General features: G+C 44.8%; 1 protein-coding gene across 3 annotated transcripts; it reads right to left on the reverse strand.

Moving 5' to 3' along the window:
• Positions 1-30,318: 30,318 nt before the first annotated feature.
• On the reverse strand, positions 30,319-90,419 carry BRINP1 (BMP/retinoic acid inducible neural specific 1). Of its 3 annotated transcripts, XM_050907899.1 has the most exons (8): positions 70,037-70,228; positions 68,187-68,291; positions 57,331-57,521; positions 51,981-52,150; positions 50,574-50,679; positions 43,606-43,842; positions 37,945-38,167; positions 30,319-31,496 (listed from the first exon to the last, which is right to left on the reverse strand). In XM_050907899.1, the coding sequence occupies exons 3-8, from the start codon at positions 57,446-57,448 to the stop codon at positions 30,356-30,358; spliced, it is 1,995 nt and encodes a 664-aa protein (XP_050763856.1). In that variant the 5' UTR covers positions 57,449-57,521; positions 68,187-68,291; positions 70,037-70,228; the 3' UTR covers positions 30,319-30,355. The 3 variants fall into 3 exon arrangements, with proteins under 3 accessions (XP_050763856.1, XP_050763854.1, XP_050763855.1); XM_050907897.1 differs by lacking the exons at positions 68,187-68,291; positions 70,037-70,228 and adding an exon at positions 90,202-90,419; XM_050907898.1 differs by lacking the exon at positions 68,187-68,291.
• Between the last annotated feature and the right edge of the window lie 53,760 nt (positions 90,420-144,179).

Raw genomic sequence — 144,179 nt, forward strand, 5'->3', positions numbered from 1 at the left:
GGGAAATATGTATAGATTTTTTAGTGGGTTCATTATGTTTGGATCTTCCTTGGTTGTGTCCCTGTGCCCCCTCTGATTTCTGCTATTCCCCCAGATGATTAAGCACGATTATAATTTTGGGTGCTCCCATTTGAGTGTCCTGGCTGCTTGTTACCTCCTGTAGACAGTGACCTGGAGGGGTGCAGGGAAATGGGAGAAGAGGAAGGATGCCTTCTCAGGAGCATCATTTCAGTTCCATGCCAAACTTTTGTGACCACCCAGCCTTAAAATGGTATTCGTCTCCCATTTCTCCACCCCCAGACAACTATTGAGAGCTGACATATTCATTGCTAGCAGGTTGCCACTCATCTTTCCAGCCTGTATATACTGGTATACCTGTGACAAACACAGGAACAGATCTTCAGATGCAGCTGCAGATCCTGGACCATTTGAGATGTTTCCAACAGGCTCCTTTTATTATCTCTACAAACTTACTACTTTGCTACCAAAAGCCAACCAACCATGAAATACCTGCTTCAACCGCATGAAATGGAACACATCTCACTCTTTTTTTTTTCCCCTGTGGTTGTATTTCATACTGAGTTTTGATGAGCCTTAGAGATATATGCCCTTGTACCATCCAAAGTTAATAAAATAACAATGAGATCCCAAAAGTACTAATAGGATAATACAGGGTGAGAAAAAGGTACTGGGGAGAAAAAAGAAGCAAGAGAAAAAAGAAAAGATGAGGGAAAAAAGGAAAAAAAAAGAAGAAGAAAAGAGGGATAGGAGCAAAAAGGAAAAAAATGAAAGTAATGCAAAAACAAAATAGGGGAAAGGATGAAAGGAAAAAGTGCAGATGGAGGAGACAAAATGGAGAAGATGAATGGGTGGGCTGAAGGAAGGCAAAGGAAGGGGAAAGCTGAGTAAGGAGTGATGAAAGAACTCCAGAGTGATCGGTTTTGCAGGTGCATCTCAGCAGGTTGCCTCTGATCAGCTCTCTCAGGGACACAGCATGTTACCTGGACTAATTTATAAAGGAAATGAAAAGGAAATGGACTTGTTATAATGAACAACATTAATTCACCTCTTCAGACTTCACTGTTTGAACAGAGAGTATCAAACTACTCAATTGTCATTTGTCTATTCCATTCTTCTCTGTTGCCTGTTGGAAATGACTGGTGAGCACATACGCCCCCGAATGGCTGCACAGCCACTAATTAGCATATATATTGTTTGTCCTGGTACAAATTTATAGCAAACAGCAATATTTTACACTCCAGTAAAGTTAATAAATGAGGCTTTAGGCTATAAAAATTTCATGTTCTTTTGTGCAAAGGTCAATTATAAATAGTTAAGCACATATTCATCCAAAAGCTCTGGGCTTCAGCACTGGAAGAATAAAATATATTTTGGTCAGTCTGTTTGCCAGCTGGACAAATGTCTCTCATACAGCTTCTGAGACACCTCTCTCCAAAAGACCGCTCAGTTGTAGAGTGCTTTTGGCTGTGAGATGACTGCTGTCCCATTTTAGCTTAGAGGAGGAAGATGCTCTGAAGTGTTGGAGGTACAATAGCATCACACTGGGCCAGGCTAGGGGAGATTTTAATGACTGGAGTTGTTTTCTCTGAGAAGGAGTTCTGGGGTTAAAAAATCAGCTGCATTCACTCAACAGCTCCAGTGATGCTACAAAGGACAAACACACAGGAAGAAGCTGAAACTAAGGAACATGAAAGCCCTTCCTCATTTTCAAGACAGAAGGCCATCCAGGTTTACAGATATCTTTTATTTGCATTATGGGAACACTTAGGAGCCACACTGTGCTAAACACTATAAATATATGAAAGAGAGGTGGCCTGTGTTTTAAAGGGCATCATCTGCATATGAGTGATGGAAGGAGATGTTTGGCAGTTATGCGCATTATTACTAATATTATTCCTTTATAATACTGTTGCAACAGTAAGACTATATCCTATTATATGAGGTCACATGTGAACATATAAAGATAGACATCTCTCCTCAAGACTGAGATCTTATAAGGTAGGGGATCCATGATATATGGTTATATCTTCTTTCTAGTGCAGGGGGAGGGGAAAAGCATTGATCTTTCCTGCAACAGCCTTCTTGAGAATGGAGGCATTAAATCATCGAATTTTTTTTGAGGGATCCTGGGGAAGCTGGTCTGTGACAATGTGACAAGGTAATTCAGTCGGAGGACATCATTGGAGATTACAGGATAGACTAGACTGAACATAGGATGCAGGAGGCTAGTTACTGGAAAGAGACACTGCGGACAAGAGCATCTGAAGACTTGACACTGCAGGAGGTTAGGAACGGAGGAGGCTGGAGCCCAGATCACGGAGGAAGCAGTGTTAAACAAACTGTCATCCAGCATTTGTCATCAGTGTTAACCTGGTAACCAGGCAACTGAGAGATACGTAAGAAGCTCACTGCATCATCCAGAGTGAAGGGATGTGTTTGAAAGGGATGAGAAAGGGCTTAAGAGCTCTGTGATTCATGGGATCAACAACCCATCATCAGGGGCTGTCAGGTTGGCAACTCGAGGGACACACACAGACTTCATAGGGTAGATCAAGGGTGAAGCGGGAAAGCATGGAAATGAAGGGAAGAAATCAGCACAGATGGAGGCTGTACTGAAGATCCTAAGCTTCAGTTATTGCCATCACTAGCTACCTCTGAGCAATTCCTGCAGTTGTCCCAAACGCAGTTTTTCACTTTGGTTTTACACTTTCCCTCTTCCTCTCCAGGGTTGTGCATCCAGTGTGTCTTTGTGGAGCTTCATTCTCAGCTACGGGTCATATTCAAGCACAAATATCATCCCTCCCCTGCCCGGAGACCATGTTAGACACCACCAGCTCCATCAAAGGGAAGGAGAGCCACTGGACTACAGTGAGCTTCCCCACAGCAGCAGGTGGGGATGGAGCAATCAAGTTGTTGCAATAGACCATTGACATCCTGAGATTGGCATGTCTGCAGAGGGGAGCAAGCAGACCCCCAAGTTGGAGTGATTTCATACAGGGAATGGTTTGAAGTTCCTATGCAAGAAGGAGAAGTTTGGCAGGGAACAGGAAGCTGTGTGGAGGAGAGATGAAATCAGGGATGTTTGGCACATGGAGAGACACAGAAAGGTTTTGGGACAAAGGAAGGGGTACGGAGAAGGGATAGGAGGAAGGGGGAGGGACATCATGCCACTGGAAGGGTTGTTAACGCTCTGCATGCATCCAGAAAGAACTCAGCAGTCAAAGCTTGGCTTTCCCACCCACCCTGCTTTTCACTGGGTGAGCTAGGAAGCTGGCCGTGTGAACGGAGGGTGTGCGGAGAGTTACCAGTTAGCTCTCTGTGAGGAGGAACCGTGAGGAGGCACCCTAGACACCACAGACTTCTGTAATGGGCTTAATGGTAAAGTTGACTGAAGCTGAACTATTTCCATCATAACAGCCTGTGAGTTCATTTCCCCGCATTTCCACCCAATCCATTTTTTCTGCTTGACATTAAGGGAGCTCTGCAGCAGCAGGCAATCCAACAGAGAGCAGTAACAGGATTGGAAAGGAGAAGCAGTCACCCAAGGTCAGCAGAAGCCTTTGGCTGCTGGTGCCAAGGTGGCTCAGCAAAGGCCACCACAAATGGGCAGAGACGTCTGTTCTGCAAAAGGCTGGCTAACATATAAAAGAGGCCAGGCCTGAGCTGGGCTAGTCAGGGGGGTTTGAGAGATGCATCTGGCACCCAGGAAGGGAAAGGATGCTGATGTCTGCACTTGGTCAGAAGGAGAGAAAGCTCAGCAAAGACGACAATCCAGCTGTGACTGTCATGTTGGCTTTGCTTCATTTACGGCACCTGTTAATTACACAAGGTTCGTGTTGGGAACAGCTGGCAAGGTCCCTCCTGTCCTGCTTCTGCATGAGCTGGTTTGGTTGTGTTCTTCTCAGGCTTTCAGTCCCAGGTTCTGGAGGAATTTATTTGATCATTTGCCTCGAAGGTGACCCGAATCAGACCCAGGAGGTTCTTGTCTTTGTGTGTCCAGGCACCAGTTCTCATTCTGGTTCTAGTTATGTAACTTCCCAATTTTAAATTCAGCTGTGAAAAAATTTCAGAATTTCTTTTCATCTTAAACCATAAAGGCTGACAAAAGCGGGGGGGGGGGGGGGGGAAGCATCTCTTCTGCTTGGATGTTTGCATGGCCCCTGTATTCTTCAAATTACAGGGACTCCTAGAGCCAGGTAGCTTCAGATCTCACTGCTCCAAACCTACATCCTCCATATTGTACATAGGTGAGGATTTTTGCCTTTTAAACTTTTGGAATTACTAGAGCCAGAATGGAAAAAGCTTCTGAAGTTTAAGATACAGAACTTTTGTTACTCCTCGAATTCAAGGGAAGTTATATTTGTTAGGCAGTGGCATATTTGTGACAGGAGAGCTCACTTTCAGAAAATGTTTACACAGATGATTTCAGATATAACTCCTGGGATTTTAAAGCATTTAAATAAAGTTTGGTGAAGACTTTGAGTACAGCCTGGATCTCATTGTAGAAGAGCAAAGGCTTGCATTCACCCACCTGTGAACAAAATCTGGTCTGAAGGTGCTGTGCACAAGCAAAAATGACAAGCCTTTTGACAGCACACCACCTTCAAAAGGGAAGTTAGCAGAGGTCCTGTCAACCTGGAGTTCGAGTAAAGTGAGCATAAATACGTCTGCAAAAATCCAGGCAAAATGGGTATGGTGATATCTTACATTAAGAGGAGATTTGGAGGAGGGTGACCACTGGTTGAGAAGAAAACAGCCACAGGAGTGTCCTTTTGTGAGACAAAGCCACTTTCAATGGTCCCCAGTTTCAACTGATGTGTCTTTAAGCTTGCCACTGATGGTGTGGGTCAAACCCCTCTCCTGGTATTGCAGAAATCACCTGGTTTCCAAAATACTGAGTGCTGGACACTGTGCTGTAGTAAGGGCAGGATAAGAGAGGCATCAGCCCTGCTACCCTGATGGCAGGAGATGTTAGAGGAGGGCACACCCATACTAGAGCACACCCAACTCTGCTGCTGTTATTTCTGCCTTGGAAGTGGGGCTGCAGGTCCACACAGGGGGCTGGAAGGAGCCTAAGGAGCGTGAGAGGCGATGTCCTGTGATCCACATCGTCTCTTGTAGCTCCAGCTGTGGTGATCTGAGTGGTTGACAGATACAGGTTAGTTGTCCATTCCCTCACCTGGTAATATTAACCCCTCAGGAGTTTAAAAAACTCATATAGATTCAGAAATTTGGAAGCTCAGGCTGGTCTCATCAAAGCTTTCAATGTTATTATCTCTGCTAGTCAGAGGTAGATTCCAAACACCCTCAGGAATTCACCTTTAATAAACAGTCGTGGGGCGGGAGGGTGGAGAGCATCCAGCAAGGCCCCTGTTATTATATTTTCCCCTTGTTCAGTACTGCTCTCACTCAAATATCTCTGAGCCGTAGGGGGCTGCTGGTGGTGATGGGGATCTTATTGCAATTCATTTCTCATCCAAATTAAAATCAGCGCATTCGGTTCACCTTGCTGTGCTTGCTGACTGAGTGCTTTTGCTGGAGCAGAGTAAGGCCAGTGGTCCTTGGCAGGGACAAAGATGAGAAGATAAATGATCACTGAGCTATTGCAAAATTAAAGCTAGCCCAAATTACCCCCTCCTGTTTCCACTGAAGTCAATAGTCATGCTTGGAAAGCAACAAGATTGCCTTCAGACCACAGTCTTGTGAGGATGTGATGTAGCAAGTGTCATCTACATCTGGAGAAGGCTGAAGCAGAAAAAAATACTAGTCCTATGTCAATATGCAATAGGTACAGCCACCTGAGTGCCACAGCTAGGCTGGGCCCCTGAAATGTTGGTCAAACCACTTTTCTCCTGGCCACAACCATCCTCTGAGACCTGGGCCTGCTCCAGGTCTCCCCTCAGGCTCTGCTGTCCCCTCTCCAGCGTGCTGTACGGAAAGCAATAACAACATCCAATGCCTGCCACAGCCACAGGTCCCTTTGAGCACGTGCTGGTGGCGGGTTAAGGCAGTTTCCCCACTGTAGCAGGATTTGGCATCTCCAGGCAATGCGAGGAGATGTGGGGGGAAGCCAGGCTGATAAAGCCCTGATCTGAGTCATTTGAGTGACTTTACAGAATTCATTTGACTAAATAGCTGAGGGGGTTTCGGTAGTTGTTCTCGGGCTTATTCCCACATCTTCTATCACCATCAGCAACAGAGGAACACGGCCTCGGCATCTTCAGTGGGAAAGAGTCAGTAGTGGGGGTTCTCTTCGCTGCTGTTGAGAAATCTAAATTACAAATGCTTCCCTTTCAAACCTCCTTTCACTTGGGAGTAGAGGCATGGGCTCCAGGGTTTATTTTATGTTTTACTATTTTATTCCCATTCTTTCTTTCTTGTCTTCAAAAGGTGCTTCTCACAATGCAGAGGGAGGATCTATTTCTTAGTTTAAGAGGGAAAAAAGTAAATGTGGAACAATACTTTACAAAATAAGCCTATAAGGGAAAATCTTCCAGCAGTTTTGCTTTTTATTGCAAGTTATTATGTACACCCCCTGCTCTGACATTATTTTATAATCTAAAATACTGCCACACAGTTAAAAAAAATTAAATACAAATATATTGTTACCTCTTTGCCTGGCTTAATGATGGAGACCTTGGGTAGGGTTACCTGCAAGGTATAAGCAGCTGGTGTCCCTGTTGCCTTCGACAACTGCTCTTGTCCCTTGCTGTGACTCTGCCGCCTCATTTCTATATGCTGCAGAGCCTATTTACTTGGCCAAGAGCCGGGAGCCTCCCAACTGAGGGAGAAATTTGAGCATATGAAGCTATTTATTGTCATATATATACAACCTCTGACATCAATTTCATTTCTTGTTTTTATTGACCCATTTCGCGCTTCTGAAGACAATTTTCAAAGCCTGTTAGGGGCAGGTGTGCTCCCATGTCCTTGCTAAATGGCCACACTTTTCGGAGCTCCCAAAGAGCACAACCAAGCAGCATCACCTTATGTCCAGGGCCCAAATTCCTGGTGTCAGCTGCTGCACACCTCTTCCCTGGAGCCCAGGAGTGGGATAGCCTTGGAGCCAGACAGAGAAAAGCTGTAAGAGGCAAGGAGGAGGGGGAAGGACTGGAACAGACTCAAGAAAAAGGAATGAAAATAAGAGAATAGCAGGAGAATGTGATTTGCCATGACAGATCAGGATGGAAAAAAGTAAGACAGAAGAACAGGAGGATAAGATGGTGTTAACATAAAAAGGGGGGGGGGGGGGGGGGAGGGGAGAGGGAGGTGGAAGAGCAAAGGTTTATGGGAAGAAAGGAGAAACGAGGGAAGACAAAAAGAAAGAAAATAATTGAAAAATGAGTCTGAGGAAGACGAAGAAAGAAGGAAAAGTACAGCAAAAAGAGTTTATACTTGCTCCTCCTGGAGCTGCTGGCTCCAGTTTGTGGATAAGCATTCTGGGACTGTGTTTTAGAGGCTTTTCTCACTCCATAAGTGAGTGTCAACTTTTTGGGCTGTTCCTATTGATGGTGGTCTGGTAAGAGGACACTACAGCAAGAACAGAGTGGTCCCCACCAAAAAGGTGCATTTCTTCCAAGGGTGGGCTCCTCTTTTCCAGGCCAAGCCAGGAGATTGCTCTGAGTGTGCATGAGAGTCATCTTGGGCTTTCTACACTGTCAATAACGCTTCTGCCTCAGGGCAAGTACCCTGTGTCCAGCTTCGGGTCTTACGAGCCACAGCCATGTGATTCATCCTCAGAAGGCTCAGCCCTGCAAACTGCTGATCCACTTGCCCTTGCTCAAGGCAAAGTGCTTCACAGCATATTCAGAGCTAAACAGATACTTAAGTACTGCACAGAATTGGGGCCAGCATGCCCAGGACCTCACAGGATCAATCCCTACCAGAGCAACGGCTTAAGTTTTCAGGTATTAGCTTGCGGTAGCTATTTTTATGTTACAGACATCGTGGATATCACAAATAAAACAAAAATGTAGTTGATGAGGCAGCAGGAATGGAGGGAGAGTCTTTACAAATTTTTAGCTAAATTCTGCCATTATTACCCTATCACTGAGGCAAAACTCTCTTAGGAAGCTTCTGAGGAAAGTACATCAACCTATTTCACTGTCTTTTAGCAGAATGGGGTCCGTGGATACACCTATTCCTGGGCCTTGAGAGCTCGAAACCAGCTAGGGCTGAGCAGAGACTACAACCTTCTCCTGCTTCCTCACTTGAAATCACTACCTGCCACCCTCAGAAACTGCTGAAATATGCTCTCCACACCTCCTCTGAGCTCCCCACTGTCAGAAGCCTCTTTGGATTTCCAGTTTAACTAACTCCTCCAGGGAGAATGTGCCTGGAAGGAAGGAACATAAGCTTACTAAATGAATCTCTTAATCACTGTCATTTTAGTCCTAAAAAAACCAGCCAAAACAATGGTATATTTTTTGCAGACAAATGGAAGTCCAGAAATGAATTCTCCCTTCATCTGATCACATCGTTTTTGAGAAATCTTTCTTGTTGAGCTGATTATACTTTTTTTTTTATAAAGCATATTTCCTTTGACATTTTTCATATTCAGCAAGGTAAAAATGCTAGTCAAAAATGTTTTATTTCTGTGCAGAGAGAAAAATAATGTGTATACCAAGCTTTGAAGCCTTCTTGACTAAACATAACCACAGTGTTCTCTGGAGGATCCAAGCCCAGGGCATGTCTTGATAGACCAGGCTGTGACCTGCTATCAGTTTGGGCTAAGACTGAGAGGACTTTTGCCTGTCACCAGTGGTAGGTGCAGAGTAAGACTGAACAGCAGTACAGACTCACGTTTCCAGTTCACTACTGATGCAGCCATACTCATGATGGCATTAGTGTTGCCCCTAGCTCCCAGTTGGTCAAAATTATGGGGCACCCAGTATGAAGTACCATAGTTAGATGAACCTGAATAGAGTCTAATTTACTCTCCATGTTAAACTGTCATAACACATTCAGGGTCCAGGGGGCAGAAGTAATCCATCTTTCTACTCACTGTGAAGCTCACAGGATTTAGTTATGTTCAAGTTTGGCCTGGTGATCCTATGCACCCCTTGTGAGTGAAATGCCTGTAGATTTATTGTGGTTCACCTGGGATTTTGGACAAACAGCTGGTATAGATATTTTCTCCTTGCTATTGATTGTCCTGGGGTAAGTCTCACCATGAGGAAATAGCTCTGCCTACGAGAAAGCGATCTTTGAAGAAGAGACCGAAATGAAATAGCAGAAAGCTCGGTAGCTGCAGTGCCATTACCTGCATGCCACGCATAAAGAGAAGGAAAGGTATGAATTGAAAGCTGAGCCCTACCTTTCATCCATGCAGTGGGCTTCCTACATCTGGGGAATGTTTTCCCAGATTTGTGGAACAAAAGAAATGCAAAGAAGCCCCGCTATCCTTTGCTTCCTCCCCCAGCCGGATTAAAATTGTGCATTCAGAAAGCAAGCCGAAATGGATTCCATTTAATAAATTCTGTTTGAAAGCTGGAAGGAGGTTTGCAGCCAGCAGAGGAGGGAAGCTCTGGAACAGCCTTCCGCAGGGGGAGTGGGTGGCAAGCAGCAGCCTGACTAGTTTTATGATGAAGCTTGATCAGATTACGAGTGGGACTGTGTGGTGCGGTTGCCTGAGATAGCAGGGGACTGGATGCAATGACCTTTGAGATCTCTTTCCATCACATGTTCTTCAACTGCAAAGAAGTCACAGGATATAATAGACATAGTTCAATTTTTTTCATGGAAGCTACTTTAGTTTACACCAGCTGAGACTCTGCCCTAGTGTGGCCAAAGTCAAGGCTGGCAACCTTTAATCCTTGTAATGTGTGATAACACCTCAGTCCTCTCTGCCCACACCTGGCTTCCTGATAGTACCAATGATGTCTTTATTCTGCAATGTCTTTTTGTATTGTAGAGATGTTAGCAATGGCCTATCTGGTGGCCACATTCAAATATATATTTTTCCCTTTGTCTGGCAATAAAAGATACCTTGAAAGAGCACGGATGGTGGTGAGAGTGTCAGGTGGGGTCACGAGGCACAGGCGTTCCACAAAAGGGAACAAAATAACAATGAGAAAATACCTCAAAACACTTTCCAGAAATAACAGCCTAATTAATACAGCTTTTGTTTGCTCAGTGGCTGAACCTCTGTTTCCTATGCTTGGGAATGACTACTGGGGAATATTAGAAGGAACTCGACTTTGTTTCTAAGCTTTAGCCCCTAACAACCTGCTTTGATAGAGAAATGTGTATGAAATCAGGGGGACCGATACACAGCAGGTGAACTCTGGGTTGTGTCAGAACTAACCAGCGCAACATGAACATGGGATACAGAGTACTAACAATGTAATGCCTATTTTTTTTTTATATATATATACACACACATCTCACAGAGGGACAGTGTGCCCCCAATCAAAGTGCTAGATGGACTACAAACACAGAACAAAAAAGACAACCTGCAGAAGCTTACAATTCAAGTAAGTTATGGCACAGAAAAATAATTCCAGGAAAAAATATTTGGCAAATAAATCTGAAGAATTAATGATCTCAGTTGTAGGAGGATAACTCACAGAAAGGCAAAATGAGTCTAATAAATTAGAAAGAATTTCTAAAGCAAAATTAGCCTAATAAACCTGTGGCTAGAAGTTAATCATTGCAGTGCACAGGTACAATGTAACTTCCCTCTGGGTGACCCCGAGCATGAAGAGTGACTCAGTGTGGATGTACCAGTCTGGACATGTCAGAGTTGGGGAGGAAAGTGGGAACCGAGCGTTTGTTTCACTCCTTTAGGAAACTCTCGCAACCCATTGCTCATCAGATAACAGATGTCTCAGTGTGTACCCAGTCCATTCCTAATAGGAGACTGACAGTGGGTTTGTCGATATAGCTGTTAAGCTTTGTAAGACTTCCAGCTTTGTAGGGCTTTTTTCCCAGTTTCTGTGGTCAGCCAAAATGGCATCTGTTGTGCTGTTGTTTCTCTAGAGGTCTTCAGAGATCTGCTGTGCGTGCACTGCTAGTGTAAACTGGCAGTGCTGGACTCATCCCTATGCATTTGAGGATACCAAAAGAAGGATCTAGTTTTATAACCCCGTAAAATAAATTGTCCAAGCTGCACAGGAAAGCAAGCCCAGTTGCACGTTTTTCAGATTAATTGATCCTACGGGCAACAGCTCAAGGGTACAAAAGTTCATGGTTTCTCTTACTGCCCCATATTACTGAGAAGCACCTCTACATTTGACATGGGAACGGCATCGAGGTGTCCCTCCATCTACCCCTGTGAAGGGGCAGGTTAGAACAGGGAACATGCCAGGTCAGGACTCTGCAGCCCCAAACTGCAGCCATGGAGGAGGGAATGATGTCCCCAGAGAGATGTCCTGCTCTTGCCAGCATGTACAATAGCATGTTTTCCTGTACATCCCCACTGCTAGTGAGGAAAGACTTGAAGTGCTGTCTAAAACTCCACTTTTAAGAAAGCTCAGCAGCTGCCCAAGGACACTAGTTCGCTTAATTGCTCTATCAGTACATTCAAAGATACTCACTATCTCACTATCGGCCCTAGCGAAACATGTATTATCCATTTGTCCTTGAAACCAGCCATCCCTTTGCGAAGTGATTAAAGTAGTCTTGTGCCGGATGAACCGTGCACGTCTTTTTTTCTCCTGCTCCCCGCAAAAGATATCATCCCCCCTGCCTTCCTACTAGTCACGACAGAGCTTCTTCCTTGCAATTTATTATGTTTGCACTCATTTGTTTTCCTTCAAACAGTCTTTGAGCCACTGCATCCAGTGACCTCTGGGAAAGGAATGGGAATAGCACACACTTTTATCCTGGCACTAGGCAGCAGCAGTGACAAATTGGTTTACTTTTCTGCCTGACACTGGGGGTTGTGAGTAAGGAGAGAGGGTTTTATTTGCCTGGACTTATGCACCTGAAATATGCTTTGTAATCTCTCCTCTCTGATGTTATTTAAAATGTATATTCGGGCTTGTCTATTACTGTCTGGGAATGCAGAAAGTTTTGCCAGAATGGATGGAACCTTCTGGTGGGAAATAAACTTGTTGTCACGATATGCTGGGATTTTAATTTTTTTTTTTTAACAGCTAAATATACATGTTCAGTTGTGTATGGATGTATTCAGCTATGCTAGGAAAAGGAACAGCAGACACATCCAGAACCACACTTTCCAGCACGAAAATATCCAGACGTTTACCAGTGAAAAGAGATTAGGAGGTGCGCGCAGTCACAAACACTTCTCAAAGCCTATGGGAACATTTTGGAAAGAAAGTACTTTTCCCACTTCGCTCCTCCTAAACTGAGCAGAAATAGCCCAGCAGATGGGGGACTCTGCGTGATTCTTGAAAGTGCAAAGTGATAATAGCGGTGATTTTGGTTTCACTATCGCGAGTTTTGTTAGCACCCCTTCTGCCCTCCAGCGCACATACCCCCATGGGCACAGCCACCTTTGGGGGTGCCCCGCAGAATGGCACCGGAACTAAAGCAATGGAGATGTAACTTCTGCGGAATTCAAAATACTGACCCTTTTTGCAAAGCCTGTAAGAGCTACTGATGAAAAGCACTCTCTAACAGGTGGGTATTGTTGCCTTTATTGTAGTCCTCATTGATTTAAAAATCAAGGAAAGGTTATAACACTTGAGGACTTTTCCCTAAGAGTCTGCATAACCATTTCTAGAAGGACACTTGTATATTCGACTATTCATCTTCCATTCTGGCTGTGCTAGTTGCTGTTGTTCCGAGGATGATCCGTGCAACACACTGTTCACCTCAGTTTAGTGCACTATCAGAATAGCATTTTCCGTGTTCCCATGTTGCTGCTATGTCCTGACCTCAAAGGGACGATCTCAGTGCGGCCTCCTCAGAGAACTGCATTTGTGTTCCCTCCTCCGCTTTCTTTTTTGTGGCTGATGTTATCTTGTGTTATCTTAATTACATGCTTTAAGGATGCCTGCTGCACAGATCATTGATGGAGTTTGATGTTTGTTAATATCACATTGCATTATGAAAATCTGGTACATTAAGACCTTGGTGTCTTTCCAAATTATTCTGAAGATATAAAAAACTTAATAAGCAACCCACTTCAACTAATACAGACTAATAGGTTGAGAAGGGAGAGGGTGAGTTTGGGAACATGTTTATTCAAGGGGTTGTAAGTAAAATGATTTAAAGAGCCCTTGATCAGGACTTGCTATTCAAGGTCAGGCTTTAGTGTCAAAATTAGGGTTAGTATTGGTGGGGATAGTACATGCCAATTTGTGGTCAAATCGAGTCAACCTTCATACTTGTATTTAATTGTTCCCCAACCAGCAATTTGTCTTTAAATGCAAACACTTAGCTAAATCAGATGCAGATGGTTGTTTTTATCAAATGAACGCTGTTTTATCACTTTAAAAGCTTTTGTTTTTAGTCAAGTGAAGGAAGTGGGCAGCACTCCCTTGTTTTTGAAAGAAGAAGAGCATATGCTTTTTAATTTGAAATGTAGCACTAATAGCATTATCCACAGGGGGATAGGCTGTGCCATTGTGGATTGTGGATAATGCATTTATGCTCAAATATCCTTTATTCCCTCCTGAGTGAAAGAATTTAACAGCATATTGTATTACCATGCCATGGAGAATATAGTTTACTCTAAGAGTGAATTTTTTGACAGTATTAACTCTTCTTATAACGTTGTGTTGGAAAAAAACCCTCAACCTATCATGAACAATGAAAAAATACTGTCGAGGGGAGATCTGGAGATAATGCAGACAAGAGCCAGAGACAATTTCAAAAATAGCTTTACTGACACATCCTTTCTTTGCATTTCTCAGTCTCTGCTCTCTTCTCACCAGAAGTTGGTGCTCATGCTACAATGGTGCCAAGCTGGGGATGCAGCAAAATGGAGAAAAGCAAGCTTGAGACAAGCAAACTCAGTCCATTTGTGACTTTCCGTAGCAAACTCCTTTTCCCCAGGGCTGTAAGACAAATGGTTTAATAACCCAGAATGCTGTGCTCTTTGCTTCAGCAAAGTTGACTCTCTGCATTCAGCCTTATTCACAGGTATCTCCAACAACCTCCTGGGAAAATGCTGAACAAACAGAGATCACGGCTTGGAGGCCCGGGGCTGGCCTTGCATTGTTTGCTTTTTATTGTAAGGCTTATCTTGCTGTGTCATATGGTTAAAAACCGGAGCCTTGCCTCCAAGATAGCGGTGGGAAGGCAAGAAAAGCTTGCGCGCATTTGTCTTCGGGTCAGTTTTATGAATGAATGTACTGATGCAGCCCTCAACAAAAATGCAAGGGAGAAACTATGAGCAAGAGAGAGCAAGAACAAGTCCTGACTTCTTTCCCGTCATGTGGTTTTCTGGAAATGAAAAATTTGAACACTGCTCTCATGCTCTCTCACCAGAGAACTGGCTGCACTCCAATAATCGTGTGAAGTGCTGGACTGGGTACTTCCACTCTGAAACAGCGAGCATGGCCATAGCTAGCCTAGCTGGAGGTACATTTGGAAAATGAAACCAGGTCTTGTACTCGGTTCCCACCTGCCCCAGGATCTTGGGATATCCTAGTAGCTTCAGGGACAGTAAGCCAAGCCTGTTAGAGATATCAAAATAGAATCAGGTGACTAAGGATGAGAAGCTCAGTGGAAAGAAGGCACCGCAGCCCACGGGGGTGCAATGTCCAAGTGGTGCAAAGGAGAGGGAAGAGGTTTTTGAACTCAAGCTGGATTCTGAGTGCTCACCCACTACTTAGTAGCAGGAAACACAAAAAGAATTCCTGCTGTCAGCTAGGAGAATTCAGCTGAGGCCACAGCTTGAACCTGAGCTGACTCACTGATGGGCAGCAATTACTCCAGACCTGTTTAAGACAAGACAGGAGGTCCGTCCTGCAGCTCCACTTGCTGCAGTTCCACTTGCAGGATCACAGAGCAACAGTGGTTTGCTGTCCATCACAGTGCTTTACTGTGAAGCGTGATAATATCTGTGTCTTCTTCAGCAAAGTGAGGATTAATTTTACCCAGTTTTAGCCATGTAAAAGTTTAGATGTCTAAGCCAGTGATCTAGCCCTCCTCTACAGGCTGTGAAGAGAAAGGGAGGCATCTCCAGAGAATGAGTCACCTCTTCCTATGTACAGTGTCTACAGTGGGTGGGATGACTCATCCTCCAAAGGTAACAGTCTCTCTTTCTATGGCTGAAATGACTATTTTCAACTGAAAGCCTGACTTTTTGGTGGCAGAAATTAGCCATCTTCACTGTTACCCGCATTTGTCTCAAGTTATTTTCAAAATTCAGAGCGAGGTGAGGCGGCTTACTTCTCAGTAGATGGCCCTTCAAAGGACCATTTTGTACTTTCTTCTGGGATCTGCACATCTTTGTCCTTCAAAAATGGTGCTGAAATGGTTTGCTCAAGTTTCATGGAGTCAGAGAAACTAAAGCCTGTTGGAAACATAAAGAGAAGTCACTTGACCCATCCCTAATCCACCGGCAGAAAGCTGCAGTGAAGTTTTGTTATCCTTAATGTTTCCTCCTTTCAACAATATCTTCCAACAGTCAGTACGAAAATTTCAGTTGTCTTCAACGGGCTTTCATCCAAGCCTGCGGAGAGAGCAACAGAGAAAATTCAGTTGCAGAGGCAAATCAACAGAGGGGAAAGGTAATGACACAAGAGAGCTAAAAGACGTAATCGTAAGAGGGGGGAGAGAGGGAAACAGAGAGGTGCTTTAAAGATTGAGCAGTGGAGGAACACAGAGGCAATGCTCAGTGGAGAGGAGATCTGGGCAGGGGGAGAGGGACAAAATCGTGCCCTTGAAATACGCCTCTCTCCAATGCTGCAGCATCACTTCCATTTGAAAATGCCTAACTGCTCTTCAGTTTAATCATTGCTGCACTTTTGGGTATAAGATGAATAATTAAGCCTGGGAGTAGAATACAGCAAGTGTTAATAGGGCAGAAGGTATTGCAAAGTCCTTATAAAAAGCTGTGCTTGCAGCACAAAGTGGCGGCTGTTCTCTGCGTCCCCAATCACGAAGTGAGGAGCATGAAAGTACTAAATTAAATGAAGTGCATCTGTATCCATTCTGCTAGACTTTTTTCCCCTGCGTTTGATACTATTGCTTGCTAAATAATACCCCATCTCTAGCAAAGGATGAACAATGTAATTCTAAATCACCCTTCCAAATCAAACCAGGACAGACATCCTGCACAGCCCTTCCTTCCATGCCTACACCTGCGGACTCCCACAAGCACAGTCTTCTCCCTTATGTAAGTTAATGTTTAAAGAAAGTATCTGGTGCCTTAAAGAGACAATTCAGTCTGAAGTGGCAGTGTTATGGAGTTCATCCTCTTTTATGAGTTCAAGATTGCTTCCTGTTGCTGTCGGAAGATCAAAAATGAAGAAATAAATGCCCACTTCAAATCATGAGAGGCAACAATTAAACAATGTCCGAGAAGACACTCGGCCAGCTACACTGCCCAGGCACCTTGCAGTGCTGGCTCATGCATATAGCAAGAGAAGGCACAGCAAGGAAAAGCTGTAACTGGAATAAGATGCAGCCATTAATCCATGTACAAAGCAAGTTATTGTGGTTTGCTGCTCTGTCTACTGTTTTCCCCTCAATCTGAAGTGTCTCTCTTTCCCTGAGCACACTTCTTCCTCAGACTGTGGACCACCAGGACAACAAAGTGGTAGCTCGAAAGAAAGCGGTTCATATTTGAATCACCCAAAATGTATTCAGGGACAGTGTGCGAGGAGTGTTGTTCATTCCTGTGAGACATCAGGCTTGAGTGTCACGCTAAACAGCAAATGCAAAGCTCCCCTTTTAGGTCTTCATTTTCCACGTGCACCCAATTAAACAGAGCTATATAAACTAATCAAATTAGGCTGTGAAGGAAGAAAAACAGATTGTTATTTTTAAATACTCGGGAGACATTTGGGAATGGGAGGTCATAAAGGTGAAGAGGGAGGTCAATAAATAGAAAGGAGGAAATTATTTTTAACCATTGCAGATAAGGTATTTTTAGAGCAATCACCTGAAAGCTCCCTGAACTACACAGAATGATAAGCACTGCTCAACACAGCAGCAATAATGGGAGCTGAGCTGCATCCTGGCTCAGACCCATGTTCCCCTGCTTCTTTCAAGAGACTTTTCAGTGTAACAATTTTTTTTTTTCTTTTCCTTTTTCTCCCACTTCCTGTCCGTCCTGCTATCGCTGAGGGTACCTCAGAGAGCCTGGCTCTCGTACGGACATTTGAGGAGGTTTTCAGTTGTTGCTAAGTGGGTATTTTTCCCCCCTTTTGGTTTGTTTTTCATCCTTTTCTTTTTGACTGGCCTCCTCTCACCTCCACGCTAAGTGGAAAAGGTGAAGAGCCGAGCCTCCACGGGCAAGCATGTGTGAAAAGAAACCAGAGGCTGACTTCCGAGAGGGCTGGAGGACCTTGGGGCCAGGGGGATACACCTCTGGCTGAAACATCATGGGGGGGTACCACACGCGGGGCAGGGGGCAGGGGTGCTGCCAGAGGAGCGTTGCCCCCATCCGTCAGAGCCCTGTGCAAAAAATCTCCACGCTGGAGGCAGCAGAGACAGGCAGAGCTGCCTGAAGAGTCTGTGTGTGTTTGTCTGTGGGGGCAGAGACGGACACCACTGCATTTTTCATTTCACTTTTGGCCCTTTTTGAACACTATCCCACACAGTTTCACCAATTATCTGTATCATGCTTTGTCAGCAAGGAGACAGGATCAACACCTTCATTTTTCATAGTCTGGACAATGGTCCAGGCAAATTTAGGTGAAGGAAAACACTTTTGGATCAGGATAAACTTAGAACAGGCCTCCTGCAGACATTCCCCACTAATGCTGCAGACAAAAGCATGGGATGCACTGACCACACTGCGTAGGAAACACTTTTTTTTTGATCTCTACTCTTCTTAGAAAGGGCCAGATCTTCAAGATGATTCAGCATAAATCAGGCTGTGCTGTAATGTGTAAGCTGTGAATTTAAAACAGATGTTTTCAAAGGTAAGGGAAGGTATCTGAGTGTCTTCCTCAACCTGAATTAGTTTTCCCTCCTGGATGCCAAGCTTTTGAATGTGTCAGCATGTTGACATGTTGCCACAGTTTGGGGAAAATAACTGTTTTGGAGCCATCTTCCTATCTGCTATCTTAAGTTGATCATCTTACTGCATCTTCCTGGCCACTCCATTGAAAATGATGGTGCCTCTCTGCCTTCATGGTTCTCCAGAGCGAGGGCAATGAGAAGGGATTTTTCTTTCTTTCAAGGATCAAAGCAAAACATAGAAGATGCCAAATGATAAATATTTGACTTTGAAACCTGAAAAAGAAGAGGAAGAACACCATCAAGGGAATAAATCTCTTGGGATGTCCTGCAGTCTGAATGTACATTTTGTATTGCTAAGACAGGAGTTGTGGATGCAGTGTGTAAAGATGTGGGTTTTACAAGAAAATAGAATCAACCAGGAGACCTCTGGGAAATCACAGAATGTGTTTACGCTTTATGGTTTGTATAAAATTAAATGATCTTTTTTTCTTAGAGATATTGATCCTTGTTCTTTTTTTATTATTATTATTATTTATTTATTTATTTCCACTCTTATTTCATTGTCCATATCCCTGTCTTTCAGGTCCCTTGTTTGAATTGGTCCTATTTATGTGAAACAGGTTGATAACTCTCATCTCTTCTCTCTTTTGCTCTCAATAATTATAGGTCTCCTAGGAAAGCTGGCCTTCAGTAGAAATTTTGTAAAGGTTTTGAAAGATTTTATTAGAAAAGATTTGGATCCTGCACAATTATCAGTTCTGAAAGGTGCTTTGCCCACCTCCTCCAGTGGAAGTGCTATTGATCATCTCACAAAAGGCAGGCATGTACTTACAGAGACAAAAGTTGAAGTCTGGTTGCCTTTTCAACATCAATGACAAAATCGCATCTAATGTTCACCTCATTCACCTTAACTCTACTGGTCTGCACTAATTAAGATGGAGCAAGCCGTGCCAGTTAATAAAGAACACTGTAATTCAGCTTGTGCTGGCCAGTGATAGCAACAAGAGGAAAAACCCAATAACTGATTCAAAAGATGGGCTTTGATTAACAGAAATATCTGGGGCTTTTGTTCACTGATTGTACACCACACACTGTAAAACCCTGCCACTATCAATGGCTTAGATGTAAGACTCAAAATACCTTCTCTCCCTTTTAAGTTGGGCTCCAACTTGTGAAGTCCTGCTTTAAAATATTGCAGACGATCATCATAATTCTGCCTTCTACTTTGCAAAAACACTGTTCTACTTGGCCATATGTGCCACTGTCTTGCTCCAAGGTCCTATACCCAGGGCAATCACATCCCACACGATAGCTGACTCCTTTTGGAGCAATCACTTTGTTCTCTCTAAGTGAAACACTAGTGTAGTTTACAGAATATTTTGCTCCTGCGTCTATTTTAGATATCCATATGTATACCAAGTTTGGTTCTCTCTATCCAGGACAGTTCTTCACTACTATCAGAACAGACTTTACGCCTTCACATCACTACCAGCCATCCTCAAGACATGTCCTGCAGTAAGCAGCATGTTCTCTGCACCATGCTAGCAGGGCTGCAAAACAACTCCTTTGCTACCTCCACCACTTTGAGGTGAAAAAATATACACACAAAATAATTTTCTGGGGCAGTGGGAAGCCACACAAGGGCAAGAGCCAATTTGGGTGCTGTGTGATGTCTTGCCATCATGGCTGATTCCCTCTATGGAGCATTAGCCATGGAAAGTGTGATGGACACCAACTTTTGCAGACTGGCCTGAAGATCAGTGTGGGCGTTGTAAGCACATGGAGCAAACCTTCAGGCTTCTCACACCCCAGCCATGTCTGGATCGGCACATTACAGCTGTGTAGACAGGAGACAGAGTAATCAGGGATCGCTCCTTCTTCCGAGGCCTCTCAGGAGCGGTAAGAAAGGTCTACATGTACTCAGCAAGGCCAGCTTTTCACACCCCATTAGCCTAGAAGTGATGAACTTCACTTCTCATAACCAGCTCTGCTGATAGAGCAGACCAATTTTTTTTTCCCCAGCTGAACAGTTTTCTCTTACAGAAATGCATATTCAGCAAAATATAATTTTTGTTGACATTTTTAATGGGAAATTATTGAAACACTTCATTTCCATTTTAGCATTTGGCCAGTTCTGTCTCATCTGGCATGAAGTAATCAAAATCCAGCAGAGAAGCCCTTGCCTCTTTCAGTCATTTACCAGAGGTTCCCTTCAAGAAGGCTGTCCTGAGATTCCTGAGCTGAAATATGATGGGATGTTGCCTTTCACCCTAAACTTTGAGAATGGCACTTTCCATTTAACTTTAGAACTTCCCTCCTCAGAATGCAAATATTGTTCCAGAAAGCTGCATTTCTAGGGAGGAAAGGTGTCTTGCACCAGCTGAATCATAGAAAGGATGGTTTGACTCAAGGCTTTTAAAGAATTAACAGTTGCCACAACAGGACTCCCTCTTATGCAGCTAAGGCGGTGCAGAGAGGAGTTGGTACAGGGAGCTCTGCGTGGTTTAGGCTTTTTATAGTGACAGATTTCTTTGCGTAATGCATTTTAGGTGAAGCTTCAGGTTTATTTTGTACTTATCTGATGTCAGAGAAGTATATATTAAGTCTTAAAAAAAAAAAGGAAGTTTTTTTAATCAGCTTATTACAGCCTTCCATGTATAATAAAGCAGTTATATGGCAGTAAACGTGGAATCCTACAGGAGTTTATTGTAAAGTGACAGATTCAGGTCAGAGCTGTTAATGAACAGCCAGATTGATGTGTGATGCATAACGATGGGAGAAATGGCATTATTGTTTTACAGGAGAGCACAGAAAGGTAGGATATGCCAGGTCCGTTAGAACAACTGGGTAGGCTGGAGTTTAATACCTTGCCTCTGGCCAATACCTGATATTTCAGAGAAATTAGAGCTATTCTACAACTGGTGAATAAAGTAGCCACACAGTAGACGTGTTTTTGGCTCCATAGCTCCCTTCACCCGGCAACAAACCCTAAACTTCCCAGTTGACTCTTGCTTCTGTAGGTACAGACTTCGAAGACCACTGACATGGGCTGGGTATGACCGGAGCAGTGCTGCCAGAGACCCATTTTTTTTTCTTCCTTTGCTTCTGCCACTGACTAACTACATGACCATAGGCAACTCTTTCAACATCGACTTCTGCTCTCTTTCTTGTTTTAAACAAACACTTTTTGGAGCACGAGTTTCTCATGTCCGTGTCATCTAGTTGGCTTTTATTCTATTTCTTGTTCTAAATTTGCTGGTCTTTATTTTCATTAACTGGATCCTATAATAAATGCACAGGTAATGCTGACCTGAAGGAAATGCTGCTCACCCTATAAAGAATATCAGAGAGGTAAAAAACCACTTTGTGAATGGGAATATATGCAGAGTGGCAAAAACAATGGCTCCTGTTCAACATTTCTGGGAAGAGAGGGCAGCAAAAAACCACCCTAAAAAGCAGATGAAGGACTGGTCCACCTTTATGGGACTGACCCTTGAAAACCCACTGGGAACTTCAGCTGGTGCCACATGCATCTTCCTCTTAATTAGCACTCTTCTGAGAAGATTCTTGAAACCAGATCTCCTTTTTCTTATGTCTCAGTAAAATGCCAGCTACTCTGGGGTCTTGGTGCATGACTGAGGTCCCCCAGTGCTACATCAGAGATATTAATTCTCATTAAGAAGTGATGCAATTGCTGTTCATTTGGACACGCATTGTGCACTTCACTGGCTGCTCCAGGGTGCAATGTAAGTGTTCATCTCGGGCTAAAAGGCTCTGTGTATGCTCCATCTCAGCTGCCTAGGCTTACTGAACCCAACCCAGGCACTGAGATTAAAAAAGTAATTCAGGCTAGCAAGTTGTTTTTTGATCTTGGGACTCCTGGGCCTTTACAGCTCTGAGATCTGGGATTCCCCTAGAGCTCAACACACATTACCAGTTATTGAGAACTTTGAATTTGAGCCAGAAAAATATACAGGCATGATCTTAACTCATATGGTTTTCAACAGTCCCTTTGACTTTTGTGCATCTGCCCGCACACATGCAGACATTCAGTATTGCAATCCATCATGCTCAGCACCTTGCAGGACTGAGCCCTTCACTAATCCTTCTAAACTCAAGTCTATTGACTTTCAAAGCAACCTACAAGGGTTTCTTATCTACATTTCCTGAACAAGCTGCTTGCTTAGGCTGAGCCTTTTTGCATTAGTCTTCAACCAGAGTTGATTTTGAGCAATGAACATGATTAGATTTTCATACCAAGAGAGACTGAAAGTATGGAGATGATCGTTCCCAAGTATCCTGGAGTAAGTCAGGAGTGAACTCCCTTCATTGAGTAGCTTGTAAAAACACAAAAACATCAGAATTAGTGCCTAAATCCAACCCAGCCAACATCCAGGTTTTGCTTTCTCATCCTGGAATGAATCTTAACAGAACCCTGAGTCTAAATGTCTTAGGGAAGTTTGAAAACCAGATCTCAGTAGTTAGATGCATAACATTTGTGTAATATGATCCTGTCATCACTTTGCAGAACAAGATTGAGTCCTAAACTACACCACAGCCCAACTCAGAGGGAGATGCTGCACACTGTCAAGAAGCCTACCCCAGAAAACAGACTGAAATAAGGATTGCTTCATCTCTAGAACATTTCTATTACGGGCTTCTCTTTGCACCAAAATCAGGCAAAGGCAGTTCTTTCAGGCTTGACCTGAGCATTTGGGATGTCACAAGTCTGAAACAAAACCCATATCGTGGTAGCACATCATTGTATGTCTTTCTCAAGGTCACTATCAATGCGAGTGGGACACTCAGACGCCAGGAGCTGTTGGTGGAAATAAAAGCATACCCGGAATAACCATTCCTGCCCTGCCATCTCTCCTCCATACAATGGTCAGTCTTCAGACTGAGACTTAAGACAGACTCTGGTCCCAGTTCTATGCAGGTTTTGCCATAGCAAGCCAGTCTCTGTCCATCCTGGGCTTCCCTTTCCCACCTATAAAAATCAGGCTAGCCCTAAACTGATCATGTCTATTTAAGTGACAAGCTTGTATTCATTCTGTGTATGCCCAGGACCAAACACAATGAGACTTGGATTGTAATTGAGACCTCAAAATATAGATTAATAGATAAATTAATACATATCTATTGATAAGTTAAAAGATATCTAATATAAATATGTCAAAACTTAAGTAAATATATACCTGTATATAGAAATACAAAATGTATAAGTTGTGTTTCTGTCTTTTTGATGTCCCATTAAGTCCCTTGGCTTCCTCACTTGAATTTAGCAGCACCATAATCCAGGTGTTCTTTCCTCTCTTCCTGGCAGCATCTTTGAGAACTCTTGACCTTCATCTCCCCTTGGCACACCCTGTTCAAGGAAATCTGTGAGCACCTTGGAAAATCATCCCAGTTGAACTTCTTTTTCCTATTTAGACAAATCTATGTTCTAGACAACATGACTGACAGTATTAAAAAACAAGGGTAGCTCAGGTGATACTCAAAAGTAGTATCCATCCCACGTGTTTCAATCAGAAATCTTGACTTTAAATTTCTCTTTTTTAGACCTCCTTTAAAATTTCAGTCAAAATAATTCAGTTGGACATTTTCTACTGGAAGCTGTTGTGTTGTTAAAAACTAAGGCACCTCACAGCAATTTATTGCTGGCAAAAGCATCCCTAATAAACACAATGAGTCTGTGTGCTCTTCCCATTTCGCTGCTTTGTTCAGTTCAATTTGGTTGACTTTTTCAGTGGCATTAAACTATTATTTTAAGCTGCACTTACATGATGTGTGTTATATGTAATATCTAATGGGCTGGTTTTGTTCATTACTGAGCCAAAACTGAAAAGAGGAGATGATGAGAGACAGGATGGGTTTGGGGGGTGAAAGGAGTCCTCCCTGAGTGGTGAGGTCAGTAATCCAATTTCTTTTGTGCCTGCCTATATCTGTTCAGGGTCACCTAACCAGATCTTGCTCCTCCACAGGTTCTAATGCTGTGATTATTTTTTCTAGCAATACCTTTTGTAGTTCTCCTGGGGAGAGACCCATGGCCTGTTTTTTCTAGGTCTCTACACAAGGTCAAATTTCCTTCTTGTCTGAAAAGCAAGTACTGGAGGCCAACAGGAACCACTGCACTGCTGTACAGTTAAACACTGAAGATGGGGACACAAAATGGTGTACCTGGGGCTGTTCCTGTAGATGTCTTTAATAGCACTAAGCTCCATTAAGATGTTTAGCTAGCTACATCCCATCTCGTGTCCTGCTAAACTTAATCCAGCTCAGACTGGAAAGGTACTCCTATTGTGAGACCCACTCTCGCCACAGTGTCTGGTGGTATATTTGTCGGTATTTATCTGAGAAGCCGCAGAGTTGGTAGGCTGGGGAGTACCACTGCTCGCCTATTTCTTGTGGTCAGGATTCATATGGACAGTCTTGTATGTGAGAAGGTTTGTTTTGCATATCCAAGGGGCATAGACTGGTACCATTTGGGTTCTTTTCGGGTTACACAAAAGGAAAGTCATTTTTGGTTGAACAATGTATTTGTACAAAGCACCCATCTTTTGTCAGTTGAAAATTCAGGAGGAAGGACTGAAATTTCCCACAAGGTTTTTATATAGCTTTTTAGTCCTCACTGTTTTCCATATTTATTTAACTTACAGAAGAATAATAATCCTGTTGACATTAAGAGAAAGCAGTTTTAGATTATGGAAAAAAAGATTACTGGAAGAAGTCGCAAAGAAAATGTGAGGGGGTGTTAACTGATATATGGATTAGAAAAAGTATCTTGGAGAAGGTCTATAATCTGACTGGGTCCAGCAGGTCTAATGTATCATTTCAAACTTTCCAGGGTAGAAAGAACATGGAAATGTCTCCCTCATGACCTCCTTATGCCTTGTCTCACCTGTCTCCCTTCTGCCTCTCCCCTAACACACACCACTGACCACCCTCCTCTGTCTCTGCTTTCAGACAAGAAACTGCAGCACCTAATCCTTGTGCCTTTTTTTCCTTTCAGCGAACACCAGGAAGGTTTCATCAAGGAAAGTGCTTTAGCTGGAGACATGAACACACAGTTTGGATTGTCACAGCATTTCTCCTTCTGCACTGGGAGCTGAGCAGCCAGGCTGGGGATCTTCCTACACCCTGGTGCAGGAGATGCCATCTGCCAAATGTCCTCCTGAGCGGTGTTTTAGCAAGTGGGCTAAAAAGCTAAAAAGAACATCCTGTACATGGCAGCTCAAGTCCATCACAGCTTGCTTACAAGATTCTGGCTGTGGAGGGAGTCTGGGCAAGTGGCCAGTAAGCCTCTCTTACTTGCCCATGTTTCCCTTTGGGGAAAGGGATTCCTGGCTTAGCGTAGCCAGAAATGGCTCTGGGGTGCAGGACAGCACCCGGGAGCATTGGCATTCACTCATCCCAGGCGCAGCCCACCCAAGAAGATGCTAACTCCATTAGTTGAGTTCGCCAGGGCCTTGTGGCCAGTCTTGATTTCTTTGAGGTCACTGGCCTAAGTCCCATCGGCTCAAAAAGCAGCAGATCTCTTGTGTGCTTTTATGCGAGAGTAAACAGGCTTCCTGGGAAGGGGGAAATAAGAGGGGAAATGGTCTCCGTCCTTTATTTACTTCCCTGCCTTCTGCCCTTGTCACCACCTCCCCCTTACTTGTCCACCCACTTCTCATGCCTCCAAGAGGACATTTCTGCTCCAGGACATGTTTGTTCTTGGAGCTGTGGAGGGGTCACTGGGGCTGTGGCCTTTGCCTCTGAGGAGGGCAAAGCTGCTGAGGTCCAGATTCTTCCTGGTGATTTCATGTGATAGCTAATTAATGGCCTCCCCACGTTTCCATGGCAACTCCATGCTGTGCTCTTAGCCCTGATCCAAATGGGCATTCTGTACACTTCTGAAGCCATACCATCAGCATATTAATAAGACTTGCTGACGTCCTTTCCTTTCTGCCACATTGGCTCGTAAGTCTAAATTTGAATAATTTAAAAAGCACATTTCTTAGTAAGCTCCCAGTGCATTCCCTCATGTGACTTGAAGCAACTGATCCCAGAAGTTGTCTGTGTTTGAAGGGAAGAAGCAGGTAGATTCTGCTCTACTTGCTGCTTTTTGCCATGCTTTGCCTTTGGGACACCTGGCATCTGGCTTTTCTTTTTTTCTCTGGGTTATTTGGAAGCTCCAGCTTTCATGCAGTCCCTAATTTAATTGCAGCAAGGGACAAGTATCTGCCATGATTTGGTAGGACCATCTCTGTATTAGCTGAGCTGGACTATCTTATGGATTGCTCCCTAATTAACTCCTTCTTGTACAGAGGAAGGAAGCTGAGTTTCATTCTCGTACAGTCAGAGAATGGTTACTCATATTTCAAAGTGTGAATGTCCCTTTTATCATTACAATCTATAACAATACCTGCTGATCATGCAGTTTAGTGAATTTAGTTTTATGGGTGAAAGGATTCTCCGGGCCCCACCTAATCCTCCTCTATTAATTACACTCCATTCCAGTCATTGTCTTGCAAAACATCTTTTTCTGACCAAGCGGAGGACTTGGACATAATTTCCTCAGAAGCCCATTAACACCACTGTAACACTGGTGTGGCCTCTCTAGGGGCATCTGAACTACTTTCTCTTATTGAGACAGAAGTATGCCAGATGCCTCCACATCTTCTATTGCCTGCAGAAGAAATACCCTAAAATAAACCTGTGGGATCTGGTTCTGGATCTGGCTGTCACAGGCTGTCCCCTTACCTGGGGAAGGGCTTATGTGACTGAGCAGCGGAAGCAGAGCACGTGCCCTGTTTGTGGCAGACATTTCTTTTCTAGCATCAAAAGCAGAGTGTAGCGTGGTCCAGGCCACATTTGATTGGATTGTTTGGTTTTGTTTTTCCTTTTCCTCTCTGACATAAACTTTGAGCCCAAAATGGTGGCTGAGCTGCCAGATAGCTTCATTTTCCCCTACCCTGAAGGACAAGGGAATTCATTCTTGACATTTTGGCTTCATTCCATCACAAAATTTCATCTAGCCATGTTGCGACATGGCTCCAGATTGTTGTGTTGATATGCCATCATACCCTGGTGCCATGTTGCACCATCAGGTACTCCCAAGGTAAGTTCCATATGCTGATAGCATATCTATGCCAAACTTCATTCCATCTCCCTACGCTGGTTTTCTATGCTGCAGCTTCACCGCTCCCAGCCATGGTGGAAATGCTAGCTCATGTTAGACAACGCCTCCCTCACTCCACGGCTGTCTCCCATTGCTTGGGTCTGAACTGGACAGCAGTGATTTAATGTTCTGTTGGCGTCCAATGTCTTGCTTAAGTTTTGCGGTGTTGCTCCCCTTGCTGAAGCCCAGTAATACTGGGGGCTCATCATCCCAAGGCATCATTAAAGATACATGAGAGCAATTGATTTGGTCCCTAACAGTTCCATATATACGGGGCAAGATTTAGCTAATGTGTTGCTAGTTACCCATGAGATCTGAGATTTAATTGCAACTTCTTTGGCTTCTAGTCACTCAAGCTGGATATTTATCTCATAGGAAAGCAATTTATCGAATTAATTTCACTTTGTGTTAACACGTTCACTCTTCCCAGCCATGAACAAATCCCATCATTGAATGCAGACTGCATCTCAGGCTATAGGTTGCTCATAAGCAGTATTCAGTATTTTTAGAGCAATAACTATAGTTCTTTTCAGTGTCAGCTCTTTGGGTCATACATGTAAATTAGACAGTACATTTCTATTCCCTGCTTGGATGGATGTAACTGTCAGGAACATTATTTCCACTCATAATTACAAATTTGACATTCATTTCCCGTGAATACTCTGTACTATTTGCTTAAAACTAACTTCCATGCATACTATTGCTGGCGAATTTTCTTTTATCAGAAAGCTGACGCAGGAATGTCACAACTATAAAGAAACCTCTTTGAACGGTGGGGTCTATAAGCATGAACCTCTACTACACAAAGCAAAGACCAATCAAATGAAAAACAAACAAATGAACAAACTGGGAAAAATAGGCAACCTTGCAACCTCTTGCCTGGCCTGACCAGTAGAGATAGAAAGAGATCTCAGTGCAAGTTAGGGAAAACACAAAATTACTACCAACGGAAATGGATGGATGTCCCTAGAAACATCTTTGTTGTTTAATTCACCCAGCTCTTCTTCAGATGCGTGCACTTCCCCACCTTTTGGTAGACAGACAGGGACTGATGTGTGCTTTTGTGACTAGGATTCCTTTTTGTTTTCTTACTAACTACCCAGTTTCCCTTATGCCCTCAATTGCTAGTTCAGCAGAAGAGTTCAGTGAATGTATATTTTCCTTAAGGTATCTAATTCCTTCTCAGTTTGGATAAGCATCAACCAAAACCACACAAATTAAACTAAACCTGAAGCCGGACTTAATTGTCAAAGTCCCTGGTGTCACATGAATAACACCACAATGCATTTAGCTCTTTCCAGAAGAACTGATGTTATTCTCAGAATCTGAGCCAAAGTCTCCAAATAAGAAGGTCAAAATTTCTACAAGACTATTTTGAACTCAGTTGAATAAACACGTTAAATCTCAAGCCAGATCTGAATCTTGGACTTTGGAGCAGGACTGTCCCTCCTGCTCAGGCCTGTTTTCCCCCAGGATACTCCTCCCGCTCTAGAAGCCGACAGGATCAGAGATTTATTTCTCCCTTCTAGGAGGGCAGAAATTCTAGTCTCTCACTAGCACTCCTCACAATCAACTTTAACTAAAAACCAGTGAGATTAAGAGAAACACCCCACTACTCACCTCCCCCTGTGTTCAGGCTTCATCACCCAGCTCAGTTGATCCTACATTCATACACTCCATTCAATACATTATTTTTTTATAATCCAAACACATGTGAACACACACTCCACAAAATTTTACCCACCTTGTAGTTATTTTAGTTATTTTTTTGATAACTCGACCCTTCTTAATTTGGCTTTATCCTTGCAAATTCAGGGTAGATGTGGTTATTGTGCTCTTCCCTCCCACCCCTCCGTTTTACTACTTTTGCAGATATTTTAATAAAATTTTCTCATCTGTTTTCTGTAAATTTTTTTGTGGACAAAGAAAGTGTAAGTGAAACAAGGATAGCATTCACAGCCACGGAAACATAAGAAAGTAAAAGGGATTTTTCCTTCCCCAAAGAACAAAAATGACATGTCTACCCTTCAGTGTCTCCAGGGTTCCTTGGAAATGTATTTTCTTGCATTGTGCTTTGGTTTTTGTGGTGATGAGGGTTTCCCAGTGTTATTGGAAAACCCAGAACCTGAGGCAAAAAGCCAAACTCAGGTTTGCCTTTAAGTCTAGGTTTATCAAAATGTCATCATATGATTTTGGCTTTCTCTGTTTTAGGGACTCTGTTGAAGTACCTTAAAGATGAGGGACTCTGAAGATTTACAGGTGCTGATCCTCAAGGGGTTAAGCTCTGACATCACTGAAGGCAACAGCAGTCTGATGCAGGGCATGAACTCCAGTTCAGCCAAGTAGCCGAAGGGACCTGACATGTCCCATTCTTCAGCAAGTGCTGAGACTCTACCTCTGGTGAAGTCTTCCAAGATGGAAATCCCAAAGTGAAGACACCCGAGACCTGCACCCACCCTCCACCTCTTACGTATCTTCTCACCAATGAGGCATTAGTTTTACTCTCAAATGACTGCCATCACCTTCTGTCCTCCAGCAAAGCTCAGCACAGGCTGCGTGAATAACTCAACGTAAAGCTGGCATAAATCTCAACAGAAGAAATATCTTTTATCTTTAACCATTTACTCCCACTATAGGAATAATGGCAGTTCTTTTACATTTACATATAACTTTTGTTTGTTTGTTTTGATTTTTTTTTGTTTGTCTCTTTGTCTTGGCACCTGCATAGCAGAAAACTTTACAGTTCATTACAGAAGTTTGCCCCTCTCTCTGCTCCTCCCTTTATTTACTCTGCTGCCCCTGAGGACTAGCAAGCAACACCCCCAAGGTCAAGAGAGACTAAGGTGTTACCCTTTTATGACGGATTATAGAAATAACAAACATGCCTGACAGTTTTATACAGCTGCTAGAACAAGTTTAGTTTTCAACAAATGAAGAATTTCCTCTTTTTTCCTCTTTTGTATATTAATTACATTTTACAAATCTTGGTTTTCCCCCCTTTCTTTACTTCCCCCCCACTTTTCTTTCTTTCTTTTTACTTTTTTCTCTTTTTTTTTTTTTTTTCTCTTTTATTTTTTTACAGCAAAAGGATCAATCACCAACATGTCCATTGAAAAGTCCGGGTTAGCAGAGTTTGGCTGTCATCTGGTCCGACTGTTTGAGGATCTCGGTGTTGTACAGGTCTAGAGCATGGTTCACACGGATAATCTCGCTGTTGGTGAGTTTCAGGCGGTGCTTGAGCATACAAGAGAACAGATCCAGCTGGGGCTTCCCTGGGGCCACGGGAGGCGCCAGTCTATTGATTCGGTCCCGAATATCCAGCAGCAAGAGCATGACGGAGGAAGAAGAATAGAACTGCCCACCTTGCGTGTACGACTGGTTGACCTGCTGCACAGCACTGCGCAGTAGGTCAGCATTAAAACGCAGGCTGTAGCCATACACCTGCACATCCGAGATCTTGATGTAGAACTGACGCTTGGTGGGGTCAGAAAGGTCCACGGGCCCTTGGCCAGTCTCGTTACGCAGTAGGGAGGGCAGCCGAGTCCGGCTGCGTAGGTAGATGTGGACGGTCTCAAAAAAGGTTTTCCACCGGTTGCCCAGTAGCAGGGTCCAGTTGTAGCACTGGCTGTTTTGGAGGCGGATTTTCTCCCAGCGTGGGTAGCCGTACTCCCCAAAGGGCATGTTCCAGCCCTCCGAGTGACTCCCGCTGAACGGGTTGACATAGACAAAGAACATAGGGTCCAGGCTGCTGTTGCGCATCTGGCAGATTCGCATGGAGATCCCGATCACCATGTGGATGAAGTCCATCCGGTTCTTGTTGCTCTTCAAGGTCAGGGACATGCGTTTGCGCCACCTGGGGTCGAAGAAGGTGTCCAAGCGGATCTCATTGCTGATGAAAGTGGTGTGCACATACAGGCGAGAGTCCATTTTCTGCAGCAGGTACTTCAGCTCTAGGTCTTGGAAGTCCAAGTCCGTCTCAAAGCTGATGAACTGCTCACTCCGCTCCGAGTCTACGTTCTGAGGCTCGCAGCGACCCCGGTAAAGCTTATAGCCCTTGTTGCACGAGCCGCAGAGAGAGATGTTGGCAAGGCTGCACATGGCACAGCTGTTGTTGCCCCCAATGATGCAGGGGATGGGGCGCTGGCACAGGCTGGTGCCACCGTGGCAAACGCAGCTCCGTTGGCTTTCCAGAAAGGTCCCCCAGAACCCATTCTCATTGCAGTAGAGCAAGGACTGGACCCGGGTAAGCCATTCCTGTATTGTCCTGCAGGTAGGAAGAAGAAAGCATTAGCATTGTAGAGCCTCACAGAGTCTTTGGTGTTGGCATCTTACTAGAGCTACAGCGTTTTCAGGGATATATCTGAGGCAGAGCTCTCAGAACATTGATGCCCTGCCGTGGCATCTGGGAGCTATTCCAGACTATTTCTAGACTGAATCTTTCATCTGCTGTTTACTCCTTTGGTGGAGAGCAAAAGCCCTCTGAGAAGTAGCTAGAAGTTAGAATTGATCATCTGAAGTCTTTCTCTTCACACTGCTCTAAGAGCTGAGACTGGCACAGTCTCCTGCCAAGGATCCCATCACTGCCACAGTGACAAAGTTCAACCATGGGAATGGAGCTGATAAAGCCATGCCAGAGGCTGAGGTGCTATCAGACATTGCAGGTCAGCATAACTCCTAGGCTAGCAGAAGACTCCTCTCTGTGTCATTGGCAATTCCCCCCACTCTCCAAAAACAGACCTGTAATGGGATGAAGCAAAGCCAGTAGTAACCTCTGCTTATGGTGCAGAGCTCAGTAACAGCAGAAAAGGGGGTGGAAGTCAGGGTGCATAGAGACAAAGCTGCTAGAACAGCTTCTCCTTTAAAAAAATCTGCTACTAATTAACCTCTTTTTACAACCTCTCCCCTTAACAAGCAGCCACACTTGCCCATTCCCAGGCCCCACCACTCCCATAATTGCTGTATCAGGGCGCTCACGTCCACATCCTGCAGCCCTGGAACGACTCCTAATGAATGACACTGTAACCCACGTTCGCTTTTTGTATAACCCACTTGCAAAGTTGCCTTGCTGCCCCCCTCTGCCCCCTCTCCCCACCGCCCCGGGAAATCTCAGCACAGCGACTCCTTTCTCAGCAGCCTTCAGCAGAACGCCTTGTTCAGCCGCCTGCTCCCTCCCCTCCGCCTTCCCCCCAGCTAATGAATACTTCATTGTCTCCTCTGGGCAAGAAGTTCTTGGTAGCGCTGCAGTGAGAGGACTGGCTAATGACAAATTAGGATTCAGTCCCTGTAGAACGGGAGGAGTGATTATGGACAGAGGCTCTCAGAGCTGGATTAGTGAAATTCACGGCACCTGCATCGCCTGACCTCCGAATAATCATTAAGCTGTAGGCTGTATCAAAGAAGGCATTAAATGATACAGCAGCAAAGAACAGCAAGATGATTAGGGGGAGGGAGCGAGTGGAGGGATGAGAGTATAAAACAGAGGAAAGCGCTGGAAGGAAAGAAATAATCAAGGAGCAGAAGCAGAAAGGGTAGGGGAAGAAAGAGGGGGGAAATGTGCAGGTAAAAGGAACAATGAGAGAAATGCAGTGGGCAGGAGGAATAGGGATGGAGAAAGGGGAAAACTGAAACAACAGCAACAACTGAAAGACAGAGGACAGGCAGGAATGAAGAGGAGGAGGAAGAGACTGAGTGAAAGGAAAAAAAATGAGACAGAGTGAGGAAAAAGGAAGTGCATTAGCAAGAAAATTCTGAAGCCTTGGATGTGGGAAGAGACAATTTTCACATTCCTCCTGTGGTACATGGCTGCCAGGGTCTCTTTCCCCTATTCACAGCTAACAGGAGCTCTCCTGCTAGTGGAAAAGACAGGGCTGGCTAGGGAACTTGGGAGCAAGGCAGTGACCTCTACAAATATCTGCTGTAGAGGGAGATGGTGACAGCTCTGGTCCCTAGAAAAAGTGCACAGGGCTCCTCCTGGTTTCTAGGACAGCTCTGCTTCAGAAAGGAGGGGACAGCACAGCACAGTGTGACTGCAAAACTCATTGCTGACAGCAACAAGCACTCTCAAAACCATCCCCTGGGGGCTGAGTCTGCCTTCTGCTCATAGGTGAATTTTTGCTCACTTTTTCAACAACACAAATATTTTTTACCCCACCTGAAGCCTTGCATCTCCTGTTTGGAAAGCCAGCCAAATGCACTTGAATTTAGCAAGGCACCCAGATTCCAAGTTTCAGTCTCCCCAAGGTGCTGTGAACCCACCTTGATTCTTCCATGCACCTCCCTGAAAGCTTCCTTCTTTGCTTCTAACCACTAATCTAAGCATCAAGCTGAGGGACAATGAGCAAGTGGAGGATGAACTAAAACCAAAGCAACCCTCCAATATACACACACTGGGTTCACTGGGTTGGGGGAACTCCTGAAGGGAAGCACAAGGTTCCTGCATGCTGCCTCTTCCCATGATTGGGCTTGATGACAATGATGAAAATCAGAGGTTGCTTTGAAGGGAGTATCTCCTGCAGCCCCAAGCTTTGTCCCTAGCTCCCACCCTGACTGTAATTTCTACCAAGACAAGGACAAGGAGAAGCCCAGCGGCACAAAGAAAATGAAGAGCTGAGGCAGCAGGCTGGTGGCAGACAGACGGTAAATGTCCAGCTCCATCAGGTACCCTCTCAGCATCCCTACCCCTGTCCATGAGGTGAGGACAGCATTTCCCTGATTTCCACAACTCTCTACATGGTCACATTTGTTGCTTTTTGTGGGACTGGGCTTCCAGATGAGGTAGCAATGGTTGCTTGTAGGACTAAAGGTGGTTTCTGAGGTGGGTTTGATGAGGTATTCGGCACTGTCAGAGTGTGCCTGTGTGCACATACTGCCACCACTTTCGTACAGCTGCCAATAGCCTCGTACAGCTGCAGATGCAAACGACAGCCAAACACACTGAGCAACTACCATGCACAGATCTCAATTCCAGCTCTGTGCAAGTGAACATGACTCTCCTGATTTCCTCATGCACTTTCTCATGCACAGGATTCCCAGCATATTTGTGCAGGGCTGGCTTGATGCTTTACACAGGTTTTACATGTTGATAATGCCATTGAGTTCATGGCACAAGGACTGCCAGGCTATACAGCAGGGGACAATAAAAATTAGAGTCAGATGACCATATCCTGTCTGTCTTAGGTGTGTTCTATCTTAAGAAGAGAAAAAAAAAGCTATCCTTCCATCCTCTTGTACTAACAGTTGACAGAGCAAAACAAGAAAGGAGTCTCAGCTGATATCTTGCAAACGAAACTAGTAATTTTCCTGTTCCTCAGATCAACTTTGTGGAGGAAGGATGGGAGGAGATCAGGAGAAAGATGGTTGGGTTTTTTTGGGGGGTGTGTATATGTCTTAGCATTCAGCAAAGACACAAGTAGGACAAAAAAAAAAAAGGCTACCTGCCATCTGCTGATGGCAGCAATAAAGGACGTAATTAAATGAAAATGCAGAATCCAGGGCAGAGCTGGGCATCGGCTACAAACGTGACAATGGGAAGGGTGATAGAGTGAGAGAGAGGAAAAGCGGTATAAATTACGCCATTTTGTCTTGCAGCTGGGACAGAATAAGAATATATGCAGGACCAGTCACCGCCCTCCGCTGACAGGAGGTAACTTCTTAAAACACACACCTATGATGGCTCAGACTCATGTGAATACAACCAAGAGATGTCAGGGCAGAAGGAAGCTGAAAAAAGCCACTGTTCAAAAGCTGAAAGCTAGTAGCAGAGTAGCCATTGATTTTCATTTTAATTATTTTCTCTTTCATTAAGGAGTCACCAGTTTTTCTTTCTCTCTCTTAATATCATTGCAAAAGTTATTTTGCCTAATGTTTGCTACCTCTGCCAGTTCAAAGTATAAAGTACTAGAGGATGTGAAATTTAAAAAAGGAAAACTATGTCTTCAAAGGTCACTGTCAAGCAATTTTACATTCAACTTTAATATCTTACATTCCAAAACCAAAATGAAAAAAAATTACATCCAGGCAAAGCTGTAAGTGAGAGTTATTTTGCAGTGTTTTCTTGCTGTTGCTCACTGGAGACATGCAGTCCTCTGGCAATGCCGGGAACTGGGAGCCAGGTAATCATGCAGAGCTGTCTCACCATTTAAAACCTATCTGTTGTGACAAAAAAAATGTTTTGCAGGACAGTGTTGGGCTTTCAGATCAGAAGCGGAGGTCAAGTTATACAGAAAGGTGATGAATAATTTTCTTTCCTCCTGACTTGTCATCCTTCAGGATTAATCAGGTCTGAGGAGGGGAAGAGGCTGATGGGTGTCCCTTGAGACAAAGATGCAGCTTTGTTGTAGATGGTGTCTGAGCTGATTAGAAAACCAAACTATACCAAAACAAAACCAAAAAACAAACAAACCAAACAAAAAACCACAAAAAACACCAATCAAAAACCCGATCCAGCAGGACAGATTCTTTTTTTTTTAATTGCAAGAAAAAAGGTAGGGATTTAACAAGTTTTCCTTTGCAAACTCACCTTTCACTTTCCAACCAGCACTAGCTGCTGTGGAGGTGCTTTTGGGCTTTCTGTATGGAACAGTGAAGTAAAAAATGCTATTTTTATTCTCAGCAGCTGTGAGATGTATTCTTAACTAATGACAATTTGGCTGGAGCCCAGAACATGTATCAACCCCCGCCTCTTTTGGATGTTGTTTATATTTTACATCCAGAGTTTTAAAATGCAACTACAGGTACTCATTCAACATTGAAGCTTTAACAACTGAGGAGTAGTTTCTTTTTTAAACCAACAAACTTGACTGCAAAGAGGTGTTTTTTAAGCAAAAGCAGTGCAGAGCAAATATATACATATATATATATATATATATATATTTCCTTCTTAGCTATTGCAAAAGGTCATGGAGAATCAGCCTAATTGCCAAAATCCCTCCTCTTTCTTTCTTTTGGAAACATCACCTCTTCGTTTCCCTGAGGACAGTCAACAGCAATCCTATTTCTTATTTACATTGCTTTTGAATATATAAAGCAGGCTTACTATTATGTGTATTAAAGAGAGGGAGAGGCTTGCTCTTAATAGAACCTTTCCATCCTTTCAAAGCCACTGGCATGCTTGATAAGCATCTGTCGTTCTGTACAGTAACAATTAGAAAATTAGAGTATTTCCAAGCCCTGTGAAAAGAATGATGAAATGCATACCTCTTCTGCTACACATCTGCCTACCGAGCCCCTCCTCTGCCTAGCTACAAATGCAGAATGACAAATAAGAAAAGAAATGATAATATGCCTGGTGGTGTTGACTTAAACAAATCAAGCACATCAGTCAGTTAAAAACCCAGCTGCCATCATCCATTTCGTCCTCCTTCCCCCAGATTTTATAGTATTAGTTGGAGGCTCCCTTTCTGCGTGGCTGACTTTTTAAAATAGAAGAGAAATGTTAAAGACATATTTATCTGAATGCTTTGCAGCAACATGGTTGGCTGGATATTTGCTCGCTGCTGCTTCACTTTGTTGTTGTTGTGGCACAACTCAAAATAATGCCTGGACATGCTTGTGATTCCTCTGCCAGTTGGCTTCTTTATAGCAGCTCAGCCAATTGGCAGGAATGGGCCAATTTTAGGAAGTTCTCCAAAGACTTTTTTTCATAATCTCATAAACTTAATAGATGTTTCTCCTTATCCCTAGTAAGTCCATCAAGTCTTTGTCCAGAAACATGAGATATCTTGGTAATTAAAGAGTTGTTAAGCCCTGGAAGAGTTTCCCGAGCTGCACAGTGATGAAATGAAAGCTCAGTGTGTTTAGCGGCCAGGGGGCTGGATGATAACAGGAGACAGCAGTCAATCAGTTAATTGTCTCTTGAGACTGAATATTTAGGAGGTGAAATGAAGGAGGTGAAAAAACAGTTCCTCTACAAATGTTAACTGACCCTTCCAAGAGAAGCATGGAAGAAAAGGCACTTGGACTCATTTTTTCCAAGATTTTCAGTGTTACTTCACTCCAGGCAATGTAGAAAGAAACAGCAAGAGTTGTTTATTACAACCCACAGATGTAAGTCTCCAAAAATGACTGGAAGCAAACTTAAACTTAGCCATAGGTCAGGGCTGAAAGGAGGCAGCAAGAGGTGACTATTGGATATCAATAGTTGCTGTAGCTGTAATGGAAAATCTACTCTCTCCATCTGTAATAACATTGCGAGGCTTCTGATCAGTGGAGGTTTGCAAGTTCACTCTGCATTTTGTAGAAGAGATGTGATCTATTCCAAGTGAAACTAAAGCTTCTCTTTCACTCTGGCTATATTTATTGAGGAGCACAACTCAAAAATGGGCTGAAGCATCTTGCGCTCCGTATGTCCACTTTAACAGCAAATGGAGGCTTAAAGCTTGGCTGTGGTACATGAGGCAAAACTGCTTAAAAAGCAGCTTGGCTGTCTGATGTCAGCCCTGTCATAGTCTTGCAGAACACTACAGAATAAGTGGGTGCCCTTCACCTGGGTAGGTAAGACCACACAGAAGGGACGTGAATATGCTTAGGTATGTGATAAAGGTTACTTACACCTCCAGAAATTTCAACCCGCTCCCAGACTTTACCATTTTCCCCTCAAACCTCCATGTTAGCACACCCTATATGCAAACACTTAGGCTGCTGCGTTTAGGTCCAAGCCCAGGCTCAGCTCCATCAGTCACCCATCACACCACAGCCATCCCCAATGAAGGTACCTTTCTCTAGGCAGCTGGTGGTTAGGATTGTGCCGACACCGGACACTGAGGCCAAAGAGTTTGCGGGCAGTGCGCTGGATCTTCTGGCGCTGGGCTTCCAGGGAGCTCTGCAGCAGCTTGTAGCGGTTCTGCAGATCCCAGTCATTCCCCCAGTGCTGGTGGATGCTCCCAATGGTCAGGAAGTGGTTGCTAGGTAGCCTTTTCATGAAGGATTTAAACTCATCTGGAACACACAAAAACGTGGAGAAATACAGAGGTTTCTGAACTAAAACAAAGTTACAAAGCTTTTCATTAGCAGGATGGAGAAACAGCAATGATGTATGAGGCCATCAGTGCTCTGCTAAAGGAAGGTGATGTCCATTAACTCACTGGTCTGTCATTCTGCCCCAGGAAGCCCGCTAATTCCATGGCTGTTGCTGCTCCCATATGGGAAATGAAACCTGGAGAGTATTAGGGTGAAACAATATGGTTAATGTGTACAGGGTGAAGAAAAAAAGAGAGCAAATTCCCTGGAGGATGGGATTATAGTCTAGGGGTTATGAACAAAAAGCAGGGAGTTGTAATCAATGTCAGTTAAAGAGTTCTCATTTAAATTGTTTTTCAGCTGCTCCTAAAATGCCGTTTGTTGTTGAAGTCAAATCACTTTGGCTGTGTCGTTAAAAAAAAGAGGAAAAAAAGCTTTAAAAAATCCCCAGAGGAAGAGTTTGGATTGTGTTAAAATGTCCTGCTTTCTCATTTTTTAAAAAGAGCATTCTGATTCTTTTTTCTCATTTAACTGAGAACTTCATCTGAAGTTAAATGAGTTGCTTTCTGTAACTATGAAAATAAAATAAAATAGTTTGCAGGGCTAAGGTCAGAACAAAATGTGTCAATTTTAGCTAAAAGAAAAAAATCTAATTGATCCAAAAATATGTTGTTAAATGTTTTTTTGTGATCACTTGATTTCCATTTGATTTTGTTTGATAAGGGTTTGTTTGTAGGGTTTGAGTTTTTTTCATCATAAATCAGGAAATCTGATACTGTTTCTGTTTATGACCACCCCTTTCTTCCTAACTGAGAAGTATAGTTTGCTTAGACTCTGATTACCAGGCTGGGACACTCTCGTATGGAAAAAAGAGATGGTTCCAAGTTTCTCAGTAGAAAATAACCCAATTTTTGATACCAGAAAACTGTGTTTGACACACTGAGACCCTGAGAAACATGAGGAGTGGACCAATAAAAACCCCATAAAGTGCAATAAAGAACAGAACAGAGTTCTGCACCAGGAGAGAACAACCCCACACATCAGTACAGGCTTGGAAACAACCAGTTGAATAACAGCTGCTAGAAAGGTCCTGGGGGTCATGGTTGGCACCATGCTGAAGGTGGGTCAACACTATGTTCTCACTAGAAATAATACAAACTGCATGCTGGGCTAAATCCAGTAGATTGGGGAAGTTGATATTCCCCTCTTCTTGGCACTACTGAGGCTGCACCTGCATTTCTCTGCCAGCTTTAGGGACACCCAATTAAAGATGGGTGTTGAAAAACTGGGGAGAGCACAGCTGAGGGCTGCGGAGACGGTCAAGGGCCTGGAGCACAAGGTCAGGTGGAGGGGGCTGCGCTTGTTTAATCTGGTGAAGAGGCCAAGGGGCAATCTAATTACAGCCTACAACTACTTAAAAGGTACTTACAAATATGAAGGAGAGAAATTCTTCTGATTAGAGACAGATGATATAACAAGGAGTAATAGACAGTTTGCAGCTTGAGAAGTTCAAATGATTTATTGAAAAACTTCTTCACTTGGAGGTAATGCAGCACTGGAACGTGCTGCCCAGAGATGCAGAAGAATCTCTCATTTCAGACTCTGCTCGACAAAACCATGGCTGACCTGATCTAGTGCTGGTGGTAGTCCTGCTTCTAGAGGGAGGTTGAACTAGAGCCCTGCCATAAACCCCACAAAGTATCCAATAAGAAATGCAGCCATCTTTTCCTGTAAGTTATCTACATTATTTTTCTTCCTTTCCTAATCCTTTTTTTTTTTTTAAATTCCTTCATCCCATTTTCAGAAGGAAAAGAGGACAATAGCCAAAAAAAAGGCAAAAAATGAAAGCTTGTAAAGGCTGATATCTTTTCAAAAAAAGAAATAATCCATAGAATTATTGGAGGAAATCAGACCAGATATAATTTATAACCTATCGTACAAAGCTTATATGTATTTGCATAACAGATTTCCTATTATTCAGCAACTTGCAGTTCATGCTTATCTGCCTAACAAAGAATATCTATGCATTAGTCAGTACCATCATTACATAAATGGTAAATGGATGTTCATGTCCTACTCATCACATGGTGAAACCGAGCACCTAATAAAAATAATTATCATCATTGCATTATCAAGATCCATGGGACATCTGCTTGTCTCCTTTCTTCCCCAAAGATAACTGAGAAATTTTTTTTTTTTAATCATCTCTCAGGCTTTCACTCTATTTGTAATGCTGCTTTCAGTGCCCTTCTCCTCCCCAAAAATGATTCTCTCCTGTTCAGTGGTCCTCTGAAACTATCATCATGTATAATTGCTTCTGTTGACCATGCTGATTACTCCTGGTACCTTTCAGCAGTAAAAGCCTTGCATTTGCTTCCCGCCCCTTATAAATCAATTTCCTCAAAAGCCTGTTTGTGCAAAAGACCAAGCTCTTTTCCCTCTGATGATGAATGTGCTACATTTTTCATAGAGACAGGTATAGGAGAAATTTCAGTGCAGTGTGCACATTTTGATACTGCAGTGCAACGTTGGGGGAAAAACAAATGAGCAAAGAAATCCGGCAAAATAAAAGCTCGATGAGGTTGTTTTAAAAAAGGGGGGATGAAAAAAGAAAATACTTTCCAAAAAGAATAGTTTCTTCATTATTTATTTATAACTATTCCTGGAGGCCCCAACCAAGACTATGGCTGCATTGTGCTAAGCCTTGTATATTTCTGGGAATAGTTCATTCTTAACCCTGAGAATTTCCAATTAACTAATAAGTCTGTTTGCATTTGTTTTTACTTTATTTATCTGCACAGAAAAAGTTGATGACAGCTAGGACTACATCTCCCATAATGCAACACAGCCTTGCTTTTTGCTGAGTCACTCAGTCCCTGCAGGCAGTCCCATGGCAATGACTCATCATCACAGGTGGTGCGGGGCAGAGGGTCCAGCCTCTGGAGAAGAACGGTGGTATCACAGTGCAACGGCCATGTCAAACATCTCTTTCAAAGATGAAACCTTCATTTTTCCAATGCTTGTCTTTCCAGATAAAAAAAATAAATCACATTTTCATCAGAAAGCAATAGTACTGCAAAAAGACCTCCATGACTTTTAATCAAAAAGCTGCTTTAAAATCCAGAATCACAGTTCTGATGCAGAATTTTTTGGCCAGCCATACTAAAATTCCAAGAATAAGGCAGTGTTATTTTTCTCAGTTTACACATGAGCAATGAAGCACAGGACTAAGAGAGCTCCTGAGCTGATTTAAAGCATCATCAGTTCACTGCAGCCTCTTTGACTTTGAAGATGCTATCCCAAATCACACCAAGTCTTGATTTGCCCCGCACGATTTTTTCAAATTGACATAAGAATCCAACACAGATCAGAAACAGAATATAGATCTTTTAGGCTATCAGCAGCTTCCTGTGCAAATGGTATTTGCTTTCAGAGCACTCATGTGCCTTTCAGCCCACTTTACTGGAAAAGCCTTCAGATGTCATTAGAGATTTCTTTTCTGCTGTTCATAATGAAGAAAATCCTCTAGTTATTGGGAATACTTATTAAAACAAAGAAGCAAAATACTAATACTATAGTCTTTTGTGATAGCAACTTTCATCTCAAAGGAGAAGTTCATGCATGATGCAACAAAGTGATGAATGAGATGCAGCAGCTTCAAACATAAAGATAATCACTCCATCTAGCCCTGAAAACCTCCAGCCCTGGGTGGAATATGGCTACAGCACAGCAGAGAATTGCACTGCAATGTGTCACTTTAACATGGCAAATGAAAAACACCTTCCCCTGTTGAAATCTCAAGGGGAGGGAGACTGAATATAATTATCTACCACAGTCTTTGCTTAGATCGAGTGCAACAAGTACAGAATGTAACAGTAAAACAATCACTGTGGGACTGTAATTCTTCTATCTCCATAGGGCGCTCACCTTCTAAGTGTGATCTAGGGGCTAGATCCCCTAGGAATGTAAAGGGGTTTGATGAGTGGTGGCCAACATGTGGCTCTTGAGCATCTTGTGTGAAGATCCTTTGCCAGAACGAGCAACTAGTGACACGTAACTAGTGGCAGAGCTGTGCTGGCAGGCGCTGCCAGTAATCCTGATTTGTTAATACTGAGCTAGCAGAAGCTTCTGAAATCCACATTTCTGGTTTGCCCTGGTGTACCTACCCAATCTCTAGAAACTCCCAGAAAACCACTGACCTCTTCAGCTAGTGACCTACCTCTGGAACTGCCCCAGCCTCGTGGCTCCCCATAGTATATGGGGGGATCATGTCAAGACAGTCGTCAGCCTTGGGCCATTAACTACTATGCTGACTTTGCTCAGCTGAGCACCAAGTTGACAGCATGAGCTGGACATAAGAATCTGCGCAACAGCAGACATGCCAGCAGGACCCACATATTGAAGTATGAAGCAGTCCTCAACAGCCCACTGAGGAAACATCATAGGCTGCTTCATTTCAACCATTAAAGGGATTAAGGTGACCTTCAACATGAAGAAAGAAGTTGCTCCTGGGAAGACTTCTGAAGAAGAATTCTTCAGTGCCTTGGAGCTAGATGGTCCCTTCCTCATAGTTTTCTTTCCTAACATGGCAGACCTGAACAGTTATGACAATAATCATTAAAGAAAATGTGTTGGAAAGTAACTGGCTAACACTAAGAGATGAGAGTCAGCAAAGGGATAAGTTCTCAATTAAGTTCTGCTAAGTGCCCACATGGCTTCAGGGTAGGCAGACCATTTGCTAAAGGAAAGGATGTAATTGCACTGATACTATTGCTCTCTTTCCTATCTCAAACGCTCGAGAGTGCGTATTGCAGAAGTATTACAGCACACCTACTATGGGTGTTACCAGCATCAACATGGAACAAACTCTGCTGACACCCCCAGCGTCACACTGGGAGAAAGTGGAGGTAGAAGAGAAATGTTCACACCAGCAGACATCGGCACTGTAGGAGAGAGAAGTCATTTTCCCTTCTCCTCTCTGTCTCAAATGAGGTGTCATCTGGCCTGTGCTCTCTCTCTGTGAATTGCCTTTCACCAAAGCAGAATAAATCATTCATGCAAATCTGAAAAGCAATTTCTGCATCATTCATATTGTGGAAGTTTCTCTGTAGAACTATTAAAGAGAGATTCTGAGCTGGTTTGGTATAAAAAAAATCAGATTTTTAATCAAACAAATTCTTCCATGGAAAATATCCCCTTACACATAGAATTACGTGTGGTCTGTGTTTTTGTCTGTATGTGTAATATAGAAAAAAAGGCACTCCCTCAAGACTAAGATCACATTTTTGGGTTCAATATCCTCTATTTTTTATCCGAACTGGAGCATTATATTGAGGGAAGAAAAGATTCTTAACTAGTATAATCTGACATGTTTTGTTTGAAATAAATCAATCGGAAAATGTGTTTTGCTTGGTTACCTGAATTCTCCAGATCTTTGTAGGCTTCTGTCCAGGTCTTGGCCATGTTTGCTAGCGTGTACTCCATGATCTGGATGTCAGTAATGGGGCAGTTGCATTGCGGGAACTCCTCCGCACACTGGCAGCCACACTGGCTGTTCCGGCAGATGTACTCCCCCTCACCATTGCACATGATGTAACTCAAGGCAGACTGGACAAACTTCTCTTGTAAATACTGAGGAAAGATGATCTGGAGACCTGGCATAGAAACAAGAAGCAGGGATGGGGTGGAGGGGGGGGGGGGGAGTCATTTCAGGTATCTGTTCTTTTCAAAACCTGTTTCATTAACAGCTTGGGAAAGTGATGCTGAGGAACTAAAAGCTGCTGGGATTTTTCTCTTGGAACTGTCATGAGTAAGGAAGGTGGGGTACAAATTGCATGCCTCCAGTGCAAGCAGTGAGTTAGCTGAAAGTAGAGCCCATCTGCTCTGTGAGAGAAGGGTCACAAGTAACTTCCCCCTCCCCAACGCCGAGTGTACCCGCTTCGTCCTAGTCCTGGATCCCAGTACAGTACAAAGCATCTGAATGCAAAGCCTCCCTTATTCCCAGGTGCGGGTTTTTTCATGCTTTGCAACCAAGTGCTAGTTCAGAAGCGATGAACATTATGCTGTTCTGACCTGTTTTGAGAGAGACTAAATAGGTTTGGTACCACAGAAACAAGGAAACTACACACTGAAAGAGGAAAGAAGAAAGAAAGGAAAACAGAAGAAAGGAAAATAATACAAGGAGGGATTTATAAAAGACCCTTGCAGAGTTAAGTGCCCAGCTCCCACAGTATAAATACAGGAGCTGGGTACCTGAGTCTTTTCAGCTTGCTCCCTGCTAGGAAGGCTACTTGCCAAATCCTATAAAAGTGCAAATGGATTTAGTGCCAATGATTTCAGTGGTGCTCTGAAGATTTACATTAGCTGAGAGATCCATCCCCATGTCTCTTTCTCCATAGCAAGTGTTTGTGTATCCATCCATCTGTGCAGACATTACTGTAGGTGTACATTTGCTCAGATACCAGAGGACATGATAACAGTTTAAGTGTTTGCCCTGTGTACAGCGTACATGTTTTTCCATCCTGTCCTTCTCCAGCCCCCATCTCCAGGCTCCCTACAGATGTCCCTGAGGATTCACAGCTGTTTCCTTCTACCTGGCGAGCCCTGCTTGTCAGACTCAGCCAGCATCTGTGGTGCATGAGGCAGAGACGACAATAACTCTGAGCGACCCTTTCGCGGGAAGCCTGGCCCACTCGCCTTCCTCGTAAAAGGCCCAGGGATTTTGGAGTGGCAGATAAAGGAGTTTGTGGCTTGAACAGCAGCACTGAACTCCAGCGTAATGAAGGCAGGCGGGTCAATTACCCATCTGTTTGTGTTTCTGTTGTGCTGAATTACTGTATCCATGGCTGACAGCTCATTGGAGTGGAATGAAAATAAGACAATAATTCAGAGGATGAGAGTGGGCAGGAAGAAGGGCTGTGACTCCTTTCAGGAGTTCAGGCCCATCTCTGTGATGGGTCATGTTCACCTCAGACAAGAGAAAAGTGGCAGGCACTGCCCCCGGGACCCCCATTACCCTTTTGCTTTTGGTTCCACAGAGACACCTCAGCCTTGACGAGGTCCCTCTGGAAGACCAAGCTGGGGGGGAATCAGGAGGCTGTTGAAGGCCCAGGGACCTCTGTTTCCTCTCCCCTCCTGCTATTGCCAGGGCATGGTCTCTGTGAGCACCATGCCTGGTGGCAGCAAGCTGCCCCATTGTCTGACCTAATTCGCAGCTGAGCGTGGAGCAGTGGCAGCCACCAGGCAAGATGAACACAGAGCAGCCTTCAGCTGGAGAAGATGTTTGTGACACTTGCACAAGGAAGGATTTCAAGCCTGGCATTTGGAGGCACTGTGTCTGCATAGCTCCTGCTGCCTTTTCTGCGATGCTGTTGCGGGGAAGGGAGGGAACATGCAAGGGGCTGACCACAGTCTACAGCACCCCTGCAAACACCTCAAGGAGTCGTCTAAGGAGAATCAGCATTTTGAGGTCCCTTTGGTCTTTCCGGAGATGTTTCTCAACAAGAAGTTCAGCTTTCTTCCTGTTGTCTTCAGGAAGCAGTGAAGTTCAGTCTGGTTTAGGGATTTATCTGAAGCAACCACCAGAGAAGGATGGTCCCTTTTCAAACCTTCACAGTGACATTAGGGATGGTCCCACCTGCCAAGCTCCAAGACTTTCCTTCAGAATGGAAAGAAAGTGCAGCACTATTGGAGAAATGAGATCTACAAAAGAGGCTTGAAAAGCCTGAAGGCTGCTGTACTCACTGAGCTTGCAAGCTCACAGGAGAGGGGGGCTGGACTTCTTGATGTGCATTGACCCTGTTCATTCATGGTCCAACTCCCATGAATAAATCTTTCCACTCTGCTTCATGGAGGAGCAACCTGCCCTGGCCTCAACCTTTGAATATGAGGCCCAAATGACCGTAGGCTCCTCAGCCCACCATATTTTCTTTTTGAATTTTTACTTGGGTAACAGCTGTCTGGTCCCAGCTACAAATGATACTGGCTTTGGAAATTTTTCTTCTGGAGGGAATAGGGGTAAAAAAAGCAACTAATGTTTCAGGGAAAGCACTTCCCATTGCAAGGGACACCTATTGTGTATCTCAGCACATGCAGAAACATGAATACCCTGCAATCTCCAAAACATAACATGGTCCCATCCTACACTGCAGAGTGCCCCATGTGGACACTTGCTTTTTGCCCATAAAACTCATGGTTTCTAAAAAAAACATTTCCAGGATAACCTTCTCTTGTAAGAAATAATCTCATGTTTAAGAGGTAATCAGACCCCCTGTACACTTAGCACCAATTCAACAAACCACTTATATAAATACTTAACTTTAATCAGGTAGGCAGTTCTGCTGGAATCCATGCAGTTAACTGTAGCATTTAACAAGCAGCACATATTCAAATATGTGCTTAGACCAGGAACACAAGTGACACGCAAATCCAGCTACTCATCAAACCACAAGTGTGCATACACCAAACACAAAGCCCTAACTTCAAAACTGCAAACATGCTGTAGGGATTACATGTGACTCAGATCTTCCAGCCAGGAATTTCCTTGTGGAAGAAATCAGTGTTAGGATTACTGAAATACAACCATGCCTGCTTTCACATTTGTACTTTGACATATATATATATATATATATATAAAAAAATACCCATACATTTATCATTATACCTGGACATGGGCAGATTCATACCAATATTTTTGGTTTTGTATTGAGCATGCTCGTGACCAGATCCTAGCAAGATATTTTTACAAGTACTGGGCCAGTAGCGTCTCACCCAGTCCTGGTAACCTCCTCATTCATATGTAGTTCTGTACCAAGCCCAGTGACTAAATATTGCTGACATAGAGTTGATTACAGCTGTCAGTAAAGCACAGGCGTGATTAATCATTTTTAAGGTAATCTTTACAAACATGAGATTGTAAGAAGGCCATACTGGTTGAGACCACTGCTCTGGGGGCTTCAGTTGCCACCTTTAAAGCAGGAAAGCCGTAGTCCCAAGGACTGTAACAGCACACCAGCCCCACAGAGCGGGTTGCAGCCAGCCATACTAGCTGTCAAAGCCCTGCTGCCAGCCACAACCTTAACAAAACATCCCAAGATGCTGTTTTGTTCTCTAAGAAATTTCTTTGAATATTGCAAACATTAAAAAAAATACTGGTTTCAATCTTTCATTGTTGTCTACTGATAAAGCAACCTCATGTCAGCAGTGAAGCAGGGGGGCAACCTGGTCTTAAAGACTGAGACACTAGACCATTTTCATGGGGTGAACACCTCGATCCAAGCCAGGGTGCACAAGGAATGGGCTCATCCTCCACAGCAGCCTCAGTAGCTGGTAATACATGCAGAAGGCAAGTTTGCTGGTGACGAGCGTTAGGGAGAATATCTTAGTTTTGAAGGTAGCTTATTGATCAGAAGGAGGAATTCTGCCACTCTGTAAATTATAAAGTTCCTCTTTAAAAATTAAGAGTAGCACAGATTTGGTATAGGTTTGTCTTAGTTAACTACAGACAGAATATGAAGTGTCTGACAAGGGAACATGTCCTGAATTCACCTAGAAAAACTATTAGAGAGAGATGTTTGGCTTTGGACTGTATATAAAAGGCTTTCTGCATTAAAAGAGGTAAATTTCCCCAGCTCTAAATTAGAGCTATTTGAAACATTTTCCACAGAAGAGTTCTCTGTTGAAAATGCAGTTTCATTGAAGCATTTTGTGAGAGCATGTTGACTCCAAAAGCACTTTTGACAGGGAAAGGTCTAAATGTATTTTTTACACTTCCTCATTTTGTTTCGCTGAAAAGCTGAAATGTTTTGTGTTGTCATTACTGCTCTGCCCATCTTGGCAAAGACTTTAATGCTAATTGTAATGTAAATTTTAATATTCTATTACCGTATTTGACATAACAAACTACCTAATATGCAATATTTCCTGTTTAATGTCGCAATGTTTAGAATAGCACAGAAGGATTTTACCTTATTGAAATAGTGCCATGTTGCAATATTGATATATACTGTCACACTGTCCAAGAGGATATGTCTCTGGAATTTTAATTTCCCAAAACTTTTCAAAATGTTGCTTTTTTTCCACTCAAATTTTCAAATTTCAGCCTAGGACATTTTTCCAGGGAACACAAATTCCTGTTTCCCACCAGACTGCTGTAGAGCTGTTAGCATCTTCCCCTCCCATGCTCTGGTTTACTCCTCTTCCAGGCAGCACAGGCAGCTTGTGCATCAGCCGCACTGGAGGCAGAGGCAGGTGAAGGGACGGTTTTGTGCTGGTGGCAGGGACAGGAGGATACGAAGGGCAAATAAGTGCAGTCACCTGTGAGATCCTGGCCCACAACAGGATCCCCCCCCATTCCTGTGCGGGGAGGCTGCATCTCCGCACAGCCCGCCCCATACACAGGACAGGGAATCTGCCCCCAGGTAGTGCTAGGAAAAAGGGAAACCTTCTGAGCTACTGTGATAAATGTACCTGTATATATACCCCAGTGCAGACATCTGACACAGATGTACATGCATGCTGGGTCCACATGGATACTGGTTTATAAATCAGTGGTGCTTTTCTGTCCACGTCACCACAGGTGCAGAACCAGACACCCTGCACTATGCATACATCCAGGTCCTCCCCTAAACCTCCAGGCTGGCTGACCTTCCCGAACCCTACAGGCAGGCATAAAGGTAGCTTAGCTCTGGTCTGGCCACTGCACCTCCTAAAGGGCATGTCTTTGAAACCGTGACTCTCACGGCTGGGTGGCAGCAAGCAAGTTCAGAAACACAAATTCTTCCTGTCACAAAGATGCTGCTCTTTTATTGAGCCGGCCTCAGAGCCAGAGTGACACAAAGGTAGTAACATGGATTTCTGTCAGCAGCTCATGCTCGGCTGCTAATTAGATCAGAGGAGACTCCGTCACGATCCATTACCTGCAGCCCTGTGACTAATTCCTAATGAGGCCTCTCAAAGCAGAGGAAGGATCCTGGGTAATTATCCCAAGAACTGCACTCCAGATTAGGTGGAAAACACTCAGGTGTAGCTTTAAAGGTCACTTTGTTCTATTAGGAAGAGCTCCTACCTTCCTCCCTTCCCTCACTGTCTCCCTTGGCTTGGGTCTGACCTCTCTCTGCACTGGGTTATGCCATGAAGCTCCATGAAACCCAGGTGTAGTTGACCCCTGAGGTCCTCTGTCTGCTCCCGTCGGAAATCACAGCCTCATCCACCTTACATCCCCTCTGTCTCCTAAATTCTCCCTCTTCCTCCATCTCCTTCCCCCTCCCAGGCATCTTGCTTTTTGTCTTCTCTTGTAGGATCAGATAGCCAATAGAGATCTATTGATTTACCTACTCACCAGTTTGTCTGCCTATAAACCGACCTGTCTGCTTATGTAGCTGTTTACCTAGTTACCTGATGTGTCATCCTTCGGTTTTCACTACCAGCAGCCATCATCACAGTATATAAAAAGCCTCAAATTGTTTATTGTTAATTAGGTAAGAAAAGAACTCAGTGATCTAGATAATCACCGGAATAGTGAAAACCACCTGCCTATTATTTTTAAAGGCAAATAACAACAACAATAATAATATATCCACAACATGACTCAGTAAATGAAACTCAGTTTCTGTGAAACTAAGATTAAAACAGCACTTGCCAAATTATACTCAAAGCGGAAGATGTAATGTAGCCCATTCATCTGAAAAATTAAAATTTGTGCAAGTACAAGGATTCCAGAAATAAAACCATCTGGGCAAATGAGCAATTAAATCCCACATTTCCTTATTTTGTCAAAAAACTTGGGAATAATCTTAGTAAATTACACGCCCAGTGAATTTCCTCCTTCTACTGAAGCTGACTTCTTGTAACCAGCATGTATTTATTTATTAATTCAGTCATGACCTCTATCTGTTGACTTCTGGACTAGCTCCCCAACTGGGACTGAAGCCATGGCTTCTAGCATCCAAATAAAACCTCTGTGACTTTTCCCAAAGATTACAGTCATTAGAGAGTCCCAAAAGCTGATCTGCAAACCTCTTACGCAAATCAGCAATTTGGGAGGGACAAAGAGATGTGGACAGAATGCCCCTTCAACATTAATGGAAAAGGTCACACTTATTTATATCAGTGTATGTATAATACACAGAAGTGTATAACACACTTCACCGGGGTCCAGTCTGCAGTTCCTTGCGCCTTTAGCTCAGTCCTTGTCAAGCCCTGGCTCTGCTGTGCTGAGCATCATATGAAGCCACCAGAAGCCATGAGCCTGCTTCACGGAACTTACAGTGAAGAGGCGATCACAGCAAACAGAGGAGGGGAAAAGGCTAGAAAAATGAGCACCCCTCTCATTTCATCCCCCCACTCCATGCCCTGTATTACCGTCTCCCTCATTCCTGTGCCCTACCTTGCAGGTGGAGTTTGCTCTCAGTGCTTTGCAGAAGGACAGAACTCACAGAGTCCAGATTGTCGTAGCTGTTACAGCCCAGGGGGCCAGTCCGAGTTTCTGTTACCTATGGAGGATGTAGAAAAGAGAGAGTGTTCCCTTTGATTGCAGCATCACATCTACCCCAGGCAGGTTCAGACCTTGTAATATATTGACCTTTTGTCACCAGCTGATGCAGTCCAAAATGCATCTTTCCTAATTGGGAAAAAGTGCCCCACACTGGACAGACATGGCTAATGTTTGGCACATGCACAAGCTGAAAAAAACCAGAGTGAATTGTATCTGCTTTCTTTATGGTACTGCATGTTATTCTGGGCTTGGCAGTGAGGTCCTGCAGATTGATGTTTCTCAGAGGATCTCCATTGGAGAACATCAGAAGCCAGTAGAGGAATTATTCCCTGGCTTCTCTTGCTGGAAAGCAAGATACAGAGATGGATTGCCAGCCCACAATGGTGCCTAGTGCTCCCACAACATATGTGCACACCATACTTGTGCTGAGGATAGATGAAGGCACAGATGACCTGCAGTGCTGTTGCTGTTGGTTTCCACCCATGGAGGAGAGCTGCCCTTCCTGAATTCACAAAGGGTGATTGTCTGCTGTCACCGTTTCAATATCTCAATTCGATTTCCCATCCAGAAGGGAACAGACTCAGCCATGAGACACCACAAAGCAATAACAAGAGCTGAAACCTTTCAGAAATGGCTAACAATGACGACTCCATCCACATCACCTTCCCTGGAGTGAACTCTGCAACAATAAAATCCCTCCCCAGTATAGGATGATTGCTTTCAGAGAACGCAGCCTTTGTCTGCAGAGCCATTTTTCCCTATTTTGTATGCTCTGAGCAGCTCCCCTTCCTTCCTGCTGCAACCCCCAAGCTGTGTCTCAGTCCGTTTCATTCCAGATGCTTCAGTAATGCCACACTGAGTTTTTCACCTTTTCGTGTAGTAAATTCATCTGAGAGACATTTAGCAGTCTTACACTCACAAGAGGAAAATAATTCTGGGTTGCACAGGGTTGCCCATTTCACAGACCTGCCTTTCCCTTCCAACCTCCATCGCTGATCTGGATTATCTGTTCCCTTTCTCCCTTCCAGAGGTCACCACTACACATAGCGGAAGTCTCCTATCCTGCATAACCATCACACTGAATACCCACCTCTTTCCAGATATTACTGGCCCTGAGGAAGTCAGTTCTTCAGCAAGGTCCATAAGATAACAATTTACCCTGGGAAATCAGCATGGGAACAAAACCACTTGTGATCAAAAAAAGACACCACATTGGACTGGCAAAGTCCTGCCCCACATCCCTACAGTATTGGTATGGACACACAATCTTCTTTCTCTTCCCAAGGCAAGATACAGTACCTTGATTGCTCCGGTGGAGATCTGGATCTCATGGAGTCTCCTCATGGTGCCATCACGGTCTACAAAGTAGGAGGAAGCAAGCTGGTGCAATGCTTCAACGCTCTGGGTAGCGTTTCCTGACTTTCTGTCGAGGCGGCTTTTGTCCATGTACATGGTCAAGGCCTCCTCACCTGCAGCAGAAAGAAAAGGAGATTTCAGTAAGGCCCAGGAGGCTACCATGTAGGGACATCTTAACAGGAACGCTTGATGTCACATGTTGTACCTAAAGAAAGAAAACTCTGACCCTAAAGCACTCTTAAATGAACCCACCCTTCCTCACCGGTACCAGAACTTCAGTGTAGTATATATGAGCCTCCTTCTCTATTCAGCCAGAAAGGTCAGGTCCACCACACTTGTCGATCAGCTCCACTGAATTGAGTAGGTAACATTTGGGATGTTTATTAGCCAGCACAGCTTTACCACAACTGTTGGAAAGGATTCAGACCATTTGTCCCATTTGAGGAACACTTTTCTCTGTGGGCAGTGCCTCTGGAACGATGCACACCTGACCAGAGAAGATGCCACTTCTACGCAATTCTCTCTGACCTGATTTCTAGAAGGAACAAATGATGATCTAAGTTGCAAATAGGACATAGGTATGTAGGTGGGTACACAGGACAAACAAATGCTATTGTACCTCTTTAGCTTTCAGTGACCATGCAAAAGGGTAAGGGCAGGGGGCTGAGCAAAGGAAAGCTATCAGAGGAAAGAACAAATGAGAAAGTTAAGTTAAACCAACTACCCTTTCCGCTTTTTTTCCTCTCCTAGAGTCTCATTCAGTGAATTTAAGTGGAGAGTGAAAGAATTGTGCAAGATAAGGAACAACAGCGATTTTGAGCAGGTAGTCACAGAGAACCTGTGAGTGAAACAGTTAAGACCTGATAGCACCAAACATCCTAAACATTAGCAGAAACCTGAATCTAACAAAAGATATGTGAAAAGGACACAAAGCTGAGAAGTAATATTTACCTAAAAGTTCAATTTGTGCAGTATGAGCCAGATTAAAATCCAGTTCATTCTTAACATAAGGCTGGCATTGTAGAAGGAGTAAAAAGGTAGAATACCATCCTGCATTCTTAACATCTGAAGTTTTGATTTTAATAAGTGAAGAGAATAGATACCTAGGGTAGGAATGTGTCATTTCTACATAGCTCTCAATGAGAAGAGTGGTACTTGTTCTGATTTGATAGATGAACCACTGATGAAAACATTGCCCCTGGCAATGATAGCATGGTCAAAAAAATGCACCACCACTTTTTAGGCCAAGAAATATTTTACTTTTCAGCATTCTTACTTTTTTTTTTTAATGAGAACAAGCACTTCCTTTTCTTAAAAATTCATATTAGCTGAAAGTTTGATTTGTCCAAGTAATTTCTTTTATTGCATACATGCAAAAAAACCCCCAGTAACCCCTCCCCCTTGCTTTCCCTGGAAATTTTCCAGCTTTTATCTGGAAGCCAAATGCCTGAAAACAAACCAAAAATATTCTGGCTGAGAATCAAAACTTTTTTATTGGATTTCAGTTTTTCAAGCGATTGATATGTGAGGATTGAGCCTTTGGCTTTGAGATGAAAAATGGAAATTTTTGGTGGAAAGAAGATACTTTTCATCAAAAGAATTGATGAATGAAGTTGAAAAGTTGAAATCTTTTAATTGGCTTCACGGGAGCTAAGTGGAGAAGTTTGGCATGTAAAACTTTCTCTCTTTAATATTTTGTTAAAAATAACATACTAACCTTTGACCATGATCAAAGTTGTAGTAGTAACAGTATCATCATTGTCACTTCTCACAAACACACTTTCCCTGGAAAATGACCAGCTTTGATTTCCTTTATCACCATTAACATTATTATGCGTTGAGCTGTGTGAGGAGACCTTGGCAGAGATCAAGGCTCTGTCACATCAGGCTCCATCCACACAAACAGCAGAAAGATGGTTCCTGTCCCAGAGGATTTAAAACCCACGTATCTGATAAGACACAACAAACAGCCGGCAAAGCACAAGGTAGTAAGATGACTGTGATTAGTGTGAGAAACAGCAGTCACCGCACACCAGATGCCTGGCCGCTGTCAATGCATTTTCAAGTTTCATCTCTGAGGTGAGTTTTACATGGGGATTTGAAGGAAGGTCAGACTTTGCAAATTTTCATGAGGCAACTCGTTTGTCACCAAAAGGATGCCTGCATGGGAGTTAGCCAAGAGGCTTCAGGGAAGATAGGCTGGATTGGTGTGAAATTTTGTATTTTGTGCCAAAAGTTTTGTACCTCTCATGTAATGGAAGTATTTATCTGCATGGAGATGCAGTAGACATAAATGATGCCTTGCCTCCATTTCATGAGGCTGTGAAAGGAGAGGGAAGACTTGGGATAATTCTCCCTTTAGCTGCAATTCTCAGAGGAACCTGTGGGATCCAGGTATCAACTCTTCCTGAATTCCACCAGTAACTGGAAAAAACAGCTTTTTCCTGGAAAAATATCATGCCTTCTTATAGCCAAGGTGCAAAAATCAGGACTTTTTCAGTCCAGACCAGTTCATTTTAGTAGAGGAATGCTGATATTGGAGGTTCCTTGAACAGAGAGCAACCAGGAAGTGTGGGCTGAATTGCATCAGGCAATAACACTGGTTTCAGGTCACCAGGAGATCACCATTAGCTTTCGGTCCCCAGACAACATGAAGCAGGCAATGAGCAGCTGAGACAGCTCCTAGACATCAGACAGGAGAAACCTGTGCTCTAAGGCACTGGAGATCAGTGATTTCCCCACAAAAGATGTCATTTTTCCTCCCTGAGGTGTTGGGACCCCTCCACTGGGAGGAAGAGGAAGAAAACAGGAAAGTAAAGCCCAAGATATTTGGTGCTTCTCCTGAGGGACAAATACTGTCCCTAGGAGTGAAGGGTGCTGAGCAGAAATAATGTTGCTGGAAACCTATTCTGTGTACATGTGTGCAGACCTGGAAAAGCACAGCATCCCCATGGAGAGTGCACATGAGAAAGCAACCCTTAGATCAAGAGAGGTTAATAGACTTTTGCTGCATTATTAAGTCTTAATTTCTCATTTATTAAGCAGATGCTATGTTCAAAGTTGTCTTTCCTTCAGGGCTTTCCCTGCAAATTGGCTCTCAGCTCTGTGTGCTCCATCCCGGAGCATGGATGCCCTCAAAATGACCCTTCACCAATCCCTTTGTCAGAACTAAACTGGAGCAGAGCTGGTTTTTTATTAGGCTCCAGGGGGACCCGGCTGCTCTGTAGGTTGAAAGGCACCAGAGCTGTTCCTCAAGTGGCCAGGTGTGAAAATAGCTGCTGTGTTCAGGTGGGCTGGCCTGATCCATCACCCAGCCTCCTGGGGTCCATGCAACAGCTGGCATTTAAAAGCAAAACAATTTCCTGCATGTTTGTCACTCATTTGCAACCAAATAAGACATCAGGCTAAGTTACAAACATCTGCAATCCAAAGCAGAATTCTTGTAACTTTTCTGAGGAAATGTGAGGTCTTGGGAGAGCAAAGGTGCCAGGACATGTCTGGTTTTATATCCCAGTGGTCTTGTTTAGCCCACAGACTGTGATTAGTGTGTCTTCCTTGCATAATGCGTGCCCAGCTTCATCTACATTCTCTCTGGGACTGCCATTGCCAAGATAAATCCTCCTTTTCTCCCCTACCACTGCTCACCATGCCCTGGGCTGATGGAGCATTTAGCACTCCTCTCCAACACCAGTTCTCATTACAAGCCACTGCATATTTAAAATTGTTGTGTTGTAAAATCAGGAGAAGAAACAAGCCCCTGTGAATAATTCACAACCTCACCCAGGCAAAATTAAAAATATATTTTACCATCAAAGGTCCTTCTTATTTTGCATTTCCACAGATGTAAGTGGCAAGAAGAAAAAGGCATGTCAATGGAAAGAAAAGTAAACCCACAAAAAACTCTTAACACTTTACTGAATTCTTACTTGGCTGGCTTGGGCTCTGAGAAATATGATCCTGAAAAGCGGTTTCCTCAATAAAAAGGAGTTTATCTTTATGCAGACTTCATTAAGGCCTGATGCAGGCAGTTACTTGTACTCTTCAATGCATGGAAACCTGCTTTCTCTCACATTTCTTGCTGATGGAGCGGACAGTTTGAGTGCCTGGACTGGAAGAGCAGCCCGAGGATCTTTGAAGGACATTTGCCACACAAGAGGCCATTTGACTTCAGTGGAACCACGCCAATTTACCTGCCGCCTAATTTGTGCATGAATCATATGCACACATCTAATCTCATCTACGTCTCATCCCAGTGTCTGCAGAACGCTTTGGGAACAGACAGATGGCCAGAAATTCCTCAAAGTTCACTACAAACTTCACAATGTGGCAAGGCTAGAGGTCAGGTACATTAGAAGAAGCAACAGCAACAAACTCTGTACTAAAATTAAGGCCCTTTACCACTGCAGAATCCCTCTTACAGATAGTAGTTCTCAAAAGAAGGCATTTAAATGCACACCCCAAAGGGGTAAAGAATGGTAAAAATAATACAAGAGAGGAAAAATCAGCAGCAAATATCAAGACGAGCTGCTGGTTTTTACCCCTCTTGTTTTCAATACTCAGTACTTGAAATTTTTATGCAGCACCAATAGCAGTGCATGCTCAGAAGTTAATGGCCCTACAGTGCTCTGTCATGTCATCATCGACATATTCTGCTTGCACACACAAACCTCTCTGCAGTCTTTGCATATACATTTTGAATTTTACTTAACTATTGTTTTTTCAAAAGTCTACACCATGTTACTGCTTTCACTTATGCATTCAGCACAGGCCTTTCTAGTCATCTCTTCCCCTGCTGCACGTGCTCCCTGCCCAACTCCTTGAACTCCCTTTTCCTGGAGCTCTTTAAAATTCCTCCAGTTCCAGCAAGAAAGGATGCTTTTCCCCCTGCATTTGGTTTCATTCTGAAAAAAAAGAGGGATCAACACATCCTGTTGTCAAATTAAGGACAGAAGTGCAGGAATGACAGACAGGCTCCCCAGCTAAATGAAGCATGTTTATCTTGATGCACACCAGTACACACATGCCGTTGTCAGAGGAGCACAGGTGCACACGTATCACAGATGCCGAACTCACACGTATTGCGCTGTGAATTCATTTGCAAAGGCTATTCGTGCTCTGGGGATTTTCACACCGTCTGACAACGAGACAGGCTTTGGCTGGGGGAGCTGCAGCCTGGCTCTATGCTACCAGCCAGCCTCCACGCAGCACGGCCAAGGTTTGCAGGTGCTGACCAGTGCTTTCACCACCCCACCACCAACAACCGCATAAGAAAACAGCCCAGGTTGCCACCTACCTCCCAGGGTGGCAGAGATGAGGATGTGGGTGCCGTACTTTTTGATGATGGTATCAATGAACTGCTGCGTGGTGGGTCTCCTGCCCAGGAGGCGGATGCTCCTCTGAAACTCAGGCATCAGGGGCAGTGGATTGTGGAGCAGGTCCCTCCGCTCGATGGCTGTGTTCCTCACCTTCCAACGGGCAAACTCCCTATGCGACAACACAGGAACACAACAGGGGTGAGGTTTTGAGTCCGGAGGGGCAGGGAGAGCCACTGAGGGCAGGGAAGGAGGATGGTGAAGGGGACAATCCTGTTGGACACCCCCACAGGGATACACACGTGAGGCCACAAGGCTAGACAGAGGGGGAGGAGAAGAGGAAAAGCGAGACATAACACACTTTGAGGATCACACATCTGGACTGATGAGGACATAGCCTCAGAGTCTCCAGAGAAGTCTGCAGAGGGCTGCGTTTCCCTACAAAGAAAGCAGGCTGGTCCTTTCACCCTCACACACTTTGGGGTCTTACAGCTCCCCATAAAGCAGCAAATTCTGGTTTCTGTCAGCAAAAGGCTGGCCAGTTAGACAGACTGTAGATCTAGACCAGTCTGATCATTGCTATATCCCCGTGTCCACAAGCCTTCCTGGCATGCTTTTGCAAAGCAAGGCTGAAGGAAACACACTTTCTCTAAACATCCTAATCTTTCAGCACCAGAGGTACAGCAAAAGATCATTTTGAAAAACAATATGCTTGATAAACCATCTAAAAGGATCGATTCAGATATAAGCAGGGCCAGGATGAAAATGGAGGTTTTGGTTGTTTCTCCTTCTTTCTTTTTTTAAAAACACCTATAAAGTGATTTTCAAATCCCTTCTTTTAAACTGATAGCAACTGGGAAAAAAAATAAAGTTAATGTTTGCAAAAGCAGCTCTTCATTGCAGGTATCCATTTTGAAACAACACAGAGGGAAATGCCTAGAGAAAACCTTGCACACCTGCGATCTAAAAATCAGGCCTCTGAAATACATCACCAGCTGAGCACCTAAAAGATGAGAAACCTATTAATGTCCTTTGAAAAATATTGAGCAAGGCTTTCTTAAAAGCACAGGATATTATTTATAACTACTCTCCTACAGTGCACCTGCACTATCTTAAGCTATCTCCTAGATAATCAAGTCACAAGCTTCTCTGCCGCTTTTCATTCACTTATTCCTGTAACTTGGGTTTAAGACAAAAATTTCATTTAAATAATAGGAATGACAATACCTGGCACTGACACGACACTTTCTATCAATGTGTGTGAACCAGCACTGGCAATCCCACTTTGCTGGTAGAGAACCTGACGTGCAGGCAGATTTAGGAGATGCTGTCAGTTGCAAAGCCACAATCACAAACCAGACCTTTTTTTTCCCAGGTTGATTCTACACCCAGTCCACTTTATATGTGTTAGGTTATTTTACTTAATGCAATTATGCATGTATTTATTTTGATTGCACCCCATCACAACACCCCAGGCTGCCTAACAACAGTTGCATTCAATAAAATAGCAAAGTGCCAGATTTTGCTTCAAAATATCTCCTTACACCTGAGTTAATGCCCCCTCTGTAGCTCCTAGGCTTTCACAAGCCAAGTAAAAATGTCAAAACAAAACACCCCTCCTACCACATCCTAAGAGTCATTAGTGTCAAACCTTGAAATCTGCAGAAACATTGGTCTTTCCTAGAAAAATGTCTGTCAAAAGGCCAAAAAAACCCCAAACTCAACCCAAAAAAACCCATACACCAGGATCTTAGTACCAGGAGCGGAGAAAACATAGACCATTGGCTCCAAAGTTGTCTGCAGGTAACGAGTACATTACCAATGTCCATGTATTCACTGTATGGAATAGAATATAGTGTTTTTTTTCTCTACTGTCCCAGAATAGTGTAAAAGTCCAGTACTTAGTATCTGTGGAAGAGATATGTGTGGGGGTCCCAGAGTTGATTTTAATGAGAGATAAAACCTTAAAAGTAAAGACAAATAGCTTCTCTCTGACACTACAGAGAGAGGTTCCTCTAATCATTCCTGATTGGAGTGGCAATACCAAATCTCGCTACACAAGGAAATCCCCTTTGCATGAAGAAGGAATGGTCACTTCAGCAGTTACGCTGCATGGGAAGATGCAGATCCGGATGCTAAAAAGACAAGCAAGGTTTTATAATAAATAGAGATTCCCATATTCCTATCATAAAGATCATAACTAGCAAGCATAGGAAAAATGCCATCTGTGCTTCCTCTCCAAAGAGACAATTATTACTTCCTGTAAAACTCAAGCACACTTTTGCTCTCAGATGACTGCTTCCTGCAAGCATTATCAATAAAGTCAGGAGGGACTAGAGCCCTCCAGAGCCAGCACATTTTCAGAATGGGCTGAGGGAATGCTTCATGTTCTCCGACAAAGTACAGAGAGTTTGCTTTTGTTACTGCCAAGTTATCTATTCCAAAGCAAAGACCATAGAGTTGAAACATGCAACTGATCAAGCAGGGCCCTATTGATGTATCAACACCCAAACCCTAGGAGTGTCTCAATTCAGTGTGTGGAGACGGACAGAGCAAACAGTTACGATTAGGACCAGGCACTGCAAAGCAGTGGGCAATAAAGATGGGAGAAGGCAGGAAGAGAGAATGAGCATTCGGTAAAGTGTTTTCAAAGGGAAAGTGGGTTCACTTGTTACATCAGGTCCAAGATCATTTCATGACACCACTGGCAGGAGGCAAAAGAAGGAGTTTAAAAGAAATCATTGCCATATCTTCAACCTTGCCTGCTGCCAAGGGACAATTCCAGTCCCCATTCATGCAGCAGACAAGCCCTTAGCAGTATCCACATCTAAAACATCATAGAGAAGGAGACTTTTTCCACTCAGTTCTTACGCATGCCATCACTCCCCAGGGCTTCCTACTCCTAGGGTATATGCCGCGGCTTCGGCCCAGCCGCCCACACAGCCCCGCGCAGCCGCCCGCCCACGCCTCCCCCCGGCGGGACGGGGAGGAGAAAACACCACAGAAAGCCCGTGGGGCGAGACAAGGGCAGGGGGGGATCCCTCACCGCTTGCGGTCTCAGGCAAAACAGACTCGATTTGGGGGAAAAACAAACCAATTTCACTTGTTAGCAACCAAATCGGAGTAGGACGATGAGAAATGGAACCATCTCTTAAAAACACACCTTCCCCGCCCCTCCCTTCTGCCCGGGCTCAGCTCTGCTCCCGATTCCTCTACCTCCTCCCCGCCAGCGGCACAAGGGGACAGGGAATGGGGGCTGCGGTCAGTTCGTCCCGCGTTGTCTCTGCCGCTCCTTCCTCCTCGGGGGGAGGGCTCCTCACACTCTCCCCCTGCTCCAGCGTGGGGTCCCTCCCACGGGGGTCAGCCCTCCACGAGTTTCTCCAACTCAAGTCCTTTCCACGCACTGCAGTCCTCCGCAAACTGCTCCAGCGTGGGCTCTCCCACAGAGCCACGGCCTTCTCCGGGCCCAGCCACCTGCTCTGGCCTGGGGTCCTCCGCGGGCTGCAGGGGAATCTCTGCTCCCCCGCACCTCCTCCCTCTCCTTCCTCACTGACCTCGGTGTCTGCATGGCTGTTTCTCTCACATCCCACTCCTCACTGTAGCTCCTCTTCTTCTCCCATCTTTTTCTTCCTCTCCTCCTCTTTTTTTACTGTAGCTCTTCTCCTTCCTCCTCTTCCTCCTCCATCTTACCCCCTCAAGAGTCTTTTTCCCCTTCTTAAGTGCACTTTCCCAGAGGCGCTACCACGGTTACTGATGGGCTCGGCCTTGGCCAGAGGCGGGTCCAAGTTTGGAGCCAGGGAAACTTCTAGCAGCTTCTGACAGGAGCCCCCCTGTAGCCCCTGCCCCACTGCACAAACCCAACACAGTCTGTCATTGAGGTGAAAGCCCAGTTCTGTCATGCTCTCCAAATCCTTGCATGTGTGGCTTTCATAGCCGATAAGAAAAGCTGAGCAAATACGTTATGATGAATAATTTATGCAACTAACTTAGATGTTTATCTTCTGTTCATAGAATATCCATGAGCCAGTTGCAATTCCCTCTAATTTATGCATTATTTGAATTTACTTAGTGACATTTTTCAAGCTCTTTTTTTTTTTTTAAGGTTTTGCATAGTATTTGGCTGTATTCTCTCTTTGTGTGCTGTTGATTTGTTGGGATTGGTCAAGTAAACGATACGGTATTGTTAAGCTTCCTGATTAATGACCACAAATACATTTTAAACTTGGGTGCCCCAGTTCCAGAATATTTTACATTGAAAGCAACCCTCTAAATACTAGCAATCTTCCTTGTAACCTATAGAACTCTGTGCTGTAAGATGCACCCGAAGCCAAGATTATGGTACAATTTTGGAAAATGGAGTTAACATTAATGGACATGGCTAGTGAAATCACTTAGAATTATTGAGGTGATAAAAAAAGGAGAGAGATTTGCAGGGAACAGTATAGCTCTGGCCTTAGGGAATGATCCAACCTGCAACTCCTGAATTCTTTGAAGAAACACCTCCAAGAACAGGTTTTCTATTAACTTTTAATGCTAGACTTAATTGCATTTTCTGCAGAAGCAGCTGCTATTGGCCAAAACTGAATCCATGGCACTGGGCTAGGTAAGCATGTGCTCGTCTGTTTGTCACCACTGAATCCTTGAATCTATGAATCTCTGGAGGATCTACCAAGGCCTTGGATTCATGGATGATGTGGGCAAAAGGGCGCTAAAATCTTTTCTCCCAGCAATCATTCTCGGATGCCATTTCATTGCTTCTCAGAACCATCAGTGACACCACAGTCTCAGTGCCACTGCCTGGGAAGCACAGGTGAGGCCTCTACAGGTCTCAAGGCACTTTATGAAAGAGAAATATTGCACTGTTGCTTGCTCATTTTCCAGGTGGAAAAGTTGCAAAGTCTTGACCAGGATTATGATGGCACCCCGTGATACGGTTAGGATTATTACAGAGTCTTCTGACCCTCAGGGGAAATCCCTAGCAAGGACCTGAACTTCTGCCAGTGGGGAAGCTTTTAAGGGCTTTGGAAAGATGATAAACCTCTTAGCAAGGAGGGGAAGAGTCTGTATCCCTGATGCAGAGACGGGATAAGGAGAAACTATGACCTAACGTCTGAGTAGTGGGGGGAAAGGCACTTGTTTATGCTCTAATGTCTCGCCAGTGTAGACAGTCCATGCTAATGTGGAGCATATCCTGGAAAATGCCTGCCAGGTCAGTGGAGGGGAGTCTGCTCTCTAATGTCTGGTGAAAGCACTGAAGAGACTACTCTTCTAATGGCTGGAAGGGGTAGGAAGTGCTAATGCCTAAAGGGGGAGGGGAGGGGAGAGGAGATAGAGGGATGAAGTACTGCCTTAGGGAGGTAGATACACATAGTTCAGGACTTCCTCCCTGTCACAGTAAGGGGATACATTTTATTTGTATACGGCTATATCTGAGAAAATACTTGCCCCTTCAGAGTTTGCATTAATGAGCTCGCCATCAAGGCCATGCATGTCAGAGACAGAGGGAGCCACTAGGGATGTCTCAGTGCTCATTAGCACTATGACACCTCCAGGGAAACATAAAAAAAAGGGGAAAAATACTGAAGAGGGAGGAAAAGTCAAAAGCCTCGAATGGGTACATCACCCAGACTCCCCACTGCACCAGCAGAGAGGCTAGGAGAATCCAAGGGCATGAGCATCTCTACCCAGGGAGAGAAGTCTGAAAGAGAGAGGCCATCGGAGCAAATTAAATTCCCCATCTTCAAATGGCCAGGACAACCAAAGGACATAAGTGAAGAAATAAGTTCAGTACAGACCTTGGGGGCTGGCTCTTGAAACCAAAAAGAAATTAAATGTATTAAACAATGATTGAGACAGAGTCTGTTTGAAAAAGAGGGAAAAAAACAGAGCAGGAAGACATTGAACAAAGCCTATAACTGTCATGCTAACTAGAACACCCCAACTCCTCCTGCTGCTGGATATATTGCCTTCAGGGCCTGCAGGGCAGTTAGTGTATCCCACTCACAGTGCACACTCAGCAAACAGGACCAGCCCCACCACTCCCTGGAACTGGGCAAGGAGAAGGCACCAGATCCTTTCTGTTCAGCGGTTCTTTATCTTTTTTATAGATCATAGCTCAAAAGCCATCAACTGCTCCCATAGGTGATAAGCAGACAGAGCCTTTCCAAAGGCAACACCTTCTTCGATAACAGCAAGATACAACCATTACTTAATGTCCTCTGCCTGGCATATTGCACACATTATTGACTCTCTAATGTCAGTAGGATCCCCAGTCAGAGACAGAGAACTCCTAGAGCCTTCCTGCTCTCTTGGATTTGGATGTATATACAATGCCATCTGCCTAGACATGTCTCTCTGCCCCTTGTTTTCATCCAAGCACCTCACAATCATTAATACAGACATTTTTGGGCACCCCTATGTATGTTGCAGACAAGTGTTTTTAGCTGTTAGAATGAGTGTGAACCCAAACAGTCAGATTTTAGGCCTTGCCCAGGTAAAAAACAAGTTTTGTGTTAGCATAAGGAACTTAGCTCAAAGTCCTCCAGAATCCTCCCAGATGCTCCTACAACAGAGCTGTTGGTTTGGTGTTTTTGTTTTGTTTTGTCTTTCCTTTTCTGAGCCTAATTGTCCCAGTCATGGGCTGCACAAAGTAATAGTTATCTTCCATCCTCAGGGTGATAGCTCTTCCAGGTTACTGTGAGCCCTGACTCTGCAAACAATGCCGTGGGGGCAGGATACTAGCATGACAACAGCACATATAATGCTTATCTTTTACTGCCAGATCTGGCTTAATATGACTCTGTACAGGGTATCTGTGATTATGGTGGGGTCAGTGATGTTTCATTTCTAGTCTGTGCCCTCCAAATGCCAGACAGCCCTAGGCTGAGCAGTGCAATATTCCTTTAGCAGTTTCCTCTGCAGCTTGGCCTCTTCTCTATCTAGGCCAGCATGAAGAAGTCAGTCTTCAAAGCTGAGCTTTTCAAAGAACCTACAAGAATTAGTTTCTTGTGAGGGTTTGGCGTTCACCCCCCCCAATCTATTTAAGAAAACTCCAGTCTGTAGATCCAAACTAGTTCCAAATTAGACAGAGGATGAAGCTCTGCCATAAAAGAGAGAAAAAAGATATAAAAATCTAATTCCAGAGATGTATGAAAAAGAAATCACTTAAGCTGAAAGTCTGACAGAATTTTGCATAACAACCAGGCAAGCAGACAGGCTTATATATGACAGCTGGCAGGTGAATAAGATAAATAAATTGACTATTGATCTATTGACAAATGCTGTGCTGTCTGCAGCAGTTTATATATATATATTATTTATAAGGGCATTTACCGGGATAGGACTGAACCCAAGGAGAAGATCATCAGTGTTTGGATCATTCAACAGAATCATATGGCAGAAATCAAACAATGTTGTTGGACTACTTACTCCTTCACCTGTCGCCACAGAACAATGGAAGAATCTTCTGTTGGTTTTTTCCTTGGTCTATACTTTGGCCATGTGCTTGGTGGTGGCTGAGGTGTCTGAAACCTCAACGACTTCCCCTTTGCTGGGCAATCATTTCAGCCTGTTGGATTTTGCTCTTACAAACAGACTTTTGTTTTCATCTCTCTGATATTTTTCTTAAAAATATTAAATTGTTCCAGGGTTGAAAACTTGGAGGCTTTTTTGGTAGAAGGAGAGGGAGGTAAATAATAGGTCCAGAATAACATGAAGTTTGCAAGAAGCAAAATGAAAGAAAATGACTTCAAACTTTGGTGGATTTCATGCGACCTTGAAAGTGCCTTGGTAAACATTGTTCCAGCACTGAATTAAAAACCAATCAGACAGACATGACTCTGAGTCTCGTGTTCTCTCTTAGGATGGGACTACGCTTGGGTCTCTTAGTAGGCAATATGTAGTTGTTGGGTGCTGAAAAGATCGATTTGTTTAAAAAAAGATGAAGCTGGAATAAATTTATTACTAGAGAGTCAAAGCAGAGTGATTCAGCATAGGTAAGTACAAGTTAAAAGATAGATCATTAAATTTGATCACTACTAAGTTTGCTTATTATTAAATTTGCTCATGGCCAGGATGTGGCTATGATTCCTAGCTCTGACTTCAAACCTAAACATAGCTGCCATTGCGATCAATCATGAACAAACACGGCAGAGTAGGTTACTACGCCTTCAACTGAATGGGGTTACCTCCAAGTTACATGTTTATGCATCCTCAGATAACACATAGTAACTTCTAAACTTCTTCAACACAGAGTAAACTCATCAGCTACCGTCATCTATTGATCTGTTCCAATATTTCACTCGAGTCAGCTGCTACAATTCCCTTTCATCACACCCATCAGGTTACAGTGCAAACTGCTTGTGGGACGTTTATTCCACTCAACTTTCCCCATAATGTTCTTTGTGCAGATTTCATTGCAAAAAGCACACATCTCGGGCACTAGAGATACCCTTTCCGACACCAGCCTACTTAAGCCTTGTCCACCCTGGAGACTTGCTTTTAAGGAGTTCCCATTACTGTTAACACCATTTCAGCTGTTTTCAGCATTGGGCTGATGGCACTTCTTCTAAGCCACTACAATTTACATAGTGGCTGATACTAGCTGCTAGAAGCCGGAGTGACATCTCTACAAGAGCTCCCAGCATTGTTAGTGCCACTGCAGCTTAACAAACATTATCAACAATAGGAAATGTTCTGTTCTGTTGCTGTTTTCTTCCTAAAAGCTTACCTAAACCTGACATGGTTTATTAAGCTACTGAGGAAGCTGTTCTAACAGGCTGCAGGGTCCTGTGCTCCAAGCACTGGAATGGACAATATGGAGACACCCATTCCTTCACTGTGAATTATGATAAAAATCACAAGAGATGCAGCCAGAACAATTCTCCACTAAAATACCCAAGGTAGCCTAGAGAAACTCATCTATGAATCAGGCACTTTGAGTTCTACAGTTATGATTACAAAGACACTGATACTATTTTTCGTAGCGTGGTCTCCTGGATTTGTGTTTCTATGAGTTTGACCCAGAATTCAGGATCAAGCAGATCCTGGGAAGTCAAAGAGCTGTCAAAAAGATGCTTTCAAAGAACAGCACTTTTGAAGCAACAGATGGAAACATCCGAGTCATTGAAGGAATTTTAGATAGTCTTGATGAAACCTGGGATAATCGGTACAATTATCAACAAAAAGAGAGACCTTTTCACATTGAAGTGGTTTTTTGGACTCTAGAAGGTTAGAGGATTAAACTCTTGATGAAGTCCCTCCTCCTACGGCTAAGTAGTACATGAAAGTATTTGAATCTGTTACTTTTGAAAGCAAGTTTGAAATGGAAGACAGGCAGACAGATTTTAATTTATAGAGCAGGTAACAAATCACCCAGGGGAGGACTGGCCCATGCTAAGTCATGGTGAGCACTCTTTACCTCATGGAGCCCCTCAGCAAGCTAGGCCTGCCCTGCCCCAAAATTCACCATCTAGATTCACTGCCTACCAGTGTTCATATGAGCACAACAGTGTGAATCAAAGGCTGTAACAAGAACATGGTTTGGAACAAGTCATTTCATTAAATTGCACTTGCTTCATTTCCTGAAGATATAGATGCGTGGACTACAGGCTTTTTTTCTTTATTTTAGCTGTAGCAAACTGATAACCTCAGCCTGTGACACCACAGCCCCAAGCTTTGCTCTTTACTTATCACGAATCACAGTTAACTCAGATGAAAAAACTGTGAGAAATGCGGACTTGAACATTAATTTCTCATGTTATAGGCTAGGGTACCTGGCTACTGCACTACTGGCAACTTAAGCACAGCATTTGTCAATTCTGGGAAAGTATCAGAAATTTAGCCTTGATTGCCCTTTTTCTCGAAAAGCACAAAATTTTCTCCAGCGCAGCATGCAACCATGTTTCAAAACTTGAAGTATTGTTAGAAAATGGAGCCATCACCCCCCTCTGGTCAGTTGTGCTGCTCACTTGGCAAAGGCTCAAATTCACCATGTCAGGAGGAAAAAAAAAAAAAAAAAAGGATGTTTAAATACAAAGCCCCTCCTGCCTCCTAGGCCCAGCTCTGCCCTCAAGGCAGTCCTGGCAGAGCCACCTGGGCACAGCTACCATGCTTGCGGGCTCAGCAAGAGCAGGCAGTGATGGGGAAGCTGTCCCCTCTTGCCCACTCCCTCGCCCCTGAGTCATTCTCAGCTGATGGAGACACTAGCGATCATGTAAGGTGGGCGCTGGTGGGCAGCTTGGATGCCTAAAGACAGCCAGTTGGCAAAGCCATCTGTTTCCATCAGGGATCTTTTGCTGCAGGCCAGTTGAGGGGCTTTTGTCCAGGTTAAGTGAAGTGAAGGGGGTCCATACCCTTCCCTGCCAGGGAATATCCTTCAGATGGAAGGGCGTGCTCTAGGCTGCATATAGAGAAATCATGACTTGCAGAGATGCAACAGGACAGACAGACTGATCACTGCCTGCTCCTAAAGGCATACCTAGATCCAACACATGGTCACCAGCCTTAGAATAACCCAGGAGATGTGATGAAGACTAGCATCCTTCATCACCCATGCCGTTGCAAGGGATCTTGCAGAAAGCATTCATGAGTACATGGTGGAAGTATGAGAGTGCAAGTGAACAAAAACTGTTTTGACATCGTAAAATAAAACCATGCTCCCCCCCCCACTGATCCTTGCTACTTTATTTCTGTAGCGTTGTGACATTATTTCCTCTAAGTTGGTTTAGGAGAACACAGTGGTTCCTCAGGACACCCATTTCTGTGCCTTCACCCTAAGAGCTGTGGCTCCACATCCCTTTGGTTTCCAAGCTGTGCTGTTAACATTCAGGCCACTCACCAAGGGTTGCTATTTTGACAGTGACATCCAGCAAGCAGGGATATACACAGTGGCTATATACAGAGACTGTCCCCTCTCAGTATAGGATTCAGATGGTAACCAGGCCTGAAATTATTAGCAAAGGGCATACGGTAAGAGGTGAAGGGCTAAAAAAATTAGGCTGCAGAGTATAGCTGCAGCAAAATTCAAGCCATCCATAATCAGAGACATTTGTGCTTTGTTCAAGATTAAAAAAAAAAAAAACAAACCTGTCCCACAAAGCCTGTTACATTTCAGAATTACAGTAAAATTGAAGAAATTTTCTCTGGGAAAAAGGTGACCCATTTCCTCAGACTACATCCCTCTTTAGCAAAAAACTGAACACAAACTGTGAGAAAGCCTTGAACATTCCCTGGTTGCTCCAAAATCTCATTTCAACAAAACTCAGTTTTGATGTATTTAATTTTCATTCCTAGTCATGCCATTTCAAACTCAGACATGTTTTGATGGAGGAAATAAAAAGACTACAACAAAATAAAAATTCACAAACTCTTGAAGAAAGGCAATCTTTTTGCATGCTGCAAAGTGGCCTGCAATAAAGAGACAACCATGCTTTTTGTGCAACATTTCATAAAGGAAAAGCTTCATTTTTGCCCTGTCCTATCCAGGGAACAGGGACTAGCAAATGCAAATACTTTTGTTTTCTGGGACCTGTTTGTGAAGCTTTGAAGCACTTGGTTATTCAGGCACATGCTTAGCCATCTCCCAATCATGAATCATGTTTCCTTTAGCTGTTATTTGTGACTTTGATACATGGATCTCAAAGCACTTTTAAACAAATGTGTCACTGTAGACAGAGAAGCTAAGGCAGCAGGAGATGAACAGCTTTTCCAAGGAAGAGATCCAGCATACAGCACAGCCATGAACAAAACTCAGATCTAGAGGCAGGCCAAAGTATTTCACCAACAAGGACTAAGTAGATGGTGCGGCCATGGCCAAACTTGCTGCCCCAGGCAGCTGCCCATTTTGCCTGTGCCAAGAAACACTCCTGCCTAGGGCCCTTGCTGCCTGCTCAGGGCTCAGGTCGGCAGGGTGCACTGCTTCCCACATCATACGCAGGAAGGCTAAGGGTGGCAGTGGCAACGTGCAAACACAACCTCACAATGGCCACAGAGAACAGAGGCAGGGGCCGAAGTAATGTCTATTAAAAATCACCATTGTGCATAGATTCCCAAATCCCAGCCCTTTTTTGGGGAGGACACAATGGCCACGTGCAAGCAGTGGAAAAACATGAAGTGGAGTGAGCTGGAGTCATGCCACAGGGAGGGTGTTGGACCTGATCTATAGCAAAAGTGAGAGGGATCAAATGCGCACCCCTGGCATTTATCTTCTGCAAGGTAATAGGACCCCAAAGGCTGTGAAATCAATCTAATGAAATGCAAACTACTTCCTTCGGGAAGGTTATGTTGATTGCCGACTCTGTTATGTTCAAATCAGCAAAGAAGAACATACCGGATGGTCTGGGAGAGAAGGTTGAAGACCTCTGAGGCCTCCAGCAATGCTAGTCTGTACCACTTGAGGTTGTGCCTGCCTGAATTCCTGCAATTTTATGAATATACCATAGCCAGGAGACTGCTTTAGTCTAAAAAGGACCATCAGAGTGCTTCCTCAGTGCTGACTGAGCCTCAAACACACCTAAAATAGCTGAGAGGGGTTGTTATGCCCAGGCTGTGGGCATAACATCTGCGGCATGGTGGAGGCAGTTCAGTGAAAGGGCAGTACATGCAAACTGCCTCGCAATGTACGCAGAGCCACATAAGCACCCGTCTGCACAAATCACTTCATTCAGCTACAAAGCAAAATCCACTCACGTGCTAAGGTCCAGATGTGAAATTCAGGTCTTGGAGAAGTTAAGAGCAAAAGCTCCTCGACTTCAGCGCAGGCAGTGTCCAGCCCCACGTGCAAAGGCAGTCTCAAAGCCCAGCAGGTCTCTAGGCTGTAAGCAGAGCTACTCTTCTGCTTCAAAATTTAGGATTTGGGACAGAGGGCTGGAGCTGAGCCCTGCTGCTAAGCAAAGGACACACTTCCCTCCCCTGAACACAGGACTCCTTCCTGTAGGGCAGGATAGGGCCAGCTGCAAAGATTTATAGCCTCACCATTCAAGGTCTATTTAGGGGAAAGAGAGGTCAGCTGTGTGGGGAGGGTTGGGGTTTTTTGGATTTTTTTTTTTTTTGGGGGGGGGTGGGGTGGTGGTGTTTGGGTTTTTTTAAGTTTAGTAGGGAGTGAAATAGAGGGTGAAGGGGGTTATTCTTTAGTAAGGGCTCTTATGTCTCAGATTTTCCTTTTGGCTTGGCAGGTATTTGCTTTGCGCTTTTATCGTGGCTTGGGAATCCTTTGCTGAGCCTGGGTGGGAGCTTCTATGGGGTTGGTTCTTCCTCTCTTGCCTGTGCTGCTTGCTTTCATGGTGGGCTTTTTTGTGTGTGTTAAGTTAAAGTCAGGATCTCTCTGAGGCAAGGTACTGAAAACTTAGTCTGAGGGGATCAGATGCTGCAGAAAAGCTAAGGAGAAGACCTGCCCTCATGGCTACTTCAGGGTGTGAGGACTGGGCAAAGTAAAAGCACCAGCTCCTGTGCTAGCTAAAGCCATACATATGGCTGAATAAGGGATTATGTGCTATTGCACATCTGAGCCTTTGCTCAGAAATAATGAACTGGACCCCAGAATTTTGAAGCACATGCATATGTATATATTTATCTACTGAACAAAACAACAATATCTGCAATGCTTTTTATTTGCCTTCTGGGTTTTGAGATTTAAAGACTCATATTTTCTGGCTTTTCTTTGCAATCCTAAAAGACAGCCTATTCTTATTTTTTAAATGGAAGTTGTGAGTTATACAATTATATGACTCAAGCCTGGAGTACTTAAAGACAGGAAAAAAGCTAGTATGAATCCCCCAACTCTTACAAATACTGGAGAAAAAAAATAATATCTGTGCAGTCTGGCAGAGAGCTCGTCCCAATGTTCCCTGCTACTGACTAGAAACCTCACGACTCCCAGTGCCCGAGTAAGCGTCAGGAAGAAGGGGGACAGATGAAAGTCTGCCTCCTTGCCATGGGCTAGGTAGTTATCCTCTGGGGTAGAGCCCTACCCTCTCCTGAACTAGGGTAAATGGCCAGATTAGCTGAGCTGCTGCTCAGGCCAGCAGGATGCTTTTTAGCACTCCCCTCCATGCCGAGGCACTCAGTTTTCTTCTTTCTCCGGCTCTTTGGTGGAGTTGCTTCCCCTCTTCATGCTTCCCAGCCCTCCTTTCTTTTTTTCTCTCCCCCAGCTGTTGCATTGTGCTGAGCAGTACAGATTTAGGGTCCTACAGACCATATTCTTGTGGCGGGACGTAGAACCTGATGTAAACTTCAGCTTGTTCAGGGCAGGGGCTGTTGCAAGCCTGATGGGGGGGAGAGAGGCGTCCTAAAACTGCCTACAGTGGGAGGAATCAATTATACGGCCCTGTGCAAGAGCATCACCCAGAGGCCTCCACAATAAGTGCATGTTTATCTCATTCAGATATTGTCTCTGCAGCAGACCTGTTTGTCCCTGCTCCTCATACTCTTCCTTACAAAGCCCAGCTGCTGGCGACTTTGCTGATCTCCGGATATCAGAAGCAGCGACTCCATACTGAGGTGTCTTTTTGCAGCTCTGATATTGCTCCTGTTTTAACTCATTCCCAACAGGAGATGTCCTGGGTATTCCCACTTCCCTGAGCCTCGTCCCCCTGCCTGCCCATCTCTCCTTGCCCCACTTATCCCCGTGTTTAGAAGGGCAGGTGGTGGCTGTATTTAAAGCCTCAATCTTCCTGGGCACTGAACCATTACAAACAGCGCACTCATCAGCAGTGCCGAGTTTCACTGACTGATTGTTTTCTGATTCTGTTTGGCATTTTATCCTGGCTGCATAGAAAACTTATTATAAAATCATGTTTGTGTTCCATAGATTATATCTGTGGCTCACTGCGGCGGGAGTACGAAGCATGACAGACGGAGTCGGACGGGCATGGCTGATGAAAGCCTCTGCCAAGGTGACAGGGGCCAAACTGCAGTGCAGTCACAGTGTTTGCAGAGATGAAAATAGGAGCCCCTTGATCAGCCACAGGTTATCCTGGGGACAGTTTAGCTGTTGCAATTCTCCTGACCAGATTCGTGCCACATGCCACAAATAAACACAGATTAGTTTTATATTAGATGACTGCAACAGTCCCTGCTGCTATTAAAAATCTGTTAGTCTTACCCCCGGGTAGCCCCAGGCTAGAGCCTGCCATCCAGTCGCACCTGTATCAAGTCCAACAGCCTGTGGTAGAGCTAGAGAGAATTATTATTTAGGTTTTCGGTTCTTACTTGGGTTCTGGGAGCAGCCAAGGCCTGGGAGATGCAGTCTGCAAAGAGATCATCCGTACTGTCCTAGAGGTTTAGGACTGTAATTCTTCAAACAGCAAAACGTTGTGCCTGGCAGAGTGGGAGATAGGAAGCCGTGACCCTGGAGGGTCCTTTTAGTCCCGTGTTCCTCGGGTTGTGATACCAGATGCTAAAGCCTCTCTGTCCATCCACCATCTTCCATGTGAGCCAAAAAAACAGTGTCCTGCAAAATCAGCTAGGCATGGCAGCAGAAGAGACACTCTGAGTTGAATAGGCCACAAAAAGTAAAGGCAACTATCCTTTTCTAACCATGCTTTTTCCATCTTCCTCCTAGCTACATTTCCTGAATGCCTCCCAGCAATGCACAGAGTATGACTAGGATCTGACTGGTGGCATTCAACTTGCCTTCCCTTGGCCTCTCTCCTAGGCAGAGCTAAACATGTGGACTAGCATTTTGTTGACTGCTTGACAGAAACATTCCCAAAGCAGGAAAGGTGTCCACAGGAAAAGGTCAAGTAGGAAAACAAAGTATCACCTCTAGAGAAACAACTACACCTGGCTTCTTGGAGTTGTTTCTGGTCTCTAAAACGTGCATTTCAGGAGGGGGCTCCTCTATTTCCCCCATCCCTGAGCACAGACAGATCTGCGGGATTCTCCTGCCCACTTCCACTGCTCATCTAAGAGCAAGCAGTGCCCCCTTGTTCACAAGTTGATCACAAGATGCTCGTGGTGCAAGAGGCTTCACATCAGTGGGGCTGGTCATCTGGAGCAGCCTTAATGTATCTCTCCGTCTCATCGACTCTTTATTCCATTTCAGTCTCAGCTGAAATTTGTCTTTTTTCTCTCCTCCCTTGCCTGCGATTCTCTTATTTTCTCCCTCATACTGTCTCTGCTGCTATTTATGGTTTATTCTCTGTAACTGTCCTATTTAATCCTGCAAAATGGTTGGGGAGATGGTTTCTGTGGACAATGTTGTAGAAAGCAAAGGGATTCTGTCGTTTACTCATCACAATGAAGCTGACTAAACACGTCCCATCATCGTGGGAGATGAAATCTCACACCAGCACCCTGGATTCTTTGCTGCCCAGCACAGTCACGAGCACCGTGTGAAATGGCCACAATGCCTTGGAGAAACTGTCAGGGAGATGCTTACAGGGACTTCTGGCTAAAGCAAGCAGCCTTCAGGATCAGTCTGGGGCTCCTCTCCTCGCAGTGAGCTGGGCATCACCTTACTCCAAAAGGACTGAGTGCTCTTTCCTGGAGGAGCAGCTTGGGATGTTACACGTGCCATTGTATAGTCTTCATCCACGGTGGAGCATGCTCTCAAGAGCACATAGGTCCTACAGTCTCACCAGTTCTGGAAACCCTGGGATCTGCAGGAGTCAGATCAGCAAAACACGATGAGTCTGTGAGGCTTCTTCCTACATTGGGATTTTTTATCATGCGAACGCCACGCTGCAGCTGGTTCTGGGAAGGTCTCTGCCCACACACTAAATAAATTCTGGTGCGGTGCGCTGCTTCTCTATGGAAACCGTACCCTGCATTTCTCTCTATAGGATTTTTCTCATTTCAGGCCCCATAATAAATTAACGAGAAGGTGTTTTCTTTACACCAACCATAGGAGAGACTCTTTTCTGTACTCGATTAATCTTTAGTGATCTATATTAAATATTTATCTGAAGAAACGAGGCCTGTATTGCAGCAACATTTTCTATTATGAGACTTTATCATATCAAAAGATATTTTCCTGGTGCTGACTCCTTTGTATATACCCAGCCAGAATTTCCGATGGAAGGGCACCCTTTTTTTTTTTTTTCTTTCTCTCCCAGTGACCTTTTCCCTCCATAACAAGCTGCTGATATGTTAGAATTTACTGGGTTATAAACATTTTTTATCGAGTAGGAGGAAGCTGGGTGATTTGGCATCAGCTTCCCTAATAAAACCCAGGGGAGAGGCTGTGATGTTTGACACCAATAAAGGCATGGAAGAAGCTGCAGCCTTCTGGGATGCTGGTCACGAATGACAAGAGGAGTCAGTGAGTGTCAGTCACGTAGCTTCGCTCTGCTGAGGCACTTTTGGACGGAGGCCAGCTTGCTGGCACAGGAGAGGGAGCTGGGAGGGACCTGGTAAAGGGCTCCTCTGTTCTTTCCCAGCGTTACCAAAATTGTGTGATCTATTACACGGAGCAGTGAAGTGGGATTCCTAAACCCTCTTTCCCTGCAACTGGGAGGTGGAGAGACTCTAAACAGTTGAGAGATCTAAGAAGGGATGAGGACCTTGGTGTTGGGTTTAGGCACTGGTCCTACAAGAACATGGAGAACTCAGATCACAGTTTGATCTTGAATAACTAGTTGAATTTTCCTACCTGAGATAGACCTGGCATTGGCTATAGATAAACGGAATTATAACTATTTTTATTGAGGTAGTGTCAAAAGGAAACCCAGACATAGGACTCTGCTTGTGGTGTCAGGTGCTGAACAACAACGCGGCAAAAAAGATGGTCCAAGTTCACCAAGAGCTCACAACCTAATACGGCTCTGCCTCCCAAGGGAGCGGTGATTTAAACTGGTCAATAACTAACTCATTCCACAAAAGCCAGAATAAATCATCTGATGACTAGATATACACACATTATAAATGTTTAGTTCTGATAATATATGACTGAGCTGTTATTTTGACAAATAGCTAGTGAATAATATATTTGATGAACTGCATAATATTTTACTAATGATTAATTTATTCATTCGAAACAAACAAACAAAACCCAGCCTTTTCCTCAGCTATCATAAGGAACTCTTAAGTAATGGCTGCAAAGAGCTTTGAGATCGCTGGATGAGCTGTGTCTATTATTCCTCCTTTTATCGTTGTGTATTTCTAGTGATTTATTACCAGGGATAATAAATTCATGGCTTATGTTATGAACGGCCTCATTTAAGATTGTGACAGATCCTGTTCAAAAGCTCCTGATTTTGTAATGCCCATGAAAATCTACAGGAATTTGGCACTTACGCAGTTAAGTACCCACAAAAAGTGCTTAAATACCTTTTTTAAGTCTGGGCCAAGCTTATCTGAAACATCATCTGCTTCTGACTGGAGACAGAAGTGTTGGGGGGGGATAGTTTCGGTAGGGCTAGTTACTACAGGACGGTGGTCTATAAGATTTAGTTGAGGATTGCCCTGGCTGTAGTTCTCCCTCTCCCTCACTCTTAATCCCATTCAGAAATATAATTTCTGTGAGTTCACAGAGAAGATAAAGGACCACAGAGCAAGAGCGCTTCCTCAGAGCTTTTCTGCAAAGGCGGACTGATTGATTACAGATTGGATGCGGCTCCAACTCCCTTTCCTATATGAAAAATTGAGAGCTCTTAAAAATTGAATAAAATATGCCGTTCTAAGAGGGATTTCTACTGGCATGAGCACAATAGGAGGTAGTAGTGAGTTGCTCAATATTTCTGTGTGCACTGGCTAATCCTTTACTACTCAGTCCCTTTGCACTGTCCCTGTGGCACCTGATGATAACTCATCTGTAATTGGTAAGGGCGTCAGTTTTGTATCTCCAGATAAAGCTTAAATCGCTCACGTTTGGGAGAGCTCCGACTTCAGTTGCAGCTGGAGCTGTCCAGGAGATTATTCCTTTTTGTAGCTGCTTTCAGGGCTGCAGCATCTGGCTTTGTTCCATGCTGGAAGAATCTGGAACAGCTTGTAAAGTTTTCACAAGACAAAATTTTGTCAAAATCGCTCATTTCTTACATCTCTCTCTTTCACCATAGTCACTAGTGACCAGAGAGGCCAGGACTTCAAAAATACGTTGAATCCAATTCATCAGCCTGAAACACTATACTACTAACAAAATAAAGCATTTTGACAAAATCTTAATTTGGGGAAAATATTTTTCTACTTCACTGAGACAATTTTATTACACCTAAAATGCAAAGACTTTGCCATCCTGTCATTTGCCTTCCTCCCTCCTTGTAGATCTTCACCAGATCTGCTCCCCTTTCGGTGCACAATCCCCACCACTATGAGTGAAAATCCCACCCAAGTGTTACAAACATTTGCAAGACTCTGACAGAGAGCTGAGATACTTCTATTCCAGCTAGCAGACAGGAGCTGTGCATGTAAAGTCTTTACCTTCGGATGCTCACCCACAATCGTACAGGAGACAGTCACCAATGGAGCTGATATGTTGAAGTGGGGAGATAAAGCACTGTCTTTTTTTAAAGACGTGATGCAGAAATCTCAGTCCCCAGGACTGAAAACAAAAAACTTATTTTTATGACTCTTCTGCAGAAGAAAATTAAGTCTGAATACAGTTGGCAATTATCCTGTAAGCTTATTACATAGTAGCATTCAGCCTCTTCCACACTCTTGGTTCCTCCTTTGTTATATGCTAGAAGAGCTGGTAAGACTTTTTCTGTCCCCTATTATAGAGCCATTTCACAGGATAGTATTCTCAGATTTCCTTTAATCCACCATAGGCCGTGCAAGATGCTTCAGCCACCCCAATATCTGCGTGCACCTCAAACATCAATGCTCTCGTCTGCACAGAGGCATGTATGAGGCTCTGTGAACAGCGACAGGCGTGGTATGCTCTGCTACCTCCCGACCTCTCCAGTGTGCATGACTCTTAAACTGAATGTGGACAGCCTGAGTAAACGTGTGTGAAAGGCAAGTCCACAACTTAACGGTAATGGTGGCAATCCCCCTTCATCTTATCACACCAGCATCCCTGTCTGTGTGTGTGTGTAAATATTCCAGGAATAAAGTGCCCCTGGGTGGTGCATATACTTCATATGGAAGTTGGAACAAGTTGTTCCAACGTCTGAAGCCTTTTCTCCCCTTTCAGATCAATTAAGTTCATCTGAGATTATCAAACAATTAGCACAACTTCAGTTCTGGCATTGCTAACTTATTCACATGTCTCTGTTCGGTGTGCAATCTTGTGGTAGGATGGAAGACTCTAGAATATATTTCTCTCTGGGTTTGCAATGCTATTGCTCTGTGGCTTGCTTTCCCTGCTTATGCATGCTGACGAGATTTACTATTATGAATTGCCCCACAAAACTACCTTCAAACTGAAATTTAATAACCTAAGTATTATGAAGATCAATATTATGGCTATTCTCATTCATATGATTAGCACTAATATAATTTTGGGAAATATTTATGCTGCAGTAGTGACTAGAGACCTGGATTAAGAGGAGATCCTCAGCATCTATACGGAAGAAAAGACACTGTTCTCTCCAGCTGTGTACTGAAGTGCAATGCTCGATCTCCAAGTCTCCACGGGTTTGGATATTTTATGTAAGTTATCTAATAAGATAACAAACCAGCCTTACAATCCCTACAGCCATATTGCTAACTGTTTGAAAATCATGAGTCAGGCTCCAAAAAAGAATTAAGAGATTGGTTTTAAAATTCATGAGACTTTTAAAATCTGATAAACTTCAGGGTTGGTTTTTTTTTCTTCTTTTTTGCCTTCTGCTTTCTGAGTATGTAGGAGTCGTATTATCAAGTTTTCCTCTGCAATTATGAGGGCCGTAAACTTACTTTAAAAATTGAGTTGAGTCTTACATAATCACAGGACTCTAAAAGTGTGGGCTTTGAAGAGACATTAAATAGTCGTGAGATACAGTTCATCATGTGACTGGGCAACACTCGCCTGCTGAATTGCTACGGCACAGATTTCTAATATCAAATACTCCCAAGAAACAGTCGGGAGGCTTTTACAGATGGGAGGGGGGAATCTGAGACTTTCACAGTCTGCGCATGAACGGAGGGTAAGGGGAGGAAAACAGGGGGAAGGAAGACAAAATGCAAGAAGAACGTATTAGTCTGGTGGGGACTATTCATGTAGCTTTAACCAGAGATGAAGCGAACAACCTTCTTTTCTTATTCCTGTCTCTCCTGCTTGTTCTTAGCCGTGCAACACACATTTCTCCCTGTGTACCAAGCTCTCTTATTAGCCTTACCCAGGCTGTGCGCCTGCACTCCCCAGGGAGAGGCCCAGACATTTGGAGGGGAGTAAAAAGTAATGTTCTTTCTGGGTTTTTGCTCAAGGGCTGGAAGCTAACACTGAAATATTTAATGCCGAATATTCGATAAGCACGTTTTCCTTTGCTGAGAGGGAAAGAACCAGTATGAAAGAAAGGGGAGGAAAAGCAAAATGAGGTTGGGCAGGGATGCATGGACAACAAAAACACCTTTGCCCTCCCGACAGAATGCTGCTTCTTCCACCCCCAGTAGCTGTGGGGAGGCAGTGTCCCTCACTGGTCAGTGTTTGCATCCTCACCCAAGCTGAATCCCCTGAGTGCACTGTGACAGTCAGCTACTGAAATCAGTGCTTAAACCCAGTCCATGCTCCGGCAGACCTGCCAGTCACAACCAGTCCATGAAACTTTTGCTTGCAGCTTGCAAAGGGGCACTTCTGTTGCAGAAACGACAAGATCTCTAGCCACATCAGCAGGGGGTCAGTGTCAGGATGCTTGCAAGAGCTATCACTAAGTCAGTCAGAGTCCAGAGAGAGGTCTCAGCTATAAGTTATAGGGCAACAGCTCTTCCACTGGCTTTTGATACTCATTCATGGGAATGAGAGGTTGTTGCAATATCAGGCATATTTGAGCCTCCAGACCCTGGTGTGCTAGCTGAGAGCATAGCCATCAAATAGGGTTCTTCTTCAATGAACCTTGCCAAAGGTGTATCCCTGGGAGATGGAGAGCATCCAGAGGCTTCTCCTTAACTGGTCTCTAAAATGTCTAGTTGCTCCCTGCCCTTGCTGAAACTGATGGCAGGAGAAAGCACAGCATGGGTTTTCGGGCCAGCAAGTGTTGAAGGGTAGCATGCCATATGGGCATAACAAAGGGCTGTCTTCAGTTTGGGCTAAGGAACTCCAGGAGGCAAAACACCGCCTGCCATAACCCCAGAGCAGAGAATTTCCATGTCGCTGCTTAAAAAGTGCTGTGCACCATCGGCACAATTCAGCCTGCAGGAACGCAGGGGCACTCAGCTGGCTCGTGCCACCTCTAGACAATGGCTGTCTACAAGCAGAGGCTGTGTTAGTGTAAAATTTGGCCCTGCAAGGGTGCACGAGAGCCATGTGCAGCAAGAGAAGGCATGTTGGTGTAATTCTGCCATAGCACAGCCATAGCACAGCTTTTATGGAAACTCTCCTTTCTCCAAGTAAGCTTTCATTGCAAGCAGAAGCACAAGCGGGCCTGACCTGATTGGGAATTTGATGTAATGGCTTCCTCTCCCGGCTGCTTACCCCTCTGCTGGGAGCCGTCTGCACATTAAAGCAGATGTTGGTTGCACTCGGGTCATGTTTCCAAGCTTTCTTTTGCAGTCATAAGGGCTAGAGACTCTTCCCTCCCTCCCCACGCTCGTTTCTTAATTAAAGCTTAAATTCTGATGTTGTCACGTGACTGTAGGAGCAGAGCCCCAGGCAGGCATTTAGTGCTCTGTGTTGTCAGTGGGACTTTGATTTAGAAGCATAGCAGATACTTTAGAGAATCCCATCCCTCCGCTACGCCCCAGCCTGGCCCTGCTTGCAGCTGCCAGTGTCAGACCTCAAGGCTTGCCTTTCAGGGCAGGTGCTGGAGTAAGTCGGAGGCTTTCCCACGCCGCAGAGTATGGGGATGGGGAGGATCTCCGTCCTGTTGAAACAGAGTGGTTGGAGAGCCAGGCAGCTGCGAGGACGCTGGCAGGGAGGGAGGAGGAGGCAGCACCTGCCTGCAGCCTGCGCTGCAGAGTGCCTCCAGCCCAGACAGCTCGATGGATGCGAATACCACTGTGATCTGCAGCTCCCATCTCTACCTCTCTCCTTCCCTCCCTCCTGGTATTTCTCACCTGGTGGGATGTATTTAACCAGCAAAAATGCCTGCCTGCTGAAGGGAACCTTATTGCAGCTTCCTGTAAATCCTTCGGGGTCACTGTGTCAGCGGTGGAAGGCTGCGAAGTGCTGCGGATGTGAAATTGGGTCTGATCACCCGAGACACAGAGCTTCCAGGCTTGGTCACCAGCGAACAGCATCCCTCGTGCACAGACCTGGCAGCCTAAATACTGCCTGACCCTGTTCCCCGGGAGCAGACCAGGTACCACCTCCCCAGGGCTCTCCGTAGGGAAAGCCGAGGCTGCACCAAGCCGCCTGTGTGCTGTGTCAGCTCCTTCGCCGGGCGCATGTGTGCTGCGGCACACAGAGGAACCACTGGCTTCGTACAGGCATTTTTGATTTCACGCTGCCTGGAGAGGAGATCCTGGCACAAGGGGCTGACCCAAACCCTCCTCTCTCCCGGCTGCAGGCAAAGCTGATTCCTGGGTTTCTTTTCAGATGTGTCCTTGGGTTCTGTACCTGCGCTTAGTAGTTTAACATGGGAAACCAGCCTGGATGGCTCCGACTGCCCTGGTGGGACGCATCTTGTTCCATTTACAGAGGCTGGTGGGTGGCAATCAGCAAAAAAGAAAGGAAAAAAAAAAATACTTTCTGGAACCCAAGGGAGACATTAGAGAGATCCAGAAATAGAAAAACCCCTATAGTAGGTACAGTCATGCTATCTCCCAGTGCTACTGGTGCCAGAACAAAATTATTCCATGCACCTAACAGAATGACTTTTTTTTTTTTTAATGTAACAGCTCCTCTGCTGAAATAAGCATCTGCCTGATTTAAAAGCAGAATTAATAATCTGCTCACAAAAAAAAAAAGAGTGAAGGCTTCTCCTTGGCTTGTTAGCCTTTAAAATATGCTCCCAAGCCACTGGACCATAGTCTGCTGGTCTGAAGAAAACTGAGATGAACGTGCAGAGTCATTGCTGTCGCAGCATGCTGGGGACCAGCCTTGGGAGGCCTGCTCTGCAAAGCCCTCCACTTTTCATGCAGAGGGGAAAAGATCCCCCCACCAAGCAAGGTCTCAGAGGGGGCTGTGTAGACAGCTCCCTCCTAGCCCAGCAGGATGCAGATCTCTTTGGAAAGGTTCAGTGACTAAAAATATTTGTCTGTGCTGCTTCTGGGATTTATTGGGAGCACGGTTAAAATATTTCATTCTGGATTCAGAAAGGGAATTTTTGTGCTTGAGCATGCAACTCTGCAGAACTGTGCTAACGCTCAGCCGACCCAGCTAAGAGCTTACCCGGGTCAGCAGGCAGGGCAACCAGTTAGTGATACGCCTTTCTAGGCATACAGCTCACGTGTATGCTTTTCTCCAGAGGAACTGGCGTGTCCTAACCACAAGAGCCCTATCAGAATATGAACTTATCAACTGCATTGCTTCTGCACCATTCCCTATGGCCTGGGTGTGCGCTGCCACGTTGAGATGAGGATCTGCCCTTCCCCAAAGCTTGGCCAGATGTTCTGTTCCCATATCTTAGCAGCTCTGAGCATATCAAAGGCTGGTGCCATTTATCCTTTCATTTGCCCTCTGTTCTCAAGAATATCAAAGAGAAGGAGAAGGTGCGTCCTGCTGTCAGGTCCTGCAGCTGCCAGTGATGTTCGCAAGCCCTCGCCATCTGAATCCAAACGCAGCCGGAGCAGCGGCTCCTCCAGCCCCGACGAGGGCCAAGCTCCTTGTCTGCTCAGCCCAACACCCCCAGGACTAAGCGCCGTACAGCTCAGCCCCAGCCATTCCTTGCCATCCCCCACTCCTGCCTTTATTCTGCTTATGCAAATATATTAAAAGCTTCCCATACGCAGGCAGACGCATTATGCAGGGAATGTAACAACACTGGTCCCTGAACTGCATGAAGAATGAAGGTTGTGGCTAAAGGAGAGGCTACGTGATGGAATTGGCTGGTTTATGCCTGTCACTGAATAGCTCGTGTTTACCAAACTGCTGTGTTAGAGCTGGTGAGACACGAATGTAAATTGTGGCTCTCTTGTAAAGTTGCATAAACTTGTAGTAATGTCATTTTTAGATTAACATTTACATTGAAAAGAACACTAGAAGGCTTCATTGTTTACATGCACTATGGAAATAGATTTAAATTTTTGGTTTACACACATTTATTTACAAGGCATTTACTGATTACAAACCAATGTACATCACTGATTTACATGCATAATGTAAACTATGGAGATTTCATATTTTTTGCCATGCAATGCTGTACGGATTTCCATTGCTCATTCCACATAGAGGCAAGAGCCTCCTTTCATCTCAGCTCCCTCTGTCCTTCAATTGCTGCGTTGCCTCTCCTAAAAAAGCTTTGCCTCTGACTGGAAAACATAAAAGTTGATGTCCCCTTTAAACAGATAGCATAAAAACCTAATAGGAAAACCTTGTCAGCAGAACTTCAGCATGACTAAAAAAGCCAAAGCAAAGATTAAAAAGCCTAACAGTGCCTATCAATTTGTACCAGTGCAAAGCATCACCTTAATGCTGTTTGAGAAGAACCTTCACGGTGCTTTTTTGGATGCTTCAGGCATCCAAACAACTGGAACAGGACTGAAAACTTGCCAGGATATGCGTGTGAGAGAGGAACTATGACTGCGCCCGTGTTGTACGGTTTGTCTCAGTCAGTAGCACCGAGGTCTCAGCATCCAGCTTCATTTTGAGGCATGACCCTTCCCACAGCAAAGCTGCAATCCTACTCCTCGTCTGGGCTGTGCCTCCCTTGCCCAGCGGTGCTGGGGAAATTCTTTTTTTTTTTCTTTGTCCTAGGATGCTAAAAGCTAAACCCAAGGGAAGTCAAAGCTGAACCCTGGGGATTTTTAAGATCTCAGAGTCGCAGAGTGAACAATAAGGACAGCCAGTATTTTTTGTTTTCTCCTTCCCTATTTCAAGGACATAAAATCTACTTGCAAATTCAACATAAATTGAATGAACAAGTAGAAGAGCAAACGGCTAAACAAAATACACTCAAAATCAAAATGTTTCCCTTTTGACATTTGTTAAGTGGCATTGGTTGACTTTTTGTTTTGAGATGAACTTTTATGCCTTAAAAATTGCAATAAAAAAAAAGTCATTCACTGGATTAATAAAATGAAAACAAACAGCAAAGCTTAAACCTTTCACTGAGCCTAAAATGAAATGTTTTGATTTTTTCATTTTACTGAAAAGTTGAACAAACATCCATTTCAGATCAACCAATTTTTAATGTTATTTTTGTTCCGTACAACCAGTGAACCACAAAATCAATTATTTGTACAGCTCTAGTGACCAGTAGATTAAATTCAATGCAATAGAGAGACAGCAAAAAGAGTCAATGAGGAGTGGAGAGATGGGAGAAGAAGAATGGACTGAAAAAATGGTGGAAGCAGCTCTAATTGATCTTCTCTCTGCCAAATCTTAGCATGGATTTTCACAACCACTTTAATACAACTTTAATCCACATTGCTGCTGAAAACAGCAGTCTCACCAGTCCTCTTAGACCCCTTCCTGCCTCCATCCGCACAGTCCTGTCCCTTTACTATCACCCAACCACACAATGAACGAGATCGGAAAAGTGATCTAGTTGAAAATTAACTTTTTTTTCTTTTTTCTTTTTTCTTGCCAGATTTGTTATCTGCCAGATCAGTTCCTCAGTTGTGGAAATCACAGGTTTGCATGAAACCTGCCTGGAAGGTCTGGTCAGGAAAGGCAAAGCTTCTGTAATAGAAGCTGCTAAAAAGTCATAGAAACCTCACATTCACTAGCCAGATTGTCCAAGTCCAGTGCCTGAATGTAGGAGTTGCATTCTGCATTTGCTTAGAAATAATAAAAGCTCATAATGCTCCCAGCCAGACAGCCAGAGCAAGCAGCCTTATAAACCCTGGTGCTGTGTATGCAGGTCCTGGGGCAGTGGGCAATGCTGGGTATGCTAGAACAGATTCTCCAGCCAATAAATTGGTGAATTTTCCTTGAAGTCAACAGCTTCACATATTTATGTCACAGAGAATCTGGTCCATTGTTTTTAATTTGTGGTGCTGTAAAACTTTGAAAGTTTTGTGAGACAGTTTTGTGAGACCAAATTTTTTTTCTCCTTTTAGAATTTTTTTTCCTCTAAGGGAAAATTTAAGCAGCAGAACAGCATATGCATTTCTAAGTCAATTGTAGCCCGTGCTACGTGCACAGCAAAGATCCTCGCTTCATGATAATTCTCTTCCTCTTCTCTGAGGGAATGACACATTTAGAGAGCACGTAGCCGCTCAGATTTGTGGGTTTTCTAAGACTAAATAAAAATCTCTAGTGTGGCTGAATGCATTCAGCAGTGCAAATCCCTTTATGAGCACCCAGTTTAGTGTCCACTCTGAATTGGAGAAACAGGGAAATCACAGACATGTTGGTTAGATGGGACCCTGGGGGTCCCTAATCCAACCTCCCACTTCAAGCAGGGCTATCACCAGCTCTTGAGCACATCAGCTGTGGCTTTGTCCAGCCAAGCCTTGAAAACCGCCAAGGATGGAGATACCTGTCACCTCTCCATTGACCTGTCCCAGACCTGCACCACCCTCCTGATGAAACAATTTTTTGAGGAAAAAAAAATAAATCAGCTTTTTTTCCCCAGGCACCATCCCAATCAATTTATAGCTAGCTTGTGCAGCCAGTTACTCACAACCTTTCCTGTCTCAGGAGCTGTATTTCCTTTTTATGTATCCAGGGACCTTACTGTAACGAGCGTACGTAAGCGATCAGTTTTGTCCTGTCACTCTGCAGGTGGAGGAATGGGGCAGGACTGGCTGGTTTGTTGTCACATCCCCCACTAAGTTTTGAATCTGTTGGTGCATTTTAACCAGACTTGGCAGAGGTCTCAGAAGTATTCTGTATTTGCAGGTTTCATGAAATCAGACAGCCTCTAAATGGTCCCGCTGCAGGAGAAGTTGCAAGGCGAGCAGATCTCCTTTTTATACCCCAGGGTTTCCCTGCTCTCTTACACAGAGAGCCAGATTTCCCTGTCTCTACTGTCATTTCAGAAAATGGAATTAAACTCCCACACATGGAAAATCCACATTTCTTCTTGCACATGCACATTCCCCTTCCAGCCCCGTGTGATCATCCACTTTATATTGCTGTCGTCCCTTACGTCCAAACGTCTTGCAGCATTTAATTAAGTCTGCCCAGCAACGCAGAGCAGACAAATGCTGTCATCTCCCATTCTCGGGGGACTGAGGAGGGAACCGAGGCACGGAGAAGTGAGCTTACCCACAGCCACACCATGAGCCTAGGGCAAAAACATAGATACTGCCTGTATTACCTCTCTGCCAGTTGAACTGTGAGTCCCTCTTCCCAAGGCGGTGTGTCCTGTCCCTGCCTTGCTGTAGGAAAACTGGCAGTGGCAGCCTGTCCACCCAGCTGGATAAAACCATCTCACCGCTTCCCTCTTTGCCTCCCGTGTCTCACCTCTGACATCGAACAACAAAGCCTTATTTTTTTAGAAAAGATTTGTTTTTCTAGAACTCGCTTAAACTGAGCAGCATCATTAGCTAGTATCTCTGTGTCAGTGCTTCTGCCTGGCTATTTGCATAGTGTATTCAAAGTGCTCAGTCTACTGTTTCTTTTGCTTTGCCTTATAGCTAAATAATCAGTTTCTGTGAGCAGAAAAAAGGACAACACAACAATATACTTCAAAGAAGTGGACTGAAGCTATTAACTACTGTGTTGTGGTAACAGGAATGTTTTCTGGTCTGAGCAGCGCCCTAGTCCCAAAGCCAAGCTGAGCTTCCTATGTTTTCCAGCCTTCGTGCAGTACCTAGTAGTCAAGGCTCTCATGACTAGGAACAACAACAAGGATAGCGATCATGAATATTCAGACATCCCAAAAACCACTCTCAGCATCTGCCATCCTATCTGCATTAGCATCAGAGTGCACAGATAATGATCAAAGCAGCATTTTCCTGCCAGAGGCCCCCCTAAACCAGCCTTATTAGTATGAATCGATGCTGATTAATGTGCTTCCTTAATGCAATTGTATCTATCCCTGCTGTCCATGATTTAATATAAAACATCTCCCCCTTTGCTTGCCTTCCTCCTAATATCACATGCAAGATGCAAACCTTGACTGAGGGTACCAGGAAAATCAGCGGTCCAAGCTTTGCGAGAAAGAGACCTAAAATCTGCTAAAATGCAATACACAGGAGGAGGGAATGAGCCTTTGGAGACTGTAACAGTGAACTGCCTTGCCATGCGAGGATGGTAGATCTGGATCCAGGCATCCTGTGAAAAGATATCGGCAGCTATGCTGTTCTACAGCAATTCTGCTTATGCAGCGTATAAAATAGCCTTGCTAACTAAAACAGGCTCTTTGCTTGCTGCTGGCAGACATCTGGACTTCAGCTGCGATGGAAGGAGGAGTGGTGCATGTTTTAGTTTGGTGTTGCTTCCTTTTTAACACCACCTGTAAAAATGAGAAAATGCTGCGTTTTGCCTTGTGCTGCTGTGTAGCATTGACAGTGGCTTTATCTCTGTGGGTTTTCAATGTAAATGACACGGTCCTAATGCGCTGTGTCCATGCTCCCGCACAGCAAGACACTGGGGAAATCACCACTAAACAGGCGACAGTGTTTCAATTAGGGACGGGTGAGGTCCTCTCGCCTGATTTCACTTCCACTCCAAATCCTTGGTCTCTGTGGCTGATTTGAGGTCTGCTGCTATCGGCCTTAGGAGAAGAGCAGTGGTCAGGTCAAACCTCATTCAACAAAATCACAATTGCCCAAAGGAACTGTCTGACTGAGGGACAAAGAACAAACCAGCCATCCAAAAAAAGGATGGGAGAAAAGGAACTTTGAAAGAGAAGACTACACAGAAAATTCCCATGCTCCAAATCAGCTGCTTTTTCTAAGGAAAGGAGTGATATCCTTAATGTAGAATATGTGCCTCCCTTGGGCTAGTCTAGTGCAAAGAGCAGTTGAGAGACATCATTTGGGAGGAAAGAGGCTTTTATATGGAATTAAACAGTTGACAAAATCCCAACAGCTTTACAGATTCTCAAAGTCAATTTAAGGAGCCCACAAAATGAGATTTTACCTCTGTGGGCTTCAGTAAAATTATATGTTCTGGAGGGTATGTGTGCTCAGAGTCCAGCTCCTAGCTGCTAGAGTTGGCTGTGGCTCCACTAATTCACCACAGCTAGGCCGATTTTGACACTCCTTAAAAAAGGCACGGGCCCAATTTTTAAGTGGCCAGTTCTGCCAACAGCGCCAGATGTTGAAAACAACCAACCCTCCGCCATCTAGCCAGCCTCCTACCTACTGGCTCCATCTGCTCTGCTGAAGCACAGGAGGTTTTTCCCTCCTCCTCAGCTGACCACAGCTGGAGCAAAAGTTAGTCCCAGAGAGTGTGCTTCCAAAGTGCTCAACTCCCAGCAGCTCAAACCATGACACACACGGCTGGATTTCCCCAAGCCCTCAAATCCCTCCTTCAGCTTAGTGCAACGTATTTGGCCAGGAGATGCATCCCTAGGTGCCCTTGCAGTCTTCCCATGTCTCTCTGAACTCTCCACCTAACTACTTCCACCAGACTCTGTCTCACTTCTAGTTTCTTTTGTGAATAATGATTTCTCCAGTACTGTGACCAGCTGCAAGACCCTTCTCAGACACCTCCCCACACCCATGAGCCTCCCATGCATGCAGAACGCTGCTGCTCATTTTCTCCCCTGTTGGAAGAAGGACATTGTGTGTTCCCCATGCCAGAAGTGTCTTTCGTAAGTGCTTTGGCAATATCCAGCAGAAATGGAGAAAAACAGATCCCTTTCTACTTCCCATGTATAAAGATCATCCTGAACTGAGCTAAGCCTTCAAATTCTTACCAGTCTCCTACAAACCAAAGGGGAATTTGTTCCTCACCCCATAGCAGATAAAACTAGAAATCGCAGGCTTCACATGTAAGCAAAGTTTTAGCTCCTTTATAAAGGTGAGGAAAGCAAAGCCATGGTGCAGGCTGCCTGCTCTGGGTGTGAATTCTCCGTCACGGGAAGCCTTTCAGGAGAGGTTGCCCAGAAGCCTCTGTCAGATGTGACACAGGTATGGCTGAGTCTGCCTTGGGGAAGAGGCATGGATTAAATGACCTCTCAAGGTCCTTCCAGACCCGTTTCTCCATGATTCTCAGAGACAGGATCCCCGGCTTGATGGATCTCTGGCCTGACCTACAGTGACAGTTCTTAGACGTGTCTGAACACATACATTGCATGCGTTTCTCTCCCAGTACAGCCCCTGTAGACTGCTGCAGTGGCATTCAGAGCTGAATAGCTCTTTAGCAAAGGGCAGAGCCGCTGCCAGAGGCATGGTGTGGGGCAGAGATTTGCAGTCTCGATCAGCGTATGTTGTCAGGCAGGGCAAGAGGAGAGCTGGGGATAGCTACAGCCAGGAAGAAAATCTTTTTGAAAAAGGCATGTTTTCTCTGCTCCTCTGTGCAAGCAAAGACAGTGAGACATCCTAAGTGGAAGCGTGGCAGCATAATTTCTAGTTTTTGGGGCTGTCTTCCCCCTGAGCTGTTTGAATGAAGAGGACAAGCCAGGACAACATCTTCAACCCATGCTAACCTGCCCTTGCTCTGCGGGCTGGTGCGAGAGGAGGGGATGCTGCACTCCCTGGAGGCCATGGGACAGGCACAACTCATTTTTCTTCCCCACACATAGATGATGTCTCACACGTCGCTATTACTCTGCAAGTGCTTTTGGCTTTCTGCCCATGGGAGAACACTGCCTGCATACATGTGGTTTCCCTGCTCCCCCCGTCCCCCCGTCATCGTGTACGTGTATCTGCGTGCATGTTGCCAGTAGGCTATTCACTACTACTCTCCTACCTACTAGTTTGCATAGTGGCGTTTGCAAGTGTCTTTCTGAAACACAACAGGACTATATAATTATGTAAATGTGCACATGTCTATGAGAGTTTTGCAGTCTCTTTGGGTTTTAGCGCAAATCCCATGACACTTGCTGGCTTATTCCCCTTCACTCCAAAGTGCTTGCTGCTTTAATAGGAGGCTCATATGAGCACCCCAGCTTTTCATGTTAAAATGAAAAAAGAATAGTGTGTTTCTCGATATCACAGCTGGCAAGAAGAGCTTGAAACACGCAACAACAAAGGCTTCAAAACCTAGAAGGCCAAGGAAAATTCAAATTCTGCCTATTCTCTATAGTTTTTTAATTGATAGACTTTTAAACCAAGATTGCAGTTCTGGGGGAAGTCCGACTCATACATGGGGATAATCTGCAAAGGTCTGGGGTAGGCAGTACACAGCTAAGGCTCACGCACAGCAGTGTGAGAACTGCTGTACTGATGTGTGTCTTGACATCTTTATGTCTGTTCTTGCCCAGGTGAACCTTAAGCTATTGGCAGTTCACATGTATGAGTTTGGTACAGAGGCTTGGTCTGCCCATAGATACATGGATTTGATAAACATCCTTGTGAACCTGCCTATGGACTTATCTGTCCCCACAAATGAAGTACACCCAGACCCTCGGTCCCTTTTTATCTCGATCTATGTTGTGCACAGCGCCGTGGTACTGCAGTGCCTTCATCTCACTATCAGAGCATTATATCTGAGTCTTTGAAGCATTTTGCATTGCCAGCTGAGGACCGTGGAGAACCAAAGAAGCGTTTCCAGGTGGAACGGGGACGATGATGCATCTCCCATTGGCTACGAGCCTTGAGCCCGTGGGAACTGACTGAGTTCCCACCACCTAACAACTTATCCAAGCTACAGGTGCTGTAGGAAACCAACGTACCTGTATATTTTATATCTGGTTGTAAATCCTTGACGATGTCTTTCCACAAAGGATAAGTAGCTCCGTGAGTGGTGGAAAGGCCCCCTGTCTGAAATAAGCCAATCAAATTCCTTGGAGACATGTTGGTTGGTAGCAGCTGGGTCCTGGTGGGAGGGCTGTACTAGTATATGGTCCCATATAAACAGGAGGTAGAGGAACTCAACAAGCCTCCAGTTCATGCTTTTCTGTCTGCCTTTTTCCTCTCATTCTTGCTCCATTCTGTGGAGTCCTGTTGAAAAAGAGAGGGAAGAGGAGGAAGGAAAGAGAGAGAGAGAAATGGAGGGGAGGAGAGGGAGGAGGGAGAGAAAGAGAGAGTTTTAAAATGGAATTGCTTTGATCCTTTGACAACCGTCTCTCAGGGTGAAAATGGACATGAAAAATCAAGTTTTAAAAGACTTCAGTCTGCCTGTGTTACAGCTTAGAGTATTTGGCAGTGTTTTATTCATGTACCTAAGTGGTGCCTTTAACCTCCTGATCATATATCACCTTTGAAATAACCAGGTCCTGACCTGAGAAATCCTCACCCCAGCTTTTCCATCATTTCCCTCGTGAAGTTCTCTGCAGTGCCGCAAAGGCGAGTGAAGGCTGGGCGCAGAAGGTGGCCGCACCCTACGCTACAATTACCCCTTTATTGTCCCTTTAATGCTGTGCCAGAGAAACGTGTCTTCTGCTTTCATGTCTCTCTGATGATCTGTAATCCATACTCCGTGCAACCTGAGCAATCTATAAAGACCCAGCTCTTACTTTAAAGTGTTGCCAAAAAAGAAATAAAACAAAATAATTACCCAGGCTTCAGTGACGAGCACATGCGGACACACAGACACACAGACACACACGTGACTCTGAAATACTGCCAAACTTTGAAAGATAAAAATCACCTCAACCTGCTTTCCTGCCTGGGTGTTTGGGAGGTGTGTGTCTGGTGGAGGGGGACAGGGTCTGTTGCTTTTTTGATTACGGTAAGACCTTGAGGCTCTTCCCAAGATCAAGGTTCTGCAGGGTGACACACTGAACATGCATATTCAGTGTAGGAGATTTACTAGGGAGCTTAAGGGGATGCTTCACACTACCTGGTGCAGGGCACGCTGTCGCTTACATGATGGGAGAGCAGCTGTCCCACTGCACCCCCCCAGTCAAATCATGGCTGCGGACAGCCCTGCTACGAGCCAGCTCCTCTCCCCGATGTGTTTAACGGCTAAACAGACAAGACATATGATGAGTGGGAAGGGAAACAGAGGGGTGAAATGCCTTGCCAAAGGTTACGCAGCAAGCCACGGATACAGCTGGAAGAGAGCCCTCATCTCCTGACTCCCATTTCCAGCGTTTCAGCCATTAGATCATCCGCCTCCGCAATCATGCTGTTGGCGCGATGCCCCTCGCCGAACCAAGCCGTGTGCTCCGTTGGTGGAAGGTGAGCGGCTTGCTTAGCTAGTGAAGGTGAGCGGCTTGCTCACCACCCTGCGCCTGGTGTGGACCCCCTCCCCTTCTGCTTCCTAACCACAACGCAGCTGCAACAGCAGCCCAGCGTGCTGCGTTGTGCTCCTCGTCGCCGCGAGTGCTGATGCTGCTCTGAAAAAGTCCTCTCCATACGCAGGACGAGTTCCTCCTCCTGCCCACCTCCTGTCCATCTGGCTGCCTTGCTGAGTTTTGTGGAGGGTATGCCAACACGGTGGGCATGCCCGGGCAGGCAGAGTGATCTTGAGGCTGCATCCCCCACTCTGGGAGCACAAACCTGGCCAAAAGTTGTCCTCAGGACAGGTGATACCCACCAATTTCTGCAGAATATAGTGCAGAGAGACTGTAGCTACTCTTTAAAGCACGAGAAATTAGGCTATGCAGAGCTCTGCCACAGTGAGATTTAGCGTCAGGCTTATTGGTACATCTCCAGAAACCCTTCTGGTTTTGAGTCTGTGTCCACCATAAGCACTCTAAAAGTTTGCAATTCCCAGAGAGAAAAGATTTTGCTAAGAGTGTAGGAGCGGCCAAACCGAGGTGTGCTAGAGGTGCCATGCACATTTGCAGCACTGCGTGTGAACACGAGAACTTGGCTGGTGTGAGCAGCACAGTGTAGACCAGAGGGCATCAGCATTTGTGGTTGGCGTGGCTGTCTCCTCTGCTCCAGGAGCTTTCACCGGGAGTATGGCAAAGCTGCAGCCCATGGCAGCGAGCGTGCATGTCTACTGCGCGGGTGGATTGAACCCGGGAGTGCGACGGGGAGCACAAGTGCCGAGTGTGTGTGCGCGCCGGAGTGTGTGGGAGTCTGCACGTGTGCACAGCATGTGTTTGTGGAGCTGCAGTGAGCTCAGCAGCACTTGACAAAAAGGAGTTGTGTAGGTCTGGTTAAAAAATGACAGTCAGCTGTTGCATTACATGAAGAAATGAAAAAAATTAAGTATGGGAAAGTCAACGAATGTTTGCTTTTTCTGTTGGGCACATATAAACTTCTTTCCAATTGCAGATAGATAGAATATTACTGTTATTAAACCTAATGGTACATGTAGCTCCTGACCGAGGAGGTTGTTCCTGTTCCGGAGACATGTATTTAATATTAGCCTTCACCACTGACTCCTCCTTCACCCATAAATGTGGCAGTTCTCGGTGCTTTAGTCCCTCGCCTCTCAGAAAGGGCTGGTTCTACTTTACCTTACAAAACTGGGGTTTGGGGAGTTTCTAGCCCCACATTGAGGGGAACAGAGCACATTCCAGGTGGGCTACAGTACATCCCTGCTTCCACTCACAGTGGTCATGAACCCTAGGTGATTACTGGGAAATGCTTCCAGCTACATCCCACCCTCAGCATTTCCAAATTCCAGTTCAGGAGTTCGTTTCTCCTGCTTCTCCATCCAGGCTGCTTCTCTGCCTTGCTGCTCTTTGCAGATCTACAGCGCTGCCCCATCACAGTACGCAGCTGCAAACTCAGCATATTTGCCATTAGATGGGTATGCAGATTTGCTGCTGATAACGATCAGTTGTTCTGTACACACTGTCCAAACTCACTTGGTTGTCTGTTCATTAAACTCGTCCATAACTACTTCCTTCATCAGCCAGCCTGGATCAGCTTTCCTTTAAACATTTCACTTTCTATTGAATTTCTATTGCAAAGAGAGGAAGGGAGCTTTTACATACCAAAGTGGAGTGATAGCTCACCTCCAGTTCCCAGCACAGTGCAAGTGCAAACTGAAATATGAGAAGAGCCAAATGAAATGCGTTTCAGAGAAATCCCAGTGTGTCCTCCCACATGCGAGCATCATACATTGGGGAAATATCAGCTTATAAAAGAGAGGAGATAGATACTCACTAATTCCCCCCACGCACCTCTTCATCCTCCCTTCCTTTCCTTTTAGGTCAAAGTTAGAGTCAGGATGATTAGAGTTGTGATGGCTCTTAACCAAGGGTTAAGACATGGGGAGAACATGCCTTGAGATCACTAGAAGAAATGGACACGTCTCCAGTCTGGAAGCTGGCTGTATCAGTGCTGAGAGCAGGGAATGGTGCCTGAGGCAATGGAGGATGGTGGAGCGCAATTGGGTCTAGACAACTATCACACCATCAACTTTAATTTTTTAATAGTATCTTTTTCCCCCCTGTAGCTGCTGTAGAGATGTTGTTTCGCATTAAAGATTAACACACACCACGGGGCTGGTCCCCGTGGAAGCTATAAAGCTTACTAAAGCGGATTATTTTGTGTCTAAGGCAATATAGTGAGGTGCATTCAATTTAACTCGTAACAAGTTTGAATCTGAAATTAATTTGTTAGGTGTCTTTATGGGGCTCCACTGATGTAAGATATGTTCTGGGGATTTTGCAAAAGGGATGGGGGAAGAAGGGGCAGGCAGGCGATGTCTCCAACTACATAGCCCTTGGGTAGGAGAGCCAAGACTAACTGAAAGCTAAATCTGGCACAGAAGCAATCTCTGCACAAAAGGGGATGCTTGGGGGAGTCAGACACTGGGTTTTAACCCAGGAATCCAGCATTCTGCTCAGTTCTGCCCCAGACACCCTCTGTGATCTCGGGCAGTGCCCTTACATGCTTTTTTGCCTCACTTTCCAATTATCAGCGTGGCTACACAATAGTATTTGTTTGACTACTTGGACCGTGAACTTGTTGGAGAGGCCATCATCTGGGTATAGCACCTAGCAAAACACAGTCCTGCTGCTCGCATGGCTCACTAGGTGTTCCTGTCCTATAAGCACTGAATGACAACCATCTCAAGGTGCCAGCAAGCTTTGTCATGCAGCAGTTGTTAAAAAAATCCAAGCTCCAAAGCCCGTTTCCACTCAGGAGCACTACAGAGCAATGCAGTGATCTGGGTCCTTCTGGTTCATGTCAACAAACATGGTCATGCACTTGTCATGTCTGTTAATAAACACGATCAGTGGGTGAGCTAGGACATAGGCTAGAGCTCACATAAGTACTGGGAGAAGAAAATGTTAGATGTACTGATTCTAACTCACGTTACAGTTTCTAGCATCGTCCATCATGAAGGCACATCCATCAGTGCAAATGGAGATTTCTGTTACAACCCGTTTTAGTTTGTTAGGTGGTTTAAGATGGCCTTATTCTAATCTGAATTCAGCCTGGAACATTAAATGTTCCTTGTGTTATGAGTCTTCAGGATTCTTGGAGGAAAAATAGGCAAGTACTTTCTGTAAAGTGCAAGTTGTATTTGAATGTACACTTAATTTCATCGTGATTGATATCTGTGTGTTAATTATATTCTATTTTAGGCAATACCTTTGCTGTCACAAGGCAGCGCCTTTTATCCAAGGAGTTCAAATTGAATTAGAGACATTAATTAAAGCTCTCAGCACTCTAGTAAGGCAGGCAAGTGCTGTTACTCCCATTGTTTCTTGAAATAAGAAGAAAGGAATAAAGCTGGGTGTCTACTTAGCCACTTAAAAGGTAATTTTTATACAGTAGGATAGCTCAGAATGATAGATTTTGCACAAAGTGATATTGCAAGGTCTGTTTCATACGAGGGAGGCTGTGTAGCCCCAGATCGCTGCTCTAAACGGGAAGGCAGAATGCAGGAGCTCTGACTCTCCGTTGCTTGCTGTGAACACTCCTCTACTCCTCTGCCTCCTGGGATTTTCTACCTTTCTTCTAGCCTCTGTACCTTTCATTTATCCCTTCTATTAGATTCAAATTGATCTTGCACACATCCCTTCTGTTTTCTCATGCTTGTTGTTATAAACTATTTCCATCAGAAATGCAGACTCAGGAAAGAGAAATTACTGAACACATTATTTGCAGTAAAGAAATAAGTCCCCTATCTCTTTAAGCTTCATGCACCAATAATTCTTTCTTGTGTCCCACATTTGGTTCTTGGCAGGATGAGAGAGGTTTCTGCCTGCTGCCATTTACCAGAGGGAAGAGGCTAACAATTGCTATTTGTATCTGAAACACTTCTGTTCTGCAGCAACTTCACACACTGCTTTAGGATGCTGATAAATTAGTAAAAGACTGAAGTGTCAAGGGAGAGATGAAACAGCTTATGTTAGTTTAGAGTTCGACCCTGTAAAGTGACGAACGTCTGACCTCATTTCAGCAAACGGCTTAAGTGTATCCTTAATTTTAAGTACAGGAGATGCTCATCTAGATTTTATTCAGCTATCCCTGCTTTAAGTTAACTGCACACTCCCATTCCTGCTAGACAGGTAACTACTGCCCTACACCTTTAGGATTTAACTCGTGTTAGGTCGCTGACTGCAACTGGAGCAATAACGTTTATGTCCTGCACCTAATCCAGAGATGGCCCATGAAAGTGCTGGAAGGCAGTTACTGCCCATGAAGCAGCTTTAGTTGTCCTTTGGAAACGCTGGCCAGCGATCCAACCAAGCTGAGGACATCTTTTCTGTGTCAGGGCCAGGGGAAAACAGGGAACATGGATGGAAAGGGATGGGGAAGCCAATCTGTTGGGGTTTGTTGAGTCATATGAACTTCTGTGGATAAACCTGAGTTCTGCGAAAACAGAATTTGGCCACTTCTGACCTAGACGTCTTTATAGCTCAAACTACAGATGCTGATATCTGACTGGAGTCAGATATGGAGCTGCAATTCAGCAGCGGCTCTGCTTTCTGGATGACTGTGGCATGCAACATCGTAAAATCCCAAATGATTGTAAAGCTATTTCTTTATGGAAGTAGGATTTCTCCATTTCAGGCAGCGATGGGTGAATCCCTCCCCAAACCTTGGTAATTCTGCACTGATCAGTGTCTAAATTTGCACTTATTCTTTAACCATTTCAGTTCAAAATATGCATGAGTGGTTGGATCTGAGGGATATTCACCAGCTGAAACATTTTTGGGTGAGGAAAGGCAAGGAGAGAGGATGAGAAATATCTCTCCAAACCCACCAACACAGGCCACGAATTCACTCTCGCCAAATTGTTCATGCTGAAAAAAATAACGATTGGGAGATGTCGGTGTTTTGGTTGTGAGAGCACCAAGGGGAAACATTTCCAAATCTCCATTTGAAACTACTAGAGCTTTTTATTTTCTCCTTTTCATTTGTCTTTCCAGCCTCTTAAGAGAGAACAGTGATACAAATATTTCTTTTGACCCCAAATGATTTAGAGGAGAAAAGGTTTTTTTCTTTTCAGTTTGTCAACACTTTGCTTACAACTTGTCAGAATAGTCAGCGAACCAAAACCACCCTACAAATCCTTTGTTATTAATGCAGTTCAACCAGCAGCCTAAAGGGAGCGGGTTTTGTGCAGAAACTCTAATTACTCCCTGCCTATAGTGAGGCAAGAATCACACTGGTAACAACTAGGTACCTCTTTTCAGCTCGTTTGTCCCCGCACTTCAGCTAATTATAAACTACTGGTGTTATTATGATGAGGATGAGAGGCGGCTTGAAACCGAAGAACTGTGGCAGGCATGCAACCTCCATCAAGCCACAACATCAGGTGGTGCTGGACAGAAGGAATTAAACTCCATTAGTCTTCGTCATAAATCTACTAGCCAAGGTGCCAAAGCCACCGCTCTGAAATCCAGGATCCACAGACATTTGGTTCAGGGCTGTACTTAGAAAGGGGATCCATCTAACAGTGCTCAGTAGATTGGGAACTGAATTAAAAGGAACTTCTGCACGTGCCCACAGATACGTGGTGAAGTATCACCTTTTGAAGACAGTCCTGCTGAATCTGAGACTGGAACGGTATCATGCTAGGTGCTGTACAAACAGAAACCAGAAAGGCGGTCCATGCCCCAAAAAGCTTACAATCTAATTAGAAGACCAAGGACACCAGATGGCCAGGGACAGATGGGGGAACGCAAGGGAACAGTGAGATAATACTGCTCAGCAGGCTGTGGAGCAGTGGTGTCAGCACACCAGCAGCCCTACTGTTGGCAAGATTTTGATAGCTATTGTCATAAATGAGAGTTTTAAATAGGGAGGCTGGATAATCAGCTAGCTTTGTAGATGTTTGTGAGAAACTCCTCTCATTTGTGAAGTAGCAGAGATAGAATGAATATAGATGGTAATAATAATGATAAATTGCACTTTTCTGAGCTGCTTATTAAAAAAAAATATGGTGGGCGGTGAGCAGTGATTTCTATTAAACACTGCCCTGAACTTGAAATTATTCCTACTATTATTAAATTATTGTCCAAGCTAGTCCACTTCCCCATAATTTCATTCTAAGTTACACAAAAATGCAGCTCTGTCTTCTGTCTGCCTCAGTATTTATACACCTTATATCAATGTCCAGTAATCTCATAAGTGTTAATAGGTTTTTATCCTTGCAGTAGCTTTAGGATATCAGGAAATGCTGTTTTTCCCATTCTGCAGAATGGGAATTGAGACACGGGGTAGATTAATGGCTTGTCCCAGATCATTTTATAACTACTTCAGGAATTCAACCCAAATCTCTTAAGTCTCAGCTCAATGCTACGTCTCCTTGCAGTACCCTTCCTACGCACCTTCATGCTACTATTCCAGAATTAGCTAAGACTTGCCACAGAGCTGCTTAGAATTTTTTTTGATTGCTCATTTTATGTCAGAAAAATGCCAATTCATCAGAGGCAAAACACTTTGTAGAAATTTGTTGATTTAAGGGGAAAAAAAGCATTTTGATAAAGTCAGCTTTTCTTTGGAACAGAATGTGTCAAGTGTTCTGTTTGGAAAGGATTGGTTCAAGATTGTGTTTTGTTTTTCATTACATGTTGAGTAATATACATTAAAAATCAAAATGAAGTGTTTTCTTAAACAGTATGTTTTGACTGAGCCAAAATAGATTTTGTAATTTCTGCATAAAAGGAAATGTCCAAATTCATTTAATACTTTTCTTGCATTTTAGAACGAGAAACACCTGCAAACCATATACAATAAACTGAACAAAAATCATACTATTCCCTACAATTTTTACTGGCAATTTGGGAAAGAGAGTAATCTGAAAACTAAGTTCAAAGAGGCCTGTGTCAGAGTCCAGAAACCCTGGTTTTTGCTTGCATGCCTGTTCCATTCTGTGTGCCAGTCTTGCCTTTCTAATATATTCCATTGCAACTATTTGGACCTGTAAGCAGTGAGCTTGAAGGAAAAAAAATCGATGCCAAAACTGCCCTGAAGGGTAATAATGTAACATTCAATCCAAAAGGTCAACTGTTATCCCACACCTGACATCCTTTGCAATATTTTTGTCGTTCTGAAGTTCATTCCTGGGCAGGGACTTTACCACCACAGCCACATGGAGTGATCCCGCTCCATAGGGTTTGAGAAATGCAAGCTAACACTGCTTATTTTGGTATGCTAGGAAGCTGAGGTTGCCTAATGATCCTTGCAAATGATTTATCTTCCTGTTTTTCTTGTCCCTCAGAAAGGAGCTTAGCTCTTGACCTGGGTCTTTTGTGTTCCTCAGCTCTTACTGGAGGAGCAGAAGGGGTTAAAATCCACAGGCCATTGCTTCTCCTGGTACAGCTCCTGCTGCTTGAATAATGACAGCCCTGCCTGCCAGGATGAAAAGCACCATTTAACTCAGCGCTTCCTATGGGCACCAGGTTCTGCCACCATTCGCGCTGGATGAAGCCAAGGGAACCAGGGGCAGCTGAAGAGGGGAGGGAAAAGGGACCCCAAGTTGTTGGCGGCCGCAAATTCTGGCCCCGGGCAGATCCGCCTCTCTTATCACGCTGAGCGGATGAAGAATTTGCTGTGGCCATAAAAATCTCCCTGTGCGTTTAGCCACATGGGCTCCCGCAGCCACTGCCTTAGACCCTTGTGCAACAGTCCTGCCAGGACACTCGAGAGACAAGGTGAGACCTCACAAGGACGGCATGGCTCAGACTTCTGCAGAGGAACAGAGCTGCAAGTAGAACCAGGGTGAGGATAACTGGTCACTGAGGTGGGCTTGATACCCCTGCAACTACCTGATGGATGCTGCCCAGTGACTTAGAGGTGTGTTACAGGAATTTAAGTATTTAGGGCAGATTCCTTTAGTGCATAGGACACTGGTCTGAGGCTGAAAGCACCCAGGTTCAGCTCCTTCTGCTGCCCTGCCTCCCCATATAAGGGACGTTATATCCACATTAATGCACAGGCGCTTAAATTCAGGCTGGAAATGTGAGCTAGAATGTGTAATAGCCCCAAATAACACCATTTTATCGGCAGCTTCTGAAACAGAAGCCAGAAATCTTGAGCGTAGGTCTCCTGCTCTAAGCATGCATCTACGCAGGCTCTGCAGTCGCAGGTTCTGCTGGAAGGTCTATTGAAGTCAATGAGCCTTGGGTTGGATCTCATTGCAAAAAGATAATCAAATATCATATTAACTCTTAATTCGGAACAGCATATTAAATTAGAAGCTCAAATTAACCTGAAACTGCATTTATATAATGAGAAGATTTAAAATCTGTGTATCATGAAGGTGGGAGAACTCCTAGCCAAAGCCATTCTCACCAGCCTTAAATCCCAGAGCCAATCTACCTGCAGCACTGCATTTCAGCCTATTCCCTAAGCCCTAAGCTTGGGATTTCCACCGAGGCAGAAGGATGTGTGGAAAATAAAGCCATCTCATACTTACCAGTATTAATCTGTCAAACACAGAGGGCTGTTGCTAGCTAGACCTCAACCAATGCCAAGAACTGAAAAATCCCAGAGGATATTGAGGCTCTGCACTGGCATCTCACCATCACAAATAGCCTCTTCCATCAGCGCGCCAATCCTGCGACACAGATTTGCTAAAAACGGAAGGAACTCAGTCCTTGCTAGGATTAAAGTCCAAAACCACTCAGGTCTGAGCATCTCAAACATTAAAGCAGTTTGGTACCCGAGTTTAAGGCCACCTCTAGCTGTGAGTTTTATTTATTTCTTCTTTGAGACTGTTCTGCTCTGTGCTAAATCTATCTTCTGACCACCTGGAGCGTTTGAGAGTCTTGGCTGTGATGCTTGTCTGTTTAGATAGACTGTAAGTAGAGCCGGTCAAAAAATTTTGACAGAACAGTTTTTCGCAGGAAAATGCAGTTCTCTTGAAATCGAAACGTTGCATGGGAACATGTCAATTTTGACAAACTTTTTTATGTTTAAAGTGTCAAAACAAATCATTTTGATTTTTTCTCTTCATTTCAGTTATACTGAAATGTTTCATTTTGAGGAGATAAACACATTATTTTTATGTTGTTTCAATTAATTTGTTTTGACATTTTTACATATTCTGTATTGTATTGATATATGTTTAAAATATACTAAATATTGCATAAAATATTTGATGTTGTTTTATTTATTGTATGTGTTATCATTATACAACGCTAAATATTTCCCATAGCGTTTTAGTGCTTCAGCACCACCGAAACAGAAGATATTGATGGTCTCAAATTATTATTGCTTTTGAATTTTTAGGCCACAAGAGCTTTGTGGGAGCATGGTTCTCATTCACACTGGAGCTTAAACTAAACAACCACAAATTAAAAGGCGAGAATTTCCCAAGGAAATAGCACGTCCATTTTCCAAGCAGCCCTGTCAGCTCAATGACTGCATAGCACAGCTCCACTCCCCTCTGAACATCAGAAAACCAACTTCTCCGCTTGTTAAAAAAAAAAAAAAAAAAGGCATCAGGGATTTAAAAGTCTGAATACCATTGACCTCCTGGGACCTTTGGCTTCCAAACCACTTATGTACTTTTAAAAGATATATTCCACCTCCTTCTTGGAAGTCTACCTGAGGTTTTTTTTTCTTCTTCTTCTTTTAAACCATATTTTTGCTCCTTCATGCATAGCAGAGGGGAATTGCTACCCATGAATATGCGCCATCAAGTCTGTGTAGGTGGTGGTAAAAGTGGGTTGAAAAAAAGGGCAAGGCAAGTGGCAAAAGGGAAGGAGAGAACGGCAGCACGGAGCAGAGCCTGTAATGAGGCAACTCTATTGATTCTTCATTTCATGGATGAAAATGTCCCCAACGGCTCCTGTGCATTCACTGCGGTTCGATAAGAGATTGAGGGCAGCGGGTCTCGGTACCGAGGTCTGCGCGCTGTAGTGCTGCCAGCGCTTGTTTGCAGGGCTGAATGGCGAGAGGACAGAGAGTCCATTTTAAGTGGACACGCAGAGAACAACATATACAAAGCCAGGGCCCTAATACAAGGCTGTGCGTGATGGTGGACTGAGCAAGAGGCAGAGCACGGCTATGCATGACCCCCCTCATTTCCCTTCTCCTCCTTTTCGTTCGGCTAAAAGAAAGTTTCAATAGGTAGTAAGGGCTGCTCCTTCCCATTGCAAGGCTGCCAGCACCCCTCGGAGAGAGGGGTTAGCCCTGACCACCACGTGGGCTTTGCAGGGGTCAGCATGGTGTTTTGTGCAACGGGAATAAAAAGGAGAAGCATCCCCGATCTTTGGAGGTTTATTTAAAGTAGTGGGGGGCTTTTCTGTCTGCTTTTCCTCTTAAAGGGACATGCCTCTACCGCCAGGCACTGCAGTTTGAAATCTGAATTCCCCCACGCAGCTGCTCAAAGTGCACCTCTGCATGCAGATTCGCCTGGTTATCTACTGTTGCTCCAGCTGGCCTGTCACTATAGATTACAGCTTTTTGCTAATAGTGAGCACTGCTGTAGTCTGAGACTTCCATTAAAAGCTGATGTTTCCACCTCCCCGCCCCACAAATGGCTCCATCCCAGCCGACATTTCTGTACGCGTGGCCTCATCTCTGGGGTGGGAAAGGAGCAAAGTGCCTCAATTTGTTTCTGTGTTAGGCAACAATGGAACAAGTTGAAGGCAGAAAAAGATGTTTGAGGATGATAAATTTTGAAAACTGTGGATTATTCACTTGAAAGTTGATCTTATCCCTTGTCATCAGCACATCCATAATACTGTAACCCCATCCCTCTGACAGCAACAGTATAACTGAGCACTGAATTACCCCCTGGAAGAGTCCTTGAGGGAAATGCTTCATTACTCCAAGCCACGCTGTGGAGTCTCTCTGGAAAGGAGGAATGCTCCTGCAGGGAGAGATTGCCCATCCATGCCAGACACTGCAAATCATTAGCCCTTCATTGCCAGAGGATCTGAAGGCTGCTGACAGATCAAAAAGAATTGGCGTGGACACTTGACCTTTCTCCATTGCCAGGAGGAAATCATTGGCCAGGAAGAATAGCACATGCTCTACTAGGCTCTACAAGGGGAGGGAAGAGGGTCTGGAAGAATTTAGAGCTATTTGTAAAATAAACACTGCTGCTTCAGCACAACCTGTCCAGTTGGCCGGTGTTGCCATCACTCATGGGCATGCTGAAGGGGTGACTTCCAGTTTGGCATGTGCCAGATGCCATCACAACTCCTCCTGCTCCAAAGGGGACATTCAGAATGAATGCCCAGAAGACTTTCTTGTGGATGCTGAAAGATTCACACCTTTGCTGACTGGGAACAGGGCAGGACATGCTAAACTGTAGTTTACAGTTTCATTGGCATGGTGTCCCGCCAAAGGGAGCGAGCAGTCCCCTCCACCAGCATGCACACTGCTGACTTCTGCTTTCCCCACTGCTTAATAGATCCTACATGCCTCTGCAGCCTCCCAAAGCGACTCTGTCTGAAAGCAATCCAGAGCAGGCGTCACATTAGTTTCTTCAATAGCCTGACTCCCAGAAAGATCCTGTGCAATCAGCTGGCCAAATCCAAATCTGAAAAACACCTCCATCACTGGTCATGATTAATTAATTCTGCTTCGACATTCCCCAGGGCACCTAGCAGCTAGTCGGAGCTGCCGGAGAAAGAGACACGGCTGCGGAAAAGGAATAAACAGACTTTCCTCAACTGCAGCCATGGAATTAGATAATAAATAGCTAGCTAGATAAATAATTTTCTGTGAGTGGTAAATCAAATGCAGAACAGGAATACAGCTAGCTGGCTTATCCCTGTGAGATCAAAGGTGTTTGGAAAGAGTTTCCAAAGAAAGAAGGGTATTTAGAGTGTACTGTGCTCGTGAAGACATAGCCTAAAGTTATCTATCATGTCTAATGTGACTGTTTACAATGACAGACAGCTATTCTTGGACATTTTATTCTTGGTATAATATTCTTGGACCAAGGCAGCTCAAGGAAGCTTCCTCCTAATTTACATCCCTGTTTTCTCCCTCCTTCTGCCTGGATTGCAGACTAGACAACATCTTTGTTCCCACGGCATCAACACAGTTTCCCCCCACCAGCTGTTACGTGCTTGGTCTGTGTTCCTCAGGGAGCTATAGGTATCAGCCCAAAGTACGGATTCTTCAGCATCTTCTCCTATCCGCCCCTTAAATGCCTCTCCTCCCTAAATCCATAGGCTCTGTCCAGATTTGTCCATTAACCACACAACAGAGGCTCCAGTGACAAAAATGTTATTCTGCAGGACTTGAGGAAGTCCGCAGGAGTTCCAGCAACATCCCGGATTCAGGTACCGACCCTGTGATGTGCGTTGTACCAAGCAGATGGCAGTCTAATCCCTGCCAGCATGCAATGCCCAGCGCACAGAGAGCACCCGTAACCCCTGTCTGATTGAATATGCATATTCGCATCTGATTTTACTCCAGCACTAGAAGTCCCTGTGCACAAACTCATCCAGATAAATCAAGTGCGAGACATCCACGTTTGAGGTCCTGTCACAGCAAAGAGGAAGGAATCTGCTGGTTCCCCTTTGCGTACACATCTCCCAGTCCTGTGAGTCTTTGCTCTCCTTTTGGCCCCTGTATCCCTGAGGATACAAGTCCCACCTCTCAAATATGCTTATGCTCTCCTCCTTAGACATTCGGTTTGGACTCTGTGCTCCCATTGCAGTGGGGGTTTCCAAGAGCGCAGCTGGTTCCTCTGCCTTCCTGCACACCTTCACCTGGAGCCTGAAACCAATTCAGATCACCCCCTTCCCTCCCTCTTTGCTACTCTTCTCCTTCACCCACCTTGCTCCTTCTTTATCCATCGCAGCGGGCACAGCCGAGACACACTATGAACACTTGCCACTTCATTAGTAATCTTCTACAGGAGGGGCAGAGGAGGAGAAAAGAGGAAAGCGTGCAAAAATGGAGAGTAAGGAAAGTCGAATTAAAGGAAGAGTAACAAAGGATTGAAGGTGTGAATGAGAAAGTGCAGGAGTAGAAGTATGAGAAAAATCTAATGGGTGAGAAAGAGATTTATAATTAATCCGCAGTCTAGTGAGAGAGCAGGGGAATGGAAGTCAAGCCCATAGGCTTCCCTATATGCTTCTGCTACTAATTTACTCTGTGACTTCAGACAAATCTTTTTATTTTCTCCTTTCATCTCCCACTGCTGTGTACCCTTTGAGTATATGTTATTTGAGGTACGAATTGTCTTTAACTGTGTGTAGCATAAAGGAAACTGCAATCGTAGACACTAAAGATGCGAGACATTATTTTTAACATATACTAAAATTAGGCACAAAAAGGTGCTTGGGGATTGACTGACAATGTTTATTAATTCAGGCTGAATCCATTAGATAGTTACTGTCAAAAAACGGGATGGGAAAAATTTAAAAGAATCAAAGTACATGACTGCATTATTTCTTAACTTAAATGTTTCATATTGAAATGTTTACAAAGTGGATCTAGAAGGAAATGGAAAAAAAAACCCAAACAAAAGTGAAACAATACAGTTGTGAAAAAAAGCTATGCATTTCTGCAAAATTTAAAGTTTTGAAGTGATTTTGTATTCTCCTTTCCTTCTAGTCCCACATATAAAATAAGTCTTTCATTCTTCCCCCCACCCCAATTATGTTTGAATTGTTAAAATTAATTTTTCCCTTCATTTTTTGTTTCAGAAGCAAACTGACAAAAAAAAAAAAGAAAAATCATTATTCACCTATCCCTACTAGGAATTACAATAACTGTCTGTCAGATCTTCATAACAACATGAGAGATCTCAGCGAGGCTGAGTTTCTGTGAGTTTCTTAAGCTGATGACTTTCATAGCCCTTTGCTCTCTTCTAGCCTAAACCTGCCTTCAACAGAGAGCTTAAAGTGAAATGATTCCATTTACAGAAAAACAAATGAGGAAATGCTTGTATCAAAAATGAGAGAAAAATTCCCAGGAAATAATCTGAGACTGGATTTACTTTTTCCATTAGAAATTGCCATATACTGCTGTTTTATTTTAAGACAGTCACACCATCCCTTTTTACCCTCTGTTTCTCTGAATTCTTTCTTTTCGCTTCTCTTGGCTCTCCTTTTTTTTTTTTTCCTAAGCACCACTATCTCTAACATGTAACCAAATAGGCACGAGGTCCCCACAGACAACCGGAACGTGTGATGTCCAAGTGCATCTGACATTAAGCAAAAAAAAAAGCATAGCTCCCTGCAATCAGCCATCCCTGATTCAAACCACCGAAGTGCGCTCTGAACGAGACGCAGACACGCAGGGATGGGAACAGCATGTACCGGGGATCCTGCTCCGCAGGCTTCGTCTGGCATCCGTTTCTGTGTCTGATCTCTCAAGCGTAGGACCCTGCTCACAGCCACCCACTGGCAAGCTCAGTCCCAGAGGTATTTAGGGAAGCATCACCTGCTTAGCTTCCTGCATCCAGTGGATTTAAAGAAAATTAGGCACTCATATAGAAGTTAGGCATCTAAATATCTCTGGGTGTTTCTGCATTGTCAAAGAACTTGGCTCCTGCGTTCCTTAGCCATAGACACTGCATTTGTATTAGTTTGCTTTGGGGGTTTCTTCAGGAGGAAACAAGCTTCCACTAAGAAGAAACCCAGTTCTGAGTATATGTTGCTCTATTAACAACAGTTGTGGGCAATATGAGCTAGCACAAACCCTCCAACAGCTTATTGTCATCTTCCACAGTCCTTCAGCACCGTCCCAGAAGACACCGCATGCTCAAACACTCTGCACATGCACATGGCACATGGAAAATGCGTCTGAGCATCTTACTACAAAAATACTGCATTGTTGAGCTGGAAATCAGCCCTCATATCCTTTCAAGAGCCTGGAATTTTAAAATTACACATAACAATAAAATCCAGAGTGTATCTCAGCTCTCCTGTTGATTTCCTTTTCCCCAGCTCCAAATCTTATTTATGGAGGTCTGCAGACCAGCAGTAATGCTGTGCAAGGGCAGCAGAGTGTATATTTGTCCCTAGCCCTTCTGTCCACCTCTGTTATGGCACCCGAGGGAGGGTCATGCCCCCAGCATCAAAGGAGTGTCCCTGTTATCTGAGACACGAAGGGTTTGGGGACTGTACTGCACCGGTCTCAAAGCTCTACGGAAGAGCTCCCTTGGAGGAGCAGCAGTGAGAAAAAAAAATGCCATGGACAAAACTTCTGTCTTCAAACTTGAAAACAAACAAAGTAATGAGAAGCACTGCAGGAGAATCCACTGGTAGGAAGGACTTATCAGCCTCTTCTGCTCTTCTTTTTAACGTAAGCAGCTTTATCATTAATTGCTGTTTACTGCAAATGCTGAAGTTGGTAAAAAGACTAATATGCTGCACTGAAACAGCAGTCTTGATTCAGGCTTCTTAAAGCACAATGCACATATGTGTGTGTGTGTGTGTGTGTGTGTTTGTGTGTGTGTGTGTGTGCACATGCACGCTTGCACACTTCATTGTGCATGTTCTGTAAGTAAAAGCCCCATATCTGTGTGCAAGGGAGGGAAACAGATACAACTAGCATATTCTTCCCTTACATATGCCAGTAAAAGGCCAACTTCATTAGTGGTCTTAGGCAATGAGAAGAGAAATTCATTCAGGCCAGATTTCTAAACATCGAGCCATTTTCCTGGGGATGAGGGGAGATAGATGCAATCCAGCGCTGCTTTTGCCCAGCACTGGGAATGTAAAGACTCAGCATTGCTGAATACCAGTCTTTGGGGCTTGTATTTCCTGAGGACAGGGGTTGCTGAATTCTTCAAAAAATCCAGATTTTTCCTCATGCCAAACTTGAAGCCAAGTTCCCTGGGTGGTTCACATCCACTGTGTGAGCTGGAGGGCTCAGAACCGCAGCACTGACTGTAAGAAATTCAGCTCCTATGCATGGGAACACATGCATTTAAAAAGCTCTCCTGAAAGATATCAGCCTAAGTGACCTGTCCAAGGTCATATATAACATGGCAGTGACAGCATCGGGATTGAACTATCTTGCTACAGTGCTGCTTTATTCACACAGTGCTGTTGCATCCCAAAACAGCCGCTGCTCCCGGTCCGCTGCTGCCTTCCACTCCTTATCACAGTCTCCTTAGAGACACATCTGTCCTGTGCTCCGTAAACCATAATATACCTATAGTCTTTTATTCACTATCCGTCACCATGCAGTTTTATTACAGATCCCTGAATTATCCAGCCTAGTCTACAATCTACTTATTCCTACCAGCCATTCTTCCTTTCGACCCTCGCCTCACCTTTCAGCCTTGTCAGTGTTTTAAGTCTTCCAGGTACTTGAAATGCAGGGACAATTCTGATTTCCTGGGGGAAATCCAGCAGAATTTCACTGAGGCCACTCTGCTGGTCTCTCTCTCTCTTTTTGAAATGCAGATGGTTGGAAATCAGAAACTAGCACTGGTCTCTGCAGTCACATTTGAACCAATCCTTCAAGAATACTAACTCACAACTGCCATTTTAAAGCTCTGATCCTCATTCTTGCCATCTATAAAATTTTATTCCCCTCCCTTCTCTGCTCCTTTCATCAGAAATCAATCTTCCAATAATGCAGGTAAACTGCAATCCTATCTCACAGCTATTTTTTTTGCATGCATCTTTCTCACGCATTTTGCAGAACGAAAGCTCCCTTGTCCATCCTTCCCCTTTCCAGCCAAGCCTGTAAGCACAGTAATCATCGCACCTACACAACACCTCGTCGGCAGATTTGCACCTGCCGGTCACATCTCTCTCTTGTTTGCAATCCAGGAAGCAAAGGAATCATTCATCCTGATGTGGCAATGTGTCTCGGCATTCGCACTTCCCTTGCCAGTGAACTTTGTGTTCCTACTTGCCAGCTCTCCCTCCCTCGCTCCCAGCCCCAGTCACACATCTCTCTCAGAGCTTTATTCCATCTAGTGTATATGCTTTCCTTACAGCCATCAGCTTTTCATCCTTCCCACCTTTCTGAAGGAAACCCAGTTTTATTACCTGTCGCAGCCCCGGTGCAGATGACCGTGGAAGAGCAGTCTCCTCTCTGCTCACCTAGAGATGCTTATGGCCACTGGAGAAGTGGCCCTCAGCAAGTGTCACCTGTCGAAGCCGAACACCCCTGTCTGTATACGACAGCCTGTTCTCTCTTCACCTGAACGTCTGTCTTCAGCAACAGGATAAAAATGGCTGATATGAGAGGAAGAGTACGGAGAAAGGCAGGTTCCTCCTTCCTCCCACCAACATGGCCCCAGCGATGCTGGAGGACCACGGGCAGGACGCAGGACTGTGCCCAGCACATGGCAGACAGGGTGGACCTCCGTCTGGAGGAGGCACCTTGGGACCCTCTGGAGCATGGGCTGTGGCACTGGAGAGAAAATGTGGGGAGAGGAGATGGGACACTAATGGGCTCCTCAACTGATCTCTCTCCACTCTGTCACCGCTACCAGGCTAGTTTGGTTAAATCTCTAGATTTAATGCACCCAGGCATTTATCTCTGCTGCAGCCTCCTGCGTAAGCTTGGGCAAATTCTTTAAGGTGACATTTTACAAACACCTTTGAGGCTGATTTTCCAAGTGTTCAGCATATCCCCCTGTGATATTTAAGGTCCTGTTTTCTACAATGTTCCTTACCTTGCCACTGACTACTTTCCAAATCTGTCAAGGCCAAGCCCGGGCTCCTATGCCTGCAAAACTGAAATGCTTCCACTGACTCTAATAGGATTTGAATTGATCCCTCAGTCTTGTGCTGCACTTCCTCTGGTACTGAGCAGAGGTGACGGCATTCCCTGTTTCTTTTCCTCCTCCTCTGTTTGGACTGCAGGCCCTCAAGGGCAGGGAGCTTGCATCTGTACAGTACTTAGGTACTGGTAGGAGACCACTGGGAGACCTCAGGCTCATCTGAGCTCTGCGCCATCCGGCAGGTAACGGCGGTGATAGAGGAAACTGAAACGTGCGGCTCAGGGTCATTGCTGCTGCTTATAACCACCCATTTTATGTCCTACTTCAATATCTACTGTAATCAGTGAAATTACTTTTGTGGGAGTTGACACAGAAGAAGAGATTGTTGGATTGATATTCTGTCTGGCATTGATGAAAACCATTCTATAATACCTTAATCCAGCACCCACAGAAGCAATTTGCTAATCTCTTGCTGACTTAGCTTCTAGTGGGATCGACGATATCCAGTCATATTACCTGGCCAACCATGTTATGTTCTTCCTATGCAGAGAGAAAATGTCCTTCCTGACCCCAGAAGACGTTCAGCTTTTGCTTTGAAGCATGAGATCTGATTACCATTGTCCTAGATTGCAGAGCTGCAAATGCTATTAATTGCTACAAAGTTATATAGCCTTTTACACTTCAAATCCATCCAGACTTTCATCTCAGCGACATCCTGCAGCAGGGAATTGTGTAGCTTCACTATACACTGAAGAAAGGACTATTTCCTTTTAATTTGCTTTAAAAGTTGTGCCCTTTAATTTTGATGTGTCCCCTTGTTCTTGTGTCATCAAAGTGTTAAAATGTTTCTGATCACTTTTCATTCTAACCTTCATATACTTTTGAACTGGAACCCAAATGTCCCTTCTTACTCCTAGCTTTCCCAGACTAAATAAACTATTTCCAGGCTTTCCTTATTTAACTTGTTAATATTTGTAAAGCAATTTAAAATATATTAATATGGTTCAATTATAATATCACTTCTATTTTCCTTCCTTCCTTTTAATGTCTCAAGTATCCATCTAATTTGCCATCAATCTCCATTGATTCTCCCTCTGATGATATGTTTGTCTTTATAATATCCCGGGGAATATTTCTTCTGCCTTCCTGACCAGCATTTTGGAACACAGAAGCTGAACTCCGGCGGATCATAAACATGATTCACTCTGCAGTCAGCATGTGTATGGATTTGCTGTTGCTTAGACTTTGATCCTGGAAACAGGTTTCATTATGTCCGCGGGACTGTAATTAAAAATTTGTCTATGTGGTTCAGATTGCAGGATCAGGCACTTTGCAGTCATGATTGCACTGGGTCAGCGACACTTGAGCACATGTCTGACAGCAAGCCTAGATTTTATATTCTTTGAGCAATATCTAAGCACTCAACTACATATCCTGCAGAAGTGGGGCCTGCATGCCATTTAGGCAAGGGGTATGCTTTGATGTCTATCCAGTCACAAATAGGGGAGACATGGACAGTGAGAAATGGTTATTCACTCCTTCTCTTTCCCATAGAAAGTGGGAGACACCCAAGGAAATTACGTGGTACCAGACCTAAAAATTCCCAAACAAAATGCTTTTGCGCACAACTCATAACTCATTCCATTACTGCAGAATATTATGAAAACCAAAGGCATAAAAGGACTCGATAAAGAAATAGCCAAACCCACAAGAGCTAGGCTCCCTGGTGACACTGCACATGACAGTCCTGAGACAACTACTGACTTTGCATGTCCCCACACAGCTGAAAGGTTATCCCAGGAGTGGCAGCACTCATCCATGCCTTTCTGATCCCTTCAGTGTCCTACTGTTTCGGTTAGACTACTTCTCAGTTTTTCCCAGTCTTAATAAGGCCCGATCCAGCTCCATCACTAAAACATATCACTTCTTCCTCCATGTCATTAGCAAATACCCCGAGCAACACATCCAGTTCCGATCACTGCCTTTTAACATTATCCCAAGAAGCAAATAAGAGGATTGATACACATGTATCTCTAAATGCACAAAAAGGATTTTATCAAAATACTTACGAGAACTCAAATTACCACTATTAGGTTACTTTAAGCCAGCATCATACAAATATTGTGGGAGAATCCTAACCGGTAGCTTTTCCCTGGCTGATTAGATTTATCTATTCCCTGGCCTAAAATATGGTACAGCAACCCACCATCATTTTCAAATACTTTATAGTTCTCTTTTAGGAGAGTGCAAATGGCAGATAAACACATTATCAGCATTCTCAGGCATAAAACAGCGAAGCCTGGAGTTGTTTTGCAGAAGCAACTCCGAATTTGGACGACATGACATAAGCAATTCTAGAAATAGCTGCTGGTCTTAAGGCTACGTTACATGCATCCTCGTTGCTGCTTTTTTATCTCCGTTCACAATTTTAGCACAAACATTATGCTGTCTTTGCTAGTTCTTTCCTTCGACTTCTCAGTATTTCTCAAGCATTCTTCAGTCTCATCTTGTACCTCCTAAGCTCTCTCTGCTCCCTCAAAACACACCTTTGATTTTGACTGCAAATCTCCCCCAGCACAGAGCAGCGTGAGAAATGTCTGGAATAACTCTAGCATCCTCATGTTCCAGGCAAGGAGGTGGCCTGAGCCAGGAGGGACCCATAGCCACATATGTACCCCAGCATATGTCTGAGGGCTTCGCTTACCCGCTCACCATCTGTACCTGCTTGAAGAGCAGTCACATGCCGAAAGCAGCCAGGCTGCTCCGGCGCTCGTAGCCTGCCTCACTGCTGTCTATTCCACTGATGCCAGAAGTCCAGCTAAAGATTCATACCTGCTCGCCCTGGTTCTCCTGCCTGCCTTGAATCGTCAGCCTCCTCCCTAGGGTCACGGTTCATTTCCTTCCACCCTTCCTGGGTTAGTTTTAGATTCTTTGCAATTTTCTAACTATCGCTCTGAACTATTGAACAAACTTCTTTTATTTATTCTTCTGGTCCTGCAGCCACACCTGGAATGTACTGCCCACACGAGGCAATGGTTTTAAAGCTCGCCCTCCTCAGCTTCCACCCTGCTTAGCAAGTCAGCGTCCACAACTGCAAGGATAAATTACCACAAAGGTCTCCAACGTTAGCAATGTATCTGACAACCTCATACGCAGCTCCAGCAGGGTAAAGAGATGGCTAAATGGGATCAGTTGTGCCGACTCAGGACTTCTGGCCAAAACTGCATCCAAAATCATGATGGACACAGCAGAGTCTAGAGCGCAGGCCAGGTTCTAAATCACGCTGTAAATCAAACCCTAAGAAAGAGATCCTCACTCACCATGAAGCCAGTTAACTCCCCTGGCTTCGACAGACTGTGATGATTTACAGCAAGCGGTTCCAAGCTTTTCACGGGTACTCTCTGTACAACATATTTCGGCTGTAATATGCATAGATATAAAAGTCCAAGCTATAAGAAGACCTGTCGTAAGGCTCCAGTCTTTATCTTCTATAAACACCAGGTGAAAGAGTGCACTTTCTGTCAGGATAGCCATGAGACAGGTCCCAAGCGTGAAGAGCCTGCAGGAACCAGAGCTACTCTGCTGGAAATCGGGCGTGTGAGAATGGATGGGAGTGTGAGAGCTCCCTCTGCTCCTACATTCTGTTTTGATTTCCAACAAAAAGGCCTGGAGCAAATTGTTTTTTCTGGAGCTTCTCTTATGTGTGAGAACCCCTCATAGGTTGGTTTGCAAGCTTTTGTGTCATTGCTTGGTATGTGTCAGCCCAGAGCTGGCTTTGTTGTAATTTGTGAACCTCTGGGAGGAAAGATGTCACTGTGATGGCAATACTCCATTGAACAGTGCCCACTGCTAACACACAGAGAGAATTTGTTCTAGGGCTTGAAAGCCGTACTGGTGCTCCTGGCACCTGAGTTTCTACCTCTGCCCAGCATTTCTATCACCAATATAAACAGTGAACAACAACAGTATGTGTCTGGCAAAGGCTGTTCACTCTGTCCTCCTCTGGAGGCCACCATTTGAAGCTATTTTGGATTATTCGCTCCAATCAGTTGCTGCTGCTCTGACTTATTGTTATTTCTATTGCCAGTGTACGAGGTGATCCATCAGCAGTGCAACTAGTTGTTTTTCTGAAATAGGAGCGGGGAATCGTGTGTTTGAGAGTTCAAGCGTTGGGGAACACTATGTCGACACCCAGAGACATGCCATTACCAGAGCCGCAGGGGCCGTGGTGCCGCCATGGGTACCGCTCTCCCCCAGCACCGCGCTCCGAGTGAGCCTGTCAGCAGACACAGCAACAGCGTTGTGCGTAGCTAAGCTCTGTCAGCTGCACCTTGTAGGCAACAATAAAATGGATGTAGAGCACATGACTTCAGAAGAACAAATAGCAAAAATAAATAAGCGTCTTTCTCTCCTGTGATGCCGCTTACAGGTCCTGCTTCAAGGCTGCACGAAAACAGCTCGCTGAGCAGGGGGCTGCAAGGGTTTAGACATGTTGTATTAAACTTCCCAACCACAGAGGGAATCCTGGGCCCGACTCTTAGCTCCTTTTCAAAATGACATGTTTATGCCAGTTTATGCCACCTTCACTTAGGATCTGATCTAGCACCCCTGAAGTAAACTTGAGTCCTTCAGTTGTCTTCAGCTCAGTCTAAATCAGCTGCTCCTCTGATTTCTGCTCTTTCTGCTGTTCCTCCCTCCCACTAGTCCTAGCACTTTTTCTTCCCTGTAACAGTACAGCTTAGCCCGTCAAGTCAGCAACAGCTATCCTACGCCTACTCTCGAACCCTGGTGAATGTCACCTCATTTGTCTAGTCCAGCTCTGCCCATGTTTGACTCTCTCCAGACAGAAGAGCCCAGAGGATATATTCAGTTTCCTTCCCCAGTCCTCTCTGCTTGATAATGTTTCCCTTTTCTGCACCGATTACAAGCCGCAAGCCTGCTGCAGCCCCGTCCAACCGAGCTCCAGTCCCAGCAGGTTGGCTGGACGTGGCAATGCAGAGGCACAGCAAACAGGGAAAAACCTCCCCTGGCATCTGAGAACGCTCTGGGGTATCACACATAGCGGGGAGGAGATGCTTTGCCCTGACTCAGCTCAGCACCATTCAGTAACTCAGCATTCTGCTCTGGGTGGCAGCCATCTTCCAGGCAAGAGGAAGAACCGCAGGATCAGCCCGTGGTCCACGGGTCCATTTAGAAGCCAGATCTCTCTGTGCATGGATATTCTCCCTTTCTGGGAAGCCACTCCGCGTGGCCTGGAAGGAAATGGGCCAAGGTCCTTACGGTTGTTAAAAATCTCGTGATGCTTTTGCAAGAGGGATGGTGTAAATCAAACCACAGGGCACAAGCTACCTAACTCCGGGTAATTTATATTCTGCCTCGCTAAGTTCATCTCTGCACTTTCAATGCATGAAGTGATTTTTCACTTCCCCTGTAGTATTTGCTGGCACAGAAAAGCTGCTGGGCTCTGTCCCAGAAGTAGCTGCATTTCATCACCGGGTAAAAGATTCCTGCATGCACCGGGCCAGATCCTCAGCAGAACTCCCGTACGCACCAGCGGCTTTGCCGCCGGAGAGGATCCGGCCCAAACCCATTCAGCTGCACCTGGGCTCCTCGGAGAAGAGGGCCCCGTTGTTATTTATCCTGCACCCCCCTCCCGCCCCCGTATTATGATTAGCGCTTGGCTCCAGCTCCGCCAGGCCGGGGCAGGCGGGGGGGGGGGGGGGGGGGGGGTTCCGCGGGGGGGGGGGGGAGGCGGGCGATCCGCGCCGCTCCGCGCCGCTCCGCGCCCGCCCGCCGGGCCCGGCCGCTGCGTGGAGCCACAGCGCCCCCTCCTGGGGCACGGCGGCGCCGCCCGCCCCGCCGCCGCGCAGGGGCTCCGCGCTGGCGCAGCGGGGCGCGGAGCTGCGCGGCGGCGGAGGCGGGGTGTGGGTGGTGTGTGTGTGTGTGTGTGTGTGTGTGTGTGTGGTGTGTGTGTGTGGTGTGTCTCCGTGTGGGTGGGTGCGTGGGGGGGTGGGCGGGGGTCCTTCCCGCGGCGGGATCCGTGGCCCAGCGCTCCCCCCGCACCGCGGCGGGGGTCCCTCCCTGGTTTTCCGTCTGCGAATGTCATGCCTCGGGGTGCTTTTGGGGCCCTCCGCCCTCCTTTCTGATCTTTAGCGGTTTCTTTTTTTAATTTTTTTTTTTTTTTTCCCTGCCTTCTTAACGTCTCTGCATCAGCTGGAAACGCCGTGCCGGCAGAGAGCCCTGGATAAACTCTAGAAATCCACATCCATTTGTGGAGGTGGGCAGGGAGACGGGTAGGGATGCGCCGGTTCTGGACTGGAGTCAGTTTCTGCAGTGCTTTCCTGAGCAATGCACTCAGAGCAGGCAGCGGGACTTCTGCCTGAGCAAAGACAGAAGGATTTGCCTTTGAACTATTTCTGGTACGCAGACAACAATGGTTATTGTCTGCTGGCAGAGCCATTCCCACGTAGTGTTTAGCATCAGCCTTACACATACTTCCAATGTAGTAAACAGTGGAGGTGAGGAGGGAACACAGATACGCTCTCCGGCATCTCTTTTGGGACACCTTTTACCTATAGCAAGCCAATTCATCATACGTTCCTCCTCTCCAAAGTTTTAACACAGACTTTAGTCGGCCTCATTATATTCCTGCTCTTGGAGGGTTGCAGAGTCTCCTCACTAGGCCCTACGGAAAGAGGGGAAGGGGAGGAAGGTCGGGGGGGATGTTGATTAAATACATCTAACGCCAGTGACATCATCTCCCCTGCGCATACTATGCCATTTCTGATCGAAGGGGCTTGCAAAGGCATGAGAGCATTTGTTACTCTAAGGATGGGAGGGTCTTGCTCTGAACCAGGGTTAAGACTGAAGTGGAGCCTTGCACTCTGTGTGCTTTATCTATAGATTCGTATGTGGTTTTGCTCACATACACACTCACACACGGGAAAAAGCAACGTAACTCTAGCAGAGCACTTCCCATACTCACAGACTCCAGCTCTGGATCAGAGCGGGCATGATGGGTATGGGATCGCCACTGCTCCCCCCAGCCGTTCCCCTGCTCCCCTGCCTGCTGCTCGTCTGCTTTCCCAGTAGTGAAATCATTACTGAGTCCTGGGAACATGCAAAGAGCAGTAAAACAAATGTAGACCCACAAAATGTAGCAGGCTTTTTCTGCTGAGTCGCAAAGGGCTTTGGAGTCAGACAAACCCCAATTCAATGCCTGGAACTAACTACAAGGGAGAAGACTACGCTGGAGGAACAAACCACCTACTGAGAGACCTGCAAAGAAGACAGCATGTGTATGCACGTGTGAATGTCCGAATGTTTGATTCGCAGAAGAAGAATATGAATGCAGTTATTTCTGCGTGTTACGGTGTGTATTCATGTGTAGATCAAGTCTGTGTGTCTGAGTGTGGGGGAACTGCGGGGCTGCATAGCTTGAGTAGGTGCTTGCATCCATGTGAGAGCAAGACCAAGATGCTACGTTTAAGCATGTGGTGGACTGTGCGAGTTCGACAGCATGTGTTTTGTGTGCTTAGCGTGTACATGCATGCGAGGGAGACCACGACTGCTTGTCTATGTGGTGTGTGGGAGGGAGAGAGTCCGGGTTTGTCTGTCTGTCACTCACAAGCAGATCTGACCAATCTTCTTCTTTTATAAGGAATTAAAAAAGAAAAAAATCCTTTCATGTTTCTTACACCAAAGCCTCATCTGCTCTTTACTCAGTACCTCCTCCTCTCACCATCCCCCAAATACTTCTCTACAACTCCTGGGAAAGCAGCTTTACTGCCATTAACAAATTATTATTATGCACCCAGATGAGCAGCCAGAGTAAAGCATGAAGGACCCTTCTGTCCTACCTAGTGCAGATGTCAATCACAAGGCTAAATTCATACATTAAGTCCGCCAGCATTTCATCTGCTGCTTGTTCCTCTCCATGAAGAGGAGACTGCACCTAAGAAATGACACCCCCTCCCCTTCCCCACTCCCAAGTAAAAGCGCGGAGGGACTCTCCAAAGCCAGAACACCCACTCACACCTACAGCTCTCCTCTCTTCGGATCATCGCTGGGTCTTTAGACCCAGGCTGTGCTGGACCTCGGGGATGATGTAATGGCGTGGAGATGCCCTCTGTCCCCCTATTCCCCCTGGACTGGAGAAGGCAAAGTTATGCTCCGCACCAGCCTCGCAAGCAGCGCTGAGAGCTGAGCCGGGGAAAACCAGTCTCCTGCGCTGTGGGATGCAGTGCCCCCGCCATCGCTGCCCTCCCCCGGCTCTGCCGCTCTCTCCCAGTCCCCACTAGAAGTAGAGGCAATCAGCCCAGTGTGGGATTCAAGGCGACAGACTTTCCTTTTCCTCCGCGGTTTGCTTGTCTCTTGCGAAAACGGAGCAGTGGATTAAGGGGAGATGACACCATCTCCTTGGGGACGGTGTCCCCCCCCCCGCTCTGGGATGTATCGATACTCCGGAATACAGATGGATCCCGGCTACCTCCCACCCCCGCCTCGCCGCCAGCCCAGCCGCGTCGGGGGCTGAACCCCTATTGCCGGGCACCCTCCAGAAGCTGCGTCTTTCCCTAGGAGGAACCAGTGCTCCCAGTCTTCCCAGTCCTCCCAGTACCGGTGAATCTCGGCCCCCACGCTCACCACACACACGCACACACACAATCGCTACCCGAGCTGCAGGACTTCTGCCATCCAGCTCCCCCCCCCCCCCCAACTCCGTGCTGCCCAGGGCGGGGGTGCAACGCAGAGGCAAACGTGTGCGCGGCTGGGGGCGGAGAGGTTCCGCGGGGCGCGTTACACAACGCGGCCGAGGCAGGACGGGGGAGCCCGGTCGGCGGCCGCAGCCGGCGCCGGGGCAGGGGCATCGCTGCAGCCGCAGCGCAGCGCTCGCCTTACCTGATGCTAATGTCCCTCTCTGGCGGAGATCTGGTCGCCCGTGGGTTTTATTCGGCTCGGTAGGAACTTGTGGGAGAGCTTCTCTGTCCAGCTCGCATACTGGGTGCTGGGCTGATAATGCAGGCGTGAAAATCCTGGGGCTCTAGCAGTCCTTTTCATGCTCAGACAGAAAATCCCCTTCCTTGATCCAGATCGCGGGCATTAAGGGCAGAGGCAAAAAAAAAAAAAAAAAAAAAAAAAAAAATCCTTCTTTTCCCCCTCTTCCTTTTCTTTTTTTCTTGCTTTTTTTCCCCCCTTCCCTTATTCCTGTGCCCCCCCCTCTCTTCTGCTGCTCAGTTCGTAGCCATCGGGGGAAGGAGCAGAGGCAGCAGGGAGAATGGAGAGGGGGTTAGAAATAAAAATGAAAAGAGCTCCAGGAGGGAAGCGAGAGGCTGGGCTTGCCACCGGGGGAGGGGCTTGGAGCGGTCTGGAGAGGATGAATGGGGAAGAGGAAAGCAGGGAGGAGCCCCAGCCTGGCCATCTTATTCTAAGAAGTGTTTTGTACATAATTAGGGAAGGGGAGGGGCGGGGGGGGGGGGGGCAAAAAGGAGGGACTTAAGCTCCGGCCAGACGGAGCCTGGGCCGTGGGAAGGGAGGATGAGACCGGGAAGGGCCGCTGGACCGGGCTGTGGGGGGATCTAAACTTGTCTGCCCCCCGGACTTGAGGAGGAGGCTGCAGCGGGACTGGTTGCGATTCCAGGCAGCCCCCATCCATTTAATATATATTTTTTTTCCTCTCTCTTTCCCCCCGCCCCCCCCTTCGATTTTCTCCTCACCGGAGCCAGGCAGCACGGGGCTCGATCCGCCGAGCAGCGAGCTGATGGCGGAGGCGGGGGGGTGGAGGGGCTTGGGGGTGGGGGGAGCAGGCTGTCCCCCAGCCTGACTCCACACGGGGGGATTCCCACCTCCCCTCGGGGAGCGGGGGAAGGGGTCGCTCCCCCCCCCGCCAGCCCCGCCGTGCGGGCGCGGTTCAGCACCGCGGACAGCGCCGGCCCGGCGGGGCGCTGGCGGGGGCGCAGCGGGCCCGGGGCTCCGCGCCGCTCCGCGCCGCAGCCCGGCCGCGCGGCTGCCGCCCGCCGGTGCCTCCGCCCGCCGGTGCCTCCGCCGGCTCAGCTCAGCCCTGCCTCCACGGGCAGCGTTCGGCAGTAGCCGGGAGCGGGCCGGGCTGGCGGCGGGCCGGGCCGAGCCGAGCCGAGCCGCCCCGGGAGGCAGCGGGCAGCCGGCCGCGCTCCCGGTGCCTCCTGGCCCGGCTGCTCGGCTGGGTCCGCCCGGCAGGGCGGGCGAAACGCCCCACCGCTGGGCTCGGGGAAGGTTTGGGATGGGGAATGGAGACGAGGGTGCCTCAAGGGCATGACCCACCCAGGGAAATCTCAGCAGCTCAGCAAAGGTAACCCAGAGCAAGAAGAGCATCTCACAATTCCTGCCATTGCGTGAGGTTTCTAGCCAGGGACCCCTCAGACAAGTAAGTCACTAGCCGTGCTGTGCTGATAGAAGGAAAAAAATTCAGCTACCTTATGCAGGGTATATGGGGCAAGGAGGGCAATGGGAGACGCCCTCCTTCCATCCCCCTTCTCTGGCCTGCAAGGACACTCTGTCCTTCTCTCACCCATCCCCTGTGGCTACAGAACACTGTCTTAAGCTAAATCTTCAGCAAATCTTTCCTAAGCAGAATTAGAAGCTGTTTGGTTAAACTCCAGGCTGTTCCGATAGGGCTGAAGCTTAGCTTATCTCAGTTACAGTGTATCCAAAGCTCCTGAGTTTTACTTTTTTCCAAGTGACTGTTCAGCCACAAAGCACACTTCCTGGTAAGCCACCCCTGATTCTGTCATGTTGGCTCAAAGAAAAGGCTGAAATGATTCTCATAGATTCCCCTGGTACAAGGCCACAGAGGAATGGCTTACACCATGGTAGAGAAGATTGAGGGATCAGGTCTTATACAGAACATATAAACAAGTGCAAACCACTTGTTTAAACAAATAAATAGTGTTTGGGGTTATCACTGGTGTGTTCTTTCATTGGTGCTCTTGGCATTTACCAGAAATGGAAGAGGAATCCTCCTGTCCTACATGAGGTTGTTTGAAATCAAAGCGAAGGCTCCATGAACAAGCATTGTAGTCACATGGGATTTATCGGTTCAACTAATGCAACAATACTGGGTGTCTTTCCTCACTACATCTGGGAAAGCTATTGTGTCATTGGGTCTAGCAGGACCTGGCACCACCCAGCCTGATATTTCATATTCCTGTGAAGACAGAGTGAGAGAAAACAGGTGAGATGACACTCTTCAGGCACCCAAAGGTCTCACTGGCCTAGAGAACAACTCAAATATTCTCTACAAAGTAACACCTTCTTCCAGACAGCCAGAGTCAACAAACTCTTGGGACCGGTGTCCTGCCTGGAAATAACAATTGCTATCAATATCATAAAAATATAATAACAGGAAGACATAAAACAAAGCAAAGAGAGTAGTTTTGCTCATCATTCTCCTGTCCCAGAATGTTTTCTCTCTTTCCCCCCCAATTCATACACACACTATTGCTGCCTCTTTCCCAAAAGCTTTTACTGTCTCTCTATCAAAAGAGGATTATTTGGTGCATTGAGTATTCAACATGTTCTCTTACAGTATTGTTGTGTTCAATGAGCTTTGCTCATCTGAATGGACACTCACTGCATAGTCCACTGGTTTAATTTGCTGCTTTGGAAACCTAAGCAGGTTACAGCATATTTAGCTATGTGTCTGTTCTTATGTGTCAAAGATAAGGTTTCTGGATGCCATTTTTAAAAACAAAATTATTTCACTTCAGTAGCTTTCTCTTTTCAGTGGTGTCTTCTTTTTAGCCTTGGATATTTCAACTCACCTTCTCCCTGCAATGAACAAAGCCTGGATCTTCACCCCAAATCAGCAAAGCTCCATTGAACAAGAATTTCTATTTCATCTTCCAGTAAGGACTTTTTTTGAGCTGTTAACAATTTTAGCATGTCCAATCCTCACTTTTTTTCCCCCTCTGTCAACAGTTGTCTTAAAAGCAATCTTTAGATTTTTTTAAACTATAATATTCTTCCCATGAAGAAAATAGAAACTAGTCAATCAAGGGAGGATATGAAGGAGAACAGAAATTCACAACACACATGGTGTAAAAAGAGAGTCTCCCACTTGCAAGCACTAGGCAAAAAAAAAAAAAAAAAAAATGGTGGTGGCAAGGACGGGGAAGCAGTAATTTGGACTGTCTATTAGAAGTTTAGGAAGACATCACATTAAACTGAGAGGTCTAGAAAGCAGAGAGAAGTGTCCGTGTTGTTCACATAACAGCTGCCACAGAAATGAGCAAATGGGTTTCCCCTGTGTGCTCCAAGTGTGTTGTGGGTGTGGGTTAACTACAGTATTCAACTAAACACTGCACAGCTGCTCACTCACCCCCCTTCACCCCCCACTCCAGTGGGATGGGGGAAGAGGAAAGGATGAGTAAAAGCAAGAAAACTTGGGGGTCAGAGAAACATTGTTAATTACTGAAGGAGCAGTAGAAGATGAGAAAAAGAAAACAAAACAAAACAAGTGGTGCAAAGGCAATCACTCACCACCTCCCACAGGCAGACCAATAACCAGCTGGTTCCCAAGCAAAAGATGGCTAACCTAACTAAAATCCCCCTTTTCCCCTTTTTATTGCTGAGCATGATGTCATATGGCATGGAATATCTCTTTGGTTAGCTCAGGTGATCCACCTGGTTGTGTCCCCTCCCAACCTCTTGCGCACCCCCCAATCTATGTAGTAGGGGAGCAGAGTGAGAAACAGAGGCGGCCTTGATGCTGTGCAAACACCGTTCAGCAATAGCTAAAACATCAGTGTGTTAACAGCATTCTTTTGGTCACAAATCTAAAACACAGAACCATATGAGCTGCTATAAAGGAAATTAACTCTATCCCAGACAGGCCAGCACAAAGTGCCATTATCTAGTGCAAAAGGAGCTGTATGTGCCAACTGCATACGGCGAATACTTCATTTCTATTTGTGATTCTACAGCAAAAACTCACTTCAGAGTCCCATGAGCTGGTGGAGATAATCAGACCCCACTCTGAGTTCTTCTCATGCTACCAGCAAACTTCTTCTTTCTACGTATCCTGTTGTGTTGCCCTCCTTGAGGATGCAGAATGTATTCTTGTCAAGGTTTTGCAGACTTCATTGTTTATTACAGGCTAAAAATGGATTAAACTTGCTTTGTGAGCATTGTATTGACATTCTGGTGCTCTCCCAGTCTCTTGTGAAATGTATTTCCTCTTTCTCCTCTGCAAACAATATCACAGTAAGAAGTGATCTCATTTAAACTGTGCTTTGTGTTGGTTGCAGAGATATCCAACTCCTAAGTACCAACCATATTCATTCGTTGTTGGTATCCCTTAACACGTGAGTGGGTGTCTCACTGTTCACAAAGCAAGATGGGTGATATGAAGAGCTATGTAGCCAGACAAATACCAGGCTGTTTTGATGGATGGTGAGAAGAAGTCTGGGAGTGGGCTCAAGGGTCAGGGCTAAGAGGCAAGGAGCTAGCAGAGACTGTTTCCTCCGTCTCCAGTGCAGAATTAAAGGTTTACAGTCAAGGCTTGAGCAGGGGTTGGGGGGAAGGCTGGAACCCCCTGCCAAGCTGAGCAAAAATGTTGGCAGGGCCCAGCAGAGTGGGAAGAAACACTTGGGAATTGTTTTTTTTCTGAAAGGAGTTTCTGATAGCTGGTTCCTCTGCATTAAACTGAATCGTCCTCAGTGCAGCTCTCGAAGCCTGAAAGAATCTGAACTCACTAAACTTGCCAAGTAGGTGCTTCTCCATCTTTGCACTGCTCCTAAATTAACATATCCCAAATTTATCTTCTGAGATAAATCCCTTTCCAGCATCAAACTAACACAGGAAGAAATGCCACAGCTTCAAAATTGAACTTCAGCTGTCCTAGGCACTCTCCTTTCAGGACACTTATTCTGAGCACCGTGAGCTTCTGGGGGTTGCAGAATGAGATTTTCCATCTTGTGAGATCTAGCTTTCTGATTAGCTTTTTTAGTATTTTTCCTACTGGTCTTGGGTAGGAAGCAGATGTCTTGGGAAAAAGAAATAATAGTGGTTTGTCTCTCATTGAAGATTAAAATAAGACAGCGACCACTATAAGGTCAGTTCTAGGAAAATGTAGTGGGCAGAAAGAACAGTGAGAACTGATTGTTTCCCAGCTGTCATTGATATGAAGGTTCCTGGCCAAGGCTAACTGATGCAAAATTAATGATTTGATCCATTGAATTCATAGGGAATTAGAACAGGCCAGGCATTTGACTTCAGGTATTTGTCTAAATATTCTCTCCAGTTAACAGAAAGGGGTAATTTTAACTCTACAGGTGTAGTCTTCCTGTTATCTTAGACACTAATTTTGACATGGGATGAATTTCCTTCTGAAATTAGCGCTCTCTGTGTTGACTCTGAAGGGAAGCAAATCAGCAGCTCAGACTGAATTCCTCAATTTTAGAGGGATGAAGATAGAGGAGTTGAATACTTTTCTCTAGAGCTTGCTGAGGTGCATGGAAGAGCTAGCAAATGAACCCGTATCTGCTGATTTTCCCATCTTAGTCACAAATCCATCCTCTTTATTAGCAGTCTTTCATATTCACTATTGTTACTATTGTCTGGTACCAAGTACAAGTCATCAGTATTCATCACCTGCAGCTTAGTTTCCTTCTGAACTTGGACTAAGGCTTTCAAAAGGGAACTACTTGTAACTCCCAACCCACCATGAGCTGTACACTGCACAGAAGGCTTCAAGCCTCACTCTGCCTCTATCTGCAATCACTCAGCACTTCAGACCACTCAAAAAAAATGTTGGTAGATGAAACCTGCGTGCAGTCAAATGCAGGGACTAGAATGTTCAATCGAGCTTTTTTTCCTTATTCCGCACTCCAACATATCTATGTTCTTGCATCTGTTTCATATCTCCCAGAGCCCCAAAAATGTTCATTGCAAGGGAGATGGCAAAGCAAGAGGCACTGATATCTCCCGATGTTTATGAAGCAGGCATGAGAAAGAGATATCTCAGCTTGATTAACAGGGGTTGCTGGAGGGAGTGGACAGCCACTGTCAGCCGTAGCCTAAGCTAATTCTGAAGCATGTCAATGAGTGTTAGAGGGTCAGTGCTTCTTTTCTGGTTTACCCGAGAGAAGCCAGTGCACATCTAGCAGGGCTGGGCTAAGGTCGTAAGATCAGGTGTTAGTACAGAATAACGGTACCACCCACAGCATAAAATCAAGTCATAACATGTATACACATCCGACTGCATGACTGTTAAATTGATGCTGATATATTGTAATTGTATGGGCAATTTTTTTCAGCTTCTGGAAGGGATGGCTTTGTCTTTTTATCTCTGGATTATAAATAATGACCAAGCTACCTGGCTATCTATCTGCCACACAACAAAGGGGGTAAATTCCATTTTCTGGAGCCCAAGGATCCAAATCACCAGGGTAGGGAGTCCAGCACCTTACAACAGATTCGTGCAACCAAATTGCACTTTTTTATCAACAGTAGTCTAGGTCAGAATGGACTATCACCATTATCTTTGGACAAACCAATATACCTGGCAAGTATTAAATATAGGAAGAGGAGTAAGAAGTAATTTTCCGCCCCCCCCCCCAGGTATCATTTATTATTTATTTGGGAGAAAATTTGAATCTGAATCACTAAGGAATGACATGTTTTAGAGTGTGCTGCTACTCCGAGATAACTGCGCTTTGCCTCAGGTATGCAGTGAGTCACCAGGTTGATAGCTGGTGCATACCGGCACCCTGAGAAGTGGGGTTATTGTTACCATACAGGAACCACAAGCCTTGAGCAATGTTATTTCTCACATACAATAGTGACTTTTCATCTTGTTAAGAAAAAGTTGATGCGATCGATTTTCAGGAACTATGTTGAAAGGCATATGCCTAAGTGCTTTACAAAAACTCTCTGCATAAACACAGCCTCTCAGGCTATTCTGGTTAGTGGTCAGAGCAGGAAAGGACAAATCAAAATATTCAGGAATCTGTTTCCAGAAACACGGTCAAGTAAACCAAGAACGACCCATAGGGTACCCTATCCAGGTGTCTAGGACCAAGATCTTAGTGTGTGGTGTGAAACACAGCTGCCAGACTGTTTAGATGTAGCTTTTATGCCACAGTTTCCAAGCAGAATGTTAAAGAGTGTGTATAAAAAACTCCATCTTGTTTATTTTATTTGGATGCTTCCCAAAGCAAAGACTGCTACTTACTCTGTGTATGCACACCTCTCCCTGAGCAGTCCTGAACTCAGCTGCTACCTTTCCCTCATAATGGTAATATTACTAACAATGAACTTTGCCTACATGCTTCTTCACCTCCTGCTGTTCAGACACGCTCTGGTACCAGCATGTTCCAGCTTTCCATACCAAACACTTCATTCACTGCATTTCTTCAGGAGTGGGTTGAACATTAGGCAGAAATTCAGTCTAGGGGATCCTGCATGTTCTTATTTCCTATCTTTTCCCCTCTTGGTGTCCATTTGTCCATGGCAGCTCTGAACCAGCCCAGATGTCTCCCCTAGAGCACTGTCATCGCCAGTGTCCCAGTGCTGATACAGTAGATTCATACCCTAGGTTCAGTCTTTAGAGTCGACACTGGTTTTTGGTTGCCAGCAATGAATTCTGCACACAGAGACTCAAGACAACTTAAAGGGCTGTGGCTGTCAAGTGTTTCTTTAAGTAGTGTTCAGTTCTTGTTTTCAAGCTTTTCTTTTGCTTGTGACACCTCCTCCAGAAATAAACATTTCTTTCCCTGCTAGTTTTAGATCACTTTCCTCCAAGCCAGTCAGCATTTAACTCTTCCCATGTTTCTTGAGGAAAATCACCAAGTTCACCTCTGGAGGGAGCGATCTATTGCATAAAACGTGCAGGACCAATTCGGACACCTGGGTTCTATTTTTGGCTCTGCTGCTGGACGGCCACGTAATCTCAAGGCGGTCACTTTACTCTTCTTCGCTTCTGCTTTCGTCTATGTAATACAAGTGATAATACACCAATCTAATGGTCTCGTCCTGTCAGGATTATTGTTGTTTGTATAACTCACCCAGAAGCCAGAACTGAGCTAACTGCAGTTACCCACCCAGCTTTTTGTCTACACAGCAGCATGAAGGCACGATGGTAGCAACATATCAAGGTATTTGTGGGAAATGTTAGTACCGAGAGCATCACGGTTTGCACCTACATCTCCACTCCTGCAGTTACACACACTAGCAAGATTAAGCCATCACGGGAATGCTAACACACTCTACCAAAGCCTCATTTGGCTTTGAAATCATCCTGAGGGAAGTTATAAGGCTTGCCTCACAGACCTCAGTGTCGCAACAGGTGACATCAAAAGGAAGCAGTAGTCACCCTGTTGTTTACCCTGTTGTTTATGAGAGGGATGTAGAGAGAGTATGTTTTACACAAAACCAGAGGCAGAACTGGGACAAACCCAGATATTCCAAGCCTCAGTTAAACGTCTTTAATCTCCAATTCATCCATCCCTACACATGTGCTGACAAAAGCCACTATATAGGGGCAAAGTAATTATTTTTATTCTCTTTCTTTCCTTGCTGCTTCACCAATAGTCGATCAATATTATCATTAAAGCTCTGAGAATAGGTTCAGTTGGTTAAGCTGCACCTTGGGTACAACATAGAGAGAAAGGAAAACAAAAACCTCTCAATCATGTAGTTCTTCCACAGCCATCACCAGTCCCTTTGTTTGGAAAAAGGGGTGCATCCACAGATGTGTCTCTCTCACAAACAACAAGGCACACGGGCCTGGGTTCTCAATAGGCATTTGGAGCCTAGGAGATATTTCTCACCAGTGACAATTTGTAGGTAGGTCAGATTTAGAGGATGAACTGACGGAGGCATCCTTTAAATAGCTGGCTTATTGTATACTTAGTGTATTCCTTTAACAGGCTTATGCTGTCATTAAGTCTTCTATGGAAGAAGGGAGCCATTGTGCCAGTGTAACACCGACCTAATTAGCTTTGCTGAGGATTTATTTAACAGGTTTATTCTAACAAGTTTATTCTTTAAACGTCTGATAACTGATTTGTTATAACTCTTTTTAATGAGTCTCTGTCTTCCTCTGTTGGGTTTAATTCTTTTTGCTGCTGCTCAGTAAGGTTTTGCATCTACATAGAAGGCTGATTGTGCTGTGGCTGATTGTACTGTGTTTAGGCTTTGATAAGCTTTATTCTTACAGCAGATATTCATTTCAGTGTACTGAAGTAGGTGGATGTACCTATATTCATGTGAATAGGAATGTGTGGAAGAAGGAACTTTTTTTGTATTACGTTTCAGTACAGTGCCTTTCATCCCAGTGAGGCCCAAGCAGTCTTACAAACTATCACGTTCAAATCCCGCTTGCTGAAAGGCAAGAGTCCTCTTGATTTCAAGTGGGTTTCTAATCAGACCCATAGACAAAACTCCCAACGGTGCACTCGCCAACGAAACGGTAGGTAGAGAATTGTGTACAAGATAACCAAGTATGGTGTGATCCTGCTTGTGTATTCACAGCACCCTGAGGTTCCCTTGGGTGACGGGATGAGATGCTCCCTAGACTTTTAGAAGAGCAATACATTAGGACATTGGGTTGTTCTGACCCTGATGCTGAAGGTGAGATAGATTCAAATCCTCTGACTGGGCAAAGTATTCTATTACAGCCTCTTTTCCTGAGAAAGGGTAGTGTATGTCAGAATGTGCATAGATGCAGACTTTGCTGCTTTGTATAGCTCCAAACATCTCTATTCTGAAGGTACTTAACAAACATCAATTTAGCTTCACTCGAATGAGACACTGTTCCTATATTACATCTGCAGGTAGGGAAACGCAAGCAAGAGCTGTCAGAGCATTAATCAGAATTGCCCCATGGATCACTGGAATAAATTTTAGCTTTCCCAGTCCAGTTCTGTAAGCTCAGGCTTTGTGTTCTCCACGCAAAAACATACATCAGCTTGTTGATAAAAGAAGATTTAAAAGCGCCTATGTTTAGGCCAAAACCTATTACCGTTCTTCAGACTCAAATAATAGGAGTGATAATAATACATAATTTGATTAATATTTGAGCATTATTTATGTATTATACATAACTATAACTAGGAAATACGGTTAATGGGTTTTGACCCACATTGTTATACTATGTACCACTTGATTCAGATCTTAGTGGACAGACAAATGCTTCTTTTGATGAGCTTATTCAGTCACATTCAACCAGGACGTGCCTCAGCTACAGAGCGCACCACGAAATTGATGTCTGGTGGCAGAATTTTGTGTCATCTTTGGAATGCTATTTTGCACAGCAAAGAGAAAAGAAGGTTCAGGGACAAGCCAACACTTTTGCCTCTTAGAAGCTGTGAATCTACTGTAAGAATGAAGTACCGTCTCTGCGGAAAGGGAGAAGGGAGTGTAGGTATATGTCTGTGTGCGCACAGGGAGACAGAAAGCCTCAATCTTCTAGATTTATTTCATAACACATTTAGGATAAGGTGGAAATATTCTTATCTTTTCTATAGATGAGAACCTGACAGACTGAGGGGACTTATCCCTGAAGTACAATAGAAAAGATGTGTCCAGACAGCAAATTTAACTGTTGCTTCCAAAATAGCAAGCCTGTTTCCTAACCCCTGGATCAGCCTTCTTCTAATGGAAGCTTTCAGACCATAGTGCCCCAAAACCCATGAGTTCATGTCATCAGAAATAAGTGAAGAAGTAACTAACATGGCTTTGCGTATAAAGGAAGTCTAGAGGCCCTGGAGATAACTGGTGGTTCCAATTTGCAACACCTCAGCTCTGCCAGTGTTTCTTTTGAGGGTCTGCTAGCAAAGGTTTTACAATTTAAGGGAAAAGGAAAAATTCAAAATTATTCTCCACCAAAATTTTACTAAAGAGTTCTCAGCATGGAGGGAAATATTTCCACCACATGATGATATATCTACTTCCTACTATTAAAGATAAACTTTTCCACCCCTTGGAGTCCAAACAGGGAAACATCTCTAATAACAGAGGGCTCAGAGCAATCCATCAAAAACATGGTTTCCCCAAACAGGCCATATTCACAGGAGACAAAATGTTCCTTCTCAGCACTCGTTATAAACATACAAACTGACCAATATCTACAGAATAGAGACAGATGTACCTTCCCTGATGGAATGGTTTTTCATTCAAAAATGTCAGTCTTTTGACAACAAACTTTGCAGGGAAAAGGTTTTTGTTTCAACAAAACTTCTCAGTCACGAGATTTTACTTACAGTAGAAACAAAGAGAAAGAAACTTTCAGTCTGGCACCATGGGATGTGCAGATGAGTCCCGGACACCAGAGTCTGGGGGACTGACTTGGGTTTTACTTAGTCCTCACATGATCTCCCTGGGGTCTTTGCCAGAGGGCTGAGCAGAGTACTCACTGAAGCAAGGTTTGTAGGAAAGGACATTGTGGATCAGCCTTATGGGCTTCTCATTCCTCCCATCCCCTGTGCTCAACCCTCTGTCCTACCGAGTGATACTGAAGGTAGGTATAGCGAGGGGGGGGAGGTAATCACAGTCCCCGCAAAGGACTCTTTGACCCACAAAGGGCAATGCAGACACTGGGACTGCAGGGTGATTTCTGTCCACCTCCTCTCTGTAAACCCCAGGCAGGTGCTGGCATTGCAGAATGTTTTGCTTCTGGAGCACATTCATATCTACGGCCATAGTCCCTTCCCTTGCAGACAACATATTACAGAAGTAACTTGAGACAGGACAAGAAGAGGGGCTCTGAGGACAATAGTCCCACCCCATCATCACCAGCCCACCCAGTGCTCTCCAGTTCTGTGACTCAGCTGTGATGATAGAAAGTCATTTCAGTTTTACCCAAAGTCTGACCTTAGTTAGCAACAGTACAGGTTGTGCAGAGACTGTTGACTGAGGATTTGTTTTAACATTTCTGATTAAGAGGGAAACCTCTTTGCCATGGCTCTCCAGTTTGACTTGTAGTCTACAAGTATAAACCTCCACCATTTAAAAAAAGCCCCTTCCGCCACTATGGCTCCCCAAATGTCACCATTTATTTCCATCCCTCCACCTGCAGTTTTGTGTGACCACAGGACAGTGCCTTTGAGTAGTGAATGATGATTGTCCAACCTGACCTCCATAGGCTTAGATCTTCTCTATCCATGGCAGCAAGGCCAGCTTCTACCATCAGCTGCTGTTCTGTTTGCAGGGATAATAAAAAAAGATATACCTTCGCTCCCTACCAGTTTAACACAGTTGTTTAATACAGTAATTCTGTGAGAATGTGCATGTTGTGAATGACTTACTGTTATTACATGAACTTAGGGCAGCCTGAAGATTCAAAAACAGAGGTAAAAGTGCTATTATCCAAAAGACCCCTTTGCCCACAACAATGTTTATGAAAATCATTTTGTTCTCTTGCAATTTGATTTTCCATTTTATTAAACTGTAAAGCATTTTAAAAGGAGAGTGGAAATACATTTGCTTGCTAGAGCACCTCAATGAGATCAGGAGAGGGCATGGGATAACCTCTCCAATTTCTCTGCTACCTTCTGAGAAGAACCTACAAAAGTGTAGAAGTAACATTTTTGCCATTATTCTTTTAATTAATGGTTGGTTAATGCTGGACCCCAACTTCTGCATAATTTCTCTGACCGCTGCAATTTCAGTGACAGAGCAAAGAGGTTAAAAGGGAAATGCTGTGTACTTAGATTTGAAAATAGGATAGATATCTAGAAAATACTATATCCTGCTAGAAAAAGAATGGTGATAGAGCAGGTCTGTTCAGCCTTTAGAAGGGAAAGCTCCAGGAGAAAATCCATGCATTGACACCAGTTCCATGTCGCTCAATACTGATAAGTTCAAGCGTTTAAAAAATTACACCATTTTTCTCTACAATCTGTGTAAGGTACTTTCTGTAAAATACAGAACTAACTTAAACAGAAAAGGACATTTTATTGTACTTCTATTTTCTGATCCTTCAGAATGGTCACAAAAGATATTTTCTAACTTTTCTGCTATGAAAATTGAAAGCTTGATTCTTAAAGTAGCTAAAAGATGAACTATCCAAATTATAATATGACACGTGGATCTGGGTCTTTCAGAAAGTAATTGATATTATGAGACTTATAATAACCTGGTTAAAATTATATCAGTGCACATTACTGATGCAGTCCTTTTTTCCCATATTTTGTCAGGATGCCTTTTGATAAACCTTTGTTCTTTTCATCATTTTGTAAATAGAAATTCTCAGATTTTCCCTTGCAGATGTTCCATTCTCCTTTCTGACTCCATTCTCACGCTCCAGCAGACACTGCTGAGTGTTCCCAGGGGTTGCTTCGTTTCAGGGGTGGTGGCTTCCTTTTCCATAGTTTGTTGAAGGTCCTTTAAGAATTACAGTCATGAGATAAAATTTGCACTGCTTTCTTAGGGATATGGAATTGCCAATATCCAGAGATCTTTAGTTACTTTAAAATGTTGCCAGACTCCTTGTGATATGCAAACCTTTCACCCAGAGCCAAATCCACGTGAGTATCTTCATAACATTAATATGTTCACAGTTTATGTCATTTCAGTAGTAGGTGAGCAAATGTGTGCTCCTTGAATTAAAACACCACCAAAGGACAGGATGACCTGTCAGCTAAGAAACAAGGCATCTGATAGTAAAGGTTGCCCTCCCACCAAGCTGTAAAAGGGAAAGTGGCATTAATCCTTGTCCCAGGAACTGCATGGTTCCTGGAGAGACCCCCTCCCACAGAGCCAGACGTAGAAGAACAATCCAGACCAACTGGCTTTTCCACCTACTGTATTTGCTAAGCATTGATTAGATTCTGCAATCACAGATCAATTGATAATTTCATAAAACTAAGTGAATAGTTGTCAACACTGTAATCAGCCCAGTATTATGCGTACGCATTGACCTTCAATCCTCTGCCCAGGAGCATGTGTCAAAGATAAAATGCCTCTCCCTCCCACACTCCCCAGGCTATTGCTCTTTATGGACTGAGTAAGCTTTTGTTTAATTGGTTACAGCAAACAGAAATAAATAATAACAATACTCAGCCTGCCTCTAGTGACTCCCAGATGGCTGCAGTGAGGAGGCTTTGCTCTACAGGTGGCCCTCAGGAAGAGTTTAAGTCTGCTAGGATGGAAAACACACACAGACTTTTAGCTCCACAACTGAGGATTGCATTTTTCCTGTGCCTTAGTAATGGGAGTGAAATGAGAATCACGGGAGTTTCTCCATGCCTTTTCCACCCATACTCCGGAGCTGGCTGTCCTCTTCTCCAGTTCCTCAGCGTGCAGTGTGAGGACATGACGTAGCCACAAGGCTATTTCCCTTCTCTCTTCTTCCTCTTTTCCCATTCCATCCCCCTGGACCTACATCCATCCTTGAATGAGTATCAATATTAGCCAAGACACGGGAAGTGAGGCAGAGATGTAAATTACTAACAGCCACTCAGAAAAACTGACCTGAAGTCTTTCGAAAGCATCAGTGTATTTCTTATCTGCCTTCATTTGCTCACCATTTCACCCCAAATAAATGCAGTGATTCCTATTTACTCATGTTTCTATGTGTGCATCCTCTTTTTTTTTTTTCCTGCAAGCAGTTTGTTATTCTTAGAGCTTGGTGAAGAATTTACAAGCCATGTATGAACTCTTTGGCTGCTGCCAGAGTATTCCATGAATATATTTTAATTTTCTGAAGCACCTTTGCTGTGCAAAACCATTAGTATCACAACCCAGACTCCTTCTAACAGATGCTCAGAAAGAAGCTGACCATTACTGTGCAGCAATTGGTCACTTAAATCATAAGGTCCTGTTGAACCTATTTCCATATTAGATGATGGCTCTCAAACACTTGCAACCAGAGGTCCATAGAAAGTTTATGCAAGTCCTCATGCAACATTGCATTCAGCAAAACACGACTGTTCAGCTTCACAAAGCCTGGAATTGAACACAGAGCTGGCTACTTAGAAATTCCAGCTGAGGTTCCCAGGAACCATGTGTTGAACAACTGTTCCACAACTGCCTCTCTACATTGCTCTCTAATCATGAAAAAAATATAAACCTTTTTTACTTTGGCATAAACATGGCATGAAGTGTGAAATTAACCCATGTTGTACATCATTTGGAATGACCACTCACATAGAGTCTAAATAATTAGCAAAATAATTATTAACCTGCTAAATAATTAGCACACAATTAGATATGGACAAAAATGAGAGACTAAGTATATATGCTCCTTGAGTTTGGGTTTTAGTGAACAAGATCAGAATGTAAACTATGTTTTAAGCCCGTCATTGCATAACCTGGCTGCTGTGGCTTTGGGGTAACTGTTGTAATGATGTAATGTGGGTCTTGATATTATTCAGATAAAATGACATCTCTCTCTCTCTTCTACCACCCCCTGTTGATTAATATTGGGGGCAATCTCCTCTGACTTCTTTTTATAGCATCTCTGTCCCCAACAACTTCTTCAGAAGAGGTAGGATTTACTGTTCTTTAAACCCACCTCCAGAAACCAATGGTGGGCAGCCAGGACCATGTGTACGAGGGACATGCCCCATTGCTTTCGTCATAATATTCCCACACACACCTCTAGAATCACATATTCAGGCCTGGATTTCCCTAGCTGAGTTGTCTTTCTCTGGATGCATCATCATTCAAGCTACTTTGAGACACTTTTCACCTTAAGATTGCTGTGGGAGAGGACAGAGGAAGAGCTGTTGTTACTAGATGACCTGGGACTTTCTACAGCAGGAAGGAACGTACTCCCTGAAGAAAATTTTTGTTTGACTTCCTTCCACTTCTGAGAGAGTTGCACAAGAAAATGCTCATTCACCAAAATTGGAGGAAGCTGTTCATCTCCATGACCAAGACCAGCAGTACTAGCTATGCAACGTAAAGCCATAAGAATCCAGAGGCCTTCTTCAAAAAGTCAGTGGATGGCCATCTGGTAGAAGGACATTTGGTATACATGCCTCACCTCAAAAATTGCAGTGGACAAACAGGAACCTTGTGCGATTCCTTCGAGCCTTCCAATGAACCATTCATCACTGGAGGCATGGCAGCAGACAGGCTGGCTAAGCGGCACGAGAAGCAAATCCCGTCTCTCTCTCTCTCTCGAGGGGTGTTCTGTGCAGTTTCTAGTGCACATGCAGGTCTCCATCTGTGGTTGTGCTGAGCCAGGCCTCCCCTGGGTGGGTGTGGGGAGGGAAGCTTTGGCTGCCTTTTTTTCCCCCCAAGGCTGATGTGATATATTAGGTGCAGGTGACACTTGGGTCAAGTGAGCACCTGTTCTCCTGAGGCCTCAGGGGAGTCTTACTAACATGGGAAGAATTTATTTTAACAGCTAGAAACTGGAGGAGATTATCACAGTACATTCTCTCCCTGGGAGCTGTAAACTGCTGGAATTCACTTCTCCCCTTTGGGATGCTGCAAAGAAAAGAGGAAGGGTCTCTCTACAAGGGCAGGAGGAAGGGCTGTGTACTATAAAGCTGGTCTCTGTGTTAGCTTTCAATTTGGACTGCAATAGTCAATAGATATCCTTGGTCCGCTAACGATAACAACCCCATCTCTCCACCACAGAAGTTGGAACACAGGGCTGAGCCTGTTTTATTTTGTCCAGAGGGTTTGTGATTTTTGTTAAGACAAGGGGTGACTTCCATACAAAGACCTCTTGGAAAGCAGGGGTTAAAGCCATAGTCATGCATATACATATCGAATATCTCATCTGAGTACCTTTGCCTGCTGCAAGATTAAAATAAAGGCTTATTATCCACGGCAGGTAACTGAAAAGGTGAAGCCCCTTTGCTTATTTCATCCGAGCCTACTAAGACAGGATCCCTACACCATTGCCTACCCAGTCACTCAAGACTTTTTCCCCGCTTGTCTTTAAATTGTTGATTTTGCTCTAGTTTGAAAATTACTTTATTTTGAAATTTCCTTTAATGTTGTTGTCTTACTCAGAATAGTTTTAATGGTAAAAAAATAATCAAAATGCAATACTTTCTCTGACCCTAAATGGAAGTCATTTTGTTGTTCTGGTTTGGTTTTTTCTTTTCAATTTGCTAAGAAAGCAATTCACCAGCCCTGCTGGAATCACGGCTCTTCTCTCACTCCTGGTGCTGGTACTGCTGGCATCAATTCAGTAGATGAACAGAGGATTTCAGTCTTCTAAAGCTGCCAATCCTGCACCTTTCAAAAATGCCAACTGCACTTTCTATGATAGCAACGAATTACTGTGCTAGCACCGGTGAAGCCTGCAAGCCCACGGACAGAGCCAGAAGCAGAATCCAGGGTGAGAAGCCTGAGCATCTCTATGGAAATCAATCATGTACATCTTGTTTTCCACAGGGGTCAGTTGAACACATCCCAGGCTCTCCTGATCCCTAGATGTAAGCAAGAACCACAAAAACAGCTCTTCCTCCTCAACAAAAGAATTCAGGATTTGGCCAAAGGACTTTGCTAAACAGGAGACTGGCTTATCCAGCTGTTAAAGAAAGCTTGCAGCAGCATGCCCCTCCTCTGGTCAAAGACAGGGAGAGGGAAGGAGCAATGTTTCTCACAGTGTGACTTCTGCCACATGAACCTCTGCCTTTCTTGCCAAGCATGTCCAGTTCCAAGGAGCAGCACCCTTATATTCCCTGTGGCTGTCATTTCTTCAGCACAGTGCCACTCCCTCAAAAATGACCAGCTTCCACTATGGAAAACAAACCACTTCCAGTGACAGAGACCCCTCCAGGAAGAGTCACTGTAAATAGAGGAAAGAAGACTTTCTATCCCTGGGGTTCCCTCACCGGCCAACCAGCACCAGTCCTCCTACCTCATGTGGTCCTGACTGGTCACAAAAAAAAAAATCCCTACACCCCCCAAAGACTTTCCTCGAGGCCACATGATTGCGCCACACTCCCGTGCACACACCCAACCATTCCATTGACGCTGAGAAGGGATAGCCGTGGTAATTAAAAGGTAGCAAAGCTCCTTGTCTGCATGAATAGGGGACAAGTCAATACAGTTCAATCTGCTGCTGAATTGACTGCAATCAATTTCTCTTTCTGCCCATCCAAGGCTGCAGCTGTAAAGTACTCACAATCTGATCAATGGTGACCTTGAGAGCAATGAAGAGAGACAAAGCCACACCGCAAACAGAGGGAGGAATGGAGAGGAGCCTTCAGAGCAAGCAGAAATGAAAGGGAAGGCAGAGGTTAACCTTCTTCTAGAGCAGGGCAGAGGTGCAGTTTGGACAGCTGGTGTCAGCCAGCAGGAGTGTGCCACACGTGGGCATGTGTCCTGTTTCCTCAGCCCTCCAGAAAAAGCAGCACTCATCCACCCAACTGATTGGCTGCATCATGAGGAAGAGGGGGATTAACCAAGGAGTAGGATGGTTCTTGCCCAAGAGATTTTAGAATTGATACTGATGAGATATTACCACTCCCTATCTACCATCTCCATCCTGCAGGGAGGTCTGAGTGAGGAAATACTTGGAAGCAGGCAGTGCCAGGCATCCAAGGCAGCCCAGCATCTCTGCTTGGCTTTAGGATGAGAGTCTGTCCACTTCAGGTCGCTCCTACAAAGTTGTCCAAAGAAATAAAACAAGATTATGTCTTAGCACTTTCCCCCCTCTCTCTCTCACACACTCCTGACCAGCTCCAACTCAACCCAATCACCAGTAATGAATTAATAATTAATCAATCACTACCTGATTTCATTTTCAGCTTGCAAGATGAAAAAAATAAATGAGATCTTAAAATAATACTCTGCAATGGGTTGTGTCTGTCTCTGGCAAATGCAATTTAACTGCCTTAATGAAATGCTAATTGGTAGAAAATATATATAAAAACCATCCTGAATACTACTCTAATTAAATTTCCTTTTTCCAGATCTACAAGGCAAAATGCTCAGTGCAGAAAGAACAGTAAACAGACTCAAAGGCTGTCCTTTTCAAGACAGGGTAAAATTAAAAAGAACTGCACAAGTGTTCATTGGGAATAACACCATTGTCATTCCTAGTTGTGTGTATGTGTTGTGTGTGCATGTGGCATAGCTAAATAAAAAATTATGTTTATAAAGAGCTGCCTGCTCCTTTGCTGATGGACTGGAGGCGCTGATCCGACAATTAAAGCATCGTCTCAGTAATAGCCATAAATAAACAGGCAGCATTAGAACAGACTTGCAATAAAGATGATATTAAAAGCAGAACAAAACGAGAGGCAGTACTGAAAGGGAAAGGGTGAAGTGTAAGTCACATTGATCTGCTCTGTCTTTCTTGCCAAGGATAATGAAACAATGAGATGTCCTTACTGTGGACCCCAACACTCAAAGCTGCTACAAAGGAAGAGAAGGACAGGTGTCTAACAAGGGGTGATAGGTTTGTAAATGGCTTTTAGTCAGAAAAAGTGAAAAAAGGGAGTAAAGTGGACACAACCGGAGCTCATTAGAATTTTTCCTTGGGGATTTGTACAGGGAAGCATTGATTTGTCAAAATCCCAGCTTCTTGCAGGCCAGGGTCAGTTTTGACCCATCTTCTACAATTCATAAAAGTTTTGAATTGTCAGAAGTGTGACACTGTCAAAGTGCCAAGTTCCCAATTTCAAGTTGCAATGGCTTTTCATATAGAAATTGTAGATCACTGCACTAAAAGAGTTTAAGAAAAAAAACCCAAACAAACCCAAAACACTCAATTACAAACACAAAACACCAGCTGACCTGACACAGATACTGGCTGCTCCCCACAAATTACTGACCTAGGAACATTTCTGAAGTTAAAAGTCTTTGTCCTCTTTTGGAGAGAAAAAAGTGCTGACACTCTGAAAACTCCCAAGCTGAGAGCAGCGTCCTCTCCCTAATGGACATGCTTCAGCACAAATTCACCCTTGACACTGCCACTGGCAAAGCATTGCCTACCTCTCTTACGTAGCATCAGGTTTCTCAAGCAAGACACTAACAATGTTGGTAGCTTGAGTCCAGTGGTCCACACAGGCAGTAGACTTCACATGCTCTATCAGTATTACTATCTTTAAACCCAGCTTGTCAGCACAGCACCTTCCTAGAGACTTTAAATGCCTTTGCAAATAGCCTTTCCAGCTGAGTATAATTACCTTAATTAAAACCCCACCTCATCCTTCTGACTGGAAAGGTTCAGGTAATCGCTGTGTTTGTCTTAATGATCTCGTTAGCAGCAGGCTCAGAAAGTCCTTCAGCTCCTCTGCCGGTGGGCTGAGACCTGAATACTTCTCATGGGGGAAGTCATACAGGTGTCTCTGCTTCTCTGGTGGGGTGGGTATTTGGACCGAGGTCTCGAGGGGAGGGATGGGTGACAGAGGTCTCTTTGTGCTCTCTTCTCTGTAAGCACCACTAATTTCTGGCTACTCCTTTCCTTGATGGGATAGGAACCTCCCAAACCTCCAAAGACTGGGCTTGGGTGTGTCCTGATGCCATGCCAAGGCAAGGGGATGTCTTGGCTATTGTCTCTGCCTGGCTGAGGAGCAGATAGGAATGGCCCTAAGGTAGCAGAAAATGCCTTTGCTACACGGTCTAGAGAAGCCAGGGATGTTTCTTCACCTCTGGTCTAAACACAGCAATTCAGTTTTGTCTCTGCTTCCCAAGGAGCTCCTTATGGTTCATAGAAAGCAGAGAATAACCACTTTTGATATGCATCCTGCTTACCTTCTGTCCAATTCCCATGGCTATGTCTATGCAAAGCTAACCATTCTCTTCCTCTAACCATTGCCACCAGCCTCATGAAGTCCAGAAACAGGTCTGATCATTTATATTTCCTCCATGTTAGCTAATGTGACTCCTGGGGAGCAGATTATTCTAAAAAGGCCATTTCTGCTCCCCGCTCCCTAATCCTTGTTCCACTGTTGGAGAAAATTTAATTGTCAAGCAGAAAGGGTACCTCAGGTACCTCAGGCTGTAGGCTGTTAGGAGCAAAAATGAGGTAGCAGCATAGTCTGGCTTGAGTGGGTCTGGGAGATGAGATCCCGGCTGCTTCTTCCTCCTTACCGGGTGTGCAGACACCAGTACTGCTTCTTTTTCCTTACTGCCATGAAAATTGCCTTATTGAATTTTTAAATAAACTGTGCTGGTTGGAATATCTAAAGAGCCTTTGCACAGACCTTGACAGGATTTTTTTTTTTTTTAAATTAAAAATCTTGGCCTCAGGCGAAATGGAAATGTCTTCAGATTTGCAATCAGTGCTCATGTAACATATCTGAAATGCAGTTTATAAACTGGTGATTTGATGGGATTTGTTCCTGGGGGCCGTAATGAATGGATTTGTGGAATCTCAGAGCCCGGGACGGCATGACACAAATTGCTACCAATGACCATTACAAGGCACAAGGGGAGAATGGGAAAGAACAAGAAAAGAGCAATCCAGTTCTAATCGCTGAGTTGCGCATGGGAGTCACGTTGTCCTCTCCTTCCAACCTCCTTCTCATCTTCGTGTTTAACCCACCAAGATGTCCAGTTTGTGCCAAGGGGATCACCTTAAAAAAAATTGTTCCCAAGTCGAAAACTGTGAGCCCCAAGACCAGCCATCCCTGTGCACCATCCACCTGATGGAGATGGGAAATTAATAACTAAATACCTGCTGCTAAAGGCTGAATGGGAACTGTCACAAAGAACCTGGTGAGGAGAAAAAGGCTTGAACTTTGTCCTGAGGCAGCTCTCGCCACTCACCGAGCTGGACCATCTGATTAGCTAAGGCCAAAGGGAAATCCTCCGAGAGGAAGGCCTAGGGAAGGAGGGAAAGTGGTGAGAAAAATACCTTGCGTGCTCTTTCCTCTCTCAAGGATACAACTCCAGTGACCTTAGCTAAGGATTAAATAGATGACCAAGTCACTAATGTGCTTGGGTTAGACAGGGAGACAATACTAGAGGAGGGAACCAGTGAGTTAAGACTGGGGACTGCATGTTGAGCAGAAGAGGGGAAGAGGTGACTGGAGAGATGCAGCGAGGCCAGAGCTGTGTGTAGGAGAAGCGGATGATTGAGGTAATTTGCTGAGGCCTCATCCAGAGCGTGCAAAGACAAGTGGTGCAGAGATTCATCAGTCATTGCTAATGGAAGGCTAATGCAAGCTGGGAAAGCCATACATCACTGTGCAGAGCTGGGTCAGAATCAGACGCTTCAGGGATATTAGCTCTGTTAGCTCTGGGATGGAGCTCCTTGGCTGCAGCTCTTCCTCCTCTGCACCTCCACACCAGACTCAGTTGTCTCCTTATCCTGCTGGGATTATCTCACCTGGAACAAGCATGGAGGGAATATTCACCATCCCCATGGGCCACACAGGTCCCAAGTCCTGAAGCACGTGGGAATTGCACCATGCTACAAACAATGTGTTGCCCTCACAGCCTTGTAATTCACCCAGAGATATGTCCTAAACACATTACCTTATTTTTTTCTCAATATGGCTGATCCAAAGGTACCACTGATCTCTCCCAGCCCACACTAGTTCAGCACCAACCTTCTTTCCTCATCCCACCATGTTATGGTGATGTTACATATCACCTTATGACACAGAGCAGCATCCAGCAGGATGTGTGCTAGGAACCATGCAGAAGGAACGCATCACACCTGAAACCAGGAAGAGCAAGAGAAGTGAAGCAAGTAGGTAAAAGCGCCTGTTGGAGCTGGTAGAGTCTGCATGCTTATCTCAAAAGGTTTGCAGCCTCAAGGCGTAGTCATTTCTTCACAGTCGAGTTCGCCTAAGGCTGATGCTGCATCACTGAGATGAAGGAGAAGGAGGAACAGTCTCACAGGCAGATTGCGCAATGCTTATGAGGTCAAAAGTATACGAGCTGCTGGGGTATCAGAGCTAAGCTGTAGGGCAGGGAGAGGAATGTGCTGTCGGGTTGAGAAGTTGCACGCTGCTCTGGGAAAGGGGGCAGGTCGGTGCAGAGCCGGGCTCCACGGTTTGGGGCAGGCCTGAGAAACATTGTTTTTGCTCTGCCTCTCCCCCAAAATGGTAAATGATTCTTATCCATCATTATTATGTCACTCTGCATGGAGATGGCCTAAGGGCTCCGCAGAGGTCAGCGGGCTGATCCATAAAAAGACACCCAAAGATGAGCTGACTTCTTTCACACAGAAAGGGAATGGGTGAGATCTTTAGATCTTTGGAGTCAGAAACAGTTTGGAGTCTTGGTAGCCTGAATCTGCAGTTTTCAGTATCCATCATTCTTTAAATGCTTCTCAGGTTCTATTTGATGTGACTGTCTCAGGACTCTATCAACCCAAACTGAAAATTCATTGAAAACTTTTTAAAATGGAGATAGGGCCAGTTTTAATATCTTCTTCACTCAAAAATTTGGGAGCTGGGGGCGGGGATGGAAACCGTCCAAAGGATATCTCCTGTGCCATGCGGAAAATGACAGTTCACACTGTCTTTCTCATTTTGTAGCTTAGCAAATTACGGGATTGAAGGGCTTTTTGTTTGCCTTGTCAATACATGACAAAATGAAAGAAAAAGGTTTATACCCTATTGAAAGTTTCACTTGACCAAACCAGACTGGTTTTATATATTTATTTTACTCATTCTGACTTTGCAGAGGACTTGAAATTTTAGTTTTGCAACTTGCTTCAGGATACGAACATTTTTTGAACTTACAAAAATGTTCACAGACAGATAACCCAGCACAGCTGTACCACCTTAGAAAATCTAGGCTCTTTCTGTTGCCTTGTATCTCCCAAAAATGTTGTGACAAACTGGCAAAAGATCCCTATGGGCCCTTTGCCACCGCGTCTTAAAGCCTCTTTTGCTCTGGCTAAAGCGCTTGTGCAGCGGCCTGTTGTGGGAGCATGCAACTAGCTTCATCTCACACGGCCGAGTGGTATTTCAGGGCAGTTTAATGCCTCCCTATGACATGTCCTTAGGAAATATTTTGTTTCTTGGTTGAATCCTGAAACAGGTTGTGTCTGATTGGCAACCCAGTGGCAAAATCCCTTGTGACTCATTTAAACATACCGTAAACTGAAAAATCCCTTTACCTCGCAATAAAATTACCTTAAAGCCTCGACATCATTCACAATTGGAGAAGATGCCATGACCCTGTGGCTGCAGGACTATCCTAAAGTTCAACCCCATGAGATGCTGAATGGCAGACGCCTCTCTGATTTCCATGAGAAGCAAGGGTACTCAGAACCAGCCTGGATAGGACTTTTTCTGGAGGGAGGAAGAGAGGAAAGGTAAGTACGTGTGTGAGAGAGAGAGGGAGCGAAAGAAAGGGAGAGAGACTATTGGAGGGCTTCATCATTCCTCTGTCTAGAAGATATTTCTCCATTGACTCTATTTAAAGTCAGCCTCAGGCTTGTGGGCTTGGAGAGCTTTTAGCAGATGAAAGAACTCACTCATCAGGCAGAGGTTTTTTGATTATTTTTTTTTTTCTCCCCAGCTCTCACAGGTCTGTTTTAAAGCCACTTCAGCAATTGTTGAAAACTGTCAGATGCCTTTGACAGATCAGTACTTTACCGTGGAATTTGCATGGCCTGTTAGCCAATCAAAATGCAAATTTGGGATACATTTAAAACACAAGCCCCCAATTTGTCTTCAAAACGCTGCTGGAAAGTCATGAAAGCAATTTAGCTGTTCCTGGGACTGCACCTTGTCTTCAGTCTCAGTTCTGGCAAAGCTGCTGGTTTTTGCCGGGTGGGAATGTGTGTGCGTGTAAGTGTGTGTGTGTGTGTGTGTGTGTGTGCGCGCGCGCGCGCGCTACAGGCGTTGTTTCCAAGCTGTGAGTATAAATCTTCCTCTCTGACTGAGTGAGATTTATAGCTCAGCCATGGGGCTCCCGGCACCTCCCAGCACAGCATCTCTCTTTCAGATCGGGACAAGCTCGGGGATGGGGTATGGGAAAAGGGACGGACGCTCAGGCTCTTCTTCTGCCCTGCTTCCCTCCTCCTCCTTTTCCAGATGGCATTAGGGTATAGTGACAGAGCAGAGACTTGTGCCAACAGCTCACACTGCAGCAATAATGAGAGCCATTTAATGAAGGTTGAGTCAACAAAAACATGCTTCCCTTTCAACAAATAAACACTTTTATTCTCCCTCCTTGGTTTTTCCACTAGGAGCTTTCTGCTAAGGGAAATTGTCAGATCAACATCGCAACAGATGAGCGTCTTTGATTTACCTCCAGATTAGGTACAGTCGGCATCATGGTGACACGAGCGGTTGTGTTGCTAGCTGTTCCTGTCCCCCAACCTGGACAAGTAAGCCTGCCTCTGAGCACTTGCTCCCAGTCAGAGGGTTATCCATCCATCCCAGTCTGAGAACCCAGTCTGAGCCTGCTTAACTGGTTTTCTTTATTTTTCTAGTAGAAAACTTTTTTTCCCCACTCCTTTTAAACTTTCTGAACGAAAAGGTCTACTTTGTCTGAAAATAATTTATTTCCCCTGAAAATACCCCTTCTCCCCATAATAATCCTCCAGTTCTGATTTAAAGCCACCTTGCAAAGGTAGTGTGAGGGGGTTTGTTTTTAATCAGAACTTGAAATGCTGTACACAAGACAAAAAGCCTGACCAGCCCATTCTTTAGCTGGAAACGACATTGTTTCATGCAGCCTCATGCATGAAAATTTACCTATATTCTTTTTTAAACAGGTCTGGGGGAAAAAGGCCCTGTCATCTGTTATCTACCCATGGAGTTAGCTATTTATATCAGTTGTACTGAATCCACTGTCATCCCATTATGAACCCTTTCTTACCCTCAGAGGCCCAGACCTGGGAATCTGCAGACTCTGCCACACAGGACATTT

This window comes from Gymnogyps californianus, chromosome 18 (genome assembly GCF_018139145.2).
Source record: "Gymnogyps californianus isolate 813 chromosome 18, ASM1813914v2, whole genome shotgun sequence".
NCBI lineage: Eukaryota > Metazoa > Chordata > Aves > Accipitriformes > Cathartidae > Gymnogyps > Gymnogyps californianus.

Coding starts and splice junctions, on each gene's coding strand:
- BRINP1 (XM_050907897.1), bottom strand. CDS start 90,419: ATGAACTGGAGGCTTGTTGAGTTCCTCTACCTCCTGTTTATATGGGAC. Junction 50,680..51,980: donor TCTCCACCGGAGCAATCAAG/GTACTGTATCTT, acceptor CATCCTCCATAG/GTAACAGAAACTCGGACTGG. Junction 43,843..50,573: donor GAGCAAACTCCACCTGCAAG/GTAGGGCACAGG, acceptor TTTCTATGCCAG/GTCTCCAGATCATCTTTCCT.